The 144,179-nt window shown below is 40.7% G+C and overlaps 6 protein-coding genes, 3 non-coding genes and 2 pseudogenes across 12 annotated transcripts; 8 read left to right on the top strand and 3 right to left on the bottom strand.

Moving 5' to 3' along the window:
- Positions 1-1,644: 1,644 nt before the first annotated feature.
- LOC123808408 lies at positions 1,645-2,113 on the top strand (annotated as a pseudogene).
- Positions 2,114-18,876: 16,763 nt separating this feature from the next.
- LOC123808973 (olfactory receptor 6S1) lies at positions 18,877-19,875 on the bottom strand. Its single transcript, XM_045823977.1, has one exon. The coding sequence runs from the start codon at positions 19,873-19,875 to the stop codon at positions 18,877-18,879; it is 999 nt and encodes a 332-aa protein (XP_045679933.1).
- A 33,288-nt stretch (positions 19,876-53,163) lies between these two features.
- On the top strand, positions 53,164-53,236 carry TRNAT-UGU. The gene has a single exon. It is a non-coding gene; the product is annotated as a tRNA-Thr (tRNA).
- A 1,143-nt stretch (positions 53,237-54,379) lies between these two features.
- Positions 54,380-54,469, top strand: TRNAY-GUA. Its single transcript is given in 2 exon segments — positions 54,380-54,416; positions 54,434-54,469. It is a non-coding gene; the product is annotated as a tRNA-Tyr (tRNA).
- Positions 54,470-55,570: 1,101 nt separating this feature from the next.
- TRNAP-UGG lies at positions 55,571-55,642 on the top strand. Its single transcript has one exon. It is a non-coding gene; the product is annotated as a tRNA-Pro (tRNA).
- A 365-nt stretch (positions 55,643-56,007) lies between these two features.
- Positions 56,008-67,306, top strand: ANG (angiogenin). 3 transcript variants are annotated; one of them, XM_045822339.1, is made up of 3 exons: positions 56,008-56,264; positions 57,707-57,778; positions 66,651-67,306. In XM_045822339.1, exon 3 carries the CDS (start codon positions 66,669-66,671, stop codon positions 67,107-67,109), a length of 441 nt encoding a protein of 146 aa, XP_045678295.1. In that variant the 5' UTR covers positions 56,008-56,264; positions 57,707-57,778; positions 66,651-66,668; the 3' UTR covers positions 67,110-67,306. The 3 variants fall into 3 exon arrangements, with proteins under 3 accessions (XP_045678295.1, XP_045678296.1, XP_045678294.1); XM_045822340.1 differs by lacking the exon at positions 57,707-57,778 and having other exon boundaries at positions 56,194-56,264; XM_045822338.1 differs by lacking the exons at positions 56,008-56,264; positions 57,707-57,778 and adding an exon at positions 61,770-61,900.
- RNASE4 (ribonuclease A family member 4) lies at positions 56,194-73,942 on the top strand. Of its 2 annotated transcripts, none has more exons than XM_045822337.1 (2): positions 56,194-56,264; positions 72,785-73,942. In XM_045822337.1, exon 2 carries the CDS (start codon positions 72,802-72,804, stop codon positions 73,243-73,245), a length of 444 nt encoding a protein of 147 aa, XP_045678293.1. In that variant the 5' UTR covers positions 56,194-56,264; positions 72,785-72,801; the 3' UTR covers positions 73,246-73,942. The 2 variants fall into 2 exon arrangements, with proteins under 2 accessions (XP_045678293.1, XP_045678291.1); XM_045822335.1 differs by lacking the exon at positions 56,194-56,264 and adding an exon at positions 61,765-61,900.
- A 1,822-nt stretch (positions 73,943-75,764) lies between these two features.
- Positions 75,765-79,498, top strand: EDDM3B (epididymal protein 3B). The gene is made up of 2 exons (XM_045823556.1): positions 75,765-75,839; positions 78,697-79,498. Exon 2 carries the CDS (start codon positions 78,715-78,717, stop codon positions 79,153-79,155), a length of 441 nt encoding a protein of 146 aa, XP_045679512.1. The 5' UTR covers positions 75,765-75,839; positions 78,697-78,714; the 3' UTR covers positions 79,156-79,498.
- A 7,020-nt stretch (positions 79,499-86,518) lies between these two features.
- Positions 86,519-87,908, top strand: RNASE6 (ribonuclease A family member k6). Its single transcript, XM_045823238.1, has 2 exons — positions 86,519-86,772; positions 87,135-87,908. The coding sequence occupies exon 2, from the start codon at positions 87,140-87,142 to the stop codon at positions 87,602-87,604; it is 465 nt and encodes a 154-aa protein (XP_045679194.1). The 5' UTR covers positions 86,519-86,772; positions 87,135-87,139; the 3' UTR covers positions 87,605-87,908.
- Positions 87,909-111,014: 23,106 nt separating this feature from the next.
- RNASE1 (ribonuclease A family member 1, pancreatic) lies at positions 111,015-112,556 on the bottom strand. The gene is made up of 2 exons (XM_045823032.1): positions 112,413-112,556; positions 111,015-111,728 (listed from the first exon to the last, which is right to left on the bottom strand). The coding sequence occupies exon 2, from the start codon at positions 111,701-111,703 to the stop codon at positions 111,239-111,241; it is 465 nt and encodes a 154-aa protein (XP_045678988.1). The 5' UTR covers positions 111,704-111,728; positions 112,413-112,556; the 3' UTR covers positions 111,015-111,238.
- Positions 112,557-133,783: 21,227 nt separating this feature from the next.
- Positions 133,784-134,164, bottom strand: LOC123808407 (annotated as a pseudogene).
- Between the last annotated feature and the right edge of the window lie 10,015 nt (positions 134,165-144,179).

The following is a 144,179-nucleotide window of genomic DNA, read 5'->3' as shown; positions in this document are numbered from 1 at the left end:
CCCTGTAATTTTCAATTTGTTGACTATGAAGTAACTTAAAAGGTCAGGGATTTATATTTCAGAAAAGTAGGAACAATTATTAGAGTCCAATCAATTGTTTAGTTTGACAATATTCAAGGACATCTATACATAATCAGATGGATTTCTAAGGTACATGGATTATTTACCTAAAATATCAGAGTATATAGTTTTGCAAAACTTTAGCCAAAAAAAAGTACTTGCCTCATTTGTGCTTTCTCAAATTTATTTTCTTCAGTTTTTACAGATTATGTACCTTTGGGAAACTGAGGCTTTATTCACTCTGGTGATTATCAGTTACTACTTGTATTGCCACTTAACCATACTGTGTGTGTTTATGTGTATGTGTTCATTCTTCTAAGTTTATTGTATATTGTGTGTATTACAAAAGGAGATGACTATTTTCTTTTATTCAACTGCAAGCTTCCAATGACCAGGGATATTAACCTTGTTTGTTTTCTCCCCAAGCATGACCAAATGGTGAGCACTTATTTGGTCAGTATGAAGTTGGTTGTGTGCTATCCTCAAAAGCCAAAGATGATCCTATTTCACAATCCCAAAAGGTCTTCTAACAGATGCTCCCCACTAACCAAACCCTACCTGCCTGGATCCATTATAAACACTTTTGTGATCTCATTGAGAAGCTGGCCAAGATTTGAACCAAGAAATGTTTGTTGAATGTTTATGTTAGAAAATTTGTAAGTATCAGTACATCATAGTACTTTGGATGACTGTGATGATCAGTGTGATACACATATAAGACCATATAGGAACCAAATATTTAAATAGGAGTTCAATAAATGCTGAAAGAACTACCTGATACACCCATCAAAAGGAACATATTATTTACTAGCATTTAATTTTCAGCAAAATTTTTATAACGCATGCAGAAGGGGACCTCAGGCCAATACCTTAATGGCTCTCTACTGAAGCTAGGGACAGATGTTTACATTGCAATGTAGTACAAGTCTTCTGTTGACCCAGAAAGATTCTGGTGGAAACTTTCAAATGCCCTAAGCTGAGGGCAAACAGAGCAGTTGGGGAGCTTATTAAGATTCTGATTTGATAGGCCTGAGATTCTTCATTTCTAATAACTTATCAGGAGATGCTGGTCTTTGTATCATACTTTGAACAACAAGGCCTTAAAGTAAATCCCTGCTTTTGTATAAATGTCCATCATCTGGACTATTAACAAGATGTAGATAGCAGGGAATTCAAGGTTCATTCCTTTAGCAATATTGAAGAATGCTTGAGCCTATAATACTAGCATTCTGAACTGAAGACTGAAGGAATAGGCATGTACCAGACAAACACAATGCATTGACCTGTATTAGGCATCTTTCCAAAGGGACAGTCATCTGTTTGCTTAGGTTACTGGAAAATTAAGTATTTGGCAAAGTTGGCAGTCTGCTAAGAAAGCTAGGATACATGGCTTGCTGGTTCCAGGCACTTATTATTTGAACTGTGCAATCCAACAGGTGATCCACTTCTAGACTAAGGATCCTCCCACCATTGAAGGATCCAGTGAGCTCAAGGTGGCAATAAGTGTTCAAGCAACTTCTGGTAATTGAATGGGGAAACCATATCCACTGGTTAGTAAAGGAACTTCAGACCCTTTTCACGAAGATGGTGCCCAAAGTGAAGAAGGAAGCCCCTGCCCCTCCCAAAGCCTAAGTCATGGCAAAGGCTTGAAGGCAAGAAAGCAGTTCTAAAAGAATAAAAAAAAAGCCACAAAAAAAAGAAGGTCCACATGTCACCCACCTTCTGGAGGTCTAAGACACTGCAGCTCAGAAGGCAGCCTAAATATCCTCGGAAGAGCACCCCCAGGAGAAACAGGCTTGACCACTATGCCATCATCAAGACTACTGAATCAACCACAAAGAAGATAAAAGACAACAACACACTTGTGTTCATTGTGGATGTCAAGGCCAACAAGCACCAGCTCAAACAGGCTGTGAAGAAACTGTATGACATTGATGTGGCCAAGGTCAACACCCTGATCAGGCCTGTTGGGGAGAAGAAGATATATGTTCAGCTGGCTCCACACTATGATGCTTTGGACGTTGCCAACAAAAATTGGGATCATCTAAACTGAGTCCAACTGGCTAATTCTAGATATAAAAATTTTATACTATAAAAAAAGAAAAGAACTTAGGCCAGCCACACCAGAATGTGGTATGTTCTCTCCTGATATGAAAGTGCTTTGAAATCTGTTGGTCTGAAGAATGTGAACATACAGCACCCCAGGATAAAAGGGAGCTCTGGTGTAATGATCAGTTTCTTACTTGTTGACTGGGTTCCTTCTATTGCCCCATCTAGCACTAAAAAAGATCAGGAATGTCTCAGGTAGCTTCTATCTTACAACACTCCAATTTAAAAATAAATAAGTCAAAACACAGTTATAGAAACTGTGGTTTATTTAAGTGGATATGTTTACCAAATTGGAATTAATGTTCACAAATATAAATTTCACTCAGAGATCTCATCGAAAGCCTCAATTTAAGCCTTCCCAAGACCTAGACATGGACCCTAAGTCTCTTATCTGTAATAATAGTTTAATACTAGGCATAACATATTAGGCATATATACTATATGCTATATACTCTACTATACTCTAATAGTTTCATAGACATTTTAAATATTTGTTCTCTTCCCTCCCATTCACTTACTACCCCTCCCACCCATTTCCTACAAACTTTCAAGTAATAGAGTCCCAGTCTCTTATCTCTTACAAATTGATACTTCCTCATCCTACATACTAATGTGGTTGCACAATATTTCCTGGTACTCTCCCAACTTGACATTAACATCAGTCTTTCCAGTGCTGTGGCATGTGGCAAAGACCTGCATATATTGTGAAGGCAATATAGTCACACTCACTTTTTGTTGAGGATTCTCAAAAAGTGCAAAAACACGAAATGAAGTTTCTTAGAAGTCAAACTCCTGCCAAAGGGGCTGGTGCCAGTATTTGACTCCGTCTGCCTCCAGTGAAGTAGGATGTATAAGCCACACCTTTGACCTTTCCGAGAGAGACTTCTTGGTGCCCTCTGCTCTTTGCTGCTGACTCCGGTAGCTTCTGCAGAGAAAGAGAACTTGGTTAGAGTCTAAAGTGGACACCGGTCTCCTCCCGGGGAGCTCAGATTGGCCGTGAACTGGAACTGGAAGGAGGAAACTAGTGGGCGACCAGGAGTGACCTGGGGTGGGGGGAGCGCATAACACAGCCTCTGCAGGGAGGGAAATCCCGGTGCAATGAAATGCGGGTTGAGGGGTGGGGGGCCCATGGCCCAGCGGGCCGCCGAGGGTGCTGATGGGGCGCTGAGAAGAGTCGGCCTCGGGCCTGGGACTGTCCAGATCCCCTTCCCCGCGGGCCCCAGTCTTCTCTGACCCCACTTCTCTGCCTGCATCTACATTCCTCCAGGGCTCCTTGAGCCCTATTTCCCTGCAGCTTTTCTAGAATTTCAGTGTTCTAAAACTGACGGCGATGACAGCGAACTAGATGTCCTCCACCCGGTGAAGATCCAGTGAAAGACAACTTCGTGTCTCTTACACATCCCGAACCTGACCACTTAGGATTTGGGGAAAGCCCTCAGAGAATCTTGGACAAGGGCAGGCCAGAGTCTGGGGTGGGGAGTAGGAGGTTGGGGGGGGGGCAGGGTTTAATGTGATCCAGGTTGGGAGGAGCAGGAGCTTGAAGTTGGGAAACCTTTATTAGAATCCTAGGAGATCCTTAACTATCTGTAAATAGCACATTGTCACTTTTGAAATCTAATGCTGCATTCACCCTCCTTCACCTTTGCCCCTACATGTCTTATATTCCCAAAGTTGCTTAACTGTTTTTGGAATTTTCATGCCTATATAAATTTTCCATTTGCATGTGTTAAGCTTTGATTTTCTCTTGTTAATAAATAAAACCCTTTTAAAATAATGGGTAACTTAAACTTATTTATATTTAGTACACCAACAATGAAATATCAGAAACAGAAATCAGGGAAAAAATCCCATTTGATATAGCAACAAGAAAAATAAGGTACTTAGGAATAAACCTAATCAGGGAGGTAAAAGACCTGTACTCAGAACACTATACAACACTGAAGAAAGAAATCAAGGAAGACACAGACAAATGGAAGCATGTACCATGCTCATGGATTGGAAAAATTAACATCATCAAATGTCCATACTACCCAAAGGAATTTGTAGATTCAATGAAATCCCTATTAAAGTACCCATGACATATTTCATAGATATAGAACAAACATTTCAGAAATTTATATGGAACCATAAATGACCCTGAATAGCTGCAGCAATTTTTTGAAAGATGAACAAACAAATATCAGCAATACCAACCAAATATGACAATACCAATACAATACCAAATATGACAATACCTGATATCAAACTGTATTACAAGGCCACTGTAGTCAGAATAGCCTGGTACTGGCATTAAGAACAGACACATAGACCAATGCAATAGAACAGAGAGCCCAGAAATAAAGCCAAGTCTCTATGGTCAATTAATATTAGGCAAAGGGGGCAGAAGCATGAAATGGAGTAAAAATAGCCTCTTCAACAAATGGTGTTGGGAGATCTGGACAGTACATACAAAAAAATGAAACTCAATCACCAACTTACATTGTACACAAAAATAATCTCAAGGTGGATAAAAGACTTCAATATAAGTCATGACACCATAAAAATCCTAGAGGAAAACGTCAGCAGGAAAATCTCAGACATTCCCCACAGCAACATCTTTGCTGGTATGTCCCCTAAAGCAAGGGACATAAAGGAAAGAATAAATAAATGGGACCTCATCAAATTAAAAAGCTTCTGCATGGCTAAAGAAAACAGCATTAAAATGAAGAGAACCAACTATATTGGGAAATCTATTTGCCAATGATACCTCAGTTAAGGCTTTGAATCTCCAAAATATCTAAAGAACTCACATGACTCCACTCCAGGAAGACAAACAGCCCAATTAAAAAGTGGGCAAAAGACTTGAACAGACACTTCTCCAAGGAGGACATACAGAGGGCCCAGAGACATATAAAAAGATGCTCAGCATCACTAGCCATCAGATAGATACAAATTAATACCACAATGAAATGCCACTTCACACTGGTCAGAATGGCCATCATAACCAAATCAACAAACAAGTGTTGGAGAGGTTGTGGAGAAAAGGGAACCCTAGTGCACTGTTATTGGGAATGCAGACTGGTGCAACCACTGTAGAAAACAGATGGAATTTCCTCATAAAATAAAAATGGAACTGCCTTTTGACCTGGCAATTCCACTGCTGGGATTATATCCTAAGAATCCTGAAATACCAATCCAAAAGAACCTATGCACCCCAATGTTCATAGCAGCATAACTTACAATAGCCAAGTGCTGGAAGCAATGTAAGTGCCCATTGGTAAATGAGATAAAAAAAACTATGGTATATTTACACAATGGAATACTACGCAGCAGAAAAAAAGAAGGAGCTCCTATCCTTTGCAACAGCATGGATGGAACTGGAGAGCATTATGCTAAGTGAAATAAGCCAGGTGGTGAGGGACAAATACCATTATGATCTCACCTTTAACTGGAACATAATCAACAAAAGGAAAAAGCAAGCAAAGTATAACTAGAGGCATTGAAATTAAGAACAATCTGACAGTAATCAGAGGGGAGGTGGGAGGGGACAATGCAGGGAAGAGTTTTCAGGAACAACCCTAAAGGACACATGGACAAAACCAAGGGGTGGGTGGAAGCAAGGGAGGGAAGTGGCTTTGGCTGGGTGGGAGTGGTGGGGGGTAAATGCAGACAACTGTAATTGAACAACAATAAAATAATTTTTTTAAGAAAAGAAGAAGAACCCTAGGAGAATTTCCAGATCCAGAGATCCAGAAAAGGCCAATCAGCAACAGCAAAGAATATTGATAACATAACACCCGGGGCTTTGTGCCCAGGAGCGTCCGTGGGCAGGTACAAGATGACACTTTAGATGCTGGTGACCCCAGATATCTCTTCTGAAACTTTTTCTTAGTTTTCGACCTACTCTCTTCCAAAGAAACAGAATGGAGCTAGTGGTGTTGGGAAGCAAGGGAAGCCGAGGATCCACAGCTTTCTGGACTGGCGAGGCTCTTGGAATGCAACCTCCCTCTGAGAGTCACTTTGGACCCCATACAAGGAAACCCAGCGTGTGTTTACTCGAGAGTGCTTCTTTCTCCGTTACTCATCAAGAAGACCAGCAATTACATTGGGCTAGGCTGTTCTGACTGAACCCGAGGTCTGCTGGAGGAGGCGACCGGGGAGTTTCGCTGGAACTTGGTGACAGGTTTGCTGGCTCTGTCAGACTTGCAAGTGAAAGGGCGCCTCTTACCGAGCTAGATCCCGTTTGCACTCTGAGTGCGATTCACAGCTACGGGCCAACAAACCAACTGCAAGGAGCGCCCTCCTCTGTCTTCTCTAATCCCATGCCACAGATCGCCGCCAGTGAGATCATTCACTTATTTTTCTTTCTGCTTCTGATTGCCTAGGTGAGAGAAAAGTAGACGTCTCCCAAGGGCTTGGCTGCCTTCTAGCTCGCGTCCCAGCTGTGTGAGAACGCGACGACGATCCCCCCTTCCCGAGTTTGCTGACGTTCCTAACGGAGAATGGAAACGCTACGGGGAAGCCCACTGACCCCAGAGAAAACCAGAATTTTGCATCTGTACGCTGAGAAAAATAGGTCAGGGGTGAGACGGCGTAACTGTTTGAGGTGGTGTGGTCCGACGGCGCTGGAACTATGCTCCAGTCTCCTGAGGCACGTGGGTTCAAATCCCACCACTGCCAACCGTGCGTGTTAGTCAATCTAGAAACCCGAAATACTAATAACCTGATTGTGCGCATCGTTCCCCATCCAAACTTCCTTCGAGCCACTGGGCTTCGGAACCTATTTGCAAATCAAATCACTTTGATTTTCTACTTGAAGCCCTTCTGACCTCCCCTGCCTAGATTTGCTATTTGTTGCCGACTTTCACTGTAATCGAGGTTTTGCACTGTTTAGTGTTGGCGCAAGGGGGGACGCTCCAGGTCCTCCTCTTCTGAAACCCACGCCCACACTGAACCATTCTCATCACCTGGCTTAGGCGCTAACCAGTCAGAAAGTCTTTCCACAAAGTGCTCCTCAGCCCCCGTTAGCCCACTGCCAAATGTGGAACTAGAGAAATAACCTGTGCAGACCCGATTTTAGTTTCAATCATATTGCTTTCATAACAGGAAGGAAGGAAGGGAGGGAGGGAGGGAGGGAGGGAGGGAGGATTTACCAGGTGTCAAGCTCTCGGGCAGTTCGGAGGGGACGGAGGGGGAGGGGGAGGAGGTAAACAGTTATTTGGATTTGACTGCAGGTGGGTTTGTGATTGCAAAACACTTCAAAGCTGATTCTTGGCTGACTTCGTGCATCAGGTCCAGGGGCATGGGATGTAAAAGTGTACATATTGTTGGTGTAGCCACTTTCCTGTCCTTTTCCAGTCAATCTATGTAGCTTGGAAACTATCTAGGTCTCTGAACTACCCCACTGCAATATCTGTGCATATCTAACTCAGTGTGGGAAAGAGGAGGGGATACACGGGGGTCTATTCAGTGGTGCCCTTTCAGAAGGGTTTTCCCACTGCACTTTTCAGTCTCTACAGCCCCTGCTACCTACCATAGTACTCAGGGATTTGGCTGAGTGGCTCCCTAGGTAAGGGAGGTAGAGACTACCTGTAGTGTCGTGAGGAATGGATGAATAAAATGGAGTAGAAAACTAGGGCTCTGTGCAAAAAACAAGGTCTTGGGGTTTTTAATGCCATTTTAAAAAATTCTGTCTGACTTTTAATTTCCTTCCCCTTCTCATTCAAGATCTTCTATGTCCTCCCAGGTCCCTATTTCACTGGGTGACTCCCCCAGACCACTCCCCTTCCTTTTCACCCATCTCTCACCAAGAAATATCTTGGGTCCTGGAGGTCCTCACAAAAGAGGTCACATTTTTCTCAGAAATTGAGACTCTGGTCTTCCTGTGCTCCCAGTGCTTCTATACCTGTGGATATATTCTGTACATTGCTGACATTTTAATAAAATTTCATCTTTGTATTCCCACATCATTGTCCTTCTCTTCATGGGGCAGTTGTTTACCCCATGTTGGTTTACATTGCAATGTTTGGTTTACATTGTTGGTTTCTTTCAATGTTTTCCCTTCTTCCTGAAATTTAATTCTGTGTATTATTTTAAGGTTCATTTACTTTTTATATTTCTGTTCATCGCCCTCTAATGACTCCCAGAAAACCTCATCTCTCTACTTGTATATTTTCAGCTATCTAGAGAATATCTCCAGTTAGGCTATCATCTCCATTCAAAAGAATGTTAGTTTGAAATCCCCTCCCTCTCCTCTCCCACTCAGCTCCTCCCCAATCAGAATGTTTGACAGAATTCCCCACATCCACCAATGACACTGGAATTTTCCATGGTTTCTAGAGCTCCATACTGGAGGGTTTTCATTTGTTATCATTTTACTCCTTTGCCTCTTTAACCCATAGCACCTTCACTGGCTCTTAATTCCAGTCAATTTGATTGCCTTGAAGGAAAGACACTTTCTTCTATTGCCATTCATTCCTGCACCCACCTCCCCCACCCCTTTTCTGCCTCCATCGCCATCACCGCCATCAAACCAAAAGCCATCCTTCCTTTCCCCTTGTCATCCCTTCTCTTATTCCTCTGCACAGCCTCTGCTACTCCTTCAGCCACATTTTGCCACTCTTGCCACACTTCCTCCCCCACTCTTCTCTGGCACTCTTCCTGCCACCCCTCCCCCATGCATCTGTCACTTTCACTTTTTTGTCATTCTACCACACATACATACCTAAAATAACCTTAATGCAATCAATGTCTCTGTCAAATTCTAGCTCTGTACTGATCACTCCTTTTCATCATCCTGAATGTGTTTCATACTGTTTTGTAAGTGTTGACTAATAGAATCAATATATCAACACAGCATTATCATTTTTGTTCTTTCAATTAAACTGGGAAATCATAAATTACTGTTCATTTTTTTAACTAATAGACTATTTTTAAGAGCAGTCTATGGATTCAATTTTTAGGTGACCATCCCCACTCAGATTCATATGTTGAAGCCCTAATCCCCATGTGATAGTGTTTGGAGGTGGGGGCCTTTGGGAGGGGGAATCCTCATGAATGGGATTACATCTCTTACAGGAATGGCTGTGACATTTTTCTCTTGGTCATGTGAGATACAAAAGGCAGCTGTCTATAAGCCAGGAAGCAGCCTCTCATCAGACACTGAATCTGCTGGCACCTTGATCTTCAACTTCCAGTTTCCAAAACTGTGAGAAATTAAATGCTTGGTTTAAGCCACCCAGTCTATGGCATTTTTATTATAGCAATCTGAACTAAGACAAGCTGTTTTAGGTTTACGGCAAAAATGAGTGGAAAGTACAGAGATTGCGTACATATCCCCTCTCCTCCCTCCCTCCCACACAGCCTCCCTACCATCAGCATCTGCACTAGAGTCATACATTTCTTGTACAGTGAATGAACCAACATTGATAAATCATTACCCACTAAAGTCCAGAGTTTACATTATGGCTTATTCTTTGTGTTGTACATCCTATGGATTTTGACAAAGTGTATAAAGACACATATCCATTTTCATAAGTATCATACAGAATAGTTTCACTGTCTTAAAAATCCTCTGTGCTCTCCCAGCACATCCCTTTCTCTCTCTACCCCCACTCCCCACTACCACCAATCTTTGCGCTGTCTCCATAGTTTTGCTTTTTCCAGAATGTCACATATTTGGAATCATACAGTTTGTAGTCTTTACAGATTGGCTTCTTTCACTTAGAAATATGCATTTCAAGTTTCTTCATATCATTTTGTGACTTGATATCTTTTCTTACTACTGAATAATATTCCATTGTATGGATGTACCACAGTTTATTTATTCGTTCACTTATTGAAGGATATCTTTATTGTTTGCAGGTTTTGGCAATTATGTGTAAAGCTGCTATAAACATTAATGGGCAGGGTTTTGTGTGGACACAAGTTTTCAACTCATTGGTTAAGTACCTAGGAAAATAATTCTTGGATTGTATGGTAGTATTTTTAGTTTTGTAAGAAACTGCCAAAATGTCTTCCATAGTGGCACAGAGTATTTCTAAACTTCATTTTGTATGGTTAAAACACTGTTGTTGTTTTGTAATGTAATATAGATGTGACACATTTTGGAAAAATACATAAAAGTATAAAGAATACAAATTACCCACAGATAAACACATTTTGCCATATTTTCTTTTATTATACATAAATATTTCCAAAAGTACAAATAGAATACTTAAATATAATGTCTTTTTAAGGTTCCTGCTTTTTAATGCCTAACTTCTGTCCAGAAAGTGGTGACATTCTACAAGAATATCCTTTTCACTGCATCCTTGTTAGCATTAAATATTGGTTAACATTTTGTAAATCAGTGATGAAATAATCTCCCCTTGTTTTAACAAGTATTTCTTTCTAATTAATGAAGAAGCATTTCCATATTTAGCCTATTACATTGTTTATTCTCTGTATTGTTTGTTTACATCCTTTTCAAGGGCAGGCCTTTCTACAGTGTTTCTCTTTAAATTCTGTATTGCCCAGTATGAATTATTCACAATAATGAAAAAGTGTATGGATGGAGGAAGGGTTGAAGGATGTTACCCAATATTCATCAACACTAGCTGATTTCTTAAAGATTAAGAGTCAACATTCAAATCTAAAATGCAAAGCCATTAACTCACATCTCCAAACCACATCTGTATGATCACAAAAAGGACATGTAAAATTAAGTTTTATGGTCAGCAAAAAGCCATTTGCTTGTTGCCTGAGAGTAGAATTACAATAAAAGTTTCATGGTCATTGAGTAATAAGAATAAAGCCTCCTGGAAATTGAGTATAGGACTGCTGCAAAAACCCTCACACACCTCCTTCAAGCTAAAAGTTGAACCAGTGACCTAACAATATCAGCAGTCAACCACCTCTATAGTCCTTGCTCTACCAGCTGAGTTACTGAAGGGCATAATAAAGCTAGTACTTAGTGTATATTTTGTGCATGTAGTAACAGATAATGAGAGGGCTGCTTTCTTTGTATTTGAGACTCAAACTCAGGTTGGAACTCAACAAACTTCCAGAATATATGTACCCCTATGTTTATTGCAGCATTATTTATAGTAGCCAAGGTCTGGAAACAGCCCAAGTGCCCATCAGTAAATGAGTTGATAAAAAAGCTGTGGTACATTACATAATAGAATACTATGCTGCTGTAAAAAAGGAAATCTTACTTTTTGTAACAGCATGGATAGATCTGCAGAGCATTATGCTAAGTAAAATAAGCCAATCGGTGAAAGTCAAATACCATAAAATCTCACTTATATGTGAAATCTAATTAACAAAATAAACTGATGAACAAAATAGAAACAGAGGCATGGATACATGGAACAGATTGACAGCTGTCAGAGGGGAGAGGGGATGAAGGATTGGATGAAAGCAGGTGAAGGGATTAGCAGAAGAACATGTGGCATAACCCATAGACACAGACAACAGTGTGGTGATGACCAGAGGGAAGGGCGTGAGGGCTGGGTGGAGGTGGGCAAAGGGGGGAAGGGGAATGGGGACATCTATTATAGTGTTAACAATAAAAATAAAGTAAAAAAAAGAAATTTCCATAGTAGAAACTATAGTAAATCAAGTCCTGGGAGCAGCCTGGGGCATAGGATGTACAGTGTGAGTCTAAGAAGTGAGAATGGAAGCAGAGCAGAAACCACCCAGCTTGGGTGGTATTATCTGTGTAGCTTCTGGACAAGGCTGCTCCAGAGTAATCTTCCAACCAGTTCTTGCTCCAGGAGTAGAGGAGGAACTGCTGGAGTGCCAGCCTGCAAAGAAGGAAAGTGCCCAGGACTCCATGCTCCCTGGGGTCATGGCTATCAGTAGGCCCAGGCTAATTTGATCTCTTTTGAAAACAGAGTTGTGCATTCCACCAAATTGCAGAGTCCTTTCAGAGAGATCTGAGTAATCTAGCTCCTTTCCTATTTATTGAAGGGCACAAACACCTCCCTTCTTTTCCAAGATCAAAAGAACCCTTATTCTATGCTCTTCTGTCCTGAATCTCCAGGACCTGATTTCCACGGAAAGATCACACAGGGCTTCCTTTCTCCAAGACCGTTTCACCTCATGGACCAAAATGGACACTGTTCTCTTGTAAACCTGGGGAGAAACAAGTAACCACCTAAAGTTCTAGCAAGATTTGAATTCCCATCCCCTGCCTTACAAGATCAATGCCCACCCCAGATAGAACGATAGAACTCTATGAAGTTACTGCATAACATTGAATCCACTCATTTTTAAAACTTCATTCAAATAGATAGCATTTACATATAATACCATTTAACAAATTATTAAAAATTAAAAGAAATTTGTTTTAAAAGAAGCACCTCTTTATATATGAGAAAGAAACGTTCTTGACCAGGCCCATATGGAAATGTAAGTCACCAGAAGGGTAGCGCCCACAGAACAGGTCTTCAGCCTCAGGCCTGATAAGTCATTGAGCTCAAGCAACACCAGCACTGCCAGTGCAGCCCTGGGGTAAATGGGAGCGTGTAGGTGCTTCACGGAAGAGAAAGATGCAGAGACATGATATCAGTGTCACTGTCACCAGTCTGCTTGGACTCATAAATGTGCTCCAGCTCTAATAGACTGAGACTGGGGTTGTTTTTTGTTTGTTTCATAGGTAGGCAGCTTTCTCCAAGCACAAAGTACCCTTCAGGTCCCCAGAATTTTGGGGCCAAGGCAATGAGGGTGTGAAGGCATCCAGACTTCCCTTGGCCTTTCAGCAGAGTTGGGGCCAGTCACAGCCAATCTGGGTTTGAGAGTCCTTCAGGTTTCCTGAAGCAGAAGCTGACTACAAGGGGACTAATGTTTTCCTTGGTCTTTTAACGCCCTTTGCTAACAACCCAGAGTCTGGGGGGTAGCTTCCTCTCTCCCAGGCCTCCAGGCTCTTCTTAACGCCCAACCTGAAATCCAGAACAAATGCAAAGTGGCAACACACAGGAGGGTCGGGAAGGGAGTGCTCCTCTTCCGCTTTTCTCTCCTCGAGTCTAAATCCTCCCAGGAGTCTGGCGAGTAAGTCCCGGAGACTCAGGGATTCATTCAACAGCTATTTGCAGAGTTTGTCCCCTGTGGTAGGAGCATGCTCCGCACAGGGTAGGCAATGTGACCAAGGTAAAAAAGCTACAGCCCAGGAGCTTCATTCTCCAAGCAGAAGGGACTGCAGAGTAAGGGCAACGCCCACCCTTCCCATTCCACCCACTACCTACTGCGTGATAGAGAAGTAGGCAGGTGCAGGATTCTATAGAAGAGGGTGCTGGAAGCCGGTGGCTCTTCTTCGATGCCATCTTCTGGGGGCCCTAGAAGGGTCCTCTAAATCTAGACCTACAATACAAAGTTCATTCAATAAAGCTGGGGAAGAAAAAACAAACAGCAAAAGCATTATTGGTATGAAATAGCATAGCAGAGCGAGCTAAGGCAGTGGCTGTAGGATTTTACTTCATCGGGGGCATAGTACAGTTATCTTCTCCTGTGGGTCTTGCAGATAACCTTTGCTTCTTGATGAAGTCAATAGTTCTTATTTTTCCTTGGTCCTCTAATAACCAAGCTGAATGCGATGGTCCTGGGCCTAACCCAGTAAGCACCCAGACCCTTTCAGGACAGTCCAAGACAGACTTGCAGCTGAGCCTGGGTCCCTAACTGAACATTCCTAACTCTGGAACACTGTGGCTTAGGTGTCTCCGAGTCCACACCTTACTGCTTTTGGGGTCTGGAGAAAAATCGCTGGGTTTAGGAGAGGAATCAGAAAATAGTCTTCCCACACCATAATTAAAATGGCAAAGGTTAAAGACAGTTTACTTCCCAGAACATGGTATTCAATAAGTTTGTATTGAATTGAGTCCAAAGTAATTTTCAACAATGAAGTAATTTTGAAACAATAGGTGGTTCAACAAACTTTATTGCCAAAATATGGGGGTGATTCCTTCAAGAAATGTTATAAACTGTTATGTAAATTCCCCTTTGGCGGTTGTCTGGGATAGACTTCAGTTTCTATGCTCCAGGAAATTAGGTCGTTTTCAAAGCAATATATCATCTGCTCTCTGGGCAACACTTCTAGATCACTGAAGATTTTTGCTTCCCTCTCAAATCACTGATCATTCCTGCTGTTCCTTTAGCTCTCACTCAGAAATGTTATGGATTGGAAATATTTAGCATGTGTTTGTGCGTATTACTAATAGAATTAACAATACTTTTCTCCTTTTCTTAAGGAGTTGGGACTTTCTGAAGAGCATTTGAAGATGGAAGACATTCTACACAGAGAACCTGACACGATTGTATCGCATGTTTCTTGCTGCATAATGCAATGTTCTGTACTGTTGTCACGTTTGACCGGGTTTAGTAATTTTTAAAAATAGAGTTGTAACACAAGAAACTGTGGCTGTTAACTCTGCAGCCCTGTAGCGCCCTATCTGTCCACAGTACCTCGTGTGGTGGGTGTTAGCGCCACCTGCAGCATCACTTCATTCAGAGAGTGGAGTCTGCAAGCATTTGCCATTAGCAGAAATTGTAGTACAGTTTTTCTGAGCACTTTTCAATATTTGATTTCCTGTGGGTTTTAGTGCCCACTCAAACTTTATGGCCATCTCTTTGCATGGTAATGCTCAGTTTGCCAATTTTGCAGCACTTTTTTGAGGTTGATGTGCTGTCCATATCTTACTGTTTTTGAAACATTGTTTTTATGCATAGAAACACACTATAACATGGAATTAATTCCTGTTTAATGAAAGACTGCCTCTGGAAACTTCTCTGACAATAGAGTGCTAGAAATAGTAAATCAACTTTCATATGATCTCCAACGTCATTTGTAAAGCACCTTATTATCCCCATTCCTGTTCTAGGTTAGGAGCCATTTCCTGTTTACTTTAGCATATATTAGTATATGCTTACAGACCTTTGTTAAAGAAATGAATAAATGAATAAATATTTGTCCAAGATTTCCAAAGTACCAAAATAAGAATCCCTATTCCCTCTTTTTTTTGTTTTGTTTTTTTTTCTGTTGGAATTTCACTTTTAAAAACAAATTTTTATTGATTACGCTATTATAATTACCCCACTCCACCCAGTACTCCCATTCCCTCTGGCAACCCCCCACCTCAGTTCATGCCCATGGGTCATGCATATCAGTTCTTTGGCTACTCCATTTTCTACACCGTTCTTAATATCCCCCTGTCTATTCTATACTTAGCAATTTGTACTTTTTAATCCCTGCATCTTTTCTTCCATTCTCTCCCTTTCCCCCTCCCAGCTGATAACCCTCCAAATAATCTCTATTATCTATGATTCTGTTTCTGTTCTGGTTGTTTGCTTAATTTGTTTTTTAGGTTCAGTTGTTAATAGTTGTGAATTTATTGCCATTATAATGTTCATAGCTTTTATCTTCTTTTTCTTAAATAAGTCCTTTTAACATTTTGTATAATAATGGCTTGGCAAGAATGAGCTCCTTTAGCTTTACCTTGACTGGGAAGCACTTGATCTGTCCTTCAATTCCAGAGGATAGTTTTGCTGGATAGAGTAATCTAGGTTGTAGATCCTTGCTTTTCATCACTTTGAATACTTCTTGCCAGTACCTTCTTGCCTACAAAGTTTCTTTTGACAAATGAGCTGACAGTCTTATGGGGACTTCTGTGTAGGTAACTCTCTGCTTTTCTCTTGCTGCTTTTAAGATTCTCTCTATCTTTAAACTTTGGCATTTTAAGTATGATGTGTCTTGGCGTGGTCCTCTTTGGGTCCATCTTGTTTGGGACTCTCTGTGCCTCATGGATTTGTATGTCTATTTCCTTTGCCAAATTAGGGAAGTTTTATTATTTTTTAAATAAGTTTTCAATTTCTTGTTCTTTCTTTTCTTCCAGCCTTCCTATGATTCAAATGTTGGTACATTTGAAGTTGTCTCAGAGGCTCCTTACCCTACCCTTGTTTTTTTTCTTTATTTTTTATTCTTGTTGTTCTGATTGGTTGTTTTTTTTCTTTCCTCATGTTCCAAATCACTGATTTGATTCTCGGCTTTATCCATTCTACTATTGATTCTCTGTAAATTTTTCTTTATTTTACTTAGTGTAAACTTCATTTATGTCTGGGTCTTTTTTACGTTCTTGAAGTACTCAGTGAATTCCTTGAGCATCCTAATAACCACTGTTTTGAATTCTGCATCTGATAGGTTGCTTATCTTCATTTTAGTTAGTTTTTTTCTAGAGTTTTGATCTGTTCTTTCATTTGGGCCATGTTTCTTTGTCTCCTCATTTTGGCAGCCTCCCTGTGTTTGTTCCTATGTATTAGGTAGAGCTGCTTTGACTCCCAGTCTTGGTATCATGGTCTATTATAGAGAAGTGCACCCATAAGTTGGATGGGGCAGAGCATTCAGTAATTGCCAGGGCAGGGCAACCCATGTGAATCAGGTTGATGGAGTCTCAGATATGGTGTCACTGCTCTGTGCCTGTGTGTTTGTCTGTGTGTGCTGCGGGGGGTGGGGGGAGTTGTGCTCAGAAAAAGAACAAATACTGTTGCTTGGCCTTTGGAGTTTTATCTGGGAGAAAGCTGTCCCTTGGCACTCCCCCAATTCCAGATACTTCCGTTTCTCCCCATATGCCACTGTGCCCTTGCAGTTGCTGTCCCAGTGCTGGAGCCCAGAGGGAGTGAGTCTGCATAAGTCCTAAATTCACTGCATGCCCTTTAAAAGGAAACACCTGAGAATCTCACAATTTCTTCCAAAAGAAATTGTGACTTATCTTCCTGGCAGTGGAATCCTGGACTGGGTGGTCTAGTGTAGGGCTGGGATCCTTCATTCCTGAGGTATCCCTCCCAATTTTTATCCACCACACGTGGATGTGGGACTGCCCATTGCATGTCTCTGCATCTTGGTCCCTCCTACCTGTCTGGATGAATGTGACTTCTTTAAATCCTTGGTCACTGGATTTCCATGTAGCTTGATTTTCTGACTATTCTGGGTGATAGTTGTTTTGTAATTTACCATAATTTGCTGTGTATAATATGTACTTTTTTGCCCAAATTTTTGAAGGAAAAAATAAGGATGTGCATTAAACATGGGTAGTACTAATTCCATATATATATAAATGTTTTTAATTCTCTTTTTTATTTTTATGCTTTAAAAGTGTAACTCCAGAAAGCAATAATGATATCCATGTGCAAAATAACACCCTGTAATATGATAATCAGTTTTATATATAAATTAAAAATTGAATTAAAAATTAAAATGTGGCCCTGGCTAGTGTGGCTCGGTAGATTGAGTGCTGGCCTCTGAACCAAAGGGTCACTGGTTCAATTCCCAGTCAAGACACATGACTCGGTTGTGAGCCAGGTCCCCAGTAGAGGGCATGCGAGAGGTCAACCACACTTTGATGTTTCTCTTTCTCCCTTCCTTCCCTTCTCTCTAAAAATAAATAAATAAAATCTTTTAAAAACTTAAAACTAAAGATATTTTTCCTGAAAAATGTGAGTGTGCATTATGTATGAGAATGCATTATACATGACAAAATATGGTAGTTGTAATTTTTGCTGTGGTTGTGTGAGGAGACAGGCCATGTTTACCTATGCCTCCATCTTGACTACACTCTCCCCGTTTCCTTTCAAATATCCAATGAGGTAGATAAAATGTACCACGAAGTCTGGTTCTTGGTAGTTGGTTGCTATAGTTGCCATTCTTAACTCTTTAATATTAAAGGTCCTCAACACAATCTCAATTTTATTAAAAACAAAAAAAGAAGAACAACAAAAAATTGACAACAACAGATATAGGAACATAAAAAGATGAACAAATTAAACGAATACAATCCAGTGATAAAATGAGTGATGTTTTAAACCCATTTTTCTAATAAAGTACAAATGAAAAAAACACCTTAAATGCTATTATTCATAAAATTTTTCTTTGAACTGCTTTTTCAAAGACACTTTGGATTACTGTGGAGAAGTAGATTAGTCACTTATTAAATTTGTTTTACCTCTTTTCCACCTGACAGTAAATATAATTTTTTGGAATGTGAATATAAAAATATCCAGATAATATATATATTTTATTTTGTTTTTTATTATAAGGAATTATTTTATTTTGTTACTTACTGTATTCTGAGAGAAAGAGAGAGAAACATTGATTTGTTGTTCCACTTATTTATGCATTCTTTGGTTGATTCTGGTTTGTGCCCTGACTGGGGGATCGAACCTGCAATCTTGGCATATTGGAACAATGCTCTAACCAACTGAACTACCTAGTCAGGGCTTAATTCTTGGCTTTCACAAACAATTGGAAGACTCTACTGAGGATTTCGATCAGTTTTTAACTTTTGGTGAGGGTCACATATAGATACATCCCTCAAATATGTGTAAGTTCAACACAAAATTTACATACCAATGAGGCTTATAATTTTCTGGAGCCCATTCTTAGATAATTCCCTGGTGACCATGGACCCTTAGATTAAGCTTTTGAAACAGATTGCCTAGCTTTGAATTCCAGCATCTCGCAGATTGGAGGGTCTTATGATGTAACAATGATTTGATTGTGATATGTCAATAATAATATGGGTTTATGTGTGAGATAAAATCAAGGAACTTTTTTTCTGAAAAAAAGATAGACTTGATGACTCTGAAGTTACATAATAGTCTCAGAACTCAGTCATTTAGTGATATTCATGATGATAATAGGAAAGAGAATGACAACAGAGAAGACTTGGACTTAAGAGTAGTTATTATATCCCTTCATTTTTACTTCATTATTTTTTTTTGGTTGAAACTCTTAGCAAATAAAAGATCCTCCCAAAAGCCTGCTACCACCTTTCCAAACATATCCTTCAAAGCTTCCTTGACTCGCTCATTGTGCAAGGCATAGATGAATGGATTCAGCAGTGGTGTCACAAATGTTGTTACCAATGTCACTGCCCAATTAGTATCCACAGAGCCACTCTGTGATGGCCGCACATAGAGAAAAATGGCACTTCCATAAAAAAGGGTCACCACCATCAAGTGGGAAGTACAGGTAGAGAAGGCCTTCTGACGGCCTGAAGCAGAGGGGATGCGCAGAACAGCCAGGACTATGTGGCCATAGGACACAGCAGTAATCATCAGTGAGGATACAATAACGAGAGAGGCCAGGACAAAATCTGTTTCCTCCAGCTTCTTGGTATTGGTGCATGCCAAGCGGAGCAGTGGCCCACTGTCACAGAAGAAGTGCTGCACCACAGCATTTTGTTCACAGAAAGGAAGCAAGGCCACAGCAACTGTGGGGCCAAGCACAGGAAGGAGTCCCCCCATCCAGCAGGCCAAGGCCACCCGAAAGCACACAGTACCATTCATGAGCAAGGGGTAGTGCAGAGGGTGACAGATAGCCAGGTAGCGATCCACAGACATGACGGCCAGCAGCAAGAACTCAGAGGCCCCAAGAAAGAAGTAGAAATAGAATTGGGTAATACATGCAGCAAAGGAAATGGTGTGTTGCCTTGAGAGAAAATTGCTCAGCATCTTGGGAATGATGACTGAAGTAAGCAGGATCTCTAGGCAGGACAGGTTACCCAGAAAGAAGTACATAGGAGTCTGCAGGCGAGCATCAGCTCCTACTACCCCAACAATCAACACATTGCCTGTTAGAGTCAGAAGGTAGACAAGAAGGAAGACAGAAAACAATTCTTCTTTTGTGCTGTTGAGATTTGGGACACCTGCCAGAATGAACTCTGTCACACCACTGCTCTGGTTCCCACCAGGAGCCATTATCTTTCCCACCTGTGCAACAACATGAACATAATCCTGGTGAGGACAGGTCTTCTCCAGAGCAATCCTGAAACTTATTTTTTCATGATATAGCACACATACCCCCACTTTCTCCAATCACTAATCCTGTTAAGATTTGAAGGACCTGAGGTCCCATTTAATTGATACTAGAGTTGGCAAAGATTTTCTGTAAAGGGTAGTTAAAACTTAGGTATGAAAGTGCCAAGAGCCTCCATCTTCACATTTCCCATTCTCAGATTTTAAATGGTGATACTTCATTATTATAATAATATCATTGAGCATTTGAGTTTAGCAAAAATATCAGAAAAATGATTTTGTGAAGAATATGATCCCCATTCAACCAGGATCAGAGCTTGAACCAGATTCAAAGCCTAGCTTTGAATTCCGGCATCTCTACTTACTAGCTGAGTAGCTTTGAAAAAGTTGTAAGGAGCAAGTGAAATAATAGTACGAAGGGTTTAAAAGAGTTTCCAGCACTTAGATGACAAGTGCTGTGGTAGAGAAAGCCATGGACTGTAAGTTAGGGCACCAGACTCTGCTTGGCTTGCCACTTTCCTTGGAAGACTATCAGTGCATCCAGCCTGTTTGTCCTTCAACTGCTCAGCTATAAAATAAGTCACAGGAACTTAGGCTATTAGTACATCTTATATGAAATTACCCTTTTCATGGAGAATTACCTACCCTGGCAACCCAAGGGTCTAACTAAACTCAGCTTGTCACAAAGTGCTTGCCTATCTAAAGCAAGTTCTGCAACTTTTAAAAGGAATAAGAAAGATAAACTAATTGATTCAGTCAGGTATCCATACCTATTTATATATTGTCAACTTCAAGCTAATGTTCCATGGAATGTTAAGAGTTTCTTAAGCTTTTCAGTCCATGATACCAATCCAAGGCCCTTTCACATACTTGGCTCTATTAAATAAACTTGCCAGAGACAGAATTATGAATTCCTGGTAATTACTAACAAAATCAGAAATGAAGTCCTTACTATTCAATTCGAGTCCTTCCAGTTAGTTCTGAAGACCACCAGTTATAATGTTACCAGAAAGGCACTGGGCCTGGGGTGAGTCTGCCTTGGGCCAGCTTGTAGTGTGTGGGTTCTTGACTTCATGCAGGAAAAATTTCACAACACAAGCCCAGGTGATTTCGAGAGTACATTTATTAAAGCTGGGGACAGTGAAACAAAGGAAGGGCTTAGGATGAATAAGAGGAGAAAGCCTATGTGGAACTTTGTTTTGGCTCACTAGAAATGTTATAAGAAAGAAGTGAGCCATTATGGGCTGCATTGAGTTACAGAGAAGTAAAAGTTACAGCGACCATAGTGAGCCAAGGCAAGGCTGCTATCAGCTCACAGAAAAGTCAGAGAAAGAGGGCTTTGGAAGGATCACGGGGTTAGCCTGCGATGAGTTGCCACTGCCTGCTGCTTCCCTGGTTGCAAGTCCTGCCAGGATCATTAGAGTTTAGGAGAAAGAGCAGAATTACACGGTTGGGAAACAAAGAGGGAAGAAAGGTGTGGGCCTGCTCCAGAGGGAGCCCTGTGAGGGCACCCTTTGTCTTAAGAGTTTTTATCTCTCTTTTGTGGACAGGAATCCTAGGGGAGGTCTCAGGGGAGGGTTTCAGCAGAATATTTATCAGCTTTCCAGGTGCGTTCTTTAATACCTTGATATACCAAAATAAGCACATAGAGGAACCCGGGGTCATTTTCTGGTCAGTTTTACCTCTAACTTAGATTTGTTTGGCTCTAATTGTTTTTGTTGTTGTTGTTGTTGTTGTTATTTATCCCCCTGACTTCATCCCTACTTGGGTTTGGCTGGCACTAATGGCACTAACTGGGTCTCTGTCCTCTAGCTCCCTGACCAGGGTGATTTAAGCTACTCACTCTCTGCTTAGGGAGGAGGGGTGTAAACCATTTGCTCTCAAGTGTCCTTGGTTAGGGAAGATAAGATCTTGCAGTCTACTTGCTGATTGTAAATGGCTCAAATGGTTTGGCCCCATTTGTCTAACCATCTGCCTCAGTTTCCTTTTTCCCATTTGTCAAAAATTCTCTTAACATCGAACTATCCTGCCTCAATAAGAACCATATTAGTGATACCTGAAACTATGTTTTAAAAAATGCATCAGTTATTAACAAATATTGATTTTTTTAGCCATGCAAAGCATGAGAATTTACCTTAAAGCATTGGTCCCCTGTCAGCCTTGTTGTCCTCTAGCACACCCCAGCAGTCTCTGTCCCAGCAAACATAAAAATTAATATGTGTCACCAGTGGAACGTCACAGGTAAGCACAGAGTCTAAGGGGACACATGAAGAAGAAAACAAAATGACACTTAGAGAAAATATCCTGGAGAAAGGTGATGCCCAAACCAAACACTAATGAGTATGGATGGTTCCCTTGGTTAAAAAGTATTTTCCACAGCAAAGAAAACCACCAACGAAATGAAAATACAACACACTGAACAGGAGAACATATCCACCAATGATACATCTGATAAGGGGTTAATATCTAAAATTTATGAAGAACTTATACAACTCAACAACACACACCCCCACTCCCAAAACAATCCAGTTGAAAAATGGGCAAAGGACCTGAATAGACACTTCTCCAAAAAGGGCATATGGTTGGCCCATAGACATATGAAAAGATGCTAAACACCACTAATCATCAGAGAAATGCAAATTAAAACCACAATGAGATATCACCTCATACCTGTCAGAAGGGCTATCATCAATAAATCAACAAACAAGCTTCGGCAAGGTTGTAGAAAATAGGGGACCTTTGTGCACTGTTGGTGGGAACGCAGACTGGTGCAGCCACTGTGGAAAGCAGTATGGAGTTACCTCAAAAAATTAAAAATGGAATGCCTTATGACTACTAGGATTCCACTTCTGGGAATATATTCAAAGAAATCTGAAACATTAATTTGAAAGAATATATGCATATCTATGTTCATTGAAGCAATATTTACAATAGCCAAGATCTGGAAGCAACCCAAGTGCTCATCAGCAGATGAGTGGATAAAGAAGCTGTGGTACATTTACACACTGGAATACTACTCAGTGGTAAAAAAAAAAAAAAAAAGAGGAAATCTTGCTTTTTGCAACAGCATAGATTGACCTGGAGAGTATTGTGTCAAGTGAAATAAGCCAGTCAGAGAAAGACAAGTAACATATGATTTCACTTGTATGTGGAATCTAATGAATAAAGTAAACTAACAAATGAAATAGGAACAGACTCATAGAGACAGACAAAATGTTGACAGCTGTCAGATTAGTGGGAGTTTGAGGGGTTGGGTGAAAAACGTGGAGAGATTAAGTAAAAAAAAAAAAAAAACCCACAAAACCTCATAGACACTGACAACAGTATGATTACCAGAGGGAAAGGAGAATGGTGATAGGTAAAGAAGGGATAAATGGTGATGGAAGGAGACTTGACTTCTGGTGGTGAACACAAAGTATAATATACAGATGATGTATATATCAGGCGTAGAATTGTACACCTGAAACCTATAGAATTTTATTCACTAATGTCCCCTCGATAAATTCAGTAAGAAAAAAGGGGAAAAAAGAACAATTCAGATTAGTCCCAAAATAACAACAGATCTTATTTTCAGGGGAAAATTGTATCATATTAGAAAGTGGGTAAAGTTTCAAAACACTCTCTGTTGTGAAGGTCCTAAGTACAGACCATCTCGTTTTAAAAACAGCTCAGAAAACAAGCTGCTACATGCAGAACAACGGATAGTATAACAATATCTTGCAGTTTATAATATTACCAAAGTCCTAGCTCTTGAGAAAGCTGGAAAATTAGAAAATAGATGATAGAAAAATTTAGAAACAAAGAATATTCTTACAAAGAGTAAAGAAGCACATGGCTCAAGTAGTGAGTTGAACTAGCTGTATAACTTGGAAAGATTTAACTTTTCAATATTCAGTCATTTCACTGTAAATTTTTTAAAAAATCATTTCATTACCTTTAAAAATGAGTATGGATTTGATAGAAAAGAAGGTTTTTAATGGGAAAGAGCAGCAAGGTGAACCTAGTATATTTAGGCAGAAGCACAGTATATAAGGCGCAGAGAGGAATAAGAGGGGACCAGTCACTTCAGAGAGAACTCTTTCCTGCTCACTGTGAAAATACTTCCATGGAGCTGAATCTATCTATTAAGTGAAAGGAAGATGAGTCTCAACCCCAAATGTGGGAGGAATTTCTCCTACCTACTCCTGAATGATCTTGATGTTTCCATGGGTGGAGGGTGGAGATCACCCTGCAAGAATCTTCTTTCCCTTTTTATGACTCAGGTGTCCTGCTCCATCCTGGAGTCTTTTCCATACCTTGTACTATGAGGCTGACAATAGCCTGGTATCCTTGGAGTTCCTGAGGATGGGCAAAGAACTCGGGGAAAACAGGCAGCATTTGGATAATCTGCTTCTTTTCTTGTGCTTTCTCCCTGGGTATAATGCCTGAGATACTGTTCTTCTGCCTTGTAAACAAAGGGGCTTTTTTATTCTAAGGAAGCTGCATTAGGCTGCCCCTTTTTCTGGTCATGGGCTACTAAGCTCTCAGGGCCCACCCTTCTCTCCCTGTGGAAGAGTGTCTTCTGCAATGTGATCCCTGCCTTAGGCTGGAATAGGCATGCTTCAAGTGCAGGACAGGGATCTCACGATGCTCCAAGGCACTATAAGAATAACAAGGGGCTAAAAGCCAAGGAGTGCATATGGGGGTGGGGGCAGGGTTAAACCTTTCATCTGTCTATGAAAAATCTTAATGCACTTACCTATAGTTCCTTTCATCTCTAATTGTTGAAGAATGTTCCATTTATAGCCAAGTCTTCACTTTTTGCTGATGAGTTTTGTGTACAAATTGTCAATTTTCCTGTTTTAATTCCGGTCTTCCCTGGATCCAGGCATTAGCCTAAGTGTGGGGAAGGTGAAGGTTGAAGTCACTGGATTCTAACCAATCTCTTTATGGAAGGGTATGATATATAACTTCAGTTTCCAGTGGAGATGCTCCAAAATGTGGATTGGTTGATCCAGACACCAGAAGCCTAGCTAGAAGCAGTGCCTGCTAGAGAAAATGGGGAGGAGATAAAACCCTAAGAGAGTAATAAAGACAAAGAGAAAATAATACTTAAAAACCCAGGGGATCTCAGCAATTCAAAGGAAATTTCCTAGATTCTGGGCCTGATAAATTTGAAAAGGATGCTAACCCTTCATTCAACAAGGAATGACTAGGAATGTTCTTACCTTCATTTATCAACTACCCTAAGCCAGGCCCCTATAAAAGTACTGGGATAATGAAGTGGGAATGAGAGAAATATGGTGTTTGACCAGCTCTATAGGAGTTCCACAGTCATCATCCAACTTTCTACTGCATGGCACTCAAAGGAAATGTTTATTTCCCAAATAACACAGACATAGTGTCTTCTCCCTGAAGACTTAGAATGATGTTGGGAATACCTTCCCTGTCTTGTAGGTTGGGAAATAATAGGAGCCCCAGGAGTGTGGTAGGATAGGGGAAGATACCCTGTATCATCTCTAGTTTTTTCTTCTTATCCCAGCCTTGTATTGTATCCTCTAGTAATAGGATATGCCATCCCACCCAAACACCTAAAAATTTATTTAGAATTCTGAACCATTGTTTATATTTTCCCCTTCTGCTCACTCTATTCCCCTGACTAAAAACTTGACTAACTCCTATTCAGAGTCAGTTTACTCTGGTGCATACAAGTTCTTCTGAGTGGTTTCCTCTGCTCACTCTATAACTTGACTTTGGCATGTCCTGCTGACCTCAGTCTCAACACTTAATCCATTGCATTAAGTTAATTGTATTAATTCTACATATTCATCTGTATCCTTTGCCAGACACTGAATTCCTAGGGTAGGAATTATGTTTTGATCTCTGTATTTCTAGCATGAAGCACTGTGCCTGGCACACATTAGGTGCTTAATAAATTATGTGTGCTAAAATGCTTTGAACCCTGGCATAAAGAGCAGCTGCTCTTGTGAAGTATACACCAGTTAAATTTTGAGCTGAGAGGAATAGTACACATGTCCCTCTGGAACTCAAGCTGAATTCCATCCTTTCTAGACATAATCCTTTTTAGAGAAAAACAACAACAAACAAACCTCTAAGTGGAAGCATGGGTGAGGCATGAGAAGAGTCATTACTTTAGGTTATGAGGAAGGAGTGGAAGCAAAGACTGGTAGAATTAGCTGAACTAAGATGAAAAAACTAAACCAGAAACTGAATGTTGAGCTATGGGAAGAAGAGGTCTAAGCAAAAAGAGAAACCATGAAGTCTGTGAACTAGTAAATCACACTTAAGGTGTACATATTTTTAAACTTCAAAGCAAAATGCACCAAAGCAGTTCTAAGAAGGAAATTCATAGAGATAAATGCCTGCCTCAAGAAAAAAAGTCTCAAGTAAACAACCCAACTTTATACCTCAAGAAACTAGAAACATAACAAATGAAGCCCAAAGTTAATACAAGAAAGCAAATAATAAAGATTAGGGCAGAAATAAGTAGAACACATACCAAAAAGACAATTAAAAAGATCATTGAAACTAAGACCTGGTTCTTTGAAAAAAATACACAAAATTGACAAATTTTAGTGACATTTACCAAGGAAGAGGACCCAAATAAATAAAATCAGAAGTAAAAAAGATGTTACAACTGATAGCAGAGAAATACAAAAGATCACTAGAGGCTACTATGAACAATTTCGCTCCAACAAATTGGACAACCTAGAAAGGATAAATTTCTAGAAATATACAGCTTACCAAGAGTGAATCCTGATGATATACAAAAAAAAAAATCTGAACAGACCAATTACTAGTAAGGAGATCAAATCAGTAATCAAAAACCTCCCAACAAACAAAATACTAGGACCAGATGGCTTTACTGGTGAATTCTACCAAATATTGAACAGAAGAATTAATACCAATTCTTCACAAACTCTTTCAAAAAATTGAACAGAAGGGAACTCTTTCAAACTTATTTACACGGCCAACATTACCCTGATACCAAAATCAGACGAGGATGCCACAAGAAAACAAAATTACAGGCCAATATCCCTGATGAACATAGATGCCAAAATTCTCAACAAAATATTAGCCAACCAAATTCAACAAGACATTTAAAACAGAATTTGTTCTAGGGATGCAAGAATGGTACAACATCCTCAAATCAGTCAATGCGACATACCACATTTACAAAATAAAGGACAAAAATAATGTGATCATCTCAATAGGTGCAAAAAAAGGACAGTTGGCAAAAAATTCAACATCCATTTATGTTAAAAACTTTCAACAAAGCAGTATAGAGGCAATGTACCACAATATATCAAAGGCCATCAGTGGAAAGGCCACAGCTAATTTCACACTCACTATTAAAAAAGGCCACAGCTAACTTCACACTCACTGTTTTCATCTAATATCAGGAAAAGACAAGGCCGGCATTCTCATAACTTTTATTCAGCATAGTATTGGAAATCCTAGCCAGAGTGTTTAGGCAAGAAACAGAAATAAAATCCATCCAAATTGAAAAGGAAGAAGTAAAACTCATTATTTGCAGATGACATGATAATATATATAGAAGACCCTAAGGCTCAATTGGAAAAAAAAACAAACTGTTGGAACTAATGATCAAATTCAATAAAGTTGCAAGATACAAAATTAATACACAAAAATCAGTTGTTTTATACATTAATAATGAACTATTAGAGAAATCAAGAAAACTATCCTATTTACAGTTACAACAAGAATATAAAATACCCTGGAATAAATTCAACCAAGAAGGTAAAAGACCTGTATATTGAAAACTACAAGATATTTATTTAAAAATTTGAAGAATAGCCCTAGCTGGTGTGGCTCAGTGGAGTGAGTGCTGGCCTGCGAACCAAAGGGTCACCAGTTCGATTTCCAGTCAGGGCACATGCCTGGGTTGCAGGTCAGGTCCCCAGTTGGGGGTGTGCAAGAAGCAACTGATGGATGTATTTCTTGCACATTGATGTTTCTCTACCTCTCTTTCTCCCTCCCTCCTCCTCTCTCTAAAAAGTAAACAAAATCTTTAAAACTCTTTTGAAGAATGTATAAATAAATAAAAACATATACCATGTTCATAAATTGGAAGAACATTGTTAAAATTCCATACTACTAAAGCAATATATAGATCCCATGCAATTTCTTTCAAAATTTCAATGATTTTTTTATAGAAATAGATCAAACAATCCTAAAATGTATATCTAGACACAGAAGACCCTGAATAGCCAAAGCAATCTTGAAAAATAAGAACAAAGCCAGAGAGTAGTGTAGTTTACAATCACACACTCTGATTGTAAACTACAATACAAAGCTCTAGTAATTTAAAAAGCATGGTATTGCAATAAAAACAGACAAAAAGACCAAAGGAACAGAATTAAGAACCCAGGAAATAAGTCCAAAAAATGCATAGGCAATTAATGACAAGAAAGTAAAAAATATACAATGGGGAAAGAATAGTCTCTTCAACAAATGGTGTTGGGAAAATTAGACAACCACATACAAAAGAATAAAACTGAACCACTGTCTTTCATCATGCACAAAAATGAACTCACTTGAAGTACAACCTGAAACCATAAAACTCCCAGAAGAAAACATAGGTGGTAAACTCTTTGACACAGGTCTTAGTAATCATTTTCAAAGCAACAAAAGCAAAAACTAACAAGTGGGACTATATCAAACTAAAAAGCTTCTGCACAGCAAAGAAAACCATCAGCAAAATGAAAAGGCAACCTACTGAATGGAAGAAAAGGTTTGCAAATTATATAGCTGAAAAGAGGCTAATAATGAAAATATAAAAAGAACTCATAAAACTCAATAGCAAAAAGACAAACCTTCTGCTTAAAAAATGGGCAGAAGACTTGAGGAAACAGTTTTCCAAAGAAGACATACAGATGGCAATGGGTACATGAAAAGATGCTCTAGATCATTAATCATCTAGGAAATGCAAATAAAAATCAACATGAGATATCAAGTTATACCTGTTAGAATGACTTATCCAAAAGACTAGAAATAGCTTTACATGATGGAATACTACACAGCAGAAAGAAAGAAGGAACTCCTACCCTTCATGACAGCATGGATGGAACTGGAGAGCATTATGCTAAGTGAAATAAGCCAGGCAGTAAAGGAGAAATACCATATGATCTCATATATAAGTGGAACCTAATCAACAAAACAAAGCAAGCAAAATATAACCAGAGGCATTGAAATTAAGAATAAATTGACAGTAACCAGAGGGGAGGTGGGGGGGGTGGCTAATGGGGGAAGGGAAAGGAGTAGGGTTTTCAGGAATAACTATAAAGGACACATGGACTAAACCAAGGGGAAGTGGGATCAGGGGAGGGAAGTAGGGATGGCTGGGGTGGGGGAGAGTGGTGGGGGAAAATGCAGACAAGTGTACTTGAACAACAATAAAAAAATTTTTAATAAAAAATTTTTTCAAAGAAGCATAAATGGTAGGTACAAGATACACAGAGGGAGAATAAGAACAGTACGGGAAATGGAAAAGCCAAATAAATTATACGTATAACCCATGGACATGAACTAAGGGTAGGAATGCTGGTGGGAGGGTGGGTGCAGGGCAGACTGGAATAACGGTGGGGGGGGGCATGGGACAACTGTAATAGCATAATCAATAAAATATACCTAAAACAAAAGCAAAAAAAGACTAGAAATAGCAAGTGCTGGCAAGGATGTGGAGAAAAGCGGAGGCTTCTATACTGTTGGTGGGAGTGTAATTTGGTGCAGCCATTATTTTGGAAAAAAAAAAACAGCATGGGAAGGGTTCCTTAAAAAATTAAAAATAGAACTACCGTGTTGTCCAGCAATTCTACTTTGGGGTATTTACCTGAAGAAAACAAAAACCTAGCTCAAAAACATATATGCACCCCATGTTCATTGCAGCATTATTTACAATAGCCAAGATACAGAAACTACCTAAGTGTCCATCAATGGTTGAATGGTTAAAAAATATATATAGCATAAAATGGAATATTATTTAGCCATCAAAACATAAAAAGAATGAAATCTTGCCATTTGCAACAATATGAATGAAACAAGGGAATTAAGTGAAACAAGTCAGATAGACAAAGACAAATATCATATGATCTCTCATATAAAAAAATCTAAAATTAATGAACTAATAATCTAGCTCATATGTAGAGAGAACTGATTTGTGGTTACCAGAGGCAGTTGGGGAGCAGGGTGAAAAAATGGGTGAACTGTTTTTGTTTAGAGTTTGAATGTTTTAAAAATAAAAAGTATTTTTGATTTGTTTGAACTATAAGGCTACACCAGAAAGAGATGAGATCAGATTCAAGTGATTTTTAAAAATCACATAACCATTTGTCCAGTGATGCAGCCACCAGCTCACAGTGTCCATGTCATTATGGATGAAATGAGACATTCACACAGACTACCAAGTCCAGTGAAGGAAAAGGGACAGCATGGATTTTCTCTCAAGAGGAGCAAAAGCCTTGGACTCCAGCCTCTGCCATCACAGGCCTTTACTGGGTTTCCCTGTAATTGGATTTTCCCATTACATGATGGTCCTCATTTACTATGCACAGGTTCACTTTAGGGGGTTATCTTTTACAGAAAACAAAGGAGCCAACCACTGCTAATCACATCACAGAAGAGGGATATTTGCAAATGAAAAGGCAAAAGTGGTTCAACTGGTTACACTCATCCTTCTAAGGTTTAGCATGTATTTTAGGAAGTTGCTTTGCAGTAAATGTCCTCAATTCAGGGTGAGGGAGTTTTAGCAAAAAGCAAGACTCATAGCGGCCTATGTACATTGCAGGCCTGATTCCCCATGGGAGAACCTATCCATGGGCGTGGGTCCTGTGCATCTCCGAGTGGGAGCTGGGCCCACACCATGCAGAACAGTCTACTACAGTCCAGGTGACAATTGTTAGGGTATTCAGCTTATAGTACTTTCAAATAGATCATAGGAATATCCTAGTTTTTGCGTGAAGTAAAGCATATAAGAAGAAATGTTTTATTTATTTTTAAAATATAAAATATATGACTCAAAAATAAAAATATAACAAGTTACAGATTAAAAAGTCCTAGTCTGCCCATAATCATCTGAACCACATTCCCTTGCCTAATTAACCATTTTTATTATCTTATTGTGCCTCTTTTCCATGATTTTTTGTATATATTAACAAATGTCAAATAAATGTTATTTATTTACCTGTGACTATTTTATGCTGTTCTGCACCTTGTTTTTTGCTTTCAGGATATGCTAGAAAAACTTTCCTTGTTTGTACACAGAGAGCAGAAGGAAAATATTTAAACTAAGGAGACTATTCGCTTGACAAATCTGTTGAATGGATGGATTGTAACATTCTTGACTTATACTTCAGCTTTAACAATTGTTTGATATCTCTTTAACTTTAGTTTTTCCCATCAGTAAAAATCTCATTGTGGTAGAAATAGCATCCAATATTTAATTAACAATTTGTAAGTAAAATAAGTTATAGCAAAATAGGATGATATCTGAAATTTGATTCAAAATATAGTGGGGTTATAGATCAAATTAGCTTGAATAGGAACTGGTAAATCATCGAACTATGCATTGATTATGCTGTGATTCATTATACTACTTTATGTTTAGTACATTTGAAATTTTCCATAATGAAAAAGCCTTGGAAATATATGTAGTCACAATCAGGTATCTATTTAAAGACTTTAAGTTTTTAGAAATACATGATTTCTTCAATAAAATTTAATGAATCTCAGAATAGTTCCCTAAAGATGGCCACTCTAATTCCACAAAATTAACTATCCAGCCACTGGGGAATGTCAAATACCATGTGGGCTACTCAGAGCCAGGAAATGTAAAACTATAATGAACTTCTGACTCCAAGAGGAATTCAACCCTCTCAGCAATATCCAGCTTTCTGATCCTAAAGAAGTGGAGGCAATATAGAAATACATACAGACACACAGAATCACAGTTCAAAATAAGGAAATGGGCTTAAAACAATCCATTAAGAGCAAAAGCCTGCCTTTTTCATTATACCAAATTGCTTAAAATGAATTTTTTTCTCTTTCATTCCCTTTTCATGTTCTGAAAAGTAAAACAACATAGAAAAACAAGACAGAGTGCCATACCATATCTTTACATAAAAGGATCTTCCAGCAGGGGGGAAAAAAAGCAAATAGAATTGAATTAAGACAACAGAGAAATAGGACTTCCAGCCAAGATGGAGGCGTAGGTAGACACACTGCTTCCTCACACAACCAAAAGAAAGACAACAATAATTTAGAAACAAAAAAACAACTAGTACTGACAGAAAATTAAACTGCATGGAAGTCCAACAACCAAGGAGTTAAAGAAGAAACATTCATCCAGACCAGTAGGAGAGGCAGAGTCAGGCGGCTGGGTGGAGAGAACTCACGGCAAAGGGGTGGCTGGCCGACCCCCGGCGCGCAGGCAGTGGTTGGCGGACCCCAGGCATGCAGGTGGTAGCAGGCGGAACCAGCGAAGTGGCAGATTGTGGAGGGGCTTGGCACACAAGGCGGCTGGCTGGCCGAGCGGTCCCACATTTGTGCGCAGATAAACCAGGTGAAACTGGGAAATGAGACAGACCACGCAACCCAGGGTCCCAGCACAGGGAAATAAAGCCTCAAAACACCGATTGAAAACACCTTTGGGGGGTTGAGGTGCTGGGAGAAACTCCCAGCCTCACAGGAGAGTTCATTGGAGAGACCCACAGCGTCCTACAATGTACACAAACCCACCCACACAGGAATCAGCACCAGAAGGGCCCAGTTGGCTTGGGGGAAGTGGCAGAAGTGACTGAAATCCATCAGAGAGTGGAGCAAACACCATTGTTCCCTCTTGGATCCCTCCCCAACATACTGCATCACAACCCAGCCACGTAGGTTGCCCCACCCACGTGAACACCTAAGTCTCCACCCCTCACTACCTAATAGATGCCTGAAGATGAAAAAATGACCCAAACAGAAGAACAGATCAAAGCTCCAGAAAAAAATACAACTAAGTGACGAAGAGATAGCCAACCTATCAGATGCACAGTTCAAAACACTGGTGATCAGGATGTTCACAGAATTGGCTGAATTTGGTTGCAAATCAGATGAGCAAATGAAGGTTATGCTAAGTGAAATAAAGGAAAATGTACAGGGAACAAATAGTGATGGGAAGGAAACTGGAACTCAAATCAATGGCGTGGACCACAAGGAAGAAAGAAAGCCAAACAGAAAAGAAGGAAGAAACAAGAATTAAAAAAACTGAGGAGAAGCTTAGGAACTTCCAGGACATCTTTAAACATTCCAACATCTGAATTATAGGGGTACCAGAAGGAGAAGAGGAAGAGCAACAAGTGGAAACGTTATTTGAACAAATAATAAAGGAGAACTTCCCCAGTCTGGCAAAGGGAATAGACTTCTAATAAGTCCAGGAAGCTCAGAGAATTCCAAAGAAGTTGGACCCAAGGAGGAACACACCAAGGCACTTCATAATTATACTAGCCAAGATTAAAATGAAGGAGAGAATCCTAGAAGCAGCAAGAGAAAAGGAGACAGTTACCTACAAAGGAGTTCCCATCAAACTGTCAGCTGATTTCTCAAAAGAGACCTTACAGGCAAGAAGGGGCTGGAAAGAAATATTCCAAATTATGAAAGGCAAGGACCTACATCCAAGATTGCTCTATCCAGCAAAGCTTTCATTTAGAATGGCAGAGCAGATAAAGTGCTTCTCAAGTTAAAGGAGTTCATCATCACTAAGCCCTTATTATATGAAATGTTAAAGAGATTTATCTAAGAAAAAGAAGATAAAAAATATGTACAGTAATATGACAGCAAACTCACAATAATTAACAACCACACCTAAAACAAAAAAGAAAAACAAACTAAGCAAACAGCTAGAACAGGAACAGAACCACAGAAATGGAGATCACATGGAGGGGTTAGCAACAGGGAAGTGGGAGGAGGAGAGAGGGGAAATGGTACAGAGAATAAGTAGCATAGATGGTAGGTAGAAAATAGACAGGGGGAGGGTAAGAATAGTATGGGAAATGTAGAAGCTAAAGAACTTATAAGTAAGACACATGGACATGAACTAAAAGGGAAGATGTGGGTGGGAGAGGTGTGCAGAGTGGAGGGGAGTGAAGGGGGAAAAATAGGACAACTGTAATAGCATAATCAATAAACTATATTTAAAAAAGACAACAGAGAAATAACTGCAAATCTAAAATAGAAACAGGAGATATCTACTCCATAGTCCTTAATTTATACATTTTAACTGACATGATTACAAACACTTAAAAAAATATTCTTACTGAATCACATGATCAGGTCCAAATACAGCTCTGACAATCATAAAATTACTATATACATGTTAGTTTTTGCAATATGTAATTTTTGAAATTAAAAAGAAATGAAATTTACCTTTTAATGTGAAACCTGTACTTGAATTTGATGCAAAACTAATTGAGTCAAACCTGATATAAGAATTTATAAATTTCATTTTCAACTGAAATAAAAATGGTTTTTGTCCTTGCTCTTTATTCTAGTTAAGCAGAATAAGCTTAGTCACACAGGTAAGAAATTGATATTACAACTGAATACCAATGAGTTTCCTCTAAATATTAAAAATTAGAACTTTCCAATGGACAGATCAGTACATCTCATCTTCTGTGTAAGGTCAGATAGTGGCTCAAAGTCAAATTCTCAGACTGAACAGTAGATTTAGAAAAAGGGTCCCTCGTCCAAACATTTGTTTAGATTGGGAAGAAAATAGTTTAATTTTTTCTCCAATTCATCCAGGTTGTTTTCAATAAATGATGATATTCTTACTCAATCTCAAATCCAAGCAGCAGTGAAAACATTTTAAGATTTCCTTTACAACATGATTTCCCCAAAGATTGAGTTTCTTTTTAAATTCAAGAATCTTATTACATGAAATCAAAATATTTTCTCTGGGGCCCTCCAGAGAAAATATTTTCTAACCCTGATTCATGGGATAGAAAGTATCTGCCAAACAGCCTTTTTTTTTTTTTTGTTATTGTTTTCTTCTTCTGCAGCCATCTTCATTTTTGAATCACAGACAAATCTTGTCTTAGTAATTTCTGGAAATTACTATTTCAATTCACCTTTTTTGTTCAAATGCTACTAAGTTAAAACTCTACTAAGCTAAGAGGTTTAACCATGTAACAGAATATTTACATGCTCTCTGTCTAGATTGTCACACAATTTTTTAAAAATTCTCAAATGGATTGACCTTCGTTTAATAAAGTTAACCATTTTTTAAGCATTATCCAGAACTTTCTACATTTTTTCTTCAGAGCTCCAGACACTAGAACCTCTCTAGAAGAAAACAGTATGTCCTGAAGGGTCGTATTTTATTTTTCACAAGTAGCCAAGCCTCACCTGGAGACACCATGGAAGGGACACCATCATTACAGATACCAAGGAATTGGCCCCAAGATATACCATTTGACTTCAAATATGAAGGCAGAATATTACTTTTTAATGTATAAATCTTTCATTTATTTTTGAAGGCTTGATTTGATTGCTCAAGGTAATTTCTTGCTTTTTTTTTTTTAAGAAGGGAGGGACAAAGAGAGGGACAGAAACCTCTATGGGAGAGAGATTGGTTGCCTCTGTAGGGACCCCATCAAGACCGAACCCTAACCCACCATTTAGGCATGTGCCCAGATCTGAATCACACTTGCGACTTTTCTCTTTGCCAGACCTGGATCGACCAAGAAAAGAGCTCAGGGCTCTTTTCTTTTTGTAGATATAAATTTTCTTACTAATAAGTTAAGGAAATATGATGACAGAAAGCATTTTGGGTAATAAAAGCCCTCATACATGCAGAATCCTATCCCTTTGATGTGTCTTTCTCCTTGTTTAGATCATCCAATAGTTTCATAAGAATGTGCAGGAAGTAAATTTTGGAGACTTTGTAGTTTTTATGGCAATCTTTTTGTAATTTTTACAAAAAATATGTAATTTTTGAAATCTTAAGTTTATCAGACCTTGCAGAAAATCTGAAAATGTATTCTACACTACTACTTAACTGATAGTTTGACTGGTTATAGAATCCTGTGTTAGACAATATTTTCCTTTAATATTTTGAAGCACTTTGTTCCTTGCCCTCTAGTTTTCAGATTTGTTGTTGAGAAGTCCTAAGCCTTTGTGAAAACCTTGAAGTCAATGGAGTCCAAACTCAGCCTTAGAATCAATCACCTGGAGAATTTCAGATATCTATAGGAGTATATCTTGTCCCACACACTTCAGACATTGTAAACAAACAGGTCCCACTCCATTACCTATTTCAGGTGACCCAAAAGTACTTTAGGGATACCAGGTTTGGGCTTTCAAGGTACCGATTTATGATCCTCTTCTCTTCCTTCGGCTGTTCCTGCTTCAAGGACCTGCACCTGACCTGAGCAGTCGCAGCCTTGGCCCAACAGCGAAAGGACATGGCCCTTCTCCGACCTGTTCTCTTGGGAGCGGGACCTCAACCCCCAACTCCTGCATCACAATCTCTGAATCCTGTGTCACCCTGGTCCCTGGCAACCCCTCTGTGGCTTCGCAGAGGGGCAGGGCCTGTGAGGAGCTCCCTTCCCTTCAGGGGCAGTTGGGAGCTCTGGGAGGGCGTTGCTTTCCGACCTATGGGACATCCAATGTCCTTACAAATCCGGTACAGCTCCGGGCGCATCCTTTTCCTCCCCCTGTCCTAATTCTGCCTTCTTTCCCTCTTAATTGTTCTCATTTCCATTTTGTACCTCTCTTGTGTCTCAGCTGCATCTGAAAAGTGCAAGAATCCTTAGTTTTGACCATTTTCCTGGTAGGAGCTGGACGCCGCCCCAGCCCCAGCTCAGGACTCCCATAGGTTTAGTAGTAGAGTTGCTGCGACGTGATGGAGGTCAGGATTAGTTAAAGAATGTGCAGACAGTTACTCCTATGACCCTCACAGAGTCATCATTTTCCGCTAAGGTTGTGTCTGTGGGGCTCAGTGAATGAGGCCTGGCAGGAGGCCTGGCCTGGGACTCCAAAGCCCGGAGGTTGCAGCTGGTCCAGGTCAGAAGAGACAGCGTGAGTCCAACCATCCGCTGCTTCAGCACCTCGCGGGCAAGACGAAGCTGCCTGGATCAGTTGGCCCAGTGGTAGGGCCTTGAGCACCTGTCAGGGCAGAGCTTGTGAGCCATCAGGGTGATTCCCACAATTCTGCCCTTCCACCCCCACTGCAAACTGCCTTTTTACCACAGGCTGGTTTGGGGTGCAAGTTTCCTGCCCCTCCTTTGATGTAGTTGACCGCGTCATACAATCTGAATAAGATCTTGGGCTCCAGTTTACTGTCCTTTCCCCAGGTTTAAAAAAAATTTTTTTTTTCATTTTAGGATTCCCTCAGTAGCAGGCGGTCTTCATCCGTGTCTTGAGGACAAGAGTTTCCTACTCCTCCCACAGACAGGCTTTGCTTCTCCTTTCCCAGAGGTTAAGTATCCTTGCCTGTGTTCTAGGGATGCAAGGGCTTTCTGCCTCTCCCCTGGTGACTTAAGGCTTTTTCTTGGTAGGAGGGAAGGGTCTGGGGACTTTGTGTTTGTCCCCCGGCAGCATGTGTTTACCTGGAGCTCACCTGACCCTCCAAAGAATGCTCCAGATTCCTACAATGCCCGTAGTCTTTAGAAACAGGGACAACCCAGCGGAGGCCAATAGAAATGAGCTCATTAGTGCGGGCAAACTCCTTTTGTACCTGGGCCTGCACCTATTTCAAATTGACATGCTAGCCTGCTGTTTGCGCTTTAAGAATTCCCTTTTAGCTGAGTTCCTCTTACTGGCTTTCATGCCGGCCACCTCTTTTTTCTGAGCTCTGCCAAAGGTGAAACAGTTTGGATATTCATTGCTCTTTGGAGGAATCTGTTTATCTCTTGACTGAGTTTACTTGGTTCTCTAAGACCTCACCTTTCCAATGGGCTGAAGTTATGATATTTTAAATTATTTGATATTTCTTGTTAGTTGTGGTTGATGTTTTTGCTTCTTTATACTTAAGCCTCATAATTCATATTTTAAAGTTATTTTCTAATTAGGTAAATATAGTCCATGACAGAAATCCCTCTCCATGTGAAGAAGTCAGGCCATTTGAGCCATTCTAAATAAGACTCAGGGTTTAGGAAATACTACTTTGTATAACAGCACCAAACGATTTCTCTGTCATGGGTACTATATTTACCGGTTTATGGACTCCAGTTTTCATTGTCAAGCATCATTGAAATCACTGCTCAAAAGAATCATAAAGAGAGGAGAGAGGGGCATGTTTCATGGCCAGTGATGGACGAGGCACTTCCCTGTACACAACCAGAAGAGTCTAAAATGTGAACTAGATATCTTTCATGTCCACAATGATAATTCTGCCCCTGGCCAAACAATGTTTTGGAGAAAAATCCAATTTCATTGATTCTCAAATTAACTTTCCTTTCTCCTCCTTCCAACATGGTTTTTGTTTCTTTTCTTGAGGACCAGCATCTTACTTGCTCACATGTTGCTAGGACCTCAGCTTCAACGTTGTTACTAGAGCCTGTACTTGGCCTTTTGTTTCTGTCGATTAGAATGAGCCCTGGTACCATTGTAAACTAGACAGGTCTGAGCTGACTATGGAAATCAGACTCAAGCTTCATTCTCCTGGATAGGAAACCTGTCTTTGACCCAGAACTCTGAAAAGTGGTAGAATTCTAAAAATGTGGGGATGTCTGGATGGATGCCTTGGGTTCTCTTCTTGATAGCCAGGCTCGTAGCAGGAGTAGATGCAACCTCCCTCATGCTCTTTAAACTGCCATCATCTGGTACCTGCAGTAAGGTCCCTGAGGAAAATTCTGGTCATGTTCTCCAAGGAACCTCAGTGCTCAAGGTCTCTTTTTGGTCCTTGGAATATGTGACTTGTTAAGGCACTTCTTGAATTCTTCCACAGACTTCTGTGCCTCTCCTTCTTCTTTAAATACTGGTGATCTCTGGAGCTTTGTCTTTTTCATTTTCTGAATGTTCTCTCTGGAAAATCTCAACCCCTACCAGGTTAAAATACAACCAACCCTGCCTTAAGTTTGCAGATAAAATACAAGATGACCAGTTGAATTTCAGATCAACAATCAACAAATTTTTAACATAAGTCTGTCCCATGAATATTGATCTGAGATTTGGGTGTCCTGTATCTTTATTTGCTAAATTTAACAACTCTAACCCCACCTACCCCCTCACCCCCACTGGTGCTGACTACTTTCAAACCAGTGTTTCCAGTCACAACTCCCCAACCTGAGTTACAGGCCCGTGTAATCAACTTCTGTGGACATCTTACCTGCTGGTTCCTCAGACACTGCAAATTCAACTTGTCCCAAGTCAAATACATCACCCTTTCTACAACCTTGCTGCTCTTACATGTTCCCCATCTTCATAAGTGGCAACAATAGTGGCTATACCAGGTCTTCTTCTAAGATTCTCCCCTAGTGGTATACATACACTGTCATACTGTAACAGGGTGAAGCCAAGAGGGGACCCCCAAATAGGAATTTGTAACAGGGTCCAGAACTCAAGGTGTCCAAAAAATATTAGAAAAATATACAGGATGTCCCTGCCCCACACAAGGCTAAGATGGGGCATGGGACACATAGAGCAGGGCCATTGGAAGTTGTGTTGCATAGCAACAGCTTTGCAGCTAACCTCTGGCATGGTCATTTAACATATCTATAACCTTTAACTGGGTTCATACATATGTTAAATAGCTGTGGCCATGCTTTGAGCCAGGGGGATGGAAGTGAATTCCACCCAAGATGTAACTGGGGCACAGCTCCTCCTGGTTACAGCACCTGCGTGAGAGCTTGGAAGAAGATTGGCTCCATGCCATGGGGCCATACCTGCCCAGACTTACAATGGCAGCCCAGTAAAGCTGGAAGAATACAGGAATGCTGGCAGGTATAACTGATTGTAGGAGGAGTCAGAAATGGGGCTGCAGAGGAAGATTTGTGTGGAGATTTAAACCCAGGCATGGCAGCCATGTTGGGGAGAACCTCGTGGCTTTGGCAGAGTGGGGACCCCATGGCTTTGGGGTGCTCCCTTTTGCCATGTGGCTTAGGAGGCAGAAGAGACTTTGCCCAGAAGAAAAGGGGTGAAAGGACTCTTGCTGGTGGGCCATGAGAAGGTGCCACATGGCTTTGGATTAACTGGAGCTCATGGCAGCAACACAGCTGATAGTAGCAGGAGCCTGGACCACTGACTTCTTTTCCTGAGATACGGTACCCCAGACTAGGGCAGAGGGAGAAGGAAGGACTGTGTGCATTTGTGGGTATTCTAAAGGACTTTAATATTTTAATGAAGACATTAAGTCACTACTCTAGGTTTGTATAGCCTTTAAATAAACATTGCCTTTCCTTTTCACAAATCTCTGGCATTCAGACACATCTTTCCTCTGGCGGCAGGCATAGCAAACCTAGTGGGGGGTCCTTTTGGTAACAGTATATCTTACCTCCCCCTGCCCCCCCACCTGTTCTGTAACAGTACTAACCCAATCCTTTTCATCTCCAGCCCTAGAAGTCTCATCAATTATCACCTGGTCCATATCACCATAGTGCTCTGTGCTTCCAGCCTGACCTTCAACCCACTTTTTCACACTGGGGGGAACTAGCAAAACTTTGTGAACAGGCTGATTGGATCCAGTTGCTTTCTGGCTCTAATTTAAAAAACTAACTTTGAAGTAGCTCTACATGCTAAGAAACAAATATGTGCAACATCTTCAAGTGAGAACAGAACCAGCGACCTGAGAGTTCTTATAGAAACCAAAATATATAGTCCCCTGCTCTACCAGCTGAGCTTTCAAAGGGTGCATACTGCAAGTTTTAGGAAAATTTTTGTTCACCACAGACAGGAACATTTTTGGAAAGATGCTTGGAAAGGCTTTCATCTCATACTCCTTAGAGGGGTACAGATACCTGTGTCCATTCAATCATCAGCCACCCAAATTGGTTAGAAACAACATTGCTCAAAGATACCATAGATTTGAAGAGCTCCAACAGTGGTGAAAAAGGCCCAGGTGAGGCCAAGCTCTGGAAGCTCATGGGTATAGTCATCACTGAGGGGTCAGTATCCTTACTAAAGGGCCTTTAATTGCAATGATCATCCCTTGTCAATAGTCTTCACGTAGTGCTGCTGCCTCTCTTTCTTTCTTTCTTTTTGTTCTGACCTGGTGAAAGTGATGGAGGAAACAATTTTTGGCCCTGAAGGATTGGAAGAGTTGTTTTCCCAGCCGACCTGGGTCAGAGGTCAGTATCTACATGCAATCCCCACTGCAGTGTTGCCCATATACCATAGGCTAGTGGGTCACTCAACAAGTCCCCTGGAGGTGTCTTCTTGCATAAGGTACAAGTTTAATAGACCTCTAAGGAGTGATTGGGATGGCAACTTGGACTTCTGCAGGGAGAGCATAAGGGTGGCAGGATTCGTTGATTTGACCTAAAAGGCTTTTTGCAAAATTTTCAGGAGTTACCCCACCCAGGGTCAAATGGCATCCTGAACCAGAAAATCCCCACATTAATATACATGTAAATGCCAATCCCAATAACATCCTGAACTAGAAAGTCCCCAACAGAGCTGCTGCATTGATTACTTTTAAGGGTATCCACTGACCCTGACAATGGCAGTTTCTCCGGGGCTTCTAGTACTGCCTCCTCCAGGGGCTCAACAGGAGGCTCTCTAGAACCCCCAAGACCCACAAGCCAAAGTGCTATGAGCTCTGATGTTGCCTGGACAGGTGTTCCTCTGATGCTGCATTCTCTTCCTGCTTTTCTTCAGCCTTAAATCCATACTCACCCAGGATTTGATCTTGTCCTTTTCACCGCCAGCATGAACACTGTCGACCTTAACCCACAGGGAAAGAAGCTGCCCACTCCTTGAAGGAGGCAGCTCTGCCTGAGGGCTCTGTACCCGACTCTCCATTATTTCAACTCTTTGGCAATGCTCCCACTTTCACTAGTTCTCAAATATACTTTGCTGGTCCATGAGGTCTCAGCTCCTTCTGAAGACCAGATCTGACTCACAGTCTCCACATACCATGCCTGACAGAAGTGAAAGACCTTCAGAATTTGAATAGATCTTCAATGGAAATTTCTCAATTTCCCTGTCTTGCCAAATCTGAGGAAAAGACAAACTCTTCATCAAACATATATGCTTTTTGTCTCTTGGCATCGACAATATTTCTGCCTTCATCTGTTCTGGCCCAAGATAAGAAGCAGAAAAAAAGTACGTGCAAAGAAAATAACAATGGGAGTAGAAATAAATGGAGTGGAAGTGAATATGGAAGTATACAACATTGTCAACTTTTTTTTCTGCTCATCACTCTACCAGAATAATAAGCATATTAAGTGATAAAGCCATGGTATCTTCTTTGAACTCACAAGGATTCTAGAGAAATCTTCCCTTTGCTTCTGGGATGCACAGCAATTGGATCCACAAGAATATGCTGAGATAGGAAAAAATTGCACACACAGATCTCACCTTTGCTTCCTGCTAGTTATGGGCTTCATGTGCTTTAGTGATACCATATATAGTGACACACAATCAATGATCTCCCGGTTTCTGTTTATTTTTTAAAATATATTTTATTGATTATGCTATTGCAGTTGTCCTATTTCCCTCCCTTTATTCCCCTCCGCCCTCCACACCCCCTCCCACCCACATTCTCCCTCTTTAGTTCATGTCCATGGGTCATACATATAAGTTCTTTGGCTTCTACATTTCCCATACTATTCTTAGCCTCCCCCTGTCTATTTTCTACCTACCATCTATGCTACTTATTCTCTGTACCTTTCCCCTGCTCCCCTTCCCACTCCCCTGTTGATAACCCTCCATGTGATCTCCATTTCTGTGGTTCTGCTTCTGTTCTAGATGCTTGCTTAGTTTGCTTTGTTTTTGTTTTAGGTGTGGTTGTTAATAATTGTGAGTTTACTGTCATTTTACTGTAGATATTTTTATCTTCTTTCTCTTAGATAAATCCCTTTAACATTTCATATAAAAAGGGCTTAGTGATGATAAACCCCTTCAACTTGACCTTATCTGAGAAGCACTTTATCTGCCCTTCCATTCTAAATGAAAGCTTTGCTGGATAGAGCAATCTTGGATGTAGGTCCTTGCCTTTCATGACTTGGAATACTTCTTTCCAGTCCTTCCTTGCCTGTAAGGTCTCTTTTGAGAAATCAGCTGACAGTCTGATAGGAACTCCTTTGTAGGTAACTGTTTTCCTCTCTCTTGCTGCTTCTAAGATTCTCTCCTTATTTTGAATCTTGGGTAATGTAATTATGATGTGTTTCAGTGTGTTCCTCCTTGGGTCCAACTTCTTTGGGATTCTCTGAGCTTCCTGGACTTCCTATTTCCTTTGCCAGACTGGGGAAGTTCTCCTCCGTTATTTATTCAAATATGTTTTCAATTTGTTGCTCTTCCTCTTCTCCTTTTGGCACCCCTATGATTTGGATGTTGGAATGTTTAAAGATGTCCTGGAGGTTCCTAAGCCTGTCCTCATTTTTTGAATTCCTGTTTCTTCATTCTTTTCTGATTGAATGTTTCTTTCTTCCTTCTGGCCCACACCATTGACTAGAGTCTCAGTTTCCTTCCCATCACTATTGGTTCCCTGTACATTTTCCTTTACTTAACTTAGCATTACCTTCATTTTTTCATCTAATTTGTGGCCAAAGTCAACCAATCCTGTGAGCATCCTGATCACAAGTGCTTTGAACTGTGAATCTGATAGGTCGGCTATCTCTTCATTGCTTAGTCATATTTTTTCTGAAGCTTTGATCTGTTCTTTCCTTTGGGCCATTTTTTTTGTCTTGGTGCTCTTGTTACATATTAAGGGAAGGAGCCTTAGGTGTTCACCAGGGTGGGGCGACCCACGTCGCTGGGTTGTGACACTGTATGTGGGGAAAGGGTCTGAGAGGGAACAATGGTACTTGCTCTACTCTCTGACAGATTTCAATCACTTCCCCCACTACCTGCAAGCAAATTGGGCCCTTCTGGTGCTGATTCCTGGGTGGGCGGCTTGTGTATGTTCTTGGACCCTCTGGGTCTCCCCTCCCCTCCTGTGAGGCTGGGAGTTTCTCCTGCTGCTGCCTCAACCCCCACAGGTGTTTTCAAATGGTGGTTTGAGGCTTTATTTTCTCGAACTGGGGCCCTGGGTTGTGCAGTCTTTCTCATTCCCCAGGTGTTCCTCCCGGTTTACATGCACGTGAATGTGGGACCGCCCGGTCCACCAGCCACCGTCTTGCTGGGTCTGCCAGCTGCTGCCTTGCTAGTCCCACTCCACAATCCACCACTTCACTGGGTCCTCCAGCTGCCACCTTGCCACAAGTCCTTTCTGCCCGGCTCCGCCCCTCCTACTGGTCTGGATGGATGTTTCTTCTTTAACTCCTTGGTTGTTGGACTTCCATACAGTTTGATTTTCTGTCAGCTCTGGTTGTTTTTTGTTTTTAATTTGTTGTTGTCCTTCTTTTGGTTGTGTGAAGAGGCACTGTGTGTCTACCTACACCTCCATCTTGGCTGGAAGTCTGGTTTCGGTTTATTTTTTCATTGTTCTCTGTCCACTCCATTTGCTGGATCATAGATTACTACCCCTGTTCTAAATCTCCACTAACTCCAGTGTATTGACTCTACCTGAAGACCTCCCATATTTTCTACATATTTTCTGACTCATATTGTAAGTATTTGTTTCCATCTCCATGTCCCCTACAGACAAAAAATATCTTAAGGCAAGACCTCTATTTTAATATCTATATCCCTGGCATAATACAAGGGGCAGATTAGGTACTTATTATGTGGTTTGTGTCTAAAATACATGTGAATGCCAATCCCATAGAACAGAAGCTCTTTTGAGTCAACACTATCTGGGTTCATGACTGGGAAGAAGATGCAGAACTTACTAGGTCCCTTACTGTGTCATAAGACATGACCTCCAATGGAATGTGTTTTCATTCTGTAGTGGATGGAGGGAGTGCAGATAAGTGTCAGAGTCTTTTAAAGATGAAGTATGAGAGGTGTAATCTTAGACTATACCTGTCTCTGTTCATAATTCTAAGAGCACTTTTATTAGTAGTTTGGGAAAAAACTCTAAACATAGTGGTTGATATAAGAGACCAGTGCCTGCAGAGATACAATTTTGCAATGTCCAAAAAGACTAAGAGTCCATCATTGGTGGAGGAAAGCAGCGGGTGTATAAAAGTGGAGAGGAGGCAGGGATTGGCTGGTTGGGACTGTGCATAAGGTAGGAGAGCACCTGTGACTATTTTTCTGCTGAAGGCTATGTGTGTGTGGCATGTGGCAAGAAGCAGAGTGTTCACTAGCAACGGTACACTCACAGGGTGACAGCACACAGGATTTTCCTGGCTTTGTCCTGTGCTACTGAGGATTTGCAAAAGTAACAGGCACTTCCTTCAAGGGAAATTGAACTAGCAACCTAAGGATCTGGAGAACATGGGATGCTATCAAATAAGCTATTAAAGGACACACGGCAATTGCCCTGGGGCATGACATTTTCTGGAAGTAAGGGAGGTGGGCACACTGGAGTACCCCAGGCCCAGCAATGCCTTGGGGCCTCCTTTAAAGAAAGTGCACACACACCAGGGCTTGGGAGTGGCTTCACATTTGGAGTGGGAGAGCAATTTTCCAGATGCCAGGGCCAGGGCTGTCACCAGTTGTCTCATTTCCCCTTGCTGCACCCCTTTTCACAGAGAGGAAAATAAAGGCCAATGTCCATAGCCAGAAAGGGGGTAAGAGGGTGAATGGAGGTGGGCATTGGTGAAAGGCTGCTTATATCAGTTCCAGGAGGGCTTGCAGAGCAAAGGAAAGGGAGAACCCACTTGAATGGGCACCAGGTGGGTGCCACAGTGTCCAGTGGAGCACCTCAGGAAGTGCTTCATCTAAGTACCTAGCCCTGCTCTTCCCCTGCTTCTAATGTTCCCCTGCTGCTTCCCACCCCATCCTGCTGCCCATCATTACCTACGCTCATTCTTCAGGTACAGAGTGGCTTATTAGAAAGTGATGGAGAAAAAATATCAGGCCAAGTGGGCAGACAACACCAATGGGTACCTAGTCTTCCTGGCAGTCTGGGAGCTTGGCTCCCCTCCTCTGTCCACATACCTGGTTTCTTTGGGCAGAGGCCACTTGTCCCTGAAGTAGCCCAAGGTTCTGTGCCTTCCCGGAGAGGCACTTGAGAAAAGGAGAGGGGCAAGAACAGTGGTGGCTAAATACTACCACTTACCCTTGCACCATGTCCTTTACTAATGTTTCATATCTCACCTGGTATGTGCTGTTCACCCCAAGAGCGCTCACCCACCCACAGAGATAGAGCAAGCCATACCCAAGAGCTCTACTTTTGAGTGTGTCACCAACTCCAATAGGATCCTCCTGAAAATCACCTGTTTCACTGAGGCTCTGGGGTCTGCTTGGGTCCACATGGCCAAACCATTGCTGTTGAAGGGGTTCAGAACAGGTATCCCCCCACAATGTGCTACTTTGGTTCATGAATTATTTTGAGCTAATGGCAATCCAAACCCTACAAGCTCACAAGAAACTTTTACCTGTCCCTTAATTTAAATTAGAGGCCTTGCCCATAATAAGAGTTTTCACCAGAAAGAACTTTTTATGTCACATCTATAGGGCAGAACAAAGTTCTAATTACTGACTACGTGTTCATCTCATCCTGAAAATGACCTTCCTCCTCTGTTAAATCCCAAGGTGGCTTACCGAATACTTTGCTCAGAATGCCAGATATACCTCACTTATTCTTCTGTCAAATAAGTATGTGGAGTCTCTGAGTCTGTCATCATGGGGAGTTCCCATACCCACATAATTACATTTGGTTATATTTTTCTTGTTAATCTGTCTCATATCAATTTGATTATGAGACTGCCTGAAAGAACCTTGGAGGGTAGAGAAAAGTTTCTTTCTTCTAACACTGTGGGACTGGAGACTTTCCAGAGGCACCAATTGCTCTGTAGCCATGATGAGTTCCCAGCCTTGAATGTCACCATATGAGGAGACAAGCTGACATGAACCAAAGACAGAACCTTAGGCCTTCCTTGAATTCTCTGCCTGAATAGATATGGAAGTTCAAATCCTTGGCAATTTAGCTTTTTGTTCTATGGAAGAATGGAGTGACACACTCAAACAAGGGAAGGTTTCTTCAGTGTGGCTTGCCATGCCTCTGTGGGTGAGTAAGCTGTCTTGGGGTGGCAAGTACACACCAGGTGAGATCTGAAATGTTTGTAAAGGACCCAGAGCCTGAGCAAGTGGTCCTATTAGAACACCAGTGCTCTCTTGCCTTCTTCATTTATCTCCAGTGCCTGTCCAGGAAGCCACAGAACCTTGGGCTTCTTCAGGGCTCTGTGGCCTCTGTCCAATGAATGTAACTTGGGAAGTTGTGATGCACCTTGCAGGTCTGGAATTCCCAGAGGTAATAACCTGCTGACTCCAAGTGTCATGTGGGTGTCTTGCTGGCAGGCTTGGGCCTTGTTCAGACACAGCTATTTCTCTGTGCTCTAAAATCTGGAGTTGCAATTGTTTACACATAATGGACAAGTGTCAAAGTTGGATCTATTTTAACAAATTGCAAACCTCTCAATTTAGAACCTCTTTCAAATGGTGCTGCTAGTGCAGTTGTGTGCTCAAAACTTTGTGCATGATAAATCAGGGATTGTGAGTTCAAATTTAAATGGGGCTGAATTATGCATAAACTGCTCAGTACTTCTGCTTTCTTCATTACATTCTCCTGCTGTGGACCAAAAGTGTGGAGTAACCTTATTCAAAGAGAGTTTGCAATTTAGAAGTTTGGGTTGAAAAATGTCATTCTAGTACTCTCTCCTTAATATAATGAGGCAGACTGATTTAGGTTGGTAATACTTGGCTCACAATTATTTTTTTCTAATGTTTATGGTATAGAAAGTCAGGGTCATCAGTGCAAATGTAAACAAAATTATTTTCTTACCTTCAGTGGAATGCATGAAATGGAGAGAAGAAACCAAATTATAATATTTAATTAAAAGGTTAAGTACAAGTAGCAAACTCATACTCAGAAGAACTCAGAAGAGTCAGCTGTTGCCAGAGTTAAAGGCTTGCTTAACACAGATGAGGAATTAAAAGAAGCTAGAAGAACATGTAATAAACAGTGTGTTTTGGCACCCTATCTAAAGTCTTTTGATTGTCTGGGGCAATCACTTTTAGTAACTGTATTTTCTAGCTTATTAAAACTTAAGTGGAATATTTAAAGTGTTAAAAGAAAAGAAAAATCCCATGAGGGCCTGGCCGGTGTGGCTCAGTTGATTAGAGTGTCATCACATAACTAAAAGTTTGCAGGTTAGATCCTCTTTCTATGTATGTAAGATCCCTGGTCAACTGCTTTATGTTTCTCTCTTTCCCTCCCTCTCTTCCTTTCCCTTTCCTCTCTCCCTCCCTGTCTCTCTAAAAGCAATTAAAAAATATCCTCAGGTAGGGATTAAAAAACAAATCCAACCAGCCTAGAATTCTGTATCCAGAAAAGTCATCTTCAAAAGTGATAGTGAAATAAAGACATTCTCAGACAAACATAAATTCAAGGAATCCACAGCACATAGAATTGTCCTCCAATAAATGGTAAAAGGAGTTCTCCAGGGAGGCCCTCTTTCTAGGTTAGAAACTCAGATCTGCATAATGAAAGAGTGTTAGAAAAAGAATAGATAAAGATAACATCTATTATTTTTCCTCTTCTTAATTGCTCTAATGGAGTTTGCTTATAATAATAATAGCAGTAATAATTATAGCTTATGGTTAACAAAAATGAATGACAATGTTATAATACACAGGATGGAGAAATTGGGAGTATTGTGATATAAGCAGTATCCTGTTATAAAGTGGTTTAGACACTTTTAAAAGTAGACAGAGATTAGTTGGAAATGTAAATTGTACACTCTAGGGCAACCACTAAATCTCTTTTTAAAGAAGTAGGATTTATATGCTGATAAGAAAGAAAATGGAATCATAGAAAAGGCTCAATTAAAATCAGAGGATACAGAAAGAGTGAAAGACAAAAATATTTTTAAAACACAGCAATATGTATAAAAGTTACAAATATGATATATATAAATGCAAACACAACAATTAATTTAATTGTGAATAGTCTAAAACCTAATTTAAAAATGGAGACTGTCAGAGTGATTTTAAAAATGTAATATCCAACCATATGAATGTCTGTAAGAAATTCATATTAAGTACAAAGACATAAAAAGCTAAAAAGTAAAGGGATAGAAAAAATATTCCATGCTAACACTGATCAAAAGAAAGATGGAATAACTATGCTAATTTTAGACAAAGCCAACTTCAGAGTAAGGAAAATTATACAGCTCTGCATTCTCCCTAATTTGCAGCTTGGATTTATATCATCTTAGAGACCCAGGGAACATCTAGCCATAAATGTTTTTTAGGGTTCTTTTGGGTTGATAGTGCTCCAGGTACCTATGAAAAAGAAAAAATTAGCCCTGGCTGGCGTAGCTCAGTGGACTGAGCGCGGGCTGCGAATCAAAGTGTCGCAGGTTCAATTCCCAGCCAGGGTACATGCCTGGGTTGCAGGCCATAACCCCCAGCAACCGCACATTAATGTTTCTCTCTCTCTATCTATCTCCATCCCTTCCCTCTCTAAAAATAAATAAAATATTTTTTAAAAATAAAAGATTATATTTAAAACCCACATTATTTCTCATATAATTATTATATATTATTGTATATAATATTTTATATAATATATAATAATTATATATGTAAAATAATTATATATAGATACGTAATATTCAGGATGACAGCTTCATCTCAACCTCAAAAATTCACTGCATACAATTTTGCAAAGCCTTTGAGCAGTACACATTCAAAGATGACCAATTACACAAGGAAACAAAGTAACATGAGTAAGACTTAAACAACAGATAAAATAATATTGAGATAATCAGTTATAAATATTAAAACAACTATAATTACCACATTTAAAGAAATGGTAATTACCATGTTTAAAACCATATAATTATCATGTTTAAAAGATCAGCTGGAAAATATTTGCAAGAAATAAGAAATTACAAAATTCGGCCTGTTGATTCGGCCATGAGAATGCAAACTGGTATAACCACTAAGGAAAACAGTGTGGAGGATCCTCAAAATATTAAAAATAGAACTACCATATGATCCAGCAATTCTACCTCTGAGAATATATCCAAAGGAAACGAAAACACTGACTCGAAGAGATATCCACACCCCCCATGTTCACAAGCAGCATTATTTACAATAGCCAAGATACGGAAACAAACTAAGTGTTCATCAGCAAATAAATGGATAAAGAAGCTGTGGTATGTATATTCAACAGACTATTATTCAGCCCTCAAAAAGAGGAAATCCTGCCATTTTCAACAATATATATGGACCTTGAGGGCATTATTCTAAGTGGGGTAAGTCAGAGAGAGACAAACACTGTATGATCTCACGTGTGGAATTTAAAACAAAATCCAAACACATAGAAAAAGGGATCAGTTGTGGTTACTAAAGATGAGATGTGGGGTAGAGGGAATAGGAGAAAAGTGGGCAAAAGGTATAAACTTCCACTTACAAAACAAGTTCTTATGCAAGTAATGTACAGCATTATGGCTATGAAAAAAGTTAACACTACTGCATATGAAAATAGTTAAGAGAGCAAATCCTAAAAGTTCTACAAGAAAAAAAATTATTTTGCTTTCTCTTTTTACTGTGTCTACATGAGATAATGGATGCTACCTAAACTTGTAGTAGTAATAATTTCACAATATATGTAAGTGAAACCATTAATAACTTAAACTTATATCTTAAGCTTACATAGTTATGTATATCAATAATATCTCAATAAAACTTGGAAAAATTCCTTTTGAAAAGGAATCAAATTGAACCTCTAAATTGAAAATTATAATTTATAATTGACTCAGTCAGTAGATTTAACAACTGACTAAACATAGCTGTAGAAAGAATGACTGGATTATGAGTAAGAGCATGTAATTCAGAATGTAACATAGAAAGACAAAAAGACAAAATATAGAAGAGAGGTTAAAAATAGAAGACAATTTGTGAAGCTCTAATATGTTTAATTTCAGTTTTATAAATGGAGAGGAGAAAAAGGACAAAAACAACAGTTGAAAAGATAATGCCTGAGAATTTTCCAGAACTGAAGAAAGACAACAATCTACAGATTTAAGAAATCCCAAACCCAAGAACCCAACAGCTTAACCATTGGAAAAACATGGTATTTCCCTATAGGATCATTTATTCCTTTTTTGCACTTCACTATTGAAATCTTCCCTGGATACATCTGATTGGTGGAACCTAGGTCACATGCCCACTCCCAGCTCTAGGTGGGAAAGCAACTTTTCTAGGACATAATATATGAATATGTGAAATTCCCAAATGTAAGGAAAATGTTTAAACCCACTCATATAACAAATGCAAGCAGCAGGGGCTATTCAGAATGCTCCTATTTACACCTCTGCTGTTTTCTCTTTGTACATTTTTTCTTCAAGAGCACATAACTCTTAGCTGTAACTCAGTGGATGATCGACATCAACATTTTCAACCAGTGTACTGCAAAAATTTTTAAAACATGCAATACCTGTCTGTAGTCAGGGGCAGTGACCTCTTTTCTCTTAGTTATTAAACAAACAAACAAACAAACAAACAAACAAAACAGCCAACACAATAGATGTTTATATGAATGCATCAAAATTATACCTAATTTTTTGTCAGATCAGAAAAAAAATTTTTTTTGGTTTGCCATTATGAGATGAAAAAGGTAAAAAAATCACTGCTCTATGTAATTTGAGCTAACCTTGACCTATCTAATCTATGGAACTTTAGACAGAAGAGTATTCTAGCTATTGTACATTTCCCATAAACTCCTCCCTCCTCACCTCAAATTCAGCCCATCTAAATCTTAGCACCCCTTTGCTCTCTCCAGATACCCATCTCCCCTTTAAGACTCTTTTCCCTGAAACTATCATCCTGCTTGGTCAAGCTATATTTGAGAATTCTCCCCGACTCTGTCCTCTTTATTGTGTTATTTCCCCTTTATTCATATTTAACTTCAACAGAATCTGTCCCGTATCTCTTTCATTCATTGTCCCCCTTTTGAATGTATAAATGTTACTCTTTTGAAGCTTTATTTTGGAGCATTTGCACCATGGCCAGTATCTGGTGTTCCCTTGACACTAGTTTCTCTTTCCTTCAATTCATCCTGCATATCCATGCCTAATGAGTTTCCATTTTCAGTTTTTCAAATGGCAAAACCTCATTCCGGAAATATCTTTGTCTCCTACTAACCTGTCTTCTTACCATCCCTCACTTTGGAAGGCAGTCCGCTGCCTTGGTCCTTTAAACACCTCCAGGAGTCGTCCGACTTTCCTCCCAACTTTTCTACCACAAATCACTCCACCCCCAAATTTGGGCCTTAATTTCCCTTCGGAGTGCTGCTCAAGCCCATCCCCTCCAGAAGGCCTGTATCTGTGCTTACTACAAGTTTGTGAACCTTGGCAGTCTCCACTGCCTCCTTACACCTTCACAGCTACTTTTTATTATTCTCTTTCATGAAAACTGAAGTTCATTTATTCCATAAAACTATGGCAGTGACTTCAAGGTAAAGACCATATCTGGGTGCCTTGTTCCTAGTGCAGAGCATATCACAAACTTGGAATTAAGTGTTTATTGAATAAAGAAATGAATTAAATAGTGAGTTAATGAATGCCTGCTCTGGCGCTGAGACTTGAATTGTTACCAAGGGTCCCTACATCTAAGGAACTTAAGGCGGGCGGTTGCAAGTCGGTGGATGTCTTGAGTCAAGTAGAAAACTGAGTGTAGATACCCAAGTTTAAACTAAGAGACCCACGGTAGGCAACTTCTCCCCTCTGTAGGATTTCCCTTCTTAATTTTGACAATTGTAGCTGGGGGCAAAAAAAAAAAAAAAAAGCTTTCACTGTGTTAGATTGTGTTGGGTAGGGCATATTTTTGTCGCCTTAAAACAGTGGCTGTCTCTGTCACTGATCCCCATATTGCGCTATTCCCAAAAAACCTGCAAACGGAAACACTAAAACAACATTCAGATTTCGTTTGCTTCCAACACGCAGATACTTTAATAAAGACGCAACATAAAATTGTTCCTTCACCACCGAGAACAAAACGTTTCAAGTGTGAGGCCCTATAGCTCAGGGGTTAGAGCACTGGTCTTGTAAACCAGGGGTCGCGAGTTCAAATCTCGCTGGGGCCTTTAAGGTGTTTCCTACTGTTTTTAATTCTTCTCACTACCACCCTTTCTCCGATTAACTTTAACCCACTCGGATATTCCCCTCTGGGTCCTCTTGGTGCAGTCCAGACCTCCGGAATAAACACTGCCGAACACAGCCGCTTCCTTTCTGGTTCCCGTGCCAGTGCGCAAGTACTGTTTGCTCCTTGGGTTGTGACGCAGTGCAGTATAAGCTGCGTGAGGACCAGGGCAGATCCGCTCGCGGCCAGACCCTGGAGGGTAGCCCTTCCCGAGCCCGGACGAGGACGGTGGAGAAAGACAATGGGATCGAACCCTCAGCAACCGACGTGGGCAGGTTTTCGAACCTAGAACCAGGTCCTCCTTGCCGGCGTCGGCCTTCCGGGTTACGCAGTTCAGCAGAGTTTCCTGTTTCAGTGGATTTTTCGAACACTTCAGTATCTCAGTGGGGGGGATTCAGGTGGAGACTTTGCTGACCATGTTATTAACTCAAAGAGATAGTGGATTCCTCTTTGGGAAACCTTGAAATAGTTTCCCCAAAAGGCAGTTCTCACAGAAACACTAGGCTTACCCGTATATTTTGTATTCCACACCCTCTCCGTCCCCCAGTCTGCAAACGAGTAAGCTGAAAAGAGCTGCGGCTGGCCTGCGCCCGCACGCCTGGGTTCCGAGGCGAGGGCAGGAAGGGAGGAAATGAGACCCGTGCCCCTCTCCCTGGCTCGGAGTAGCGCAGCGCGGTAGCAATGTTTCCCACCGCCTCAGTCCCTAGTTCCCCAAACGCCAAATGGCCGCTCCCACTCTAGGCACACAGCGTGTCAAGGAAGCCCCGGCCCCGCGCACTCTGTGGAAACAACAGCACCCCCCCGTCCCGCGAGCAGGTCACCCCTTCCTAAGACCCGTGCAACCTCGGGGTGCATGGGTTCTGGCAGCGCCTGTGAAGAGCACTGGTTGGCCCTGTTTGGAAATCCCTCGGTGAAGCAGGAGAATCCAGCTTTAGAAGGGTTGTTCCCAAAACTGTGAATGCAGGAAATTCTCACAAGATAGTTACTCCACGGCATCCACCTGTGGGTAAGCGAGGAGTCGCGTTGCACTCGTCTCTATTTAACTCTGTCCTGAAGAGGGAATTGTAGGAAGGATACACTTGCGCTCCCTTCGATAGCTCAGCTGGTAGAGCGGAGGACTGTAGTGGTTTCCTTGCCAGTCATCCTTAGGTCGCTGGTTCGATTCCGGCTCGAAGGAGACGCTGCTATTTTGGGCTGGCGGCTCCTCAGTTTCTTCAGCCCTTTACCCTCCGAAGCAGCGTTCTGCAGTGTGTAGACCTTAGCGCTGTCTTAAGAAACACAGCTCACTTGCTGGTCGTTCAGTTTCAGGTATCACGTCTTGAAAAATGGATCTTATCTGGTATGCTTGGTAAACACTAAGGGGTATGCAGTAACTCACAATTCAACCGATCAGCTGGAAAGGTTCTCAGATATCTTCTTTAAGATGTGCCTTCTTTTCGCTTCTGGTTGATCCTAGGTTCCTGCCTCAGGACCAGATGTCGGAGGCCCAAGACCATTAGATGGTATAGAATATTTCACAAATGTGTGTATGTGCACTGCTACCTTCAGGGCATTAATTTGCAGAACAAACCCCTTGACTGTGACCTGCAGCCCGAGTGTGTGACCCCATTATACACATACATCCATGAAGAAAGAGAGACTTTTCATTTGTTTAGCCGTTTATGTATTTTTATCATTACGTGAAACGATTTTTGAGCCGCAGCAGGAAGGAGTACTAGGATTTGACGTGAATATGGATGAAACTGAAAGAGATTAATTCCAAAGCGAGAAAACCATTTGAGCAAAAGTGGGGAAAACTTAACTCTCTTTCAGGAAAACTGCGGAGGGGTCTGGAATAGCGCACACCAGACGTGCACCACCAAACCAGCTCCCGCTCCAGCTCCGGTATGGGGCTCAGGACCACGTTTGTCCTGGGGCTCAGGACCGTACAGCCAGTGCAAACGAGTTCTGCTCGGCCCTCAGGCTCCAACCCGTTTTCCTCCGGACTCGAGCTCGCGGGTAGACCCGTGCCTGAGGGGCTCGGTGGAACTCAAATGTGGCCTGAATCTGAAAGGCTGCCTCTCCTCACCTTATCTGGAATCTGGAAAGGTCCTGGATGTGGATCGGAGAGAATAAACGAGGACAGGGCTAGAGTTAGACGTGAGACTTCATAACAATGAAGATAAAAATTAAAGAAGGCAAAGAAAAATTGACAGTCACAAGGGAAAAAAAAAACACTCGAGTAGCCTGGTGGAAAAACGAAATTCAGAGGAAGTAGATGCAAAGTAAGAGCCGTTGTGGCTCGTTGGTCTAGGGGTATGATTCTCGCTTTGGGTGCGAGAGGTCCCGGGTTCAAATCCCGGACGAGCCCAAACTTTTTAATTAAATTGTTTTTTTCTCTTTCAGGAACTACCGAAAAAACTTCGGTTTCACACAGGTTTTTTCCTGTTCCAAAATGTTCTGCAACACGAGGCAGATGGGAGCTGATGACCTGTGAGAGACCAAATTGCCTGGCTTCCTGGACTGTAGGGACCCTCTTGCCCCCGGGAGCACAGGCCAGTGTCCTACGAAGCTTCCGGGAGCTGGGGCGGATCTCCCACGTTCTGGGGTCGGAGCAGGCGGAGCCTTCATTGGTGTTGGGTCTCGAACTTAGACCGCGAAGGTCTCTCCTGGGGCTGGGGGCGCGGCGCAGGGACGCTGGCGCTAGCCTGGGGCTGGGGCTGGGGCTGGGGCTGGGGCTGGGGCTGGGGCTGGGGCTGCCCGGGCTCCAGCTCAAGAGGCGGTCCCGGCAGTGAGGGGCCTCCTCCGAGAAGCAGGGCGCGGTCCCAGCTAACGTAGGGCTCACCCGCTGACTCTCCCCTCCTCGCTGCACCCATATCCCATCGGTGTACACACACGGACGCTGACCCCACGCAGATCCAAAGCAGGAGTCAAAACAACATCTTTGCGTTTTCCACCACCTCCCCATCATCATACAAAGGACAAAGAAGCAGGTGAGAAAAAAAAAAACACCCAAAACTTCTCTTTCCACTGTTTTGCACTTTTCTGCAACTTTGTCTCAAGGTCCAGATGGGTTCATACTTCTATTGCTTCTCCTCCTCCATGTCGGTAACTTTACCAGGGGCACTTTGGCAGTGGAGGCCCTTCTTAGCAGAGGCAGTGTGGGTCTCTTTCCGGAGAAGTCTGCGGAACTGGACTAGAGGGACTGAGGAATGGGGAGGAAGGTAATAATGTACTCAAGTTAGCGATTCTACATTCCCATCCATGTTTACTTCCCGCACTTGGGCAGAGATAACAACACGAATGCCTATTGCCTAGAACGTAGAATTCGAGGGGACCACTGCGTGGGCGAAACCAACCGAGGTCCAGGGAGGCCGGTACTTGCTCAAACTAAAGACTCTTTGCTTAGTACTCAGGCTGACTGCCACATTTATGAAGCTGGCCTTCTTCAGTTTTTCCAAGTGGAAATGACATTTGGGAACTGGTGTTTTCATTTTCTGTTCAGTCACCTCTATCTCATCATCCTTAACTCACCCACAACCCATCCACAGCCAGTGCTGTGAAATTCTTGGAGACACTAACAGCAGCCTTTTCTTTAAGCGTTCTTAATGGAGCATTGGAATCCTCAGCTTTCTTACTCTGAGACAACACATCAAATGATAACAGCATATGGGCATAACAGGGCATCTTTGTTTCCGAAGGACAGTAAACACAATTTCAGCACCATTGTAGGGACTAGGAAAATCTTAAATTAGCAAAGACCCTCCCTTTGTGTTTTTAATAACCTTATATTCAAGTTATAAATGTCATCACTAGAAACCCAAGCAGTGTAATTATCTGAACGCCAGCAGGTGGCCAACTTCCAGGAAGCAGTCTCAGGTATTCAAAGAGCTATTGACAACACAACTACTAACTAATTAGTGCAGAATTATAATTGTGTTACACTTTATTTCAAGTAACTTTTTTTTTACAGATAAAGGAAGAATAAAATATTTTTGGAATTTATGGAAATATTCAAAGTAGGTTTCCTTTAAATAGCAACTTTCACAGGCACCTTTAAAATTAACTTTTATTTTCTAGAAATTACTAGTATAAAATATGAAAGCTGTGTGGTGCATTGGAAAGCGTCTAGTCCTAATGCATCTAGTCCTAGTAATACTAGATGTTCCTTGGGCCATACATGTTCTCTTCCTCTGTTCCTCAGTTTCCTTATCTATAAAATGAGGGGTTAACAGATGGTCTCTAGGGTCCCTCACCCTCTGTTTTTTTTTATATCCTCCCAAGGACATGCTCATTGATTTTTAGACGGAATGGAAAGGGAGGGAGGGAGGGAGAGAAACATCAGTTGGTTGCCTCTGGCTTGCACCTGGTGTCAGGGCTCACACCCAGGCATGTGCTCCAACTGGAATTGAACATGCAACCCTTTGGTTTACAGGACCATGTTCCAACCAACTGATTCACACCAGCCAGCACTGTTCTTTATTCTATAACAGCATGGAGTGGCCAGGTATTGTATCCCAATTCATTAAAAAGAAAAGGTACTCCAGTAATGAGAAGAACTATCATTTGGCAAAGAGGAGAGGAAAATCCATTCCAGGAAAAGAGAAATGTCTCTAATTCTTGTCGAAAGTGCAGATGTCAGGTTATGGGCAGGCAAAGGTTAAAGGCTTGTCAAGTTATTGTTGGAAGCATTTAGCAGCGTGATTCATAAAGTAGATGGCTAAGAAAGTGGACCAAAGCAGACTGGCAAAAACCCTCTTTAGGAGAGTTTGTTATACTGTAGTTGAGCAAAAAGCAATCTCTCTAAACAGTTATTCTCAGAAGAACACTTTGAAACATCTGGGAAAGAGAGAGTTGGCACAAAGCCCAGAGTTTGTTGAAAAGGGAATGATTAATTTTTGTTCTATTTGGAAATAGAGCCATGTCAGCAGGCCTTTGTCCTCATTCTCCCTCTATAAATACTGTTTCCTCTTCCTGGAAGGGGAAGCATGATCCTTCTTTTCACATGAACTACATCCTCTTTTAACCATTACTTCTGTTACTAAATAAGTTCCATGCTTATAGACCAAAATTATTTAAGAGTTATAAAGAAATTTAGAGATTAACCCTTTCCCTCCATCACTCTATTTTATAATTAGTCTTAAGGACAGAATGAAACATATGTACTCTGTATAAAGGGGGAAAGTACACCAGCAGTAGAGTCCTTAGAAGGAGAACCCAAGTGTTCCGTGTCTATGTTCAGGGAAACATTAGCTTGTAGAAACGACATAGAAAAACATTTCAGAAAAGGGGGAATAACTTTCAAGTTCAAGCTGTCAGAACATTTTTTAAGTATATGAGTATATTTTTAATTGGCAATTGCTTCACAGCTACTAAAATTACTGACAAATTATAATGTTCATTAATCATAGACTATAAGTTTTTGTTGTATTTTGAAACACAAAAGAGTAAGCACTGAGATGCATTTTAATAAAATTGTAAAACTTTTTCCTCCCAAACTTTATTTTCTGTTTCATCATAACCTCATTGTGCCAAGCTGAAAATACAAACAATTAGAAGGAAAACAACCGTTCACTATTCTCCTGATACTGCATTGTTAACTTTGTAGGCGGGTTGTGAATTTTCCCAAGGTTGTTAAGTGAAACCACAGAGGCAAAGAAGGGACCTGTCTGTGTTCAGAGACTGGAGGCTGCTCCCCAGCACATCACTGCGTAACTTTAAAATCAGAGGCTGATCTGTTTGTGTGAGTTGGTGCTTGAACTGGTATTTCAGGCCTTGGAACTCTGTGTGTGTGTGTGTGTGTGCGCGTGTGTGCGCTGTTGGAGTGTAGTACCTTATCCCTGTTGTTAAGGCAATTTATCAGAGGAGGATCAGGTTGAGCAAGTTGTTTTGATCCCCAAAGTCTGTGGGAGTTGACTGCTGATTCAGTCTTCCTGGACTGCTAAGGCAATCAGGGTGTTGCAATGGGCCTGGCAGCCATTTTCCCAAACAATGACTAATGGACAACTTTTTAGAACTCACCAATTCAGTGTCCATTTAAAAAGTGCTATGTGATTAATTTATAATGGGTACCACTCTCAAATAGCTTGTCTGCCCACAAAAGGAAATTGAGCATTTGGGCACTCTGCTAGATGTCAGTAGAGGCTCCACTCTATGGACCCCATGTCCTATTTCTTCTCTTTGCTCTTAAAAGACATTGAACTTTGGTGCTTGGCAGAACAAATGTACTGGCCAGAGACGTGCCTGTTCCTTTCCTTTCCAGAGGCTTCATTGACCCTGATGCACCAGCTACTGAGGGAGAGGCAGTTTATGGCAGTTTGCTTGGTCCTCTTCTCATTATTCCCAACATTTTTCCCTTTAGCTCAGGATTTGGCTGGGGATACAAGGAAGAAGGGAGAGGATGGGGGAGGGAAGGAATAAAGCTCAGGCAGGACAGTGTCTGTCCCAACACAACCGAAAAGTAGGTGAAGTTTCTTTTTTGAGGAGTTGTCCATGCTGCCCATTGTCACCAGAAAGGGACTGGGACTGGGCCGAGGAAGGCCTGCCCTGTCACAGTCTGGGATGTGTGGACTCTTGACTTTGTGCAGGAAAAACTTCAAGATATGAGTCCAGGTGATTTTGAGAGTATGTTCATTAAAGTTTGGAACAATGAGACAAAGGAAGGGCTTAGAATAGAAGCAGCAAGATCACAGTAACAGAAGTGAGCCAAGGCAGGGCTGCCTTTGTCTCACTGCAAAGTTAGGCAAGAGAAGAGCCCTCAGAGCTTAGGAGAAAGAAAGTAAAATTTCATGCTTGAGGAAAGGGAGGCGGGGTGTGCTCAAACAGGATTGTGCACTGGGTCCTTTGTCTTGACTGCTTTCTCTGTTTTCTGGAGGCTGGAATTTTAGGGGAGGTATCAATCAGAATATTCATCAGCTTTTTAGGTGTGTCTTTTAACATGCTGATGTATCATAATAGTGGGGCATATAGTGGGGTTTGGGATCATTTCCTGATCAGCTTTATCTTGGATTTATCTAGCTTTAGTTGGGATTTTTTTGTTATTTATTTTCTTGACTTTATCCATTCTTGGCTTTGGCTGACACTAATGGCATTAATTAGATCTCTGCCATCTATCTCCCTAAATAGGGTGATTGCTACTCACTGTCTGGTTGGGAGGAGAAATGCAAACCATCTGCTCCTAAGTATCCTTGGTTAGGAAAGTCTTGTGATTTATTAGCTTGCTGTTAATGGCTCGGCCATTTGTTTAACTATTTTGTCTCCATTTCCCTCATTCCACTTGATGGAATTTTTACTAACCTACCTCACCCACTTTTTTTCCACCTTAAATTCTCAGGCCCTTCCAGTTACCACAAAAACTGTTCTTAAGGTAGGCTCTAGAACACATGCCTGAGCATGTGCAACTCACTGACAGCTGTTTAAAGAGTTAATCTCTCCTAAGAGAGATTGAATTGGGATGGGGACCAACACCTCAGAAATGAAGGTATCTCAGTGGGTTTTAAGGATTTAACAGTAAGCTAGAAGCAGAGGTTTTCTTGGACCCTTGGAAGCATTCTACTCTACCTGATTTTATTGGTAACTATTACCAAACCCTGTTGTGTTGGTGAATCTTAAAGAGAAGTCAGGAGAGTTTTCAAGGTTGGATCTCCAAAGTGAGGTCAGAGAATGCACTGCTAGACCATGAGGGGTAAGAAAAAAACTTGGGGCCTACGTATCAGTCACTGTTTTAGAAACTAAGACTGTAGAAATGAATAATGAGAGGATAATGATTCTTCTCTCAAAGGGTTCTATCTAATAGAGAGACAATGAGATCAATTAACATCAAAGGAGTGATGGTTATCAGTGTTGCAGTGGTGGTGCAGATAATCCATTTTGCTATGATGAACAGAAGATTGAGTGCTCAGGGTTAGTCTCTTGTGAACAGCTGAGGATGAAAGGAAGGAGAAGCCCAGGAAATATAGCAAAAATATTTCTCAAGTCAGTAGCTGGGAGGTTGAGGTCAGGGGCAGTGGGTACTAATAGCTGTCACCTAACCTTCTTTAGAAGTGCTTTACTGGTTCTGTGAAATCTGTGGAATAACCTACTTCTTGGCATGGCATCCTTTCATGAACTAAATTATGTGGGTAATTAGAAGGTACAAAGGAACAGCATCCTTCTGGGAGACCCCATGTACTCCGCAGGCTTCTTCCAAGGCAGTTCTTGGAGCTGGCCCATAGATCAGAAACAACATCTTCTGGATCCAGATCATTATATGTGAACAATGAAACCTCAGTCCTGTCATGAGCAAGAGTGAGAACCACAGACATCAGGAAAAGGGTGGTTTTGGGACAAAGGGGCATACTTGTCAGTATCAAACTTTGCCTCCCAGTGGGTTAATATTTGACACAGTCATGCCCAGGGAAAAGGTGAATGACTTTCTTTGTTTGTCCAAGAGCAGTGTCCTTGGTTTCCATACTTCTGCCAGGACTGGCGATTTTTAGAAGTAGTCTCCCCACCCAGTTTACTTGATCACTATATAATCAGAACCAGAGGGGGCCTCTGGCTTCACAGAGCAGCAACCCATCTCCAGGAACAAACAATTGGAAGCCATCCCAGAAGCCATCTTCAGTTGGAGGGAAACTTCCAGATTTTTGTAAGATTCTTACCCCTGGGCAATATGTTGCTCTATTTGTTTTTATATATAGATATACTATTTCTAGCCATCTGTCCATCTCAGTGAAAATATTTATCCCCCTTTAAAGCTTCTGGGCCCAAGCTGATGAATTAAGGAAAAAACTAGTCAGATTCTAAAGTTTACAATGAAAACAAATTTCTTTTGGAATAGCCTATATGTGGATGAAGGGAAATTAGTGAGACTGGGAGCAAGTGGAGGTTGAGGAGGGATTCTTGAATTGCAATAAAGTCCCCAAAGACCTGGGGAAGTAATTTGCTGAAGGGCATCTGGATGCCCCCCTGCCCATCCCCCCACCCCCGACACAGGAATGAAATGTGATGGAGCAAGAAAAGAAACCGAAAGTATGCTTTTAGCTCTGTTTTCTTGTAACCTTCACTACTAATTTTTTTTTTCTTAAAAAACATTTTGATTGCTCTTTAAGAGCCAAGTGGAACACATTCCAAGATCAAATGAAGGTACGCTGGCAGGTTGAAGGAAAGAAAGAAGAAAAAGAGATAAAGGGAAGAATATGTATTGTGTGTTATGCTTTTGATTTGGGGGGTATTGCCCTCTAATACATAAAAGTGTGAAGCTACATTTATGAAAATTATAACCATAGTTACTAACCATAAACTATCAAGTTAACTCCCTGGCACGTAAAGTTGGATGGATCTCTTGAACACAAAACATTGCCTGTGGAAAGAGGAAGAGAGTGTTAATGCTTGCAAAGACTAAAGGATTGGTTTGAGGCAAGTGATAAAGTTTGTCTAACGATGAGTTGGGAACAAATTTCCCTGACAAAAAGCTGACTGACAGTTATGTACTTAAATATAGAAAGACGTGTGTAAATGAGTTTGACCACCAGATGTGACGCTCTGCACCCTTGGCCTGGACAGATTTACTACCACACCACAAATTATCTGTGTCATACTTGTTTTCTCCCAAATGCACTTTAGCTTTTTTTGGGACATGTAGGATTGAATATATGAGTGAGGAAGTTGTGAGTTGAGGAGGTATTAAATACTGGTGGCCATGGTGTGTACTGGTTGGAATTTGATTTCCGGATATCTTGGGGGAGTTAATATTACAATAAGCCTGAGCAAAATTTAGCTGAGTTTTAACAGAATGAATGTGCAAATTCTGCAGATTAAAAACAAAGATTCTCCTTTACCTCTCCAGACTGGGATGTGAGACCTTCAATCTCCAACCAGCAAGTGGCTTTGTAGGATGTGAAACCTCTGTGTAGCATCAGCCCAGTACCTTACCTAGAGCTGGTCTGTGGGCTTGGCTATTACGCTGAGCTTTAAGAAATGATACATCTCAGTGAGATTGGGTCACGGGTCTTATCATCTATTTCTTTCACCTGGTGCCTTCTGCCACCAACTAAATTTATACAAAGTTGTCTCTTTAATTCCACTCAACTCTTGCTGGTAAAACAAGAAAAGATTCTCCTATGCTTAATGAGGACCATGGAATTTCAGATATTAGAATTAGCAACTCTCTCATTTTACAGATGAAGAAACTTAAGCCTGGAGAGGAAAATGAAGTCAATCATTTAAAAAATATATTGAAGGTCTACTGTGAGGCAGGCACTGTGATTCAAAGTGGGTAATATGGTCTCTGCCTTCCTGTAACTTATCAGTAAGAAACACTGGCAAGTGAACAGATAGTTTGCCAAGAGCACATGGATAAAAGCTTGGAAATGGCACCCATGAAAACTGACAACAGGTGTATCTTGTGTGTGTGTGTGTGTGTGTGTGTGTGTGTGTGATATCCTTGTAGGCAGATCCTGAGCTTTGTGACTTTTGCTTTGACACTTGTATCTAGTGGGGTGTCATTGGTTTTAAGATGTAAAGCAAAGAGTGTTTGGACAGAAAACTCTAGACTTGCCTGCCAGCTCAGGCTCCCTTCTGTGACAATATCCCCACAACCTGTCCAGCACTGGCACCTCTCACCAAGGACCCAGGGTCTCCTCAACAGCATGAAAGACATTGGCAACATTTCTATCCACCACTGCCACCTAGTGACCCTTTTGGCTACTACCACCTCTGGTTCTACTTCCTGGGTGTTTTTTTAAGATTTTATTTATTAATTTTTACAGAGGGAAGGGAGGGAGAAAGAGAGAGAGAGAGAAACATCAATGTGCGGTTGCTGGGGGCTGTGACTTGCAACCCAAGCGTGTGCCCTGACTGGGAATCGAATGTGTGACACTTTGGTTCACAGCCCGCGCTCAATCCACTGAGCTACGCCAGCCAGGCTGATTTTTTAAAAATATATATTTTATTGATTATGCTATTACAGATGTCCCATTCTACTTCCTGATTTTGAATCTGGGATTCTGGCCCAAGGCAGAGAGGTGTTGACTCTGACCTCGAAGGTCCTGTTTGTTCCACCTTGGGACCCTGCGATTTTACAATTACTTTTGACATTAGAAGGCAATATTTGTCCATCACAGAGCAAGAGACTGAATTGAACCCAAACCAATAAACCTTTGATGAGGTCTTCCGAACAACTAGAAAGAGAAAACACATCCAAAAGACTAAAAAGCACAATGTAAATGTAAAGAGCTTGGCAAATGGGGAGCACAGCAGGCCAGCAGCTGTGTTGACATAGTGGCCATGTATGAATACTTGTTATTCTTTTAGCGGTGGCTCTTCCCTCTGTGGTCATGTTCCACTTTCTTGCTAAACTCCCAGGAACATGTTTTCACCTGATTCTATTATAAATTAAACTTTGAGTTCCTAATAGAATTTTTTCAGCTGCTATTTATTTTACTATCATGGAATAACCAACCATTTTCTTAGTGTATAATTCCGTATTCTTCAGCAATGTGGCAAATTTGTCTATAATTATTATGAAACAGACAAGGTATATTAGTGCCAGATGATGATGAGAAAGAGTGCTCACTTTGCTCATTCTGTCATGTGCCTTCCCATGTAACCATCAGAACCCTGGATTTACTGGTCTTCCTACACTCACAGTCATACCCCTGGGGTTGTTAAGTAACACTACAGGCTTAGTGCTGGAACCCGTGGCATCTTTAAGTGCTATAAAAACATTTGACATGAAAATAACACTTATTGATCTACACACAAGAAAAGCACAAAGTAAAAATTAATAATCTAATGTTTATGAGAACGTACCATTTGTTTCTAAATTTACGATTTATATGAATTGCATTATGCTTAGGCATAACTTGAAGGACAAATTTTTCTCCCATTGTAAGAATTTCTCAATATGTGTGATGACTGCTAAAAACCATAGATAATCAAAAAGAAAATGAGTCATTCATAGACAAAAAATTTGAAAAACAAAATTATAAAACTCAGTTTCAAATTTATAGTGAAAAGTCATTTTTATTATTGGATGTGGGAACATTCACATATACTTGATATAATGTAAGGTAGCACTATGATGGTTTGTAAAGGCTCTGAATATTCTTTAAAATTTTCTCCAAAGAACTAAAAGTGTAGTCAGAAACTACTTACTACAAACACCAAATATTTTTTAATTCTCAAATCTTCAAATTTCTTGTCATAAAGTTTTCAAGTTTATAAGAAATTTGTTTTCTATTTTGTTATAATCTATACTTGTTTAATTCTATAATATTTTAATAACCTATCATGCATGTGTTTGAACATTTGTGACACATTACCCCTAGAAAGTGTGAGTTATACACTTCAGACTGAAAGCCCTTAAGAGATGATGGCAGCAATTCTCTTCTCTTCCTAATTCCTCTTTTGAGGAAAATGTTAAGAAATCATAACAGCAAATTATAAAGGCTTTGACCTGAAGAAAAGTTCTAATGAGGTTGTATTATTTGTTTTTTTATCACATAGTAACATCGTTTGCCTGTTGTGTAACAGTCTGTCTATATTTTCAGGGAAAATTAGGAAATATTCTCTAAAAATAATCCCCATTGTTCCCAAGGTGAGCAGTTCCTAAGAATAAGCTTGAATTCCTCTTCCTCCAGTCACCTGTAAAAGTTGACCCCATACCCACTTCCAAGCATTACATTGATTCTTTTATGCTCCTCTCAGTTTTTTTTTTAATGGTATATAATAATTGCACATTTGGCCACAAGCCACTGAATTCTTTAGGGATTAGGTCTGTCTCCCTTCTCCTCAGGGTTAAGTAATGACTGCTCTCCTCTTAGCCAGTTGACTTACTGACTTGAAAACCTGGAATCCTGTCTTCAACAATCCTTAGACTGACCCTTCCCTGGGCTCAGGTTTCCCTGAAAGTCCCTCTTTTTCATAACTCTCACCTCCTACTGTTTTGTCTCAGTGAACTAGAGTGCCTATACCTTCCCCATGGATGCTACATCTCCTTTTAGGGAGGCATTTGGTATATTTTAATAGACTATGTGTTCCAGGATCTAACAGTGTCTGGTACCCAGTAGGGAGGGGCTTATGTAATGTTTGTTATTAAATTAATTAATAACTGAATTAAAGAGTATGAATGGATATTGTGATACTATAACTAATGGAAGGGTAAGTACTCAGTGAATCTAAGCAATAAAACTGAATGGTTGGGGCTGGAGCTGTGTTCTGGAAACTTAGATTGCTTTTCCAAAGGAATGGATTGACAAGAAAGATGAGATTAATGAAGAAGAGAAAAGATATAATTAGGTGACTGGGGATACCTGACTCATGATGCCCTGTCAGAGAGAAAAGTTCCTGTCCTTTTAGCCTAATTTGCCCTACCATACCTCCTTTGCCCTCGGCAGGCACCTTTGTTGGAAGAAATGATGATGGGCCTGGGTCCCCTGTTGTTGGTCTTCATGCTGGGTCTGAGTCTGACCACATCTACCCTGGCTCAGAATGACTACAGGTACAGACACTTCCTGACCCAGCACTATAATTCCAAACCAACTGGCCGGGATGACAGATACTGCAACTTCATGATGGAGAGACGAGGCCTGACTTCACCCTGCAAAGACACCAACACCTTTATTCATGGCACCAAGACAAATATCAAGGCCATCTGTGATGATGAGAATGGGGTGCCTTACAGAGAAACTTTCAGACAAAGCAAGTCTTCTTTCCAGATCACCACTTGCAAGCATATAGGACAGTCCTCCCAGCCTCCCTGCCGTTACAGAGCTAATAAAGGGTCCAGAGTCATTGTTGTTGCCTGTGAACATGGCTTTCCTGTCCACTTCGATGAGTCCTTTATCCGTCCATAAGAAACAGGCCACTGGCCTAGAGTGGGCTCTGCTCTCCATTCCTTGCATTTCTCCTACACACTGCAGAACAGTAGCAGCAACATTCATTGCCAGGGGCCCAGGAAATGAACTGCCTGGATCTTTTGTTTTCAGTTTTACAATATGTTAATAAATTAAAATGTCTCTGAAATCAGTAAAAATGAAAATCTTCTCACCAATTCTTGGCCTATTGATTTTCCCCCATTTTCTCAATGCCCGCCCCCCAGAGGATTGGATGAAATACAAGTGCGTTTTTTCCCTTCTCAGTCATTAGAGAGGTAGACTTTACCTTTCTGTGGATGTAAGGTTGTTAAATACATTTTATAGAGAGAACTAGGAAAATTCCAGTGCTTGTGGTTGCTAAGTAGAATTTTCAGGACAGGCAAATTGTTTTTTGCTGTCAAATAAGCCAATATTACTTTTACAAATGTTAAACTTTGAGGAGCAGAGTTTAAGACTGAATACCAACAAATTAGTTAATCTTTTGCCTCTCTTTCTCTCACTGTCTCACACACACACACACACACACACACACAAAATCCTGCATGAATACCAACATTTATTCCTGATAGCTACCTCTTGTCTTAGGCAGGAGGTTATTTTGAGTTGCTTTGAATAGATTGCTCCCAGGGTATTCTCATGGTTACTTTATATAAAGATAAAAAATTTATTACATTATTTTCTTTTTAATCTTTTACTTTATCCACTGGTGTCTGGCAACTATGAGGTCTTTGGGAATTTATGGAAAGATTCCAAGCTTATTCCTTATTCTTATTCAACTACATTTGTTTTCAAGTAAATGCAAACTTAGGTAAGCAGACACTCTCCTTTTGAAATATACTAATCAATTCACAGATTTAGTGGTAACTTCTTGTTACCTAATTTCTATCAACAAATGCCAGGATATTTTATTTGGAAAGTACTTGTTAATAAATTACAATTATAAATCACTAGTTTTGCCGTCCTGTGAATCTATGACTATAGTGGTCACAGTATTCCCTATGGTGGCCTCTCCTGCTGTCTACACTGCCCTGAAATGGGCCAAAAGCCCTGCCTCCTCAATAACCAGGTTATAGCCCTGGCTGGTGTGGCTCAGTTGCTCAGAGCATTGTCCTGTACCTGAAAGGTTGCGCGTTCTATTCCTTGCCAGGGCACATACCTAGGTTGGGGGCTTTGTCCCCGCTCCAAGTGTGTATGGGATGCTTCTCTCTCACATCAATGTTTTTCTCTCTCCAAAAATAATGGATAAAAAAGGTCCTCAAGTGAGAAAAAAAACACCCTGGTTATATATCAGTGTCCGAGTGCCATTGGGGAGAGCACCCAGTATTTAAATTTATGGAAGAAGAGATGGAGAAGTAGGTTACTAGTGCACACTCAGCACATGAATATTTCTACCTTGAGTAAATCTATTTCAAAGCTGAGGTCACTATCATTTCCTAAGAAAGTGGGGAGAAAAGTTTTCCAAAACTCTTTTATTAGAAAATTTGCCGTATTGTAAAATCCCAAAAACCTCTTAGGAAGTGAGCAAGTTGCAGTTTTTGGTAGAATATTTGTACCCTTTGACATGTTCTCCAACCAGTACCATCTTCTCGATGTGAGGCAAAGTGACTTCCACACAGATCATTGACCTACTTGAGGTTTTGATGGGGAAGGCCAAAGGTATGGACCATGATTATACTGAGTATGCCATAGCTGTGAAAATGCATGTCTCCTCCTACACCTGCTTAGAGTACTATCATTGCATACTCTGCTATGGTGTTAGGGCAAATCACATGGCAGTGGGATGGGGCTGCTTCCTGTCCTGCTGATGGAACTAGATGCTGGGTAGCCAATCCTAGTACTTCTTGCTCTGGGTCTCGTGTTCTCTCACAACCAAAAGAATGAAATGTCGCATGGCAGGCAAGTCAGGTTTTATCTCAAGTGAATTATTTGAGGAACTGAAGTCCTGGTCAGCTGTGCTTTGTTGACTTTTTCAAGGAAAAGAGAAGAAAAACCTCAATATGCCAAGTCCTTTCAAGAATGATGACATGCAAGGAAGAAAATTCCACTCAAACGCAAAGAGGAGAATCTGTAGGGACACAGCATAAATTCTAGTAACAGACATTTCAACTTAAAAACAGCCTTCTGATTTTGAAGGAATGCAGGCACTCTACAAAATAAAGGGGAGGAGAGCAATAATATATGCAACTTGGTGTAGTCATTCAATATTTTATCTAGACTGAAGGAAGCAAAGGAAACCAAGAAATATGGAAATTATAAAAATTACAATTGCCAACATTTACCGAGCATTTACTATGTACTAGGCATTATGATATGCACTTTACACTCACTTTATCATTTATTCTTTACAACATCCCTAAGAGGTATTCTTATATTCACTTTCTTATGAGGAAATATGCTGAGACAGGTTAATTTATCCCAGATCATACAGTTATGTGGCAGAATTAAGTCTTTGGGATCATAGCATCAAAAGAAGTTCTTACTGAGAATCATGGCAGTACAGCAGAGAAAGACTTTGGGGCAAGCTCTGACCGAAAAGTATGCATTGAGATGACTTGGGTATCATTTCATTTTCTGTTGTAGCTAGAGCCTTGAGATATACCGATTGATGTCTACATTTGACTTCTGTTCACAAATATTTGTCCATATCTCATTAAATCACTTGGTTCGTATGGCCAAGACCATGGGCTTACTCTTGCATGAATAATTTAGGTCTTCTCTGTAGCCAGTTATCTTTCTAAATCATAACTTGGATACAAGGAAGCACAATGAGAAAAAGTAGATAGAACTATACAAAATTAGAGGGGCAAAAATAACCATGTAAAATTAGATTTGGGAAAAACAACCCAAAGCGCATTGTTGTGATGATGCCCAAGTGCTAAGTGTACCTCCAGAAGGCCTGTCCATTAGTCTTGGAGTGAGGAGTAAATCAAGCATCATTTCTCCTTGCTACTCTTCTTCCCACGCCATTCTCTTCTCTCTCTAACTCCATATCTTATATCTACAGCTGCAGGCACTGGAATGTGACAGACCATTTGAGTTTTTCTGTGCGCAAGCAAGAGTGGCTGTGAATATAGAAGGCAGCATTTAAAAGAATAAAGTTATGTTTGATACTCATATGCATGTATGCATGTCCCTCATGAGCCATTTCAGTCACTCAGACAGTGTGATCTGCCATCATGAAGCAGCATCTTTGAAAACAAAGGACAGTAGTACCCATATACAACAAACCAGGAGTTCAGCTATGGCCAGCCCTTGAACTACATATGTAGGAAAAGTCCTGTATGACTCTCAAAAAATTGTTCTTTCTGTTTTGAGTTGCTCACTTCCTATTGAATCAGAGATGATTTTTCTTTGTTCAAGTGCAATGATTTTCAGCTGGTGTGCCCCAAGAATTTTTAAAATATAGTATTTAGTCAGGGACACTGACCTCTTTTCCCTTAGATTGTCAAAAAAAATTGATAACAGTCAACACAACAATAGCCATCCAGTGTGAACGAATCAAAATTATACCTATTTTTTGTCAGATCAGCAAACAGTTTTTGGTACAATTTTAGTAGTTAGTTTATATGTGCCTTGAGACGAAAAAGGTTGAAAATCAATGCTCTAGTGAGCCAGCCCTGCCTCGTTGCCAGTAGATTTGCCAGTAGACTCACAGTTCATGAGTTCCTGCCAAAACCAGGAGTGACAGCCAGATGGCAGCATCCAGCTAGTTAGTGTTGGTGAGGGATTCCCACTTCCACTTTCACCCTGTTCTACCCCTCATTAAACTCTTGCTAGAGAGAGGCAACTCTGAACATAAGAAGTCTTTAATATCCTGAATATTTGGGGAGTGAAATGATTGAGACAATAGACGATGTGGAGAAAGCACAGGTTTTAGAGTCAGATAGGTCTCAGTTCCTTTCTTTACTCCGTCAACAAAAGCAATATTCTCAAAGCAGGGGTGTCCAACCTGTAGCCATGGGCCAGACACATCCCAGAATGGCTATGAATGTGGCCCAACACAACATCATAAATTTACTTAAAACATTATAAGATTGTTTTTGTGATTATGTGTCACAATGTATTTAATGTGTGGCCCAAGACAACTTTCCTTCTTGCAGTGTGGCCCAGAGACGCCAAATGGTTGGACACCCCTGCTAAGGCAATGCTTCCTTTGTTGTGGCTCTGAAGGTTTTTGTTTGTTTATTTTTTAACTCTGTAAAACATGTTTATTTTCCACTGCCAAAAGTGCCAACAAAATGATTCTGCAACCAGCAAACACAGACTACTACCATTAGCTATTGACAACACAGAGCATCAAAGGCAGATGCATGACAATGGAATATATCACCAGGGCCTAGTGTTTAGGTTGTGCACAGAAACAGCAATGAAAAAAGACAGTCCAAGTCCTCTTTTGTGGAGATTGTACTGTTGAGATTTGTTTGTTTGTTTAAAGATTTTATTTATTTATTTTTAGAGAGAGGGGAAGGGAGGGAGAAAGAGAGGAAGAGAAACATCAATGTGTGGTTGTCTCTCATGCGCCTGAGACGACCACACATTGGCATGTGGCCTGACTGGGAATTGAACTGACGACCGTTTGGTTCACAAGCTGGACCTCAATCCACTGAGCCACACCAACGAGGGTGAGATTTGTTTCTTTTTTAAAAAAAATTTTTAATCAATTCCACAAGCCTGGGAAACATCTTCAGTCTCTATACCCATTTTATTTAGTTTGTTAATTAGCTCACTCATTTTGTTTATTAGTTCATTCAACAGATATTTATTATCTGCAAAGCTGCAGGTGGTTACTCTGTTTTAGATTTTGTTTTTTATAGGCTTAGCAAGATTTCCAAAAGGACCTGATGTTAATACACTTAAAAGAATAGCCATGTGGTTGAAAAAGGTGAAGGAATCAAGAAGTACAAATTGCCAGTTTTAAAAATAGTCATGGGGACATCAAGTAAGCATTGGGAATCTAGTAAAAAAACATTGTAATAACTATGTATGGTGTCAGATGAGTACTGGACTTACTGGGGTGATCACTTCATAAGGTATATTCATGTCTGATCACTATGTTGTACACCGAAAGCTAATGTAATACTATACATCAACTATAATGGAAAAATGTTTTTTAGTTAAAAAAAAAGAGTAGACACATAAGAGAAAAGGCTAAACCCAAGCATTACTCTATCCTTTTTTCTGCAACTTCCTCAGTTCACAAATGTCAGGAATTAAAATCAGTTTATAAACTTTCCTTGACACACCCTCAGTCTATCCAAAATTTTGGGATTCAGAGTCTCCAGGCAACCAAACACTCTCCAAAGATCACATGACTAGAGAACTCCCTCAAGAGACAGAGAGCTTCAGCTTTATTTAGATCTGCCTTTTCTTCCTTTTCACATCCTGACCATACAGGACATCCACCTGGACAACCACACTGTCAGTCTCTGCCATGAGACTTTGTGCTCGCCGTAGCAACTTCTTTCCACAAAAGAGAAAGGCTCCTTCTTTCAGAGAAGATCATGTTTCCAAACTTTTCACTCTTGGAGAAGCAGTGGTGAGAAAAACTGTGAGAAAAGAAGAGTGGGGAGGAAAGTGTAGAGCTTGCCATTCTCAAAATCTCTCTAGTGCCCATTTGTTACCTTCCTTTCTTCTTCCCTTTGGTTTCTCTCTAGGCATCTCCAAGGCAGTGATGGCTCTCCAGAAGACCCTTTCATTGCTTCTGCTCTTGTTGCTGACCCTGCTGGGGCTGGGGCTGGTGCAGCCCTCCTATGGCCAGGATCGCATGCACCAACGATTCCTGCGGCAACATGTGGACCCTAATGGGGCAGGTGGCAATGATGGCTACTGTAACATTATGATGCAAAGACGGAAGATGACTTCACATCATTGCAAGCACTTCAACACGTTCATCCATGAGAACATCTGGAACATTCGTAGTATCTGCAGCACCACCAATATCCAGTGCAAGAATGGCAAGATGAACTGCCACGAGGGTGTAATGCACGTCACAGACTGCAGGGAGACAGGAAGTTCCAAAGCCCCTAACTGCAGATATAGGGCCATGACCAGCACTAGGCGTGTTGTCATTGCCTGTGAAGGTAACCCAGAGGTGCCTGTGCACTTTGACAGATAGATGGTACCTTGCAGGGGTTATGGCCCAGTGGTTGACCTTTAACTTACTCCTTGAGTGGCAGTGAGTAATGTATTTGAGCTTTCCTGGTCTCTGTCTCCTCTGCTTATGTCTACTTCTTTTTGTTTATGTAACCCATTCTGTTCAATGCATCAAAGAGAAATGGAGACATAAACCTAAAATGGGACTGGACTTTTCTGTAATAAACATTTCAGTAAACTCTTCTGCTTCCTTTTATAATACTGGTCAGCATAACTCTCTCAGATCCTACCCTCTGCAATTTAATCATATGTCTTTATGTAGCATTTCAAGTATTTCCAGGTGCTTGCACCTCAGTTATCCCATTTTAATACCACAGCACCCCTGTGATGCTGATAGTGCTATGTATAGGAGCCCAAAGTTAAGGGATTTGCTAAAGACCATGAAGTTAGTGGAAAAGCTGAAGCAAAAAATCCACTTCAACTAGCTACTAATCCAGGACTTTCTCTACTTCATCACAAAAAGTGTTTTGAAAGTATCTGCTTTTTGATATTCCCAAAAGTCAGCTGTTGGGGGAAGCATTAAAATTTTGCAAATATGTACTGATAAATGAGAGCTCTATCTGTTTGATTTGGCAACCCTGTTATGTTTGGGTAAGATCAAGAAATGATGTGGGACAACTGTAACTAAACAGCAATAAAAAAAGAAGTTCAAGAAATGATACAAGGAATTTTCTTTCTCTCTTCCCAAACTTTTGAATCACTGTAGTAAGTCAGAGTATTAACAATGTTCTAGATCATTAAGACTCAGTCAGTCTTCATGAATGAAAGATTTTTCATGCTTTCCTTGTAATAAAGAATTCAAATTGCAGGTATCTGTGAAGATGGTGCTATGGTTTCTGTGTGGGGAGTTCTTCCCCCTATCCTCTTTTAATTCTTCTCTAGTTTATAAACACGCACAGACACCTTAATATCCTCAGAAACTCTCATCCACGACTAACGCCTATCTGTTCGATGGACACGACACAGAAACATTTGTGTCATTTACTAAAGACAATTCTCACATCCCTCCCTTTCAATACAGTCATACCTTGGTACTCATTGACTTCAGAACTCATCAAACCCTGTACTCATTGCATTTTGACAAGAAAAAAATGTTTCAGCACTCAGTGCTTGCTCCATAGTCGTGGTACTGACTAAAATTTGTATGAATCATGATGCTGCCCCTCAAGAGAAAATGCTTCATCACTCATTGCTTGCTTGGTACTTGTCACAAGTTCTAGAATGAATTAACAACAAGTACCGAGGTACCATTGGATTTTGAAACAAATTGAGTAACAGAGATGGATGGACACCAGCAACTAAAAAGGAAAGTGTGTGTGTGTATATGTGTGTGAGATAGAGTATGTGTGTGTATGTGAAAGGACTAAACTGAAAACATTTGAATTACAGAAGATATACATTGTTAATATTTAAGATGTGCAACCTGATTCAGTAAAAATACGCATTGTGAAATAATCACTGCAGTAAAGTTAATTAGCATATCTACTGTCTCAAGTGGTTACCAAAAGTGACTCCATTTTCAACTGTTTTGGACTCTGTTTGTTTATTTTTAATCCTCACCTGAGGCTACATTTATTATTTTTTTTTTTTAGAGAGGGAGAGGAAGAGAGACAGAGAGAGAGAGACATCAATGTGAGAGAGAAATATCAATTGGTTGCTTCCCCTACATGCCCAGACTAGGGACCCTGACAGGAAATCAAACCTACAACCTCTTGGTGTATAGGATGACACTCCAACCAACTGAGCTGGGTGCAGCCAGAACAAAGACTTCATTCTTTTTAACACTACTGAACATCATAGCTTAGCTTAGCCAGTTTCTGTTGAATGCATATTGCTTTTGCATCATTGTAAAGTCAAAAAAATCATAAACCTGAAATATTATGACTGAAATTGTGAGTCATTTTGGCTAAGCCATGTCACCAAACTAAAACTTAATAACTAACCAAATTTCAGTTTCAGCCTTTTCCAGAGGTGAAACTTTAAACTAATCAATCTGAAAGTTTCCCGATCAGCACTGATGAGGTAATCTGCCTGTTAATTTCCCCTGCCTTCCCCTAAATGAAGGTGAGCTTGCTTAAAATAATCCACTCCTTTTAATTTCTTAGTCCCATTCTTTTTCTGCCTATAAAAACCTTCCATTTTGTACAACTCATCGAAGTACCTTTCTAGTTGCTAGATGGGATGCTGTCCTGATTCCCAAATTGCTTAATAAAGACAATTAGATCTTCAAATTTACTTGGTTGAATTTTGTTCTTTAACACCTGCCCCCAGGGCCTTGCCATTTCTTTGTACCCAGAAAACTGCTTTTGATGTATGATACATTTGCTCCAGGCAAATTTCAGAGTGAACCCAAGTATTCTAGATGAGAAGATAGAGAAACAGGTTCACATAGTAAGACTGCCCCTCTCCCACACCACCACTGCCAGTCAGTTGTAACACTGCAACTCCTCATCTATTCCTTCCTGTACTGCTGCAGACTTCTTAGCTCTACGAAAAGAGAAAGGACACACTCTCTACTGTTTGGATCACATATTGACCCCCACTGTGACCAGTGACGTGAGTATTGAATCTGCATAGGACAAGTTAGAAGGGTTGGTACTAAGGATGGTTGGGGGGAAAGGCCCAGGAACACTGGAAGGGGCTTGATTGAACTTCTGGATGCTAGAGTTGAAAAGGCAAAGTGATCCAACTTGTAAAAAGCAAAGACCTGAATTCAACTCAGTGTTAATCTCACTGATACACACTTCCTCCCTAATTTTTTCAAGCATAATACATTGGAGGAGCTTGAATTCTGGTCTTCTTATCCTGTTTAAGCTACTTGAACTAGGGATAGGGTGCCACAAAGGAGCATGTGCCTATCTCTTGTTCTGAGCCTGATATAGCACTTGAGATCCTCAAAAGTGCTCTCATACAAATCTCATTAGACTCTCACAGGTCTGTAGGGGAGCTATTATTAGGCTTATTTGAGGACACCAATTCTGAGAGAGATGATAATTGGGTTAGAGTTTCTGTAGGGCCAGGTAACTCCTCTTGGTAAATGAGAACAAAACTGACTTAAAGTGGAGACTTTCTCAAGTGTCTCTAAGCACTGGATTGACCAGACCAGCTCCTGTGAGAGCAGTTTCAATCTTGCTACTTGGTTGGTTAGAATATTTCAAAACTGGAATTTCTTTATGATGGCATTCTTTTTAAAAAATATATATTTTATTGATTATGCTATTAGAGTTGACTCAATTTTTCCCCTTTTGTCCCCTCTGCCCAGTACCCACCTTCCCTCCTACAATCCTCACCTTAGTTCATGTCCATTGGTCATGCATATAAGTTCTTTGGCTTCTCCATTTCCTATCCTGTTCTTAACATCCCCCTGTATATTTTGTACCTACCAATTATGCTTCTTAATCCCTGCACCATTTCCCCCATTCTCCTTCTCACCCTCCCTGCTGATAACCCTCCAAATGTTCTCCATATCTATGATTCTGTTCCTGTTCTCACTGTTTGCTTATTTTTTTTTTTAGATTTAGTTGTTGGTAGTTGTGAATTTGTTGCCATTTTGTTGTTCATAGTTTTGATATTTTTCTTAAATAAGTCCCTTCAACATTTCATGCAGTAATGGCTTGGTGATAATGAACTCCTTTAGCTTTACCTTGACTGGGAAGCACTTTATCTGACCTTCAATTATTTTGGTTCCCAGGTCCTCGCTCAATCCACTGAACTACACCAGCCAGGGCTTGCCCTTCAATTCTAAATGATAGCTTTAGTGGATAGAGTAATCTAGGTTGTAGGTCCTTAGTTTTTATCACTTTGAATACTTTCTACCAGTCCCTTCTTGTCTGCAAAATTTTTTTTTTAGAAATGAGCTGAGTGTCTTATGGAAACTCCTTTGTGGGTAACTCTCTGCTTTTCCCTTGCTGCTTTAAGATTCTCTTTTTATCTTTGACCTTTGGCATTTTAATTATGATGTGTCTTGGTGTGTTACTCTTTGAGTCCAACTTGTTTGGGACTCTGTATGCTTTCTGGACTTGTATGTCTATCTCCTTCACCAAATTAGGGAAATTTTCTTTCATTATTTTTTTCAAGTTAAGTTTTTCTTGTTCTTCCTCTTCTCCTTCTGGCATCCCTATGATTTGCATCCCTATGATTTGGTATGTTTGGAGATGTCCCAGAGGCTTCTTAGCCAATTCTTGTTTTTGTTTTTTTTTATTCTTTTTTCTTCTTGCTGTTCTGGTTGAATGCTTATTCCTTTTTTATGTTCCAAATTGTTGATTAGAATCCTGGCTTCTTCCTCTTCACTGGCCATTCCCTGTAGATTTATCTTTATTTCACTTAGTATAACCTTCATTTCTTCCTTTATGTTGTTGCCACACTCAATGAGTTCTTTGAGCATCCTGATCACCAGTGTTTTGAACTCTGCATCTGATAGGTTTGTTATCTCCATTTCATTTAGTTCTTTTTTCTGGGGTTTTGTCCCATTCTTTTATTTGGGCCCTATTTCTTTGTCTCCTCAATTTGGCAGCCTCCCTGTGTTTGTTTCTATGTATTAGGTAGTGCTGCTTTGACTCCCTGTCTTAGTAGTGTGGCCTATTGTTGGAAAGGCACCCATCTAGATGAATGTGGCTTCTCTAAGTCCTGGGTTACAGATTTCCATACAGCTCAATTTCCTGACAACTCTGGATATTATTTGTTTTGAAATCTAGTTGTAATTCTTTCTCTGGTTGCACAAGGAGGTAAAGCAAGTCTACTTACATCCCCATCTTGACTGGAATTATAATGTTATTTTTAATGGCAAATCAAGATCGTTCATCAGGATGATAATTAGGGAAATAACCTCTGAGAAGGAAAGTGGGTGGTCAGAAGTGATGTTTCCCACAGACTTTAGGGAAGTGTTATAAGGAATTCAAGATTAGATAAGCACCATCTATAGAGTCAGTTTAACTGCAGCCTGGGATTTCAGGGAACTAAAGCCTTCCTGCTTGGAAAATGTTTCCCAAGTCTTTATTTGTCTTCTACATTCCCTTAAAAGGTGACAACCCTTTCTACTTCACAGACATAAAACTGAAAGTACCATTCTCTTTCAGACACACTATTTTATGAGAACCCATCTGTACTATAAAACAGAGGTAGTTAGAGCACTCCTTGGTTTGGGTAGAAGAGAGGGCAGAAAGAAGGTGTTTGGAATTCTCAAAATAAACTTTATCTATTTTTTACAATTTTGTGCTTGTCTTACCCAGGCTCTAGCATATTTTCAGTTCTTATAAATTTTATTATCTAATGAGACTTATCTTCTAGTCTGGAACCGAATGGTAAAATTGGGCCTAAGTGTCTACATTGGCATGGAAGGAATTTTAAGGTGGAGCTCAGCTCTTAGGGCATTGTTGCAATAATGCTTTCCTCTTTCTTCCATGTGGACCCACAGGTAACCCTGGTGACTAAGATGCCATCCTGTCTAAAGGTCCTAGGTCCCCTCTTGTTCCTGCTGTTTTCCATATGGGGGCTCTTTGTAAACAGTCAGAAGCTTTCCTGGAGGGAATTCATGAAACAGCACCACCTGAACACAAACTTGGAATTCAGTGAGTACAGATGCAATGACCTCATGAAGGAAAGAGAAACTCCAAAAGACCAGAACTATCACGTCTTTATCTATACCTTTTGGTACAAAATCGAGCATCTATGCATCAGGAACTGGAGAGATCGCTACAGAAATGTATATATATGGGCCCAGTATCCCTTCAAAATACTCAAGTGCTACCCAGGAAAAAATAAAAAGAGCTACAAAGAACACAGGAGCTACAGCTACATTGAATTCCACTGTAGCATGAATGGGTTTGTTGATACCATAGAGGATACCCGGCTGCTAGTTCCTATCAGCAACTAGAAAGTCTACACATACCTCCAGGTTTTAGAGTTAATGCTTCCCAAGTTGTGGTGGGCCTGCCCACATCAATAACCCTTACTAATCCCTACTTTGCATTTATGTGCCAATGTTTTCCAACTACTTAAAGTTATGTATCACATAGTTTCATGTGATACCTATAACTTCACCTATGTTGATTCTCTATGTGGAATATGCTTCTGCCCTCATTTATCTGCATTACTCCATTTTCTTTTTCTTTTGTTAAGATTCAGCTCACATGGCATCTCTTTTTGACTAATCCAGGAATTTTCCTTATATTGATTCTTTATACCTACCCAAACTGAATGATCTTTCCTTCCCTAAATAAATTATATCATTCCAATATGTGTGACTTTTATATATGTTATATGTACAGAGTTTGTGTTGTGATTGGTGTGTTAGAGGTGTGTGTGATATGTATTATGCTTGGATATGATTTGTGCTGTGTGTAGGTTTAAGATAAGAGTTATATGTTTGTAATATGCTTGTGTGTATGATAAGAATATGAATATTTATGTACTAAGCTGAGGAAAATTGTCGCCTAGGCATTGATTGTGTTGACATGCTGAATTTCACTCAGATTGGAGGGTGTAAGCAGAGCTGATTGAGTATAACATGGAGTATGGTCCTGGCTCATACTGCTCAGTCAACATTGATTTTCTTCCTTTTCCATCCTTTGGCTTGATACTTTAATTTAGACTTTGATAAAGCCAAAATCACAAGTGTTCATCAATCATCTCCTCTCCCTGGCTTCAGAAGATAGAAATTTCTAATGTAAAAATATAGTAGGCTACCATCTATATGAAATCTGTAAGTTCCTAGAATTATAAAGAACCTTCTTCATCAGCTATAGAATGTCAGAGATTCCTACTGGACTCATTTGTTAAGAATATCTCTGTTGGGTGGGTGGGCTGGATCAGGAGTAAAAGGGAGAAAACTGTACTTGAACAGTGATTAAAATTTTTAAAAAAAGAATATCTCTAAGAAGGCTAATGCATTTTAGCTGGGTTAAGGCATTATGTTTCCTGAAGAATAATGCATAATATAGAACCATCAGCACAGTCCTATTTATCTGATAATAATCATTTTCACTTGGCAGAGAAATAGGGTGGGATTGAAGAACTTTAAAATGCAACTCTTCTCAAGAATGAAGCAAGACTTAAATTTTGTTGGAGGGAAGAGGAAGTAAATTGGAGGAGGAAATGTCAAGGACACAAGTAATTAGAGTCCTCTAGAATTCTGTTTGCTAAATGGTGGTGAAAGATACAGAGTAAGAGGAATATTTGCTTCATACAATTTTGCCTAAGGCACGTATGGGGAGAAGAAATACCAAACATTAAAGTATAGTACTTGTGTTCTTCAGCCTCCTGCATTGTTGAATGACTCCAGCCTTGAAACAATTAAAGAAAAATTCATGGTACTGAAACCAGAAAAGTTGGCATTTGTTCTGCCTGTCACCACCAGAACCAATAAGTTGAGAAAAAGATTGAATCTTTATGGGTGCTTTATTCAGATGCTGGCAATCTGAGAAGACAGTGGAGTTATGTACCCTAAAATTCATCTTAACATCTCATCTTAAGCTGACCTTTTTATAGGAAGGAGGAAAGGGTAGGTAAGGAGTTTGGGAAAAGGTTAATCAGATAAAAGTTGCAGTCCCACAGCAATTTTCCTAATATTTCTTTATTTGCTGATCAACAACTCTTTATCTCCCTGGAACACAATGGCTTAGACAGAACCCCTGGGGCACAAAGATTGAATTGCGTGTGACTCTTGGGGTCACGTAGTCATGTTTCCCAGTTCCTGGAATTACAGCCTTCCATGTGCATTAATCACTTAAGCCTATTAACTATAACTGAAGCTAAAAGCTTTAACTCTTGAGTTCCCCTTTCAGTACCAACACTTTAATTAGGTGACTGAACACCTTCCTGAAACTCAAGCCTCAATGAGTAGCTAATGAATATAGCTTGGTCATTGTGTTCCAAGGGCAGCTTCTCAGCTTTGCAGTTCTTCAGGGCACCTGGGGATGGGCAGACACCTGGGAGATGATGGCCTACATCAACCATACTCACAAGAGATTAGTGTTAACCCAGGAGTTCTTCATCAATGATCAATTTTCATATGGGGAATACTGGTTGTCTTCTCACTTGATAAATGCTGCTTCAAAATGTAGTAGCATACAGGGGATGAGTAGGGGATGAGTGGAGGTGGATGAGGGTAGGGGGGATACATGACAATAGAAACAATACAATAAAAAAGAAAAAATGTAGTAGCTTATTTGGGGATGACATTCTGGTCTCCTACAGTCATATTTTAGAGCAGTCTATTCTGATCTCTTACAGTAAATGTAAACAAATACCTCACTTTAAAAACTCTTTAAAAGTTGCTTTTATTAAATAGTTAAAATGGTGGCTCAAAATAGTATAAGAGGAAAGTGGATTTAAGTATGTATTTAGTATAAATAGCCTGTGTTTTTTTAGCTGTCTCGTATCCACTTAGCCCCATTTAGATAGCTGCATATTCACTTCCCTTAGAGAACAACCCTTTCCCTTTTCATGTGCAGTTTGGTGAGGATGTCCATCAGGGTTCCCAATCTCTTCTACAGAGCCAGGCGGCGGTCATGAGAGTCAAGCTAAGCTAACTGGACGCTCTTGTACAGCACCAGAATAGACCACCCCAAAGTATACTTCTTTGGCTTAAGAATTATTTTGAGAAAGAGCAGACACAGAAGGGGCTCTGAAAGCAGACTATAAATTACCCTTTTGTGGTTGAAAAGGGGGTTCTATGGAAAGTAACCTTATAAGGTGATGTAATTATAAATTCCTAACTGGGCAGATCAAGGTGGATAGTCAGCCCTAGGCATTAACTTTTTAGTAAAAATTCACTTAAATAAGCCCTGTCCTTGTGTGTGTGTGTGTGTGTGTGTGTGTGTGTGTGTGTGTGTGTGTGTCTACCTTTGAAATAAGCAGTAACCACCCTTCAGAGGGCACATAATTTTGTTAACTATCATGTAATCCAATCCCTACCTTGTCTTCTCCCACCTCTTCCTTAATTTCCTTCCTTAATTTCAAATGCATGAATTAAGCTGTTATTCTCCACAGTATATGAGATCCTGCTCCCCCAGCATACATTGTCAATTTGGCTCAAATAAATTCATAAAAAATTCTCCACATTTTTTAGAGTAAATTTAGTTACAAAGGAAATCTCTATTTGTAAGGGTGGTACCCTCTCTGTACTGGGAGGAAAAAGATGACTTTGAGTTACAAGAAACTCTTATTAATGGAGAAGTCAGAGTTACATCTATGTGATGAAATTTAGCCTAATTTACTGTGCTTTTCCTGGTCACCTTTCCATAATTTGCCTCTTCCACACTCTTCTTCCTTTGTTTTAGCTATGAAGATATGTAAGCTTAAGTTCTAGCCATCTCTTTGTGTTACTCATCTCTGAGTTTTTCTCATGTATAGTATGAAATATTCATGTTAATAATTCTCTTGGTTTTTCTCATTAGTCTGCCTTTTGTTACAGAGGCTTTAGCTGAGAACTGATAAGGACAGAAGAAAAAGATTTTTTTTCCTCTACAATGTCCTCAGAATCTGAGTTTCAAGTATTGATGCAGAATTAAAATATAAATTTGAACTGGATTTATACCCATTAGGCCCTGATCTCCAGCTCCCCTTTACTGGGTTCCAGCTATTTCCGAAGACCAATCCTTCTGCTATATTTTTCATATGTAATCTCTCCCAGATTCTTTCAATAAATTCCCACTCTACTCCCACCACTATTCCATTTCCCCCCTTAGCTCAAAATGGTTTGGATTGCTTGCAACCAAAAACTCTAATGAATAAACTCTGTCTGCAACATTTGTGGTCTTCATGATCACCTGTATGGTTATGCCATCCAAATTTTGGGATTTTCCATGTATACTAGGTGCATATCCAAAAGAAATGTCAACTTTCTTTAGTAAAGCACATAACTGCCTCCATAATATGACTTCTGACTGCTAGGCTCATCACTTTTCTCCTAACAGCATCCATACCTAGCCAATTACAGTTCCAGGAATATGCCATATACATTTCAGCCACTGAAACTTCTTTCTTAGTTGTTGCCACTGCCCTGTGTTTATAACCCAGTTTAGTTTTATGACCATTGAGTAGCCTGTAGACTCCAATTCATGGTAATCCCTCCCATTTGTTAAAAAACGAAATTCAACTGAGTAAATTTGAAGACCTAATTGGCTTTATTAAGTGATTCATGAATCAGGCAGCATCCCATCTAGCAACTAGAAGAGTGCTCTAAGGGGATGTACAAAATGGAAGGTTTTGTAGGAAATAGTGTGGGGCAAGAAAGCTATTAATGAAATAAAAGAAAAGGTTATTTGGGAGCTGGAACATCTTTTCTTGGGGGGGAAGAAAAGGGAAAGGGCTTTTTTTAATGTAGATTGCCTCTTCTTTCTATGGAGGATGGAGAGAGCCTCCTGGACAGATTACCTTACTGGGGCTTGACCAGAAAATTCCATACTGGTCAAATAAGATTACTTACTGAATAAGTTGAAAGTGCAATTAGATCAGGTATTAAACCTATGTTTGGTGCCTGAGTTGAGGGCCAAGCCCCCGGTTGGAGGCATGTGAGAGGCAACTGATTAATGTTTCTGGAGCTCTTTGATGTTTCTCCCTCCACTCTCCTCTCTCTAAAAAGTATGTAAATAAAATCTTTTAAAATTTTTTTAAAGAAAGAAAAAAGAAAACACCATAGACCCATAATGACATTACTTGTATTAAAAGTCTATGATACAAAACCTAGATTCTTCCTATGATTTATAGGGAAGAAAACATTTCCTTTGACTTTCTTTGGGTCCCTGGCTGGTTCTAAAAATTAAACTGACAAAGACAGATCAATAGGAAAAAAGTCTATGAATTTTATTAATTTTTTACATGTACATGGGAGCCTTCATGAGAGAATGAAGGTCCAAACAAATGACCAGAGCAGGAACATTTTATACCTTTCAGAAAAAAAATCAAAGGGGTTTGGTCTATAGGTAGAAAATGGTAAAGATAAGAGTTTGTAGATTCTTCTGGTGCCCTCTCTGGGCCAATTAAGTGTCTATCTTCAGTAAAAGAATTTATTTCCTGACTTTAGGCTGAAAGAGCTATATTTTTGGGTGACAAAGTCTGGTTTCCTTCAGCATAAACATAAAATATCTCTCCATTTGAACCTATTTATATTTTTTCTATATAGAGTTTTATAGTTTTCCTCATAGTGATCTTGTGCATATTTTATTTGCTTTATACCTAAGTATTTCATTTTTCTTGGGTGCTAATGTTATGTTTGTCTTTTTTTGTAATTTCAAATTCCAAATGTTCATTGTTGATATATAAGAAAGCAATTGATTTTGGTACATTAACCTTGTCTCCTGTAAGTTTATTATAAACAGATATCATTTTTTATCCTGTAGATAATCAGAGCCATTAAAAGCATTACACAGGAGTGTTTCACTATAATACTTACGCTAAGGGATACTAATCTGCAAGTAATATGTGGAATGGGTTGGGCTGTAAAAGAGGCTAGAGGTAGAGTCCATGTAGGAGGCTTTCCTGTGAATTCTCCACCATACACTAAGTTTCTGAATAAGGGAACTGTATGACTGTTACAGAATGGACCTGTTGGGTGAGGGTGGAGGCAAAATACTGTTACCAAAACAAGTCCTCTCCTCCAGGGTCCTTCTGCCCTAGGTCTGTCTTTGCCCGCCAACAGGTGTTAGAAATTTTGGCTCTCAATGCCAGAGTTTGGTAAAAAGAAAAGGAACTATTTATTCAAAAGTCACAAGTTTAGAGTGATGATGAAATGTCACCATTAAAAATTCAAAGCTTCCTTTAAAAAAATCCACCAACACATATACAGTCTTGCCTTCCCCTCTTTGCCCAGTCAGGCCAGTCAAGGGTACCATATCTCAGGAAGAGAAATACAAGTCCATGCTCAGCTAGACTCCTGGTTCCCACTTGTAATCCATGCTGGGCTAGGCAGGCCTCCCAGGGTTCCCAGCACCATCAGCTGCGTCGCCTGGTCTTAATCCAAAACCACTTGGCAGCCTCTCATGGTTCACCAACGAGAGTCCTTTCACCCTGTTTCTTCCTGCATGGTCTCTCATCGTCCCCCTTGCATTTTTTCGAACTGCTAAGAGAGAGCTTCGCATGGCTGCTACATCTTGCTTTCCTGCTCCCTAAGCCGCATGGTCAAGGGAGCCCCCTCTCCACTCCCAAAACTGCGTGGTTAGACCTCAGCATGGCTGCTGCACCTAGGTTTAAATCTTGGTGCAGCTCTTCCTTCGTAAACCCATTCCCAACTCCTCCCACAATTGGCTACACCTGCTAGCACTACCCTATTTTCAGCCTTTCTGGGCTGCAATAGGAAGTCCAGGCAGGTGTGTCCCCATGACGTGGAGCCAACCATCTACAAGCTCTCATGCAGGCGCTGTAGCCTGGGGGAGCTGCCTCCATTATGCCTGGGTGAAAGCTATGCATACTTTCTGGCTCCAGTCAGGCTTTAAGACTAGTCTGCTGTTATTGATATACAAATGGGCTGTTAACTGAATGATTGGTGGTGATATGAAGCTGTCCTGTTATTATTGATATGCAAAATAACTCTTGGATGGCCCTGCTCCATGTGTCTCATTCCCCAGCCAGACTTGTGTTGGGGAGGATATCCTATAATCTGGGACACCCCAGGTTCTGGAACCCATTACAAATCTCCTCTTTGGGTGGGGGGGGGGGCAGCACCTGGATGCACACTGTTACAGTACCAATGGAGAGATAAGAACAGATTCAGTAGGCAAATACCCTAAATTTTCCCTTCTACTTCATGTGTATGGATCTCTTCACACAGAGTTACCTCTTGGGGATGCCGTTACCATTCTCTTCACCTAACTTCTAATTAATTCTCAAAACTCATTTCAGGTGTCATGCCCTCCAATAACCCCTCCTCTCTACTACCTCCTCTCACTCCCCTGTCATTTCCCCCATCAGAGCTGTAATTGTTATTTATATTTATTAATGTATAATGTATTTGGCTGTTTAGCTGTCTCTTTCATTAGATCATAAGCTCCTGAATCTGAGTAGCCCAGAATCTGCTCTAATAAATGTACACATAAATAATTCATTTACATCTGTTGTTGGAACTCACAAAATTACCATGTGGCAACTATTGTATCAGATTTACTTGGTCTATTTTCTCTTAAGAAACAAAAATCATAGAACTTTATAGAAACTGAAACTTCAGATCAGGAAGAAAGCTCTCAGCCCATATGAGGAAGTGCTCAGTTCCTGAAACCTGAGTTTTTAGTCACATTGTTTTTTTAAATAAGCTTATTCTTCCTGTGTCTATAGTGATATCAACACTATTTTAAACAGAAAGTCTGAAGATCTAGCATCTCATCCACACTGCTCACAAGAAGTTATCTTCCAGGCCTTACTTTCGGGCTCAGCACTCTCCCCTTGCCGCAGGCAGACAGCTGTGACTCACTGGGGACAGCAACAACTGCTGACAGCCTCTGAGCCTGAGGCTAACTACTGCCTCTATTCTCAGCAGAAGCCCCAGTGTGGAGACCAGGTAAGGGAAGCCTCAGAGCTAGGGAGCAGTGAAGGTGGCTGGAAGGTTTAGGTCTAATAGGTGGAAGGTAAACAGTTCAGGACTGAAGAGGGGAGAGACAAAATTTCTGACGTGGGGGCCATTGAACATAGTACAGGATGAAGAGAAGAATTAGATCTGCCAATCAGAGGAAAAGTCTTCTTCATATTCCTCTTCACTGAGCTTCAGGTTCATCATAGAATTGTAAGGCTCAAGTAGAAAAGATGGTTAGGAAAAATAGCTATGACATCTTACATGGCACAATAAAAATCTAAATAGTTATAAATAATAATGTTGCTTTTATTGCTTTTACTACTGCAATTCTCTTACGTCTTCCTACACAGAAAAGATGGCGGTACATCTCTTGGTACACTTTCCTCTCCTTTTACTGCTGCTGGGACTATGGGAGCCAGTGTGTCTTCTTTATCCTTTGCCTAAAAACCTCACCAAGGCTCAGTGGTTTGAAATTCAGCATATACGGCCAAGCCCTCTCCAATGCAACAAGGCAATGCTTGGTGTCAATGATTATACTGGGCACTGTAAGCCTCAAAACACCTTTCTGCACGACTCCTTCCAGAATGTGGCTGCTACCTGTGAGTTGTCCAATATTGTCTGCAAGAATGGCCGGAAAAATTGTCACCAGAGTCCAAAGCCTGTCAAGATGACTAATTGTGATCTTACTGCAGGGAAGTATCCTGACTGCCGCTACAAAGATGCTGCCGAGTACAAGTTGTTTATTATTGCCTGTGATCCTCCTCAGAAGAGTGACCCTCCCTATCATTTGGTTCCTGTACATTTAGATAAGATTGTTTAAAGTTTTCATCACTTCCTCTCGCTTGTTACAGGCTCTCTTAATGATCTCTTCCACATTTTGTTGATTTCCCTGGTTGCCATTGAAGAAAAGAAAAAGTTTTGGTTGAATTAGAGTGCCAAGGTCACCAGACCAGATTTAGGACAAAAAGAAATAGGATTCTTTTCTGCTTTGAAGCTCTGTGTTTCCAAGGATGGCGACAAGGAAAACGGCAAAGAAGGACCCAGGCCTCCATATTTTTAAGCTTGGAACTTTTGCCAAGCTTTGTTGCCCTGCATTAACATCAATAAAATCACTTTCTGCTGCATTCTAATGAGTGTGAGTAGGAATGTTTGAGAATCCTTTTGTTATCAGAGGAGGATGGAGACTGAGGCAGGTCTGCCTTGGTGTGGTCTGGAAATAGGCCATGGTGTTACGGGAAAATAATTTCAGGGACACTTACATAGGAGGAGTTTAGTAATAGTGGCAAGATTTATAAGAGCAAAAAGTAAACAGTGATAGTGAAGCAGGACACAGCATAGGAAGAACTCTGAGACTGCAATACTGTCACTGGTCAGCATTTAGCACCCTGGTTGCCAGGAAACACCTTTTACCAATTAGGTAGAAAAAATAGTAAACCGAGGCAGGGAGGAGGAAAGAGACAAGTTTCACAAGCTAACTCAGCAGTCCTAAGCCTGTTCTGATAATATTGCCAGGTGTTTCAATATCACAAGAAACACTATATTAGCAAGAAAGAAAGTCCTTGAAATTCTATGTAACATTTCCACTATCTGGGAAAGAAAGCCTTGAAACTGTGCTCTCATCCCAAGGCCTGAATGTCGGAGAGGGTCCCCGGTGCCCAAAGAAAGCGCCCACAAAACAGCTTTGGTTAATTGCCTACCTCTGGTCACTATCTGTTTTAGGAGGGAGTCCCTGATGCTTACAGAAAGAGCCCATAAATAACTTCGGAAAGTGCCCCAAATTTTAATTAACTGCCTCCTGTCAGGTATTTGTTTTACAATAAGATGACCAAATGGAGTCTGGAGCAAGATAAGAAATCAGACTGACAGACCCCCACACATACCTAAGTTTGGGTAGTCACATCCTCCCAGGAAAGCTGGCACCACATTTACCCATTAATCAATATGTAACTTTTTCCCTCCTATCCCACCAGCTATATAAGTCCTGAGGAAAAAGGACTCTCTCTCTCTCTCTCTCTCTCTCTCTCTCTCTCTCTCTCTCAGCGGGGGGTGGGGGGGGGGTGGGGGGGTGGTTCTTGGCTCTTGAGCCACAGGGCCTCTGGCCACCTGGCCTCAGGCTGCCCAGGGGCTGGCCACCCTGGTCTCCAGCCTCTCTTGCTTTTCTCACCCTGCTTTGCTCTGAAACTTTGCCTTTCACCCCCTATTCTACCCAGTCCTGTTCTCTTCCATGGAAGCAGACCACTAGTAAACTGATTACATACTACTAGGTTTGCTGATATGTAATTCTTTACGTGTGTCAGCAAGAAGAACCAAGTTTCTCCCGTCAACAATAGTACATGCCCAGAGAGGCAGAAAGAGCAGGCCGGCTATAGGGCAGTGATCGTGTGAACTCAGGGAACGAAGTTACAGAGGGAAAAGGAGAGTACTCTGCTGCCACTCACTGCTGCCCTGGTTGCAAGTCCGGTGGGGACCCTTAGAATTTAGGAAAAAGAAAGCAAAAAAAAAAAAAAAAGTGCCTGAGAGAAGGTAGGGGATGAACACACCGGGTTCTTCATCTAGTTTCCATGTATTTCCTTGGGTTTGGGAAAAAGCAGGCTTCCTTTCAGACTACTCAGTCTCTTTCCTGGATTCTCCAGGGCCTGTGCCCTTCTCCACTCCAATTCTTACACTGACCTTCCCAGGCTAGTGCCTTCCTCCTTGCATGGTCATCATTTTGGCTCCTACTGAGCATGCCTCACAGTTTTGCTTCATACTTGACTTCTACTACACATGCACTTAGTAAGAGAAATACTGTGCAAAATAGAGACAGACTCAGAGAGCAGGATGATAGCTAAGGGGAGAGAGGAGGTGGAGGGATTCAGTAAAAAGGAAAAGGACTCATAGACATGGACAACAGTGTAGTAATTGTGGTGGGGAGGGGGATGTAAGGGGATTAAATGGTAATGAAAAATACAATACAAAAAGAAATTGAAAAAAAAAAAAAAAGAAATTCCCCTGCACTATCATGGCTTCTACCATGCATGCACTCAGTAAAAGGAATCCCCCCCCTCACCATTTTCTCTCTCCCTTTGGTAATCTAGCTGAATGATGCCAGTTACCCTCTGGGGTGGCTATAAAGCTACCTTTCCTGCCTAGCCAACTAGGCAGGATGTTTTGTACCACTTGGCAGAATGATGACAGTTACTCCCCAGGATGACTGCTCTGTTTGTTCCTCATCTTTTGGTAATTAGCTAACTAACTGTTTACTCTAACACTTTCACAACAGTGCCAGCCTAGAGAGATCTAAGCTTGCATTTGCCAGTTTTCCAAGAGAGCTATTTTGATCCTGGGTGTAGGGGAGGACAGTAATTTTTTCTCTATTCTTTTTGGTTGTTGGCTAAGAGCCCTCTGTAATATAAAGTCAGATATATAAGAAAATAATTTTAATTACATATGTACATATGGGAGCCCCACAAAGCTATGGGACCCAAAAGGTAGTATTACTGAACCAAAGTGTGGTTCGGCTGCCTGCCACCATAAAAAGGCAAATTCTGGAGGCAGATGCTGGTGGTAAAGGAAAGGATTTTTGTTCAAAGGCTCAGTGATCTGGGAGGATGGGGAACTTCTCATTTCCTGGCTCATGAGGCTCATCTCTTCCACAAAACACAGGCAAGACCCAGCTGTACCCAGCAAGACCAAAACTAAAGGCAATGCCCAAAATTCCTGCTCCATTTTAAAGTGCTATCTTTTGGAGCCTAAAGTGACTACGTGGACTGCTGTCCAGCTTTGGACTTCCTCCTCTCTCCTGGAGGCTGCATGTGGTGCTGGCACCACCATTGGCCATGCGGCTTCTAGCAGCAAGGTCCCATGCTCCTGGGCAGTGGAGCTGGTAGAGGCACCAGTGAATGCTCTACTAGGTCAGCAAGAGAGAGAAGCTTCCTCCTAGAGGCCATGGAATCATGTGGCCCATGAAGAGAACAAGCCAACACACTGTCCAAGTGCAGGTTCCAAACAGCAACCACAAGCCTCCCGAGCTTTCTTTTTTTCCCTGGACTTACATAAGTGTCCTGTGTGGATGGTTAGGTCCTTTCTCATAATGCCCAAATAACTTCCCAAAATTCACATGTTCCAGCAGGGTCCACCCCTCCACCAATCCCATCTTTTCCCTAGGCTAGACTGACAGGTTTTCTCCGGTCCTGCACCTCCCCCTGTCCTCTCGCCATTCTGACTTCTCTGGCACATGTGCCTGCCTTCCCCTGGTCCCACACCTGGAAGGGGGCAGGAGGGTTTTCCTCCTATCCAATTATCTCGCTAGTCTTGCATGTGCTTACTGCAATACTTCCTCTTGCTGCAATCTTGCCTGGGGGTAGGTGATCTGCCACCAGGAGCAGGAAACTCTGCCCTAGGAGTGGAGCATTTGCAAGGCACCAGCTTGGTTACCTGAACACTGCAGCCTATCCACTACCTCGGTTGGTTTGCAAACTTCTCTAGTGGTCCCTCCTGCTCCCCGTCTTCTACCTGCTCCCAGCAGTCTGGCCAGGCTATCCATATCAACTCCCTCCTTCAAAACTCTGGACCCTTGTATTTTCACAAGGGCAACTGGGTGAAGGTCTCATTCTTCTGAAATTACTTCCTGCTGGCAAAGGCCATAGTCTTACCTATCCCTAGGTCCGGAGATCTTTTACTAGCCAACAGGTGAAGGGGGTCAGTAATGGATGGAAGCTTTATGTGAGGGGGAAGGGTCTTGCAAAGTCCAGGTCATTTGGCTGTCCCTAGGGAGCAGCATATGTGATATCCAAAGAAAGGCATTGCAGGACAAGCTGGCATCCTTGTTGTATTCTGGAGGTGATGTGTTTGACAAGAAGGTTAAAAGACATAGTCCAAAAATGAGGAGAACCACAGCAACTACAATGCCACAGATTAAGTTGAAGGAGTGCCTTTCTTGGAGGAAAGTGTACAAGGTGTGTCACAGCTGTCTGAAACTCTTTTGTCTATCATAATTAACTCAGATCAGGCTGAGGGGAATATTCTAAAATTTCCCCCCTCTGAAGAATTATGGGCCTTTTCTCTCTGAACCATTAGGGCAGAAAAGGAAAGCAGTTTTAAGCAAAGCCAATAGACTGCCCTGTACTTCATCAACTCAACAATCTAGTCCTGACATGTCAGCCCAGCCAAACCATTGAGTCTCATTTCAGGAGGTGGTGATGCAGACGGACTTTTAAAAAGAGGCCTATACTGTGTAAATAAGCAAACAGGTAAATAAGGTCATAGGCATACACCCTATGAAAACAGGAGGAACACAAAGGTTAATGCACAAAACAAATCATAAACCAGTCTCTGAGTTCACAAGACTGTCATTTGAGAAGATGTCCAGTTGCAATGCTTTTTCTGGAATGATATTAAACAGTGCCAATATCCACAACTGGGCATTGTGATTTTCACTGAAATACAATATTTCTCCTTAATATCACCCTCATTGTCATCAAAGAGACTGCATTAAGACCAGTTTTAACTTGGCCTGGTAATTTGCATAAACACAACAAGAATAGCAATTACTCACATAGGATCTTTAGATCTGCTTTGCTGAAACTTACACAAGGAATCTTTAGATTGAGCATTAGTCACCCACTCAGGGCATAGAAGCCAAGTCACAGTTGCCATCAGGTTTTGCCTACAATACCTATAGATTTGGATAAATTCCTCAAGTTCTTAAGGTCCCCCCAAAATGTAGTGAAGTTTATTCTTTGCCATCTTTCAGGAAAGCAACCTCCGTTCCTTTCCTGGAAAGACTGCCATGAATCACATGACCAAGCAAGGTATCAGGTTATTTTGGCAGTGGGCTTTTGTTAGCTTTGAAAGTTTATCTCAGTTCCTCAAGGCATTCTGGTGACATCCAGAGTTCAGGCATGTCTCTTTTAGACATGACATTCCAGTCAAAGTCTTGGTTAATAAAATCACAATTACAAACTAGTCTTATTGGATTTATGCAATGAAATATATTACCATAACTCACTCATTAAGAACTGCCAACCTCTGCTCTGGCTGGTGTAGCTCAGTGGTTGAGTGCCAGCCTGCAAATCAAAAGATTGCTGGTTTGATTCCTGGTCTGGGGCACATGCCTGGGTTGCAGGCTGGGTCCCCAGTGGGGGACACATAAGAGGCAACCACACACTGATGTTTCTCTCCCTCTCTTTCTCCCTCTCTTCCATTCTCTAAATAAATAAATAAATAAATAAATAAATAAAATATTTAAAAAGAAAAGACTTCTTTTCTTTTCCCGCCAACTTCTGGAGGGATCAGGTAGGGGAAAAAATATAAAACAAAAACAAAAATTCTTATCCTTTTAACAGTAGAAAGGACTATTCTCAACTCCGTATCAGACAGCTAAAAGTGGGTAATTAACATTCCTTAGATTTGCAAACACATTCCATAACTTCTCAAAACATAGGCTCTTCTATAAGCAGAGAAAACAAATCCTTGAAGGATTTCAAGGGCCCATTTTAGAATAATTCATAGCCATTTCCAGGTTAAGAAAGTCACCTTCTAAAATTCAAACCCTGGGATGGTTATCAAGCATACTTGACCAAAAAGATTATTCATTATAAAACAATATTAAATTATTCATTTCCCCAAAGTGACAATATAAAGTATCATACAAATATAGGTTAGCAGAACCTTAGTGCTGAGGATTGAAAGATTGTTTTCTTAAGTAATCAAGAAACTGATTAAGAAAATATGACACAGAACTATTTTAATAAAACATAAAAGCTTTGTTATCTAGGTAGAAAATTTTCATAATGTCTTCTCTGCAGCAGAATAATAAATACAGAAAAAAAACTTTGTACTTTTAACAGAGTGAAAGAAAATCAAACTCTAATTCTGTATTAGTTTACATTTGGCATTTAAATTAATTTACTTAATTTTATTTAGCTTAACCATAAATAAATTTACCCTCAAGATTAATTTTAGTAAACATTCTGTAACTTTCTTAGTCCTTTTTAGTTTATCTCTTCTTATTCAAAAACAACCAACTTAATACTCCTTTTTCTCTTTGGATCATATAAATCTTTGCCACTTACAAAAATAACCAACTTAAGACAAAACTAGTTTCCTTTAATTTTCTTCAAATGTATCGCCATACCTTATACCTTGTATTACCACAAATATAATTTTTTTCCGTCTTAATTAGAATTCTTAACCCCTAGAAACTTCACTTTCTAGTGACAACTTAAAAAATAAGCAATTAATATTCTTCAGATTAGCAATTTTATGAATACATTTTATAACTTCAAGAAATATAGGCTCTTTTATTGACAAATACACTTATAATTGTTCAATAAATAACTTATTAAACAATTGCATGAAAGACATATTCATTAACAGATCCAAATTTATCTTTTAGTTTTTCTCTAACAAGAAGACAAAAGTAGATAAACTTGAGACTTATATAGCAATCTATGTGTCAGTATTACATCTCAATAAGACATAATCTAGACATTCAATGACCATCTATTATTCAATCTGGCTAAGAAAATTTTAAAGCTTCAAATTACCTAAGATATCTAGAACACTATTTTTAAATACATATACATTATTACCAAAAACTTTTACCTAACACCTTTTATTTTTATTTATATCTATTTATTATTTTTAAAAGATTTCTATTCATTTATTTTTATTTTTAAGTATATTTTATTGATTACACTACTACAGTTTTCCCAATTTCTCATCTTTATCCCTCCTCTGCCCTACACCCCCAAACCCTCCAGCCATCCCCTCCCCTTAGTTCATGCCCATGGATTGTACATATAAGTTCTTTGACTTTTCTGTTTCCTACACTATTCTTAACCTCTCCCTGTCTATTTTATGCCTATCAATTATGCTTCTTATTCTCTGTACCTTTCCCCCTCATTCTTCCCCTCCCCATCCTCACTGATAACCCTCCGTGTGATCTCCATTTCTCTGATTCTTTTCCTGTTCTAGTTGTTCGCTTAGTTTCTGTTTTCATTGGTTTTCTTTTTTAGGTTCAGTTGTTGATAGTTGTGAGTTTGTTGTCATTTTATTATTCATAGTATTTTACCTTTTTCTATTTCTTAGATAAGTCCCATTAATGTTTCATATAATAAGGGCTTGGTGATGATGAACTCTAACTTGACCTTATCTGTGAAGCACTTTATCTGTCCTTCTTTCTAAATGATAGTTTTGCTGGATAGAGTAATCTTGGATGTAGGTTTGACATGCTTTCATGACTTGGAATATTTCTTTCCAGCCACTTCTTGCCTGCAAGGTTTCTTTTGAGAAATTAGCCCATAGTCTTATGGGCACTCCTTTGTAGGTAACTCTCTCCTTTCCTGTTGCTGCTTTGAAGATTTTCTCTTTATCTTTAATCTTCAGTAACTTAATGATGATGTGCCTTGGTGTGTTTCTCTTTGGGTCCAATTTCTTTGGGACTCTCTGGGCTTCCTAAATTTCCTGTAAGTCTATTTCCTTGTCAAGAATGGGGAAGTTTTCCTTCATTATTTATTCAAATAAGTTTTCAACTTCTTGCTCTTGTTCTTCTCTTTCTAGCACCTCTATGATTCAGATATTGGAATGTTTATAGTTGTCCCAGAGGTTCCTAAGTCTCTCTTCCTTTTTTTTTTTGAATTCCTGTTTTTTCATTCTGTTCTGGTTGGATGTTTATTTCTTCCTTCTGCTTCAAATTATTGATTTGAGTCCTGGTTTCCTTCCCTTCAGTGTGGGTTCCCTGTGCATTTTACTTTATTTCACTTTGGGTAGCCTTCATTTGTTCCTTCATTTTGTGACCCAGCTCAGTCAGTTCTGTGAGCATCCTGATTACCAGTGTTTTGAACTCTGCATCAGATAGGCTGGCTATCTCCTCATTGCTTAGCTCTTTTTTTCTGGAGTTCTGATCTGTTCTTTCATTTGGGCCATATTTCTTTGTCTCAGCACACCTGTTATGTTGTGGGGGGGTGGGGCTTTAGGTATTCACCTGAGCGAGGCAACTGTCTTTGCTGCCTTGTGGTGCTGTCTGTGGGGTAGGGGTCAAAGAGGGAAAAATGTGGCTTACTTGCTCAGCTCTAGCCCCACTTTCCAACAAACTCTGTTGTGTGAGATTGGGAGTTTCTCCCACCTTAGCAACCTGCACAGCTAGCTTGAGTCTTTAGTTTCCCATTCAGCCAGCCCCACCTTGCTCCCACGGTCCTCTGCCTTGCCTCAGATCCTCTCTGCCCGCCTGGCTGCCTGTCTCCATCCCTCCTATGGGTCTGGTGAATGTTTCTTTAAGTCCTTGGTTGTCGGAGTTCCATGCAGTTTGATTTTCTGGCACTTCTGGTTGTTTATTGTTTTTAGATTGGTTATTATCTTCCTTTTGGTTGTACGAGGAAGCAAAGGGTTTCTACTTACACCTCCTTCTTGGCCACCTTCACTCTTGGTATAACTCCTATTTATCTATTTATTATTTCTTAATATCTTTATGTGATCTCAAAGTCAATTATCACACAAGTTATTTTCTTAACAAATTATGTAACAATTATAAACTATTTTTGTAAAACCAAGCAAAACAAAAATACCATATTTAATATTAATAAGTCTAAAATACATGTCTATTTAATTAAACCAAACTCAAACTAGCTTTAATATAAAATATTTTCCTAGATCATTTGATTCTGAAAGGCACTTGGTATAGTTTCTATTTTGCAATTTATGTAAATATTCAATTCCTTTAAGCCTGTAATATTAAGCCTGTAATTCTTGTAATATTCAATAAAATATTACAACCTAGTAATATCATCTGCAGGCAGAAAACACACCATATATAAACACAGACAAACACATATCACAAAGCATACATATAAACAGAATTAATAATAACTGTAGAGAATATACAAGACTTTTCATTTACCCTTGACAACTTTCAAGGAGGCTGGAGATGGGGGAGTGAGGCAGTGGGGGGATTAGGCATGGTGACTTCATCCACTTGTTTTTTGGGGGTTGATTTTTTAAGATTTTATTTTTAAAGAGAGGGGAAGGAGGGGAAAGAAACATTGATGTAAGAAAGAAACTGATTGGTTGCTTCTCGCATGCACCTCAGCTGGAGACTGAACCTGCAAGCCAGACATGTGCCTTGACCAGGAATTGAACCTGCAACCTTTCATTTTGTGGGATGACACCCAGCCAACTGAACCACCAGTCAGAGCTAAGCACTTATTTTTAAAAGTGCCAGTTTTTTTTCTTTAGTTACCTCAGCCTCTGGCTGTAGAGAGCTATGTTTACACTCCTGAACACCCAGCAGGAAGACCTGTTGGGACTTTCAAAATATTCCCATCAGACTTTGAACTACTAGCTTTTAATTTTGATAAGTTTATGATCATTTATTAAATTCTTTAAAACTTGTTTAAATATACCTATTCTTATAATCCTTTATCCTAACCTCTACCATTTTTTCACCTTCTTGGAAAATCTCCAACTTTTTCTTCTGCATTAAAAATACTCTCGTTAATTAACCTAATCAGCACCTGTAATACCCAAAAAAGGTAAATAGCTAATTCAAAAGTCTCAAGTTATATTTTTTGTATCTATTTTTTCTTCTTAAATGCCAGGAAATTGTGCTTCTATTGTCCTTTTTTTTTACAATATCTGCAAAAATATGAAGATAAATAAAAAGGGATCTGAGTGGCATTTGATTTTTATTCTAATTTCTGTCCTTCCATCTTATTAAGTATATCTTAATGGCTAGTTATTATACCAATATGAGAGCTCTCTAAAATTTTTAGTTTAAAAGATTTTTCAATTCAAAACATCAACAGTCTGGTCAGTGACAGTCAGATTTTAATAGCAGCTCCAACAATAAGCCTTTTACACCTTAACCAAAGAAGCAGAAAGGCTTACATGAAGAGAATGCAAAAGATGCAGTTCTCATAGACACAAAAGTTCACTCTCAAAGCAAGCCAGAGAAAGCGCAGACCATCATTACACAAGTGGTCAGGATGGTGGGGGTCTTCCACAAATGTGAGGTGCCTTCAGCCACAAACCTGCTAATTTGTGGCACCAGGCTGGTACTACTGGAATGAGATTTTACAGCACTAACAAGCAACAATGGTTTAGACAACAAATACCTGCTTAAGAGCTGGGTCCTCTTCTGACACACTCCCCTGAGAGCCTATATAGCCAGACAGACAGATACTTGGGCAGTCCATTTGACTGCCACCAAGTGCACTCCAGTAAGTGCATCAGCCAGATGGTGGAGACCAGAGAAAATACTTTTGCTGCTCACAAGCCAAGCTCTTAGGACACAGAATAAGATGGATGAAAAACCCTCATTTGATTTTTATACAAAGGCTCACGGCAACGTTTGTCTGGAAAGATGCTGGTCTGGAGAGATCCGCTTAACTCCTCAGCCTGTGAGACCAGCTCAAACAACAGACTTATTGGGAGTCTTACTGAGATATGAGATACCATATCTCATGGTATTTCCCTTTTAAGACAAAATGACATTAAAAGCCCCATAGACATAAAAGAACAAAATAACTGTCCCTGGAATAAAAGGACTAATTAAAAAATTACATTAAATTAAAAAACATCAAGAGTTACTAGACCCAAGAAACTAGTTTCACAAATATTTTCTCCTGCCAATCTACATTTAGCAGAGAGAAATAGGCTCACCACTTTCAGTTTCCACTTAATCCCACAGACAAGAAATCAGAGAGACTGACGGGTTAAAGTGCTTATCACCTCTCCCAGCTGTGTTCAGATGTCCAGGATTCCTCAGCTGCAGCACTCTAGGGAGCAGGCAGAATTCCATCCAGTAATTCTTCTGGCTGGCTCACCAGATTGTGGGGGCTAAAAATAATAGTGCTTTTCCCTTTACTTTTTAAGTTCTTTTGGCTGGGCTAATAAATTAACAAAGATAGAAAACAGGAGAAAATCAAAGTTTAATGCATTCACATAGGCATGATAATTCCAAAGACAGTGAGGCAACACTGGGTATAAAAAACACAACATTTTTTGGACAAAGGAGAGATGGGGGAACAGGATATTTGATTTCGGAAGTGAGAATGGACACAGAATAAGATGGATGAAAAACAGTTGAGAACAGGCAGTTGAGAAAGAGCAGAACACACATGGCAGGAAAGTTCCTGTGAGGCAACTCAGAAACAAGGAGATGCAACTTGGCCAAGTGATTCAGTTGGTTGCAGCATCATCCTGTTTACCAAGAGGTCAAGAGCTTCATTTCTGATCAGAGCACACATCTAGGTTGTGGGTTCAATCCCCATGCAACCAAGTGTAGGTGCAGCTGCCTGCTACTACAAAAGTCAATACTTGAGAGACAGGTGCTGATGTAAAGGAGAATGGTTTATTTGCAGATGCTGGTCATCTGGAAGATGGGAGGCTGAAGTCTCAAAGCTCATCTTCTGGGAAGACGGAGAACTCATGTCTCAAAGTCATCTCCTTCTCTCATTGGAGGCAGAGGTTTTTTATAAGGAGGGATAGGGGAATAGAACAAAAAGATCAAGGAAGGGAGTCACAAAGTTCTCTATGTTCAGACTAGCGCTGTTCATCCTGATAAGGCAAGTGATGTTCTGGTGTACATCATCCTGTTTAGTCATCATGGGTTCACATCATCCTGGCCCCATGAATGAAGGGCAGCAAATCTGCTGGAGCTGGGATGCTTGAAGATCTAAGTTTCTATCTTTTGAAACTAGTTCCTAGGATTCTGAAACAAACATGGTGTTCATCTACAAGCCACATATTAGTCAAAGTTAGCACTCACAGAAACGATGTTAGGAATGGTAGGGTGAGTTACAATTTCCCACTGTTACAACTTTTCACTGTTACACCCAGTCAGAGCACATACAGGAAGCAACCAATTGATGTTTCTTTCTCACATGCATGTTTCTCTCTGTCTCTTTCTTTCCCTCCCTCTCTAAAAATCAATATCTTTGGGCAAGGATTTAAAAAAGGAAAGAAAGAAACAAAGAAATACAGGGTATATCTAGCCAATAGCTCCTTGTCTGAAGCCCTCTTGTTTGCCATACTTAATTCAAATTGGGCCAAGTCAGCATTTTAAGATCTCCTTTCTGAAACAAATTTCTCAGTCTGATTCTGTTAAGCTGGGAATGGGGTGAGTCAAAGTTTTTTTCTGAGTCGTTTGTTTCTTAATAAACAGCTTAAAATTAATATCCAAAAAAGACAGCCTTAGGGTGGCAAAACTTTGGTACCTTTATTAGTAATAGCTAGTATATCATAAAAACCAAATAAATATCAAGCTGGTGATGGTATGAATAGAAACAATCATCTATCACAAGACCACCAGGAAGTATGGCCCCTGGTGAGTACTTTATTTTTTGTCCCTTTGTCTTGTCAATCATTAGTACCTGAATTACGCTATTAAGAAAGTACTATCCCTGGTTGAGTGGCTCAGTTGTTTGGAGCATGATCCCATACACCAAAAGGTTGTGGGTTTGATCCCTGGTTGGGGTGTACATGGGAGGCAACCATGAATCAATGTTTCTCTTTCACATGTCCCTCTCACTTTCTCTCTCTCTCTCCTCCCATTCTCTCTCTCTTTAAAATCAGTAAACATCCTCAGGTGGGGATTAAAAAAAGAAGAAGAAAGTACTGTAACAAGGACCTGTTAGTAGAGAATTTATGCACAATTTATGCAAAACTGCTGGGTTCTCTGCTTTGCCACTACATCCCCATAAGTAAACTACCCTTCAATAAATTCTGTCATGTTCTGTATTGCCTGTATTGTTCTCTGGTCTGCAGATACCTTCTCATTACAATGGCCATTACACCTTTGCCCCACTATGAGACATTTACTACCTGCACAAGTTACTTAGCTCTGTAGACAATCAGGTGTCTCATTAAGAACAGTATACTACACATACTCACTTTAATTTGTAAAATCTGCTAAACTCTACTTGGTCTGGCACCTTGCAAATCACCAGCCATACAAGGACAAAAAGAACTGGTTTCTGTTCTCTAATAGCTTTCAGTTTGGTGTAAAAGACAAACAAGAAAACGAGTTTTCAATAAACTAGTGATTTAGTGTTAGTTGATTTAGTGTTAGTGATTTAGAGTGATTAGTGTTAGTTGTCAGTACAGTTGCAAGATCTAAATGAACAATATAGATATAAAATTGGCTTAATGAAATTCTTGGTACATCATAAAGTTAGTTCCATGTCCCCTCAAATTATTACAAACTTCAAGGAATGTTCTTTTATTTCTCTGCAACAAGACATTCTCAAACAGCCCACCTTCTAGTCGGCTCCCAATCTTCTTTCACCTTGGGACAATGACTTGCCACAGTAGTCGAGTAGCTTTGTATTAAATATTATTGTTGTACTTTTGCCAGGTGGCTTAGTTGGTTGGAGCATTGTCCTGTACACCAAAAGTTGTGAGTTCTATTCCTAGTCAGGGCACACATCTCAGTTGTGGGTTTGATCTCCAGTCAGGGCATGTATGGAAGACAATCAATTGATGCTGTTTCCCTCTCACATCAATGTCTATGTCTCTGTCTCTCTCTCCCTTCCTCTCTCTATAAAATCAATAAACATATCCCTAGGTGAAGATGACAACACTGGATTCTGGTGTGGCAGGAAGGAGCCAGAGGGGGAGCCAGCCAAAATCATCTAGAAGGAGGGAAGTGGAGAAACTTAAGGTTTTCCCTATAGCCTGTAGTGATGGATCCCTCCCTCCCTGAGGGATTGCACTGCTTTGCCTTTACAAAAACTGCTATGGTAACCAAGGGTGTTTACTAAGTTTCTTCTAAATAATTTTTTTCTTGATTTTCTTTTATTCATTACAAGTCCTAGTCTTGCATTCTGGGCAACAATGAAAAGTCTAGATACACATAGAAGAAACTGCTTTTTCCCTTCATAGGAGAGGGGACAGGGTGGTCTGGGGAGCACATGTAAAAATTAGTTTTATTGAAGTATAACTGGTATATTTTTACATCATACATATTTAAAGTGTGCAATCTGATCAGTTGTAACATATCTATACATTTATGAAAACAATCACCACAATTAAAATATTGAACAATAATCCACCCAGCTGCATTGTCATAGAATTCAGAAAAGGAAGAAAACTAACCTTCAGAGTCACTCTACCCAGACATGTAGCAAGAAGAAACTAGAGAGTGACAAATAGTAATAATGAGCTTGAAGTACAGTTACCACATTCACTTATAAAGCATGCCCAGTGAAGAGACAATGTGGGGTAACATCCAGGATCCACCTTGACTGAAGGAACTCTATCTTAGATGCCTGACCATGATTCCCTGCTTCAGTAAAATTCCATAGTTGAAACTGACCTAACCACACCCTTAAAGTACAACAGAATGAAATGCTTCCTTTCTCTGATGGTCTGCAGGCTAGTAGCTCCTGCTATAGATATCCTAATTAACTAAAGGAATTCTGCTTGAACTTGAGCAGCCCCCTTGTCAGCAAAAAGGTGAGAAAATATGCACAAAATAATGACTGTTTTTCAAAGAATCACAGGTGCTTGGTAACTGGACTCAGATCAGTGGTGGTGTTACAGAACAAACAAGGGGGGCCTGGGACGATATACTATTATTGAAAAAAGGCCCCCAGGTCCGTCATGTCCACCGCCCAAGGAAAGATGTCTCTCAATGCCAGAGATTCATGAAAAGGAAAGGAAATGTTTATTTAATGCTATACAAACTTAAAGTAGTGACCTAATGTCTTTATCAAAAAATCCTTAAGTCCCTTAAAAGACCCACAAACAGACACAGTCCTTCCTTCCTTCCCCCTTTGCCCAGTCCAGAGTACCGTATCTCAGGAAAGGAAATAGAAGTCCATGGCTCAGGCAATCTTCTGGTTATTCCCAGTTAGTACTCCATCTCGACTGGGAGACCTCCCTGGGTTCCCGGCACCCTCAGCTGAGTCACTGGGATCTCTGCTAAAACCAGGTGGTGGTTCCCCCTTCTAAAGCTGCGGGGGTCCCCACTCTGGCAAAGGCACGTGGTCCTCTTTCCCAAGGCTACGGAACAATCCCCACTCTGTCCAGGCCACATGGTTCTCTCTCTCAGGGCTGCGGGAAGGGAGAGTCCCCACTCTGTCCAGGCTGCATGGTTCTCCCCCAATGGCTGCCGTGTCTGGGTTTAAATCCCCATGCCAATCTTCTTCTGCAGCCCCATTTCCGACTCCTCCTACACTTGGGCACACTTGCCCTCAATCTGCTGTCTTCTCTAGCTTTTCTGGTTACCATAGTGGGTCTGGGCAGGTGTCACCCCATGTCATGGAGCCAATCTTCTCCCAGTTCCCACGCAGGCGCTGTAACTCAGGGGACCTGCCCCCCCAGTCCCATCTTGGGGGAAGGTCCCTTTCCATCCCCCTGGCCTTGAGCCTGGCCATAGCTATTTAGCATATTTAAGCAACCAGCCAAAGGCTATAGGCATGTTAAATGACCACTCCATGGATTAGCTGCAAAGCTGCCCTGCATGTTCTTGCTCTGTGTGCCCCTTCCCCCAACTCACACCTGTGGGGGAAGGGGTGAAGACACCTTAAAATCTCCTGGACACCTTGAGTTCTGGACACCATTTCAAATGCCTCACACCTGTGGGGGAAGGGGTGAAGACACCTTAAAATCTCCTGGACACCTTGAGTTCTGGACACCATTTCAAATGCCTATTTGGGACCCTCCCTCTTGGCTGCACCCTGTAACAGTGGTCCATGGACCAACTGGGAACAAGGGATTGAGAAATTTCACACTCTTCCTAAAATCCCTTTTGATGCCTACCTGTCTAAGACCAGCCCATACCTTGTCTTGCCCTTCCTCCTTTCCCTTGACAATAAAAGATGCTGGATTCCAGACTCTTTTAAGATGTATTTGAAAATTAGTTCCAAGATAGGCCTATTTTAAAAACAATTAACCTTTCCTTGCTCCAAAGTCTGATCTATTAAATATTGGCCTTTCTTTTGGAGCATTGGGCACATGGACCTTGGGCCTGTAACAAAAAGATAGAATGTACACCAACAATAACATCCTTTTTTAACATCATGTTCTGCAAAATAGTTGTTTTTGTCAATTAAATGGTAATGAGTAGATATGGAGCACAATGGTTATAATTAACAAAAGCTTCAAGAAGTGTCAAGAAGATCCCCCAGTCAGTCTTACTGACTGCCCTCCACACTGGCTTAAAACTGAAAGAGACCACATTGGTCCAACATAGCAACTAATTGTACCCCTAGCCTCATTAATATGCTCATTGTAACACATCAGCATGCTAAACGACACATCCAAAGCCACCATAATGGGAAGTGGAAAGCCCATAAAAGACCACAAAATGGCTGATGGAGCTCCTCTGAGAAATCTCCACACACTACTGGCCAGCCCTACACATGGTCCCTTTCCAATAACAGGAAGACCCTGAATAATTCTCCCCCTTATTGAATACCCAATCCCCTAATTAAGTGAATCTCAATTAAAAAAATTGTCTAAAGGGGGAGATATTCTTTCTGTCTGTAGAGTAGCCCATTCTGTGTCTCACTACTTTACTAATAAATTCATCTTCACTTTAAACTCTGTGCCGGCCAGTGTTTGAGTTCTTTACTGTGTGAAGCCAAGAACCCACAGTGGGTTGCAGAACCTCAAGTCTCTGGACCCATGACCTGCCTGAATAACAAGAATATTTTTGCAAACATTATTTTACAGAAACTTTGAATGGTCCATTGACTATGGGAAGCATCTTGTAACTTCCCCTGGATCAACTGACACCAGCTGACAATCGATCGTGAGACAATCAACCTCATCCTCATTTCCAAGTCCTACACTCACACCAAGGCCTCTATATAAAACATCCACAGGAACCCCTCAGAGAGCTCAACTACTCTTTCTAGTCAACTCCCCTGTAAATAAGCTCTTTGAAATAAAATCTATGTGCTTGATCTCATACTTAGTTCAGTGCCTATTTCTGTGACATTGATACTCAAGAACCTGGCATTTAAGGTTACCTAACAATGAAACTCTGTCCATTCTGATGAATGATGCCTTCTTTATTGTTAATTGTTAATTAAGAAGACAATAAAGGAGTAAGAGGGGGGATAAGCAAGGAGGGGGGAAACGTAAGAAAACACCTTCCCACCCACTACTGCAAACTACAAAGAAACCCAAAGCATATGTGAATTCGTTGAAGGGTTTGCAAAGGTACTATGGGATTTGTGCCCTAGAAAGTGGCTCCTGGGATACAATGTTGGCATCCTTCCAGGTGTACCACTGTCTAGTCTTCAGGAGGTACATTTTTATTCTGTCCCTGAAACAGAGTGAAATGCTTGTTCTCTCTGTCTTAAGTCTAACCTGCATTTCTCCATGACCTTTAGGGTTAATATCTCCTGTTATAGATATGCTAACTAGAAGAATTCTGCTTCAGGTTTGAGTCTTTGCAAGAGCATCCCCTTGTCAAAAGGAGCCTTTCCTATAGAGGCGAGGAAATATGTACAAAGTAATGATAGTTTATAATAGATTTATAGGAGTCTCCAGACTGGACTCAGTTCAGTGGGGATCAGTGGACTGGTGGGAACAAAAGGACTTATAAATTTCTTGTTTTTTCTTGGATCCCTATCATGCCTAATTGCCTGGGATCCTCACCCACCTCTTGCCTCGCCCCTCCTCCCTTCCCTTGACATAAAGACACCTGAATTCTGTGCTCCCTAGAGATGGATTTGCAGAAGCTATAAGGCACCCCCCTCCCCAATCTTCTTGAGTTGGGTCTTCTTGGTCAGTGAACTTTCCTTCAAACTCTAGTGTTTTGAATATTGGTCTTTTTTTTTAAGCACTAGACATACAAACCTTGTACCAGTAACGTACCTTCTAGGTAGGACCTCCATCATAAATTATGAATAATGCATGTGGAGAATTGTTTAATATTGTGGACTTATGATCACTACCAAAAGCAATATTAAAGTGCTTTCTGCCATGAGCAAGTAGACTCAGAGGCCCTATTGATCCCACTTGCTCTGTGAGGTCTGAACCAGTCTAAGAAGGCATACAAGGAGATTGGGAACAGGCTTTCATTTCACAGAGAGAGAGAGCTCAACATGCAAATACTGATGAGGTCGCTCTTGGAAAGGAGGAACTTGCTATAATTATCATTTACTTTGTTAATTGAAGGACTCACTTTAGTTGTGGATATAGTACTGCATTGGGGAACTATTGGCTGCTGAAACTGAAGAAAGAATTTACAACAGAGAGGCAGAAGAGGATTGCCAGGCCAGAAGAGGAAGAAGACACTATGATTTTGTTGATATGTAGATGGTGAACACCACCAGATGTTAGAACTTAGTCTTTGAGTTCAGCTAAGAAAAGAATTCAGAGCTAAAAAACTCAAATACAAGTGAAAGTTTATTTAGAAAGTCACAGGGGTAGAAGTGAGCCATTGAAGAAGTGAGCCAGCTGAGCTGCATGTGCTCAAGAAGCAAGTTACAGGGGCAAAAGAAGGGCCTTTGGGGCTTAGGAGAAAGAAAGCAAAAATAATGTGCCAGAGGGAAGAAAGGGGGACGGAAGGGGGTGGGCATGTGAGAGAGGGAGAAAGAGAGAGAGGCTGTATAGAGATTTTTTAGGGAGGATCTCAGTAGAATATTCATCAGCTTTCCAGATGTGTCCTTGCAGAGTCATAATTTCTACTGATTGGTCGGTGCTTGGGTAGGGAGTTATTAGTCATTGCATCTGGTCCTGATGTCAGCTGTGGCGTCACTTTGTCTGGTTTTTCTGCTTTTCTGGGCCTGAAGCTAAAACACAACTGAGGCCTAGATGTTATCTCTACTTTGACCAAAACTCTGTCTCTGTGATCAACCGATCCAAAGCTTTGTTCTTAATATTATTTGATGTTGATCAGAACCTAAGACAATGGTCTTAGGGGCTTAAGGCTTAAGGGAGTGGTCGTGCAAGAGCTTGTATGAAAGTCAGATGAGGCTATACTTCGGCCTTGTTTCTCCTCTAAGGGAGTCTACCACATGGCTAGGGACATGCCAGAGGGGGAAAGGTCAGACAAGGGTCCGAACTGCATGACCAACAATATGAACCACATGACTAGTAATATGCTAGGGGAGGACAGGTCACTGCACAATACTTGTTTTCCCAGTTTTGCCTGTTGCTAAACACCCCGGGCTTTCTGCCCCAGTGACCTTTTGTACTTGGCCTTTCATTCCTGCTCTGCTCATGTCTGTCTAACTGCCGACTATGTCAGATACACTTAAAGTTGCAGGGGTAAGGAAGACCTGAAACATTTAACATGTTTATCTGTACACTGAAAGTGTGGAATTTTTAAAGCTTCCTTGGTTTAAAGAAGCTTCTAAAAATTAAAATTATTCTTCATTGGATATGGCCATCCCTGCCTTCAAGCAGATACCCATTTAACATGTTAGTACCTCCATTTTAAGATTAATCTGCCTGGGTTAGCTTCTGGTGATACAGTAGGCATTTAGACAGGCATGAGCAGAGCAGGAAGTATAGCCCAGATATGGAATATCACCAGCATGGAAAGTCCCAAGTGCCTAGCAAGGAGCAAAAGTAGAGAAAACAAGTATTACAGGCTAGGAACCTTAACCCAAGGGTAACCTTTCCTCCCCTAGCATGTTGCTAGTCATGTGCTTTAGATCTTTCATATCACTAGTCATATAATTTAGACTCCCTTAGAGAAGGAACAAGGGGGCTGAAGAAAAACCTTATATGATTCCCATACAAGCTTTTGCACAACTACTCCTGAGGTATTAAGTCCCTAGGACAATGAGGATCTGATCAACATCAGATAATCTTACGAACGAGGGCCTGGGCCTGTTGACCACAGAGACAGAGTTTTGGTCAAAGTAGAGATAACATCTAGGCCTCAGTTGTGTTTTAGCTTCAGGCCCAGAAAAGCAGAAAAACCAGACAAAGTGACGCCACAGCTGACATCAGGACCAGATGCAATGACTAATAACTCCCTACCCAAGCACCAACCAATCAGTAGAAACTGTGACCCTGAAAGGACACATCTGGAAAGCTGATGAATATTCTACTGAGATCCTCCCCTGAGACCCCTAAAATTCCTTCCTCTAGAAAACACATGAAAACCCTTAAGATGAGGGACCCAGTGTGTGCTCTTTCTCTCTGGAATACACCCATGCCTTTCCCCTTCCTCTTCTTTTCTCAGGCACACTCTCTCTGGAGCACACCCATGCCTTTACCCCTCTTCTTCCCTCAGGAATGTTATCTTTGCTTTCTTTCTCCTCAGCTCCAAGGGCCCTTCTTTTACCTCTGTGACTTGTTTCCTGAGTCACACAGCCCAGCTGGCTCACTTCTACCTCTGCAAAATTCTAAGCAAACTTTCATTTGTATTTGAGTTGTAGACTCTGAATGCTGAACTCAAGGACCAAGGCCAAACCTGCCATTAGCACTGGAAGGATTAGTACTTCTTTATTTGTAGGGTACCAATAGTCTCTCCATAGAACAGAGGCCTCTGATTTGTCTTCAAACAACTGTTTCTCTTCTTGATTGTGCCTGACCCCTCCAGGACAAGACTCCATCTTTCTTCTCCCAATCTCTACCTATTTAGGCCACTTTCCTTCCCCACTGGCTCCCTGGCTGTGCAAGTCTGAACCTGGGCAGTCTGTTGCCACCTATTACTTTTTTCCACACATGGAGCCCTCCAGCAGTTTCATGTCCCATGTGAAAGATAACATGAGTGGAGCCATATAACTATAGAGCCAAGGTAGCCATTTCAGAGGAACTGCCCTGTATGTCTTATTTTTCTTTATCTTACAAACTGGACCAAATCACCATAATTCCAAGAAGTCAGTAATAAGTAGAATATTCTGTTTGTAAGGACTGATAAAATTGGGCTTTGTCGATGACCAAATCAGTAACCAATCAATTAAATACAATTCTAGCTGAATCTCAAGCCAAACCATGAAGTACAAATCTAACCTTACTTACCCAGCACCAATAAACTCTTTTTAAATACAACTTACTTATTTTTCTACCATTTTTCCATAAAAACCTTGAGCCCCTCTCGTGTGAAGGGAGAACACTATTTAGGTTTCTGCCTGAATTTGTTCTTCCAAACTGCAATTTTTTCAGATCCCAAATAAACATTTATGCTTCTCACTTTTGCTTTTTATTTTTTAGGTTAACAGCCAGGAGGTTCAATGACCCAGGAACCAGGGCTGCTGAATATGCAGATACAGATGCAACAAAACACCAAGCAGGCATCCTCAGAAGCTCCACTAAAGTGTTACCACTAGCAGGAGAAAAAATGAGGAGCTTCAAGCTTGGAAAAAAGAGTGAGATGACCTTAAGAAAAATCTGTCTACAGGAAACATACCTGGAAACTTAAAGTTTCCTTTCATTCCACCTTCATCCTCACTGTTGGTAAGGAGTGAGATCTCCATTACCCCAGAAATGTAGGGATCTCTGGCCCCTCTCATCGCCAGGCCCTCCTCCTCACACAGAAGCCCCTAGGGCTAAGAATTCACTTTCATAAGAAAAATATCGCTTCCAATATTTATAAATGTAGTGTGTAAAGACAATGACAGAACAGGTCAAACTGGTTGGAAGTAGGGCCTTTCTCTCCCTATGACCTTGTCCAGAGCCAGATGCAGCTATAAACAGGGGAACATATAAAATGATTAAGTGATGAAAGTCTAGTCTTTTCAATGGCTGTAAGGAAGGTTTGCCAAGAACTGAAGAGACTCACAGGCCAAGTACTCTGAGAAATCTGTGAGAGCCACCTGTGAGCCCAGAAAGAAAGAGCCACAATTCCACAGCATGTGGTGGAGCAGAGAGAATGGGGATTTTTTTTTTTTTTAGTATACTCCAGTGGCAGAAAGGATGGCTTGAAAGCCAAAAGACCTGGGGTCTACTCCCAGCTCTGCCACTAACTAGCTATAGCCATGAACAAACCACTTAACCTTTCTGAGATTCAGGTTGCTCCTCGTTTGAAAGCAGGAGTTACATTATGTCAGGGATGGCAAATGGGTGGCATGTACCCCTTTACCTCTCTCGTGCCTTCCGTAGACACTACTGTTCAACTACATCTCTTTTTAGTTCTTCTACAGCAGTCTAAGCAGGCACTTCCAATTAAAGTTTGTACACAAGTTGAGATCTAATTATTTTCTTTCTAAAGTCCCTTATAGCTCCTAAATGGAAGGTTCCAATTTTCTAAGTAAGAAATGACCAGAAAAAGAAATTTTCTTTTTCATTTTTTTTTCTTAGAGAATTTTTGGTGAGCCAAATTGATGACAATTGCTAGAAAGCAAAATCTCAACAGACTGAAAAATGCTTCCTATTTTTCTGACTTAGTAATAGTGAAAGAGAGAGAGAGAGAGGAAGGAAGGAAGGAAGGAAGGAAGGAAGGAAGGAAGGAAGGAAGGAGGAAATTAAGGCAAATTTAAGATTATAATTTCATACAGTCCTCCTCCCTACCCTGAGGCTGAGCAGGTCTTCCTGAGGTCACACTGTCCTTCCTTCTATGTCAGAGATTTTAGTGTTTAAGACTTTCTTTCTGTCAGTTCATTCAACACAACAGTGTCCCCTGTAGCTCCCTTTTATCTAAAACATCCCACACTTGTTAGTAAGTGTAGACACAGGGAAAAGCTCCAGGCCTAGAACCCTACTTCCCTCAGGGGAGGACAAGGAAAGACCAATGAAAGAAGCTCATCACTCCAGTCTGGTAATTAGTAGAATTCATTAAGGGAAACTTACATACAAGGCATATCTTGGGTGACTGCAAGACAGAATGGATCCCCACAGCACCTGACAGGTGCCAAAGAATTATACAGGGTAAAGGGGGCAGGGGGAGATAATCAGGAATACTAGTACATGAGTGCTACCAGATATAAAAATTACATGCTTGACCAGGAAAGGACAATGGCCCGTTCCAGGAAATGGCAAGTCACAGGAGGCAGAGGAAAGGTCCTGATTTATGTCATAATGAACATCAATTATGATCAGACAGTCTCTCAGGGTGGTTTGTGGGAAATGGTCTCTGTCTAGCCTGGGTCCAGCTCAGTGGTGAGAGAAGGGATCACATCATGGAACAGTCTTTCTTCCACAACATTTAAAAGTTTATGCTTGGCATCAAGGAATCTACCTGACAAGGAATTATCTCAAAAAAGAATTATCTCTAAAAGCCAGGAGTCAAAAGATGAGGCATTTAGTCATTCTATTCCCTGCTCACCAAAGTTAACCAGATTTATAGTTCTTACCCTCTGGCAGGAAAGCAGGAATTGAGAAAGCTTTAGGAATCCAGGTGGTTGCAACTGAGTTTTATTGAAAGAAGCAGTAAAGTGGTTAAAATGGAGCCCTCCTCACAACCCACTCCCTACCCTCCAAACTACACAAGGGCAAGCCTCACACCAGGGAAGCATGCTTATATCAGATAGGAGCCCTAACTTGAGTTATTTCCCACAGGGCAAGGAAGGAAGAGGGGAGAGGCAGGTGACACGATGAGGTTGGGCATCGCACTGCCCTGGGTTCAGCTGGAGATCTCTACTGCAGCATCAAAGTGAACTGGCACGTATGGGTTTCCCTCACAAGCCACGATGATCTGTCTCTCTTTCTGGCTGGTCCGGTATGCACAATTGGGGTACTTGGAACCATTCGTCAGGCGACAGTCTGTGATGTTCATGCTGGACCTGCTCTTGTGGCAATTGGGCTGCCCATTCTTGCAGGTGATGTTTCCCTGGAGGCAAATGGCCTGGACATCCACCAAAGGCTCATGCACAAAGGTATTCACTGGCTTGCACCTTCCCTCTGTCATTTTCCTGCGCCTCATCATTTGGTTGCAATAGCTGGAGTTGCTGGGGTGGCCGTCTGGATCCATGTGCTGCCGCTGAAACTTCATGGCCCGTGATTCCTTGCCCAGGGAAGGCTGGGCCCATCCCAGCACCAACAGCACCAGGATTAGCAGTGGGCCCAGGATAAGGGACTTCTGAGCCATGCTGTCCTCAATACCTTGGAGGAGCCTAGCCAGGAAACGTAGAGAAGAGGAAAACCATTACTTTGGAAAGACAATCCCAGCTCCCACCTGTGGTCTCCCTGGCTTACAGTCTACCGTCAGGTCAGCCAGAAAGACATCCCTCTTCCTGCAAGATTGTCCAAGTAATGAGACACTCACACAGACTCTTCTCCAAAAGCATTTTACTCCTACTAGTCATAGAGAGGAGGTTGCTGTGACCTCCAAAGCAACCTAAAATCTGGTCAGTCCTGTTTTTGAATACTGGAGGGATTTTTTTTAAAACCTAAAAATACATTTGTACTCAGTGCTCTAGTGGCTCAATGGAAGATCCTTTTAAACAAACAATGAGCCAAATTGTATCCCAGATACTATCATGACAGCCAGGATTGTGGTGGACAGAGCCCTGTTGTCCTACAACACAAGGGAAACTCAACCCAGTGCCTGACACTGGCATCATAAAGGGATGCCACTGTATTCCAAAGAGATGCTTGCCTCCACCCTGCCTGAGGCTGCTCCTTCTCCAGCCCCATGGGTTCTCTGCAGCCATAGTGCTCCCTCCTCATTCCAGTTCTGCCCCCAGCTGTGTTTGCCTAGCCCAGGCTTTCACACTGTTAGCCTTGCCCACCCTCGCTCCCTCCTCTCCAACCTTCAAGCAGAAGCAGCTCCTGAGACCACCTCTTGGGCCACTTACCTGGGTCTCTAGCTCTGATTCCAGACAAGGGCAAAAGCAAGTGGAAGGCCAACTTATGCAGTCACCGGATCCTTGTGGTGTGGACTTTATGTAGATTACAAAGGGGCTTGGCTTCCAAGATGAGAAGCAGGGGAGGAGCATTTTGGTTTCAGCCTAGAGGAAAAGAAGGGCATTGTGAGGAAGGAGTGGGGAATTGCCCTTTTTCCCCTCTGTTGTTCCTGCTGGTTCACAGGAAAGACAGAGAAATCCACTATGGCACTAATACTCAAACCCCAACCAAGTCCAAATGGCCCTTGAAGGTTAGCAAAGGGCACATAATATGTAATCAAGGGAGAAGAAGGGAAAGGGAGGTCCTCTGTCTACCCAGGAGTCCTGGAGTGGTTTTGACCAGAATTCCCTATCTCCTATTAGCAGATGAGGGTATGGGCGTGGGAGGGGTGAGGGGGAGTAGGAGAGGTACCCAACTGTCTCTAGCCAGAGAAGAAGGAGGAGAGTACCTGAACAGTTTGGTTAAGAAGGAAGCCTGCAAGGCCCTGGCTGGCGTAGCTCAGTGGATTGAGCACGGACTGTGAACTAAAGTGTCGCAGGTTCAATTCCTGGTCAGGGTACATGCCTGGGTTGCAGGCCATGACCCTCAGCAACCGCACATTGATGTTTCTCTCTCTCTCTCTCTCTCTTTCTCCCTCCCTTCCCTCTCTAAAAATAAATAAATAAAATCTTAAAAAAAAAAAAAAAAGAAGGAAGCCTGCATGACCTCACCCAGTTCTGGTTACTTCAACCCTCCTGAGGTGAGTGTGTGACAGTTTTTATCTACAGTGACCACTCATCCTATAGGTCAGAGTTGAGTAGAGAATCTAAAGATAAACCAAAACCCAAAATCACTTTTGGAGAAAAAATAGAGAACATCGTATTTCTTAGCAGCAGAATTCCCTTCTAGAAAGGGATTTCTTTTTGCTGGGTGACAATTTTGATACTGCTTGAATGAGAAATATCAAAATCTAAACATTATTTTTTATAGTAAAATTATTTTATTTAGTTATACACTCTCCAACAGCTTGAAATAAAAATTTCCATGGTTTCCCATTGAACTGTTTGTCACTTTTTAAAGAATGTCCTGTTTTTCATTAAAATAACTTCTTAACCACTCAAAGTGTTTTAACTTTCTGTTTAACACTCAGATATGGGTTTTTGGAAAGGCCACATGTCACCAGCTCCATGAAGTGGTGAACTGGTTGTTGTTTTTGAAAATCCTCCACCTATTTACCCAGACATACACGTCATGAAATTCTGAACCATCATCATCAAAACCTGCTTTGTTGCTAAGTGGGAACATAGCATAGTCTCCCCTCTTTTATCCACTGGATAAAACCATTCTGAAAAAGGCTGTTTATTGATGGCAGCTAACTGCTTAGCAAATTCCACATTCCAAAATGAAGGTGTTCTTTCTGTTTCAGGTGCCTCTTCAGTAATGGCCCTAACATCAAAAACACTAAGTTTCTTCCCTTTGAATATATTTTTTTAAAAATTGCTAAGGGCCTTACTGGCTCTGAACTCCAGTGCTGGAGCAGCAGCTCCAAGAGCCAGGTACATACAGGGAGAAACTGGATTGTCAGGCAGTCCATGCTCTGGATTTAGACTAGCTCAGTCCAAATTCTAGTTTAGAACCTTAAGAGCTGGGCTAGTTACAGAACTTGATTTATTTCCTTGCTCCTTAGCTTCCTGGTCTCTAAAATGGGCACGATGTACCTCTTAGATTTGATATTAGGACAAAATAAGGTAGGAAGTGCGAAGTGCTTAAAGTCATGCTTAGAAAGCATCCATGAGAGAGAACCCCCAAAACACAATTTATCTTCTGGAGGGAGGGCACCTTGTACCTTGTAGTACAGGCTTCCCTTACTAGGAAAGTGTTCTAGGAACCCATCTGTATCAGTGTAACAGCTGGCATTGTTGTGACAGACTGCATTCAGCCTCAGCAAATTTATTTTTTTTGAAGAGTCTTTCAACATGTTTGCCCATTTCATGATGGGTGATTTAGGAACATATTTGCCTGCCCACAATGCCCTGAGTGTTCAGCAGTTTTTTACCAAAAATGACATGACCCTCATGCCCCACCCTTCCTATCTACCAGAGCAACTTTTTTTGTATACCTGGATGAAAAAAATCCTCAAAGGGAAACATTTTGTCCATGCGGAAGAGGTGCAACAAAAAACAGCTGAAGCACTAAAAGGCATCAAAATCGAGGAGTTTGAAAACTGTTTTAAGCAATGGAAAAAAACACCTCGATGGGCATATTGCATCAAATGGAGAGTACTTTGAAAGTGACTGGCATTTAAACATGTAAGAATAAATACACAACTTTTTCTAAATAAATTCCATTTTATGGGAGTCCTCCCTTGGTAAGTGGTAGGTCAGTGATTGTTCACAGAGAGTGGTTTCAGATATCTCACAAAGGAATAACACTGGGTGATCTCTGAATTTAAATAACATTGGTTGATCTCTGAATTGCTTTTTATAATGGGTGGAGTCAAGTAACAGTCAGACCTTTGTTTTGCTGAAAACCTGAGCTTAAAATAGCAGCCAGTTTTGAAATCCTGGGGAGAGAAAGAAAGGGGAAGTGGAGAAAAGAAAGGGACCTTGGTAGGAAGAACAGAATTTTTTACATAAAATTTTTAAATTTTTTTGTCCCATGATATCCTAGAAATCTCTAGTCAAGTCAACCTTATTTGCTAATGTGTATGACTTTAGGAGTAGCAGTGGGGCAAAGGAAGCCATATCATGGCATAAGGTTTTAGTTTCATGTTTCTGTAGCTCACCCACCACCTCATCCTCTACCCACATTTTGTTTGTTTGTTAGTCCTTAGGTAGTACTCATCATCTTGAGTAATATTGGGAGGGAAATTTTTCCTACCCATTTACGTTCCTGTTTGAGGGCCTTTGAATTAACTTATAAAAGCCAGATTAAAAGGAGAGACTTTATTAAAAGGAGAAGTTTATTCATGTGCTCATAAAGGAAATAGGAAAAGACACCGGCGTTTGTGCTGCCTGCCATGTACTGAACCCAATAAGCAGAGACAGGGATTGAGTCTTTCTGGGTGCTTTATTCAGATGGCCAGTGATCTGAGAAGATGCCAGGTTCATACCCTAATGGATCATCTTACATTTTTTTTCCAAGCCAGTCTTTTTATAACGGAGAACAAAGTGCAGTTAGGGGTTTTGAAATTCAGGGAAAATTAGACTTAAAACTGTAGTATTCTCGCCCCAGGCAGTTAGCTGTTCCCAGAGGCGGTGGTCATCTGTCTGTTCCTGAAACACAATGACCCGGATGCCTCCACTTGTTCCCCAGGCAGTAATCTTTAGCAGTTCCCCAGGAGCTCGGCTGTCTCTCCTTGGAGCCAGGATGGGCCTTATCTGTACTTTCTGAAACAATACCTTTAACATATGCATTACTTACTAGGTTTATAACCATTTACCTTGAACTAAAATTTTCCAACTCTTGAGTCCCCTATCATGAAGAAGCTCAAGAGGGTTAAGAGAGGATAAACTTGAGTGTTCAATCAGGTTCCCAAGACTACAGAACATCATGAAGCCACATCAGTGACTGGCCTGAAACCATGCACAGATGGGAAAATGAAGGCAAGTAATTTTTTGCCCCTTGATGGATGCCTAGAAATTAACCTCTGAAATCCTTCTAGAGCCAAAGGTAGTCCAGGAAGATTAGAGTTACAGGGCCTCTGTGGGCTCTGGTGCCCAAGGAGCCTCCTTAGAGAGAGGCTGTGTGGCAAGGGGCCACCCACTCCTCTCAAATGTCTCACACTTTTCTCTCAAGTAGTATACCTGCTCCTGTTCCAAGTTATGCACCATTTTCCTGATTCCTCTTGAGGAGTGAGGCTCCAGACTCTCTGGAGCTAACTCTATGGAGACAAAGGTCAATTTGGATTAGAGTAATTTGGGAGACTTTATGACCCTATGACACTAAAGAGCCTCTTAGGGGGCAACAACCTGGCACCTCAATCCTGTCACAAATCTATGCATTATAGGCCTCAATTGAGAAACCCTTTCCTTAGTGAAACATTGTACAATCTTCTCCCAATTCCAGCCTCCTGCCCACATCCCAATATTTCATCTCACATGACAATGACTAAAGGGCAAAAGGCTTTGAAGGGTGTGCAGGTTATCATTCCTGTTGATGATTCCCATTTTATAAGATTTCTCATTTCTCTTTCCAAGCTCATTTCACTTCTGTACATCCAACAATGTGAACTGGGAAAGAAAGGGATTCCAACATCTGAATTCTTGTTTGAGGCCAACCAGGTACAGGTTGCACTTTCCCAGAGGATGGCTGTGACGTGTGTGTGAGCCCAGCAGGTGTAGTCAATAGCATGGTCTCCAGAACACACAGAGAAGGTCCCCAGTCTTCCCCCTCCCCCTCCCAGCCTCTCCACACTATCAGTTTTCCTCAGCCTCAAGGACAGAGTTCTCCTATGTCCTTTCTCACCCCAAGTGCCAGCCCTGAGTCTTCTTAATTGGAGGTCAGATATTGCTCAGGGTATCTGAGGAAAGATGAAGACTTGGGTCTCTGTGATTCCTGATAGACCTAATTACCTTTCAGCCTAGGTGGTTCAGTAGTCTCCTTGGTTTCACCCATTTTAGGAGAGTGGGACCAGTGCCTTCATTCCTTATGTAAAGGTAGCCCACTTGTGCCAGCTCTTCTGATAACTTATCACAGTGGCATTAATTATTGACCTGGACTCCTGTGTGAAAGGAAACAGCTGATAGGAGAGGAAGGCGGGACACGTGAGGGACCTGGGAGCCTAGAATCTGCAGTCTCCACCAGGGTCACAGACCTTGTCTTCTCCTGAGAAGAACTAAACCGTTAATTCAAGGTGTTTGTTGTAGACCCAAGTGCTCAGAATCCTCCCAACAGAAGCATCTCCTGGAGTTGTAATACAAACCAGACCTTGGTAAGAGCTCTGGTACAAGTGAAGACAGAAGTATCAGAAAACAATGGGAGAAAAGGGGTGGAGTGAGGGAAATCAGGAAAGTTTTCAGAGCAAAGATTATCTTGGGGAGGACTTTTAAGGATAGTTTTCATTTTAGTGTTGTGTGTGTGTGTGTGTGTGTGTGTGTTTTAACTTAAGGATGGGGGAAGGACAATTCATACAAAAAAAGTGAGAGAGAGAAGTAGACACTCACAGTAGAGCACTATGTATCTGTGTTTTTAGAAAATAGCAAGTTCCTCCATGTGACTAGGAAAAGGTGAAGAATGGCACAGAAAAGAAAAATGGCCTGAATAGAAGTATCTTTAATGCATGCAAAATGCTTTAATATGTAGACTATCTAGACAGGTACTTTGAACTCAAGGGATGGAAGGACACAAGCAATGGAAGGGAACTTGCACAGTTTTCCCATTATATACATGAGGAGACTGAGGCCACAGCAGGCCCAAGGTCAGAGAATGCCTTAGCAATAAAAACAGAAACCAGCCTCATGTCCCCAACTTCCAGGGCAGTGCCCTCACTACACTACGCTGCCTGGTGTGCCCTGGGTGGGGAACAGATGCCTAGGATGTGCACCCAAAGGGGTTCAATATCTCTTTGTGAAATTGACCTCTTAGTCTAGCTATGGACCTCCCCCAGAGTTCTCTCACCACCCTTCCTGCTATGAAGTGTGGTGGGAGAAGGCAGAGATAGCTTTGCTGCTGCCTACACCTGTGGACTTATGGGAGCTGGAGACTTACACGAACTTACCAACAGGGGCACTTCCATTGGAGCAGCTGCCATGAGAGAAGTAAAGGCAGGGAGGCAATGAGTGACTCCTGTCACTGTGTTTTGATTTTTTGATTCAGGGCAAGATGTAGGTGGGGAAATTGAGGGAGGGAACTCATGTTACCTCATCTACTCTGGAAAGGACTTGCGCTCACCCAGAGGCTTCCCCAACCTGGCTACCCAGGAGCTGCTCTAATAACAACTCCCTGTGGCATTGGTCCTGCGCAGCTTCTAGTGTCAAGATCCTTCTCTCTGACCCTCAGCTCCCTTCTCCCCAGTCGTCTTGTGCAGAGGGGATTAGGAAATATGCCAGAGATGAAAAGCTACTTTCTTTATAGAAACAAACCCTGATCTCTGGGCAAAGCACCCTAAGGAGCCCCTACATTGAGGAGAGGTGGCCGGCCATGTGACTCTGGTGCCTATGGCTGCCTCATTGTCCAGCAGGGGGCGCTGCATCACCTGAACCCTGATGAATTTCTTCCTATAAAGACAGCAGATCAGTTGGAAGCTTCTTGGTTACTGACTCATGGCTGGAGGGTAATTGAGAAATAAACAGAAAATTCATCCAGCATAAATACCGCCTAACAGTCAAAAAATAGATTTCTCAGTTTACCTTAACCTTCATGCTCTCTTTTTCTTTAGTATTTAATGTGCCACCTTCAGATTTACAATCTAGAACCTCATCTTTGTTTGGCTGTGAGTGAGGGATGTTGTTAATACTGTAAAACAAAGAATAAGAACATTAAGAACAAGTTCTCACTCTGGTAATCACAGGCACTTGAAACAGCACATCAAGAAAGGCCGCCAATAGAACATATAGGCATGATATATGGACATGGGCAATGGTGTGGGGATTGCCTGAGGAGGAAGAGGTTGCTGGATGGAACAGGGAAAAATTGGGACCACTGTTACAGCATAAACACTAAAATATATTTTTTTAAAAAAAAAGGAAGGAAGAAAGGCCACTACTGAGGGCAAAATTTCAAACAGTTATCAGCTCTCAGTCTGGTGTCCTGAGTCAGGAGAATAACTGATATACTCAACAATGATGACATCATCTAGGATGCAAATGTCTGCTGCTGCCAGTATAAATTACACTTCAGGAGAAAGTTTACAGGAATGAGAAAACACACTTTTCATATTGCTAAACAAAACAAGCCGAACGTAAAATATTATGGATTACTTCATATATATATATATATATATATATATATATATATATATATATGTTTTAAACATAATCATAGAAAAACACTGGTTAAAAATTAGTAAATGTGAAAAGTGTTTGTCTTTGGTTGGTGAGATTATAGGTGACTACTTTTTTTAGTTTGGTGACTTTTTCCCCAAATGTCTATGTTTCTGTACTAAACATGTGTTACTTCTTCATTTAGAAAAAAAATAAGCCTTATTTATGGACTTCCAGCAAGATGGAGGAATAGGTGGACGCACCGTACCTCCACACACAACCAAGATTAGAACAATAACAATTTAGAGCTAGAATAACACCCAGAACTGATAGAGGATTTATCTGAATGGAAGTCAGACAGCCAAAAAGTTGAAGTAGACTGTTCATCCAGACTGGTAGGAGGGGCCGTGAGGAGCCGGGCGAGCGTGGGTCAGTGGCGCGGAGGTTGGGGAAAACTTGGTGTGAACTCTGCACGTAAGCCATCCAGGGCGCGCAAGAATGCAGCGGTGGACCCTCACTACACAAGCTGTGGCTGGCAGACCCAGTGAGGCGGCTATTGTGGACCAGGGCAGAGCACACAGCCCAGGATCCCAGAGAAGGGACTGAGATCCCAGGAGAACGGAACTACCACCATTGTTCCCTCCTGTCTCCGCTCCTGCCCCCACATACAATGTCACAATCTAGCGACTGGGGTGCCCAGCCCTGGTGAACACCTAAGGCTCTGCCCCCCACCGTAACAAGAGCGACCAGAATGGAAAAAAAAGAAAAAAACAGGAGAGACAGGGAGAGACATGTTTCCAACAGAAGAACAGATCAGTCCCCCAGGACTCATCCTTTTGAGTGACTAAGAAATAGCCAGGCTATCAGATGCACAGTTCAAAACACTGGTGATCAGAAATCTCACGGAATTGGTTGATTTTGGGCGCAAATTAGATGAAAATATGCAGGTTACCATAAAAGAGATGAAGGAAGATACACAGAGGAGAGCCAATAGTGAAGGGAAGGAAACTAGGTCTCAAAACAATACAGTAGACCAGAAGGAAGACAGAATCAACCAAGTAGGAAAGCATGAAGAAATAAGAATTCAAAAAAATGAGAAGCTTAAGAGCATCCAGGACATCTTTAAACGTTCCAACATCCGAATTATAGGGGTACCAGAAGGGGAAGAGGAAAAGCAACAGATTGAGCACGTATTTGAACAAATAATAATGGAGAACTTTCCCAATCTGACAAAAGAAATAGTCTTCCAAGAAATCCAGGAAGCTCAGAGAGCCCCAAAGAAGTTGGACCCAAGAAGAAACACACCAAGGCACATTGTAATTACATTAGCCAAGGTAAAAACAAAGGAGAGAATCCTACAAGCAGCAAGAGATAAGGGGACAGTAACCTACAAAGGAGTTCCCATCAGACTGTCAGTTGATTTCTCAAAAGAGACTTTACAGACAAGAAGGGGCTGGAAAGAAATATTCCAAGTCATGAAAGACAAGGACCTATATCCCAGATTACTCTATCCAGCAAAGCTCTCATTTAGAATGGAAGGGCAGATAAAGTGTTTTTCAGATAAGGTCAAGTTAAAGGAGTTCATCATCACCAAGCCCTTATTTTATGAAATGCTAAAGGGACTTATCTAAGAAAAGAAGATAAAGAAAAAAACATGTATAGTAAAAGGACAGCAAACTCACAATTATTAACAACCACACCTAAAGCAAAACCAAAAGACACTAAGCAAACAACTAGAACAGGAACAGAACCACAGAAATGGAGGTCACATGGAGGGTTAGCAACAGGGGGGGGGGTGGGAGGAGGAGAGGGGGGAAAAGGTACAGAGAATAAGTAGCATAGAATGTAGGTTGAAAATAGATAGGTGGAGGGCAAGAATAGTACGGGAAATGTAGAAGCTAAAGAACTCATAAGTATGACACATGGACATGAACTAAAGAGGGGGAATGTGAGTGGGAGAGGGTGTACAGGGTGGAGGGGAGTGAAGGGGGGAAATGGGACAACTGTAATAGCATAATCAATAAAATATATTTAAAAAAAGAAAAAAATAAGTCTTATTTAAAATATTGGCTTCTTAAATCAGACATTCTGAGGTCTTTTCCAGTCCCACAGGTCCCTTCTTCTTGCCCGGAATTTTAGACTCCTCCTCCCAGTAGATGATACTAAGGGAATCCAAGGGTTTGTTCAGAGAACACATGACTAATTTTTGTGGGGTGTTAACCCAAAAATAAAAGGCTAAAGTGAGAGGCAACAAGAATTTATGAGAGATGCAAAAAAATAAGTATTTGAATTTGTACTGGATAGTCCTTTTGTTTTCTTTGCTTTTGTCAGTGAATCACCTAAGACAGAACCCCTGGAGTCATCACATCCCAGGACTTCTGCACCTCCTTTGCTGTCAGACATGCCATTAATAACAAAGGAGGACCTGGAACACACTTTACTAGCCCTTTTGTTATGACCTGTCATTCAAATGTCAATGTATTTGGACATCTATGAAAATAAGAGAGTCATACATTTTGAAGGTAAATAGGAATTGATATGTTAAAAATTATTTCTTATTTATTTCTTCTGTGACAATAAATGACCAGTTCACTATATTTTCATTCCTCTAGGTTTAAATATCAGATTTATTACTTTCTAGCTTTTACTATGCCAAGTTATTCAACTTCTCTGAGTTCGCTCATCCATAAAGTAGATATAATAAGAGCATTTATATCTTAGAGTTTTTGGAAGCATTAAATGAAAAACTAAATTGCTACACAGAACGAGGTAATCTTGGTGTTCTATCTGATGTCTCCCTTCCTCTCATTGCCCTAAACCAATCATTCACCAAGTTCTGGAGATTTTACCACTTTCATATCTGGAAAGGTTTGCTACTGCTTTTCATTTCCACTGCTCATCTTAGACCATTGTCATTTCCCCTAGGTTATGAACTGTAATTGCCTCTGGTCCTTCTCTGCTGTCTTTTCCAGTTCCACTAGCCTCAGACTGCAGCCACACAGGTCGTTTAGAGCTTTCAAGACCCAGGAGCCATGCTCTCCCTCATCTACAGGTCTTTGAATTACTGCTGCACTTGTCCAGAAAACTCTTTCCCTCAATATTATTTTACTCATCTTTTGGGCTCTTACTCAACTGTGAAACATTTCTGAATCTCACAGGAACAGGGTAAAGCACTCCTGGTGTGTGTTCTTCAGAACTAGTAGTCTTTGTCACATAGCATTTTAATTTGCTGTTGACTTTTTATATCTCCCAATAGACAGGAAGGTCACAGAGGGCAGGAACTGTTTGATTCACTTTTGTATCTGAAGTGCCTAGAACATCCCTACAATGGGCAATCACACCGTTAATGTAGCAGGAACAGAGGTACCTTTAATAAGCTACTCACTGTCACCCCACCTCCATCCTGTACTTTGCAATTGGTTTTCTGCTCCCAAGAGTAAAAACTTCATTCCTGTAAAATTTTGTCTTTTCTCCTTGTGGATATATTCACTGCCTCAGCCTGGCAAGAGTTTTTTTGGATCTTGATTCTATCATCCATGTTATTTTTTTATGTCTGTCATCTGTCCTGCTATCTATTGTGATGAGAGTTGGCATGTTCATCCAAGTCATTTGTAAATATAATGAGCAAGACAAGCCCAAGGAGGCAACTCCTGTCACAGCATCACTAGTAAGGCATCCAGAGTATGGTGACTTTTATCAAATGCTTTGCTGAAGTAAAGATGCAAAATATTTCCTGCATTTCCTTTTTTCTTATTTTACTTTTATCTGACTTTAAAACAGTTTTAATTACAGTTTACATACAACATTATTTTAGTTTAAAATGGACACCCTTGTGATTAGATGTTTATATAACTTAAAAAGTGATCATCTGATAAATCTAGTACCTATCTGACACCATGTATAGTTATTATTACAATATTATTAACTATATTCCTTATACTGTACTTTACATCCCCATGACTATTCTCTAACTACCAAATTGTACTCCTTAATCCTTTCATCTTTTCACGCATCCCCCCAACACTCCTCCCATCTGGCAACCATCAAAATGTTCTCTGTGCCGATGAGTCTGTTTCTATTCTGCTTGTTCATTTATTTTGTTTTAGATTTCACATATAAGTGAAATCATCTGGCATTTGTCTTATGATTCTATTCCTGTTCTAGTTGTTTTCTTAGTTTGTTTTGCTTTTGTTCTTTAGATTCAGTTGTTGATATTTGTGAGTTTGTTTTCATTGTAATATTCATAGTTTTAATCTTCTTCTTTTTCCTAAATAAGTCTTTAACACTTCATATAATAAAGGCTTGATGATGATGAACTCTTTTAGCTGTACTTCGTCTGAGAAGCACTTTATTTGTCCTCCCATTCTAAAAGATAGCTTTGCTGGATAGATTAATCTTGTTTGTAGGTCCTGCTTTTCATCACTTTGTATACTTCTTGCCAGGCCCTTCTTGCCTGTAAGGTTTCTTTTGAGAAAGTAGCTGATAGCTTCATGGGAACTTTTTTTTATCAGCAACTCTCTGCTTATTAAAGATAAGATTCTCTCTTTATCTTTAACCTTTGGCATTTTAATTATGATGTGTCTTGGTGTGGACCTCTTTGGGTCCAACTTGCTAGGACTCTCTGTGCTTCCTGGACTTGTATATCTATTTCCTTTGCCAAATTAGGGAAGTTTTCTTTCATTAATTTTTCAAGTAAGTTTTCAATTTCTTGCTCTTTCTCTTCCCCTTCTGGCATCCCTTGATTCAGATGTTGACCCTTTTGGAGATACCCCAGAGTCTTCTTAAACTCTTCTCATTTTTTTTTTTGAATTCTTGTTTCTTCATTTTGTTCTGGTTGAATGTTTATTTCTTAAGGTCCAAATCATTGATTTGAATCCCAACTCCCTTCCCTTCCCTGTTGGTTTCTTGTGGATTTTTCTTTATTTCCTTTAGTAGAGACTTCATTTCCTCCCTTATGCTTTTGCCATATCCTATGAGATCTTTGACCATTCTGACCACCAGTGTTTTGAACTCTGCATCTGATAGGTCAGCTATCTCTTCATTGCTTAGTTTTTTTTCTGGGGTTCTGTTCTGTTCCTTCATTTGGTCCATATTTCTCTGTCTCCTGATTTTGGCAGCCTTCCTGTGTCTGTGTACTAAGTAGAGGTGCTTTGATTCTGTTTCACTGTACCTATTAAGTTGCATGGCTTGGAGCCTTGGGTATTTGGCCAGGGCAGAGCAGCCATGGCTTTGTGTGTGCAGGAAGAGTCAAAGTGGGATCAATGCCACTTCAGGCTGACTTCTGGGGACTTGCCTGGCCCTCACCCCATTTCAGTTCACTTCACCCACTCACCATATGCATTTGGCACCCCTCCAGCTGCTGTCCTGGTTGTGGTTCCCAGGGTGGGTGAATTTGTGAATGTTCTGAGCTTTCCTGAGAAACTGGTAGTTTCTTCCACTGCCCCTACCCACACTGGGTTTACAGCCAGAAGTTATGAGGCTTTCTTTCCTGGCACTGGAGCCCTGGGCTATGCAGTCTGGCCTGAGGGTGGGCTCATTTGCTCACAAGGTGTCTCCCTGATTTTTATCCACCAGATGTGAATGTAGGGCTGCCTGTTCAGGCAGCCACTGTTGCTTTGCTGCCTCTCCACCCCCAGCTTACCGCTGCCACACTGAGTCTTTTCTGCCCCAACTCCCTCTTTCCACCCTTCCTACCTGTCTGGATGAATATAGCTTCTTTAAATCCTTGGTTATCAGAGTTCCATATAGTTCTGAGTGTTTTTCTAGGTGGTTTTCTGGCAGTTCTGGGTGTTTTTCATTTTTAAGTTAGCTGTGTTCCTTCTTATGGTTGTGCAATGAGGCAAGGTACATCTACTTATGTCTCCATCTTGACTGGAAACCCGTCTTTATTGCCATTTTATTATTCATATTTTTATCCTCTTTTTTTTCTTTTTAAAGAAGACACTTCATTTTTTTGTAACACTGGTTTGATGATGATAAACTCCTTTAGCTTTTTATTGTCTGGGAAGGTCTTTATAATATGGCTGAATCATATTCCATTGTATATATGCACCATTTCTTTATCCATTCATCTATTGCTAATAACTGTGCTGTGTAGAGTAATCTTGGTTCTAGGTCCTTGGTTTTCATCACTTTGAATATTTTTTATCATTCTTTCTAGTGTGCAAGTTTTCTGTTGAAAAATCAGCTGACAGTCTTTGCAAGCTACCTTGTAGGTAATTGAGTGCTTTTCTCTTGCTGCTTTTAAGATTTTCTTTGTCTTTAACTTTTGACACTCTAATTATGATTTGTCTTTGTGTGGGTCTCTTTGGAGTCCTCTTGTTTTGGACCCTCTGCACTGCCTGGACTTGTATGTCTATTTTCTTCACCAGGTTAGGGAAATTTTTTGTCATTATTTTTTCAAATAGCTTTTCAATTCCTTGATTTTCCCTCTCTTTTTTTTCCAGCACCCTCATGACACAAATGTCGTTATGCTTTAAGTTGTCTCAGAGGCTCCTTATACTATCCTCATTTTTTTGGATTCTTTTTTCTTTTTGCTGTTCTAATTGGGTATTTTCTGCTTTCTAATCTTCTAAATCAGTGAGTTGATCCTTTGCTTCATCTATTCTGTTGTTGATTCCCTATAATGTAGTCTTCATTTAATTAGTGTATTCTTCATTTGTGACTGGTTCTTTTTTATATTTTCTATCTCCATTTTCATGTTTCCTATCTCTTTGTTGAAATTCTAAGTTTCTGATTCTTTCTCTAAATTCATTGAACATCCTATAGCCAGTGTTTTGAACTCTGCATCTGGAAGAGATCTAGTTTGTCTCTGTTTTGTTTAGTTCTTTTTATGGAGCTTTGTTTCATTTTTTTCATTTGGGACATGTTTCTTTATCTCCTCATTTTGACCACCTCTCTGTGTTTGTTTCTATGTATTATGTAGAGCTGCTACATCTCCTGGTCTTGGTAGAGTGACTTTATGTAGTAGATATCTTGTAGGGCCCAGTGGTGCAGCTTCCTCAGGCCCCCAAGCTGGACACTTCAAGTGTGGGCGGTGTGCACCCTCTTATTGTAGTTGAGCCTTGATTGCTGTTGGCATGTCAGTTGGAGGGATTTACCCCCATGCTGATCAGCTGTGAGGACTGACCATGACCGCTGTGGAGAATCTGCTGTGCAGGGGCTAACCCCACAGACCAGAGATCACTTCAGTGGGGCTCAGGTACCATCTGAGTCATCCCCTTGAGTGTGTCACTTGTGGGGGTAGTTGGGTAGTGCTTCAGCATGGTTTGAAGCTATGCACCAGGTAAGCTGGCTCTGGGGCCTCCTGGGGGGTGCAAGCCAAGGTTAGCTGTACTGGATGCCCTAACCAGGGCTACTCAACATGAACTACAAATTGATTTGCACATGACTACTTGTGCTTGGCTTGGAGGTGCCAGGAGAGGTTAAGCTGGAAACAAAAGCCAGCTGCTACTAGTGCCAGGCCTGGGGCCATTTAGCAAGATGTATGGGGTACACAGAAGCCAGATGCTGCTTGTCTGAGAGATTTTAGGAAAGTCTGAACCATGAGCCAAGACAAGCCATTTGTATGGAAAAGCCACTGTAATGGGCTTGGATGGGCCTGCAGGTTAGGACAGAGTAGGGAATCATAAGAGCAGGTCTAGCAGCATTAGCCAGGTTGATGGAGACTCAGATATGGTGCCTGGATGTTAGCTGTTTAGGGGAGGGCTCAGAAAAGGAACAATGGCCTCTACCAGCACTTCTGTCTGGGAGAGAGTTGCCTCTCTAACTTTTGCCCCAATGCCAAACAATTTAGTTCCTTCTCGTGTGTCCCTGGTGCCTTTTAAGTTGCTGCTCCAGTGCTGGAGCTCAGAGTAAACGAATGCAAATAAGTCTTGTGTGGGCCCTTTAAGAGCAAAGCCTGGGACTCCAGAAGCTCTCCTCACTCAGCTGGGTTTTACAGCCCAAAGTTATGGGGACTTTTATTCCTGGCACCGCAAATCTGGGCTGGGGAGCCTGGTGTGAGGCTGGGATCCTGACTCATTAGGGAGGACCTCTGAAGCCAAGATATTTCAACCAATTTTTATTTTTATTTATTTTTTAATACATTTTATTGATTATGCTATTCCAATTGTCCCATTTTTTCCCCTTCGCTCCCCTCCACCCTGCACACCCCCTCCCACCCACATTCCTCCCCTTTAGTTCATGTCCATGTGTCATACACCTAAGTTCTTTGGCTTCGCTGTTGCGTGGGTCACCGGCCAGCAGTGACCACGAAATGCTGCGGATAGCTCACCGAAAAAACACGTGAGAAAAAACATGCACAGAGACAGACCAGTTTCTGTGGAGAAGTAGGAACAAAATGGCCACCCCCCCCATGGGGAGCGCCCCGATTTACAGTCCATACCTGCTTTTATTGGGCTCATTTTGCATAATAATTCAGGTAAAGTACAGTACTCATTAGGGGGAAGTAAGGAACCATAGAAAACAAAGAACTCTGCTGGTCTATTTTGAGTTGGGGTCAAAGAGCTGTAAGACTTTGAGGAACAAACTAACTTCCTCCTTGGACCCCTCTCATTCAACTGAGAGCATTCTAAACAAAGAAGGTTTCACAGTAATTTACATATTCTTTCTTAGGCCTGATCACCCGGGGAATCCGCCCTTTTCAGCACAGAGCTGCACCACCCTGTCATTGTTTCAGGCTTAGGTGGAGCAAGGAAACTAAGGCAACCAAGAGATAAGGAGATTTTCTCCCAGACGATGAGAACTCAGGCTATGTCAAAGCCGAGGAGCGAGGGTCCATCACCCCCTTTTTTGCTGCAGCCCCCCAAAGTCCTTCTTTTGGGGGGGGCCTCCCAAAGTGATCATGCCTGTCTTAGGTGGTTCCCCCCTTGGGGTATCTTACCCGTCTTTGGCTAACTGACCAAGTTTTTTGGGGTTCAGTCATGAATAAAGCAGCAGAAGCAGCATTCCTACCAGGGAGATATAAGCTTTTGTCTCCTTGCTGGCTTGCGGTTCCAAGGGCGTTCCCTTAGCCTTAGCCTAGGTGGGGGTTTCAGCTTCTGATACCAGTCAGGGCAGTTCCCAACACTTCTACATTTCCCATACTATTCTTACCCCTCTCCCTGTCTATTTTCTACCTATCATCTTTGCTACTTATTCTCTGTACCTTTCCCCCGCTCCCCTTCCCACTCCCCTGTTGATAACCTTCCATGTGATCTCCATTTCTATGGTTCTGTTCCTTAGTTTGTTTGCTTAGTTTGTTTTTGTTTTAGGTGTGGTTGTTAATAATTGTAAGTTTGCTGTCATTTTACTGCACATGCGTTTTATCTTCTTTTTCTTAGATAAATCCCTTTAACATTTCATATAATAAGGGCTTGGTGATAATGAACTCCTTTAATTGACCTTATCTGAGAAGCACTTTATCTGCCCTTCCATTCTAAATGAAAGCTTTGCTGAAGACAGCAATCTTGGATGTAGGTCCTTGCCTTTCATGACTTGGAATATTTCTTTCCAGCCCCTTCTTGCCTGCAAGATTTCTTTCGAGAAATCAGTGATAGTCTTATGAAAACTCCATTGTAGGTAACTGTCTCCTTCTCTCTTGCTGCTTCTAGGATTCTCTCCTTCATTTTAATCTTGGCTAATGTAATTATAATGTGCCTTGGTGTGTTCCTCCTTGGGTCCAACTCCTTTGGGACTCTCCGAGCTTCCTGGACTTCCTAGAAGTCTATTTCCTTTGCCAGATTGGGGAAGTTCTCCTTTATTATTTGTTCAAATAACTTTCCCATTTGTTTCTCTTCCTCTTCTCCTTCTGGTGCCCCTATAATTCAGATGTTAGAACCTTTAAAGATGTCCTGGAGGTTCCTAAGCCTCTTCTCATTTTTTTGGAATTCTTGTTTCTTCATTCTTTTCTGATTGGATGTTTCTTTCTTCCTTCTGGTCCACACTGTTGATGTGAGTCCCAGTTTCCTTCCCATCACTATTGGTTCCCTGTACATTTTTTCTTTATTTCACTTAGTGTGGCCTTTATTTTTTCATCTAATTTGTGACCAAATTCAATCAGTTCTGGGAGCATCCTGATTACTAGTGTTTTGAACTGTGCATCTGATAGGTTGGCTACCTCTTCTTTGCTTAGTTGTATTTTTTCTAGAGCTTTGATCTGTTCTTTCATTTGGGCCACTTTTTTTTTTTTTGTCTTGATGTGTCGTTAAGTAGTAAGGGGCGAAGCCTTAGGTGTTCACCAGGGTGGGGCAACCCACCTCACTGGGTTGTGATGCTGTATGTGGGGGAGGGATCTGAGAGGGAACAATGAGCGCTTGCTCCAGTCTCTGCCAGATTTCAGTCACTTCCTTCCCTTCCCCCAAGCAAATTGGGCCCTTCTGATGCTGATTCCCATTGGGTGGGTTTGTGTACATTCTAGGACCCTTTGGGTCTCTCCAATGAACTCTTCTGTGAGGCTGGGAGTTTCTCCCACTGTCGCCTCGTCCCCCACAGGTGTTTCAATCAGTGGTTTGAGGCTCTTTCCCCATGCTGGGACCCTTGGTTGTGCTATCTGTCTCGCTCCCCAGTTTTGCCTGGCTTATCTGTGTGCAAATGTGGGACCATCTGCTCCACCATCCACCACCTTGCTCATCCCAGTCCACCAGCCACTGCTTTGCCGTGAGTCCTCTCTGCCCCGCTGCCTGACTCCACCTCTCCTACCGATCTAGTTGAATGCGTCTTAACTCCTTGATTGTCGGAGTTCCATACAGTTTGATAGTCTGTCAGTTCTGGTTGATTATGGTTTTTAAATTATTTTTTTCCTTCTTTTGGTTGTGCAAGGAGGAACAGTGTGTCTACCTATGCCTCCATCATGGCCGGAAGTCCCTCCTCCCAATTTTTAATGATCACACATGGGTGTAGGACCAGCCCATTTTGAGTCTTCACCCTTTCTAACTGTCTTGATATAGTCATATATCTTCTTTATATCCTTAATTATTGGGCTTCTGTTCACTTAGATTTCAGGTGATTCTAAATGATGATTTTTCTGTAGTTCAGTTATAATTCTGAGGTGGTTGTACAAGGTTTCAAGAACTGAGTTTACCTTCTCCCTGGATTTCTTAATTCTATCTTGTCAAAGCAGGAAATAAAATTAATTTCATGTGACTTCCACGTGCATCTGTGCTGACTGCTGTTTATCACGCCTTTCATGTTAAATCCAGACAGTAAATCAGAATTTTAATAGCCCTGCTTAGAATGTTTCTTGGAATTATGTATTATTTTAGACTTTACCTACTTCTCTTATGTTTTTATCTCCCCTGGCTCTTTAACAGGCCAGACCACCCAGGTATCATCTTAGCCTGCCCTCACTTAATTATCTTAAGTGATTATTCAAGACCATTGCACTTATGTCCTTTTCTCCTCAACTTTCTTGTGTTCATTGTCATCCCTTATTTTGAATATTTTGCAATATAACTGCATATAAACTTTTGACTTAGTTTTTCTTAGATTTAAAAGTCCTCTGTTTGGACTGTCCCATATTGTTTAAATATAACTTTTTTTTCACTTTGAAAAAACTTTTCAAATTTACATAATTGTTGCAAATAGAGTTCCAAGAAGTTTCTTTCTTCTTCAACCAATTGAGACATAAACCACATTGAGGACATGTTGCCTATCACCTCCTGCCACACCTCATTCCCGCCAAATACACTAGTGGGTATTTCATACAAACGAAGATGTTTTTATATTTAACCATAATCATCAGATAGTCATCAAAATCAAGAACTGATCATTGATACATTACTTCCATCTAATCTTCAGATCTCTTTCAGGTTTTGCCTGTTGACTCAATAGTGTCTTTTATAGCAAAAGACCCCAGCTCAGAATCACATGTTACTTTTAGGTGTCATGTCTCCTTATTTGCCTTCAGTCTGGAGCAATTCCTCAGTATTTTCTTGACTTTCATGACTTTGATGGTTATTACATAGCATATCTCTTAATTTGGGTTATACCTGGGTGATGTATGAATTTATTTAGACTCACATTTTTGCCTCTGGAAACAAAATCAGGCTTTCATCCAGCAAACCTGGGAACCATGAGGTGTGATGAATTCATCAAGGGAATACTATATTGTGAGTAATATAAGCACTAATTAGCAAGAATTTTTCATTGCTATCCTTATCGTGCCTTCTTTCAAACATTAGCAATTTTCAAATAAAATATTTTTATAATGTAGGTCATTTTAAGTTTATGAATTCATACATAATGACTTCAAATGTAGAACTTTTTGTAATAAGATAATCATACACACATTTATAACTAGCCATTTCTAAGTTATTTTTTCAATATAATTTTAAAAGTTTAAAAAAAAATTTTAAGATTTTATTTATTTATTTATTTATTAGAGAGGGAAAGAGAGGGAGAGAAACATCAATGTGTGGTTGCCTCTTGCACACCCCCTACTGGGGACCTGTACCACAACCCAGGCATGTGCCCTACTAGACTGGGAATAAACCAGCACCCCTTTGGTTTTTAGGCTGGTGCTCAGTCCACTGAGCCACACCAGCCAGGGCTAATTTTAAGTTTTTAATTGGTCATGATTAATTAATTAATTATTTATTTTTTTATTTTTAGACAAAGAGGAAGAGAGGGAGAGAGGCAGAGAAACATTAATGTGTAGTTGCCTTTTCTGTGCCCCCTACTGGGGACCTGGCCCACAACCCAGTCATGTGCCCTGACTGGGAATCAAATCAGTGACCCTTTGGTTCTTAGGCTGATGCTCAACCCACTGAGACACACCAATCAGAGCTTTTTTCTCACTTAAGTAATATCACTTAAAGATAATGCTACTGTAATTTCTTCCTTTCCAAATTTCTTAAACAATTTTCTTTCATGTCTTATTGATTGACTAGGTCTTCCAAAACAATATCAAATAATAATAAGTATTGCTGGTATCATTTGCTTCTAATTTCAGAAAGATATTTAGATAGATAAACATTGGTGTTTGATGCTCCTTCCCACTCGTTTTTGTGTAAATTTGCCTGATTGATTTGCCTAAAGATAACTGCTACAAACGTTTAGATTTGGCACATCAAAGGAAACCACCAGTCATCTCAATCTAGATACCTTTGTCATATTTAGGAAACATCTTTCTATTCCTTGAAAGAAAATCAACATATTTTAAATGTTATCATGTTTTAAAAAATCTATTGATGGGATCCTGGTTTCTAAAAATTTCTTATCATTCAGACTCTCTTGATCCCTGGGTTTTTCTCTGTTCCTTTCTTGAAGGAAAACAACCAGTTTTATGAGGAAATGTGTCTTCTGTGCAATGTGTCCTCTTCTGTGAACAAAGAAAGCCAAGCAGAAGAATATTTATGAAAAATATACAGTAGGGAACCTTGGGAAAATACACATAGGGAAAAATATATAGGGAAACTTGGCTATTGGGCATAGAAAATATTCCTGGAAGCTCTCAGAATTTTTGAGACAATTGCCTCTCCTTTCACATGGAAGTTAGTCAGCCATTTATAATTAAGGAAACTAGACAGGTAAGACAGAGAAATTGTGACAGCTCATGTGGAAGCTTTGTGTTGCTGTGAAAAGCTGAGAAACTTACTCCCAACCCTGTCACTTACTAGTTGTGAATTTAGAGCAAATTACTCATGCTGTGTCTGGACAAAAGATTCTCCACTAATAAGCCAGAAACATGATCCTTGCTCCGGGTTTTATAGCTATGTCTAGAGCTGTGTTAAAAGCCCATGCCCTCTGAACACATTGAGGAGTTTTTGCTTAAAGGTTAATAGAACAAGGTGTAGTGGATGTTGTGATATGTATTGCAATTTCCCCACTTCAAGACCAAGGCACTCACTCCTCAGCTGTTGGCATGGTGGTGACAGACAGCTCTCAGCCATGTCCCTCTCAGGGAATCACCCACAGTGGCTGAGAACCATCCTGCCTAAAGTAAAGCGTCTTCTCCTCCTGCCCCCACCCGCTGTCCCCAGCAGTCCATATCTAGTGAATAAACAATGAGGGGGTTTAAAGACCTGGCCCCTTTACCTTAATTCAGGACAAGTCTGAAGGGTCATTCTAGTTCTAGAGCTTCTTGTGGGATTGGCTGAGACCTTCATTGTGACTGCATCAAAATTCAACTCCTCCTTCTGCTCAGTCATGCTTCTTTCACTCCCTATTATAGGGTTGTTAATTTAGGGAGACAATTTTGTTTATTGTCAAGGACCAAGAAACAAAGTCTAGAGATGCTCTATACAAGTGGTGATATATTGAGGGGTGAGTTGGAGAGGAGACAGTAACATACAACATTATTTTAAGTGAGCTCCAGCTCTTCATTCTAACACTTGAACTAAGGAGAGATAGCCACCCTTTTTCAGTAAGGCTACAGAAGAATGGAAACCTCATTCAATTGATCATTTCCTACAGGGCAGGACAAGCAAGAGGCTATTATTTTAAGCTACTGCAAGAGGCCACTCATGATGCTGGGATCTCCCATCCCAAGAATACAATGGATACTGAAGGTGGTCCAGGGTTGCTGGTGGTGGCTGGTGGTGGTGGTCCTTAGGTCTTGGATTTCTCTTCTCAGTTATAATCTTGGCAGTCAAATAGAGTTGACCGATGTGGATCTGTCCACAAATCATTCCAAGGTCTCTTTTGGCTTTATTCACTAGTATGAATTTCTACAGGATTTTTTTTACATTCTTATTTTCTTTGAAAGCATCCCTTATCCTCCTGATAGCCTCAGTTCTGTAACTGTGAGCACTGAAATGCTTGCTCTCTCTTAGCATTTCTTGACACAGATCAAACACTTGTGCATGACTGGAGGCTGCCATTTTGGAAAGAAAGAAAGAAGTAGGTCCTCTTTGCAGAGGTCCTGAGTTTAATCCAACCACACAATATCAGTGTATGCAAAAACCACAAATGAAATAAAATACAGTGGGGTTCGGTCTTACTAGCAGGTCAGGGGCCTCAGCCTGGGTAGTACCTGGTTGCACTTAGGGTCACTGTGGAACCTTCCATAGGTATTGATCTTAAGCCACTTGCCAGTAAACTTCCTGAATACAAGTCTTTATCTCAGTGTCTGTTTGCCAGTGAACCTGACTTATGACACAAGAATATAAATGTAAATGTGGATGGGTTTTATTTTAGAATGTGTACAGGTTTAAATGTTATAAACACCCAACAATAAGAAATTTGTTTAATGGATCATGCTGCATCCATAATATGAAATACCATGCTATAGAGACATGAATAGGAATAAATGATTAGGATACATTTTTTGAATAGCTTTTTTTATTATATATAACACATATGCAAAAAAATTAACAAATTTTAAATATATAGCTCTAAAAATTAATCCAAAGTGAACATATCTTTGTTCACCACTATCAAGGTTAAGAAATTTAATTTTATCAGGAGCCCAGATACATTTTAAGAGAAAAAGCAGAACCTGAAGCAGTATTATAAAGTATATAGCATTTATTTTATTAAAATTTTATTTATTTATTTTGTTTGTTTTCTTAATTGGTACATTTATTAAAAACATAGACTAATGGTCCTGTGCTTAAATGTTGTTGCAGCTGTGTGCTGACTTCTGTAAAATATAACTAATCATAAGGAGCTCTTCAACGAATACATTCCAGACAGAAGTAAAAGGTCAACAGAAATGACTGACAAGACAGGGCTACTACAGACAAAGTTCTCTTATATAATTAATACTTGCTAGAAAATGGAATTTGACATTATTTACAATTACAGCAACATTCATGGAGGCTGAATATCACAGGCATAAGAAATGTCTTTTCATACTTCCCAAAATAGTTTTCTATTTTAGCTCTGAAGGTTAGTTACCACAACCAAACTTGTTCTTAATAAGCAGAAGTTTTATGTCCATTCAAAGAGTCTCTTACATCTTTCTGGGCCTATTCATTTGCAGATTCATTTGCAGAGCAGAAACTGTAACCAGGTCCTTCATATCGTGCATTCACATGCAATGTCCAATCTTTATATTATATGCTGTCCACTTTCTTTAAGATAAAAGGAGTGACTCGCAGCAGGGCCAAGTAGATGAGGAAGTTCACATAGATAAGGAGGAAATCACATCCCCATGCATCTTTCATTTCATCTCCTCAGGGTCCAGCTTCAGCGCAAGGCCCTCAATATGAAATATCGAGGTGCTGCCTCGCCAGCTTCTAGCTGCCACACTCTGCTTTTCTATTTCTTTTTTTTTTTAGAGACAGGGGAAAGAAGGAAGAAAGAGAAACCTTGATCAGCTGCCTCTCACATATGCCCCGAACTGGGATAGAACTGAAACCGAGACACGTGCCCTGACCAGGAATCAAATTGGTAACCTTTTGCTTTACAGGATGACCCCCAACCAACAAAGCCACATTGGTCAGTGCAGTGTTCCATATTTTATAAAAAATGTACATAGCATAGACAAAATTATGGAAAATTACACAGTAAAATATTAATGTTTTAATAGATGAAAGTATAAGCGATGTATTTCTGCTTGTTTATCAGGAATTTTACTATTTTGTGTCTTTTTCAATTTTTACCATCCACTTGGTAATTTAGAGAAATGTATACTGGAACTTTCTAATGAATAATAACTTACTATTGACTTGTTCCCAAAATTAACTAATGGGAATCCTCTAATTCTGTATTATGAACACTATTGTTCAATTTGTCTCTCATTTCTGGGTCTCTGATAAGTCTGTATTCCTGAAACTTTCTATTTACCCAATGAGTTGATGATGGAACCACAGATAGTCCAACACTTTTTTCCTACCATAGAAATCAGCAACTGTGGGGTGGGCGGGGGGCTGGGGGGAGGAGGGCAGAGGGGGAAAAATTAGGACAACTGTAATAGAATAACAATTAAAATTTTTTAAAGAAATCAATATATAATAAATTAGTGTATTAAATTACTTATTTTTATGCTACCTCAGCTATACAATTAAAGCTTTATTAAACTTCTTCAAATGTGGACACTCTAAAGACATTTAATTTGTTTCTCATTGAAAGATAGGAGTTTGTGCATTGTAGTTAATATTAAAATATACAAAATCCATATGTGGTAAAAATTCATTTCTTGCTGATCTTTTGATAGGAGTAGGGGTAAGTGAGAACATTTCTCTCCCTTTCTATGGATCTGTGTTTCTGTGTGAATAAGTTTGTTTTTTAGTTATACCAAAGGCAATTAATTGGTGAATACATCCACAAAAGCAACTTTGACTCTTTAAAAAGCATAAATGTCCTAAAGAAATAGATTTTGTATTGATATCCAATCTTTCCTCCTGGGAGGTATTGAGAGAAAGTTCTTTAGAAGAAAAAAAATTGAAAAACATGTTTTAACCAGGTGCAGTCTTAGAAATCATCTTTCTTCACTCTCTCATTTCTCAGAAAACAATACTATGGCTCAGAGAAGCCACATGGTTTGGCGCAGTCACTGCAGATCTGCTGACAGGGGCCTTGTGATCATGCCGTGGGAGGGGGCTGGGTTCCCTGGCATCCACACTTATACTCACACAAGTGCTGCCAATGGTGAAATACTCTCCCCTGCTCATATAAAAACAACCAGAACATGCTGAGGTCTGCTTTTCTAGCTCCTCTGTAAGACAGAAAATGAATTAAAGGGGAAAAACATAGAACACTGGCTGCTATGGCTCAGTGGGTTGGGCATTGTCCCATAAAGTTAAAGATTGCCAGTTCAATTCCCAGTCAGAGAACATGCCTGTGTTGCTGACCAGGTCCCGGGTTGGTAGTGTATGAGAGGCAGCCCATTAATGTTTCTCTCCCCTGCTTCTTTTTCCCTCCCACCCCTTCTCTCTAAAAAAAAAAATCAATAAAATCTTTTTTAAAAGTTTGAATCTTTTAAAAGAGTTGCATTTGGAGCAGAAACAAAAAAGCAGAGAGGGATTAAGGATTAGCCTTTCTGGAGAAGTGAGACCCATATTCAGGGAGAGGAAACTCATTTCAGATGAGATTGCAATGAGATAAGACATTAGGACTATTTAATCTAAAACTCAAAGTAGATCGGCCAGTGGGGTCAGGAGGTTGAATTTAGTGAGTAAACAAAAGATTCCACTTAAAGTAGATGTGAGACTTGTCCTCTGAATTGGATAAGGCTGAATGCTCTGTACCGACTTCCCTATCCACGTGGTTTGCTCTTGACAGTATCTCCCGCTTTTGGGAAAAGAAGCACTATTGTGCTTGATGATTAACACAAGAAGGAAAGCAGGAGGTAGATTTGAGACAAGAAAAATTTCTAAGCAAATAGCTATTCTCAAGACCTTGCTTTCTTGATGGAGCCAGCACGTGAGGACTGTTAAAGAGAGGGAAGGAACTGCTTGAAGTAACTATCCTTCTGGGGACCTCTTCCTCCTAAACAGGATCCCCTTCCTTCAGGGTCTCCAGTGGAATCAACAAATGCACCCTAGATCTCAGAGCTGGGAGCAGAGTGTGGAACAGAGAGTGTGGGCTGGTGAGCAGAGTTGGGGTTGGAAGGGGAAGCTGTGAGAGAGAAGCAAGAGCTGGCTACTAGGAACAAGAAGGGTCCATATGCAAAGAAGCATTTACAAAGAAGACAGACAGGATTTCAAAGAGGTGCAGAAGGCAAGTAACTCAGCCTCCTACAACATGTCTAGGAGGGTCCTTGCCATACAGGTGGACAAGTGCCGCCTTCTCACAGGTCACATGAACATGCCTGGTGGAGTCCTTGTTGTAGTGGTAGCAGGAGTGCTGGGTCCCTGCATTGGCAAAGCAGTTAGTGACTCTGACATTGTGAGTACTGTTGTGACAGTTGGGCACAGAGTGGCCATTGGTGCAGGGCACAGATGGACTTCTGAAGAAATCTGCTATGGTGGCAAAAGCTCCTGAATGAAGGTTTTAGTCCACTTGCATTTATACACATAGATCACCATGGTCACCTCATCAACATATCTCCCAATGTCTCCCAGTGGTATCCTTCAGGGACCCATGACCTGGGGTTGTCTACATGTTGTGTTAAGAAGGGCAGGCCTGGAGTGAAGACAGGTTGCTTCAGGAAGAAAAAGAGGAGAGCCCACATCAGATTCATGTTTCCTGTGGAAGTAGGTAAAAGAAGAACAAGGTCAGAGACCTGGCTATGGTCCCTTTCACCAAGATACCCATTTCTACAAACTCTCAGCCCAAACACCTAATGTAAAATTTCCCCACCTGTCCCTATCTACAGTTACTCTTCTTGTACTCAGGGCAACTATTGTTTTCATATCCTCCTTCCAGTTTATACCTCTTCATTTCTATGGGTAAGAGGCAAGGAGAAGAGAGAACTACTCATCATTAAAAGGTGTTCCTTCCACTCACTCACTTCTTCATGGGTCTGTCATACAAGGTTATTTCAAACCCAAGGTGATTCTTGCTCCTTACTTATGCACACCAGTTAACCTAAAAACACCCATCTCTAAAGTATTTGCATCTATCAGCCACCTGATAAATCAGCCTGTGAGGGAGGTGGATGTCACTGCCATCCCTTTTCTGTAAAATGCTAGCTCAGAAAGGAACTAACAGATCCACAGGCCTTGCATCTTATGCAACATTTCCCCCTTCTGTATGCATGCCTGTTTTAAATGCCATAAGGAAGGAAAAAATGTGACCATTTCAATTTTAACAGAGTAATGTTTCCCCCACATATTTCTCGGACTCACAATAAAGGTTCCCCACTCTTCCATACATGCAGCCCAACATCAGGAAACTTCTCAACAGATGCTCAGGGTTTCTGAGTAATGGCTGAGTGTCAGGTTCCTCTCTCTGGGTCTAATATTCTCTTGTCTTTCTTTTTTCTTTCTTTTCTCCCTCTTTTCTTTCTTTTCTTTCTTTCCTTTCTTTCCTCTCTCTCTCTCTCCCCCCCTTCTCTCTCTCCTTCTCTCTCTCTCTCCCTCCCTCCCTCTCCGTCTCTCTCCCTTTTTTTTTGATACTTAGGAATCCCAGAGAAGGGTTTTTGCAGAATAGATGACATCCACTGACGGAGATGTGTACTTCTCAGAGGTGGATATTCCTAGCACAAATGGAACCTCCATTGCCTCTATCTTTCCTCTAATCCTGTAGAAATTACATTGTACATATCTTTTTCCCAGGCCTTAGGGTGGAGGCCATATAGAAAACTCCCAGGCCTGTCAATGATCTTAAACAGATTGCTTAGTAGGACTAATTTAATGTTTTCAATTTCACATCTAGGATCTTTATCAGCATCACACAGAGTGCCTATGACATCACTACAAATATGAAGAAAGAATCCTGCAGTTTGGTGCCTGTCTGTCCCCAGCTTGCTATTGGAAGTCTGCAAATCACCTCATTCTTCTATTCCTCATCTCTAAAGTGAAAATTACAGACTAAAAATTGCTTCCAGCTCTGTTATTCTCTGTCTTTCATTCCCTGGTCATATGTTACTATGTGTATGAGTCCATGCATGAGTGTGTGTGTGTGTGTGTGTGTGTACATGTAATATATATATATTCATGTAAGGAGAAATATTTTGTTTTCAGATTGGGTTTGATGAAGTCTAATTTTCCTTAAAAGCATTTATTAGTGAATTTAGGTCAACAAATACAATTACCTTTGTGTAAAGATTATTTTGGTTTTGTTTCCACAATTACAACTGAGTATTCTCATTACAGGAATAGTTGCCTGAGACTTGGATCTCCATTTCAGTAAGGCAAGGAAAGAAATCAGCATGTATGATTTCCATACTCAAAAATCAGTTAGGTTAGGAAACTTGCTAATGAAGGTTTTGAGTAGTGTATATAATCAACAAATTGTAAAGTAAGTAGACTTCAAATGTTTTGCTGCATCTCCTGGGCAGATAGGTCTCAAAAGCCTTTTGTCTAACAAGGCAAAAGGGCAAAAGCTGACTAATCTCTGGCAAGAAACTGAGTTGAGACCTAATACATAGATTTCAATATTCTTTAACTCCTAGCTGCTTTAGAGTTGGCCAAGAAAAGAGGAACTACCTCTTTTTGAACTTTATTATACTCAATTATTTTTCTTTAATTCACAAAACAGTTCTGACAAGTGTATGTTAATGTTTACAGATTTCACAGTTTCATGTGTTCATGGCCCTGCATAACTGACCATTTGGGTTAAGGCATCCAATGCTCTGGGCTGCTCCACTTGGCCAACTAGTATGTATAGAATCTCATTAGTCACAAGAAGCAGAGCTCTGACTCAAACCAGTGTCCTTTATCTGACTTTAACTTCCTGAAGAGGGCATGTGGCAGGTAGCAGAACAAGAAAAGACGTAGTAATTTGTTCTTCATGAGAAAAAATTGTCTTTATACTAAGAAGAAAGGCACTTTTATAGTGTGAGATTAGCCTAACCTTCTGAAGATGACCAAGAATAAAAAGCACATTACCTAAAATTACTAGTTGTGATTGGTGGCACTGGACAATACGTGACCTAACCAACAAAAATTTATCTGAGGAAATTTAGTTTAAGGTAAAATGTTTGCTTATCTTAAAATGCATTTTAATAAATTGAACAAGGAACAGTGTTTTTACAGAAAGATCATGACTCATCATGAAGGTAGAAATATGTGTAGTGCAGCTAATTTCCATTTTTGTCACAAATAGAAGAAAAATGGAAGCAGTAAAGTTAAGATAGGAAAGTACAGAGAAAGTTCTAACAAAGGGTTTTCAAAAATGAGTTAAATGAAACCCAGGAAAATTTACAAACTCTTACTAATGTTGACACTGGTGTTAACGCCTTTACAGAGAGAAAAAAATAAAACTAAGCCACAAAACTGGACTCAAAACAGTTTATTTGCTCATTAGAAAACAACATTAAAAATATTGCCCTACAATATTATATTTAGAAATGTAGACCAAAGAAGTGGAAGATAAAAATTAGGAATGAGTCCTAGGAATCGTATGATGATTGTGTGTTGGCTGCCCACAAGAGACTGAGTCCCAGAAGACCATCCATCATGGAGGACAGTGTAAAAATATCACAGGGATAGAAATACCATAGAAGCACACATTTATGGGAGCCTGCTCTGTAGGAGCTAGGAGTTTGGAAAGTAAAATAACCAAGAAATAGCCCCTTTCTCTCTGGAACATTCACTCCAATCATCCTGGTACCAGAAGGGAAGGAGGACAGGCATAAGGTGGGTAAAGTGGTGTAGAGAGCTGTGGCCCACTGGGGAGGCTCCAAGTACAAACAGCAGAGTGAGGAATGTTGGCTGTTTGGGGATGTGCCAGTCTCCACTTACTCTTTTAGGAACTATTTGCCAGTTTTCTTTGGAAAACTAACCTTCTACTGTGTCCCAATCTGTGGTTTGGGTGCACTGGCTCTCTCACAGCCCCAGTGATTAGCTAATCAGTGCTTGTGTCTCATTTCTCTGGACACAGTAGCTGCTTCTGAGATGGGCACTTGACCCAGTGAGAGACATTTACTAAGAATGTAAATTCATCAGGGGAGGAATGTGGGTGCTATTCTCTACTGACCTTAATCCTGACAGAATGTAAGGTTTAGAGTTCTGCAGCCACCATACAAATATGTGAGGAATGTCTGTCTGACAGTGGTGCTATAATGGAGAAAAAAGAAGGATAAAAAACCGATCAACTGGGTACTTTACCATCATCTGAGTTCTGATAAGCTGTTCATTAAGCCATAACTATCCTTTATTACTTACAATGGTTTATCTGTATATTCAAGTTCTTGCAAAATTATAAAGACCAATTTATACTTGAAAGGAATGGGATTTGAGTGGCTTTAAGTGGCAGAAAGAAGATTATAGTGAATTTTCTATTAGAAATGTTTGCAGCACCATTTATTCATTCCTGCAGCAATAGCATTTATAAGGAAAATAGTCAAACTAGGTCTCCTTGAAAAATAACTTGTAAGCAAGGATTTAGAGGAAGTGAGGAAGTTAGCATGCACACAGAGGATAGGGAGAGGCTGGGTGTCCCTAAATCATAAATATGCCTGAAGTCTTTGAGGGACAACAAAAAGGCCAGAGAACTAGAGAACACCTGAAAAGTAATGGGTTTGGGAAGCTAGATCCTGTATGAGCATATGAATTGTTATAATGATTTTAACTTTTACTCAAAATGACATAAAGAAAGTTTAGAGGATTTTGAACAGAGTTGCATAGTCTGAGTTACGTTTTAAAAGGACCACTTTGGCTGTTCTTGTGTAGTAGGGCTCAAGGGTAGAAGAAGGAAGCCCAGTAATCCCAGTAAGAGGTAATGGTACCTCTGATTGGGGGTAGCAGTGAGGTCAGTAAGAGGTAGCCAGATTCTGCCTGTGTTTTTTTTTTTTTTTTTTACTCTTACCCAAGGACATAATTTTTTCATTGCTTTGAGAGAGAGAGAGAAGCATCAGTTGCCTCCTGTATGTGCCCAGACTGGGGATCATACATGTCTCACCAAGGGTGGCACATGCCTGTGCCTGGACCGGGAACAAACCTGCAGCCTAGGTACATACCCTGACTGGAGTCAAGCTTGCAACCTTTCAGTTACAGAATGATGCTCCAACCAACTGAGCCACACTGGCCAGGGTAGATTCTGCCTGTGTTTTGAAGGAAGAAACAACAGGTTTCACTGACATATTGAATGCGGCCTATAAGAGAAAAGATGATTATTTAAGGATTTGAGAGGATAGAGTTACATTCATCTGAGATGAGGAATGTTGGGAGAGGAGCAGGTTAGGAGAGAGAGTATAAAATATGATCAGTATTTCCACCAGAAACATGTTGGATTTGATATACTTATTAATAAGACACACCAGAGGAGATATTGAGTAAAAATTACTATACACACCAAAGGTTCAAGAGAAAAAGCTGGGCTGAAGATTTGGACATAGTTAGAAAACTGGTAGTTTAGGACAGAAAGAATAACTTTGCAAATCTTCAACATCAAGAGGCCAGAGAGAAGGGAAAGATGTGGTGAAGAAGTCTAAGAGTCTAGAGATATAGGGGGATAAAAATCAGGAAGTGATGATGTGCTGTAAGCCAACACACATCCTTGACACAACTATCTCTCTTGAAGGCATGAGGACTGATCTCACAAAGTTTTTCATTCCTGTTTCTGTCACTAAATAAATAAATAAATAAAGCTTTAGGTTGTTCTCATTAAGAAGCAGGGAAAGAGCATGAGATCTGCCAAATGTTGTTGAGCCTGGAAAATCAATCTTGTCAAGGCATGCGGGTTTTATACCAAACTCAAGGGCCACTCCCATGACTCCTGCTTACAGAACTGAAGAGTCTGGGGAATTTATTGAAATGATGCCCAAATTTCTGGGTCTAGAAAGACAGTTTTCTCCAGGTGATAGGTAGGAAGATGGTCCACACCTGAGCTGTCTCTACTTTCGGGAAGGAAATGAAGATGCAGTGAGTATGGCATCTGGATTTATTTCTGCTAACATACTGTTCTCTCCTTAACCCTGCCTACCCTGGACTCTCAGCACTTCACATCCTCAGCATTTCTTCATCTCTCTTCATCCTCTAAGTATTCATCTGAGCTATTTATTCCATCAAAGCCTCTTTCCTTCTCACACACCCACCCTTACCTCCCCTTTTCTTTTCTTCCTTCCCATCTCACTGCCCAGGCACAGAAGACATATTTTCTAACTACCCCATCTAGCATTAACTTTTTAAATGGGTTTGAGAGATCACCCTACCTAGATTGTTTTTCAACTAGGAAATGAGAGGTTTTTTTTAAATCAATGTCTTTAGGAATTGTTTTTAGCTCAAATTCTATTTAGAAATCTAATGCCCAGAGTTAGGAGTATAGAGTGTGTGTGCATGTGTGTTGTGAAGCTGCATGGGAAAGTTGGTTGACATTTATGCATTGTTTGCTTATATAAATCTG

The sequence above is a fragment of the Phyllostomus hastatus genome, unplaced genomic scaffold (assembly GCF_019186645.2).
Source record: "Phyllostomus hastatus isolate PE091 unplaced genomic scaffold, TTU_PhHast_1.1 phas_scaffold_501, whole genome shotgun sequence".
In the NCBI taxonomy this organism is placed as follows: Eukaryota; Metazoa; Chordata; class Mammalia; order Chiroptera; family Phyllostomidae; genus Phyllostomus; species Phyllostomus hastatus.
This window is presented reverse-complemented; position numbering and strand designations above follow the sequence as displayed.

Bases quoted from the DNA above. Each gene is read 5' to 3' on its own strand.
- ANG (XM_045822339.1), top strand. From the start codon at position 66,669: ATGATGATGGGCCTGGGTCCCCTGTTGTTGGTCTTCATGCTGGGTCTG.
- RNASE1 (XM_045823032.1), bottom strand. From the start codon at position 111,703: ATGGCTCAGAAGTCCCTTATCCTGGGCCCACTGCTAATCCTGGTGCTG.
- RNASE6 (XM_045823238.1), top strand. From the start codon at position 87,140: ATGGCGGTACATCTCTTGGTACACTTTCCTCTCCTTTTACTGCTGCTG.
- RNASE4 (XM_045822337.1), top strand. From the start codon at position 72,802: ATGGCTCTCCAGAAGACCCTTTCATTGCTTCTGCTCTTGTTGCTGACC.
- EDDM3B (XM_045823556.1), top strand. From the start codon at position 78,715: ATGCCATCCTGTCTAAAGGTCCTAGGTCCCCTCTTGTTCCTGCTGTTT.
- LOC123808973 (XM_045823977.1), bottom strand. From the start codon at position 19,875: ATGGCTCCTGGTGGGAACCAGAGCAGTGGTGTGACAGAGTTCATTCTG.